This window comes from Nerophis lumbriciformis, linkage group LG25 (assembly GCF_033978685.3).
Source record: "Nerophis lumbriciformis linkage group LG25, RoL_Nlum_v2.1, whole genome shotgun sequence".
Taxonomy (NCBI): Eukaryota; Metazoa; Chordata; class Actinopteri; order Syngnathiformes; family Syngnathidae; genus Nerophis; species Nerophis lumbriciformis.
This window is the reverse complement of record NC_084572.2, coordinates 24,555,954-24,700,132: the sequence shown is the minus strand read 5'-3', so window position 1 is coordinate 24,700,132 and position 144,179 is coordinate 24,555,954. Positions and strand designations below refer to the sequence as shown.

At 39.2% G+C, this 144,179-nt stretch overlaps 2 protein-coding genes across 6 annotated transcripts in view; one reads left to right on the top strand and one right to left on the bottom strand.

Moving 5' to 3' along the window:
- smox (spermine oxidase) overlaps positions 1-2,824 on the bottom strand; it is a 61,740-nt gene extending 58,916 nt beyond the window's left edge. The window contains exon 1 of the mRNA XM_061984026.1: positions 2,666-2,824. The gene's annotated coding sequence lies outside the window, so the exon portion shown is untranslated. The remainder of the gene's footprint in view (positions 1-2,665) is intronic.
- Positions 2,825-77,485: 74,661 nt separating this feature from the next.
- On the top strand, positions 77,486-141,193 carry rnf24 (ring finger protein 24). 5 transcript variants are annotated; one of them, XM_061984020.1, is made up of 7 exons: positions 77,486-77,692; positions 78,784-78,935; positions 118,440-118,589; positions 124,007-124,049; positions 125,687-125,728; positions 129,972-130,051; positions 134,555-141,193. In XM_061984020.1, exons 2-7 carry the CDS (start codon positions 78,859-78,861, stop codon positions 134,694-134,696), a joined length of 534 nt encoding a protein of 177 aa, XP_061840004.1. In that variant the 5' UTR covers positions 77,486-77,692; positions 78,784-78,858; the 3' UTR covers positions 134,697-141,193. The 5 variants fall into 5 exon arrangements, with proteins under 5 accessions (XP_061840004.1, XP_061840008.1, XP_061840005.1 ...); XM_061984024.1 differs by lacking the exon at positions 78,784-78,935; XM_061984021.1 differs by lacking the exon at positions 77,486-77,692 and having other exon boundaries at positions 78,729-78,935.
- Positions 141,194-144,179: the final 2,986 nt, after the last annotated feature.

Genomic DNA, 144,179 nt, shown 5'->3' with positions numbered 1-144,179 from the left:
GCAGTCACAGTCAGAAAATGAGAAAACTCAGTGAGGGCAGAGGTGTCGAACTCGTTTTTTATTGCGGGTCGCGTCGGAATTATGACTGCGCTCAGAGGGTCGCTTCTAACAGTGAATATATATAGAAACGTATAATATTATCGTCATACAATTTGCATAGGCCACTATTTTATTATTACTATATGTTTTACAGATTGATGGATAACTTGCTTTGAATTTGTAAGTCAAGGCGACAAGAAGGTATATAAGTATTTTCATTTTAAATGACGTGGCGGGTCACATTAAATGATGTGGCGGGTCACTTTAAATGGCGTGGTATGCCAACTTAAATGATATGGTGGGCCACATTAATTGATGTGGCAGGCTACATCGAATGGCGGGGTAGGCCAATTTAAGTGATGTGGCATGCCACAATATATGATTTGGCGGGTCAATTTAATTTGCATCGCATGCCAAATTAAATGATGTGGAATGTCACTTTAAATGGCGTGGTATGCCAACTTAAATGATATGGTGGGCCATATCTGGCGGGGTGTGCCAATTAAATGAAGTGGCGGGCCACATTGAATGATGGGCTAGGCCACCTTAAGTGATGTGGCAGGCCACAATATATGATTTGGCGGCTCAATTTAATTGGCATTGCATGCCAAATTAAATGGTGTGGCCGGGCCAAATTAAATGGCGTGGTATGTCATTTAAATGATGTGGCGGGTCACTTCAAATGGTGTGGTGTGTCAACTTAAATGATATGGTGGGTCACCTTAAATGGCGGAGTGTGCCACATTAAGTGATGTGGCAGGCCACAATATATATGACATGGCGGAACACTGTAAGTGACGTTGTGGGTCACTTCAAATGATGTGGCAGGCTACATTAAATAGTGTGGTACGCCACTTTAATTGGTGTGGCGAGTCACTTTAAATGGCTTGGTGTGTCACATTAAATGTGGAGGCAGGCCATTACAAATGGTGTTGCATGCCACCTTAACTGACGTGGCGGGCCACAATAATTGATGGGGGCCACATTAACTGACGTATCTGGCCACCTTAACTGACGTGTCGGGCCACCTTAACTGACGTGTCGGGCCATTTTCACTGACGTGTCGGGCCACATTCACTGACATGAACTGTCGTGGCGGGCCACTTTCACTGACATGAACTGACGTGGCGGGCCACTTTCACTGACGCCGGGGGCCACTTTCACTGATGCGGCGGGCCACTTTCACTGATGCGGCGGGCCACTTTCACTGACATGGCGGGCCACTTTCACTGACATTAACTGACGTGGCGGGCCACTTTCACTGACATTAACTGACATGTCGGGCCACTTTCACTGACATGAACTGACGTGGCAGGCCACTTTCACTGACATGGTGGGCCACATTCACTGACATGAACTGACATGGCGGGCCACATGAACTGACGTGGCGGGCCATTTTCACTGACATGGTGGGCCACATTCACTAACATGAACTGACGTGGCGGGCCACATTCACTGACATGGCAGGCCACTTTCACTGACGTGGCGGGCCACTTTCACTGACATTAACTGACATGTCGAGCCACTTTCACTGACATGTCGGGCCACTTTCACTGACATGTCGGGCCACTTTCACTGACATGTCGGGCCACATTCACTGACATGAACTGACATGGCGGGCCACATGAACTGACGTGTCGGGCCACCTTAACTGACGTGGCGGGCCACATTCACTGACGTGTCGGGTCACTTTCACTGACATTAACTGACATGTCGGTCCACTTTCACTGACATGAACTGACATGGCGGGCCACATGAACTGACGTGGCGGGCCACATTCACTGACATGGCAGGCCACATTCACTGACATGGCGGGCCCCTTTTACTGACGTGGCGGGCCACTTTCACTGACATTAACTGACATGTCAAGCCACTTTCACTGACATGTCGGGCCACATTCACTGACATGAACTGACATGGCGGGCCACGTTCACTAACGTGTCGGGCCACTTTCACTGACGTGGCGAGCCACTTTCACTGACATTAACTGGCATGTCGGGCCAATTTCACTGAAGTGGCGGTCCACATTCACTGACGTGGCGGGCCGCTTCCACTGACATGGCGGGCCACATTTACTGACGTGGCGGGCCGCTTTCACTGACGTGGCGGGCCGCATTCACTGACTTGGCAGGCCACTTGAACTGACGTGTCGGGCCACTTGAACTGACATTCATAGATGTGGCAGGCCACTTTAAGTGACGTGGTGGGCCAGATTTGGCCCCCGGGCCTTGAGTTTGACACAGGTGAGTTGAGAGTGTGAGGATGGAACACACCATGAGTGGCAGGTAGCAGCTGCCATAGCACAGCAACACAAACACAACAAGTGCAGTGAGTTGTTCCTCTGACTGACACATGGGCAAACAAAGGTTATTATGGTTTGTTTTTTGTTGAACAAAACAACAAGAAGGAGAGAAACACTCTACTGTGCACCGCCAGTGCAAATCCGCTCAACAACAACCCCGTGTTCCACGGAATAAAGCTCATCTTTCTGCAGAAAAGTGTGCGCCATCAGTGGCAAAGTGTGACAGCACGCAGAATAAAGTGAGTGTTTGTTGACTTGCGGTCCACGCCAAGCGTCCAAAACAAGCGCAAAAGCTAAAAACTGGTTCGTGTCGGCCGGACTTGCCTGAGTGTGTCGTCGTCTTCACACCTCGAAAAGAAATCCCTCCGCGGTCGCTCGCCTTTTGTGTGTGCAACTGTGCAATGTCGCCCCACGCACCGTCGCACCGGCTCCGCTTTTGTATTTGTGCGTGGAAACCAGAAGCAGCCAGTTTGTGCCGAGCCGCTCGCCTCCTCATTGGTAATACATGAGGGCTGGTGACGTCACGGCCCCGCCCACCTGCGCGCACAACTCATGTGCTCGCACCGAATACATAAACAATCTGCATGCACTCAAGCAATATCGCGCAAAATACAAATCTCAACATTTGGGGGCAAAAAATATTGTGACATTACATATAAATGCACCATATAATTAACTGTATTTGGACAGTTTAATCAATCAAGCTTTATTTATATAGCAGGTTGCGTGCGCAGGCAAGTTACCACACAAAGTAATTTGCACCAAAAAACACATGCAGATTTATTGACAATAACAAGACATGATCTGATTACATATTAAATTAACACAATTTATTCATCCAAACCACGGCTCTTAACCTTCTCAACTTTTCCACGACAGAGGGACTCAGGGCCCACTCAAATCACTGAATTGGTCATTTTAAGGTTGATAAGGCACACTTAAACTCCTTTTCATTTTCTCAAAACTCGACAGTGCGCCTTATAGGGAATAATTTTGCTTGTGCTTACCGACCTCGAAGATATTTTATTTGGCACATGGTGTAATGATAAGTGTGACCAGTAGATGGCAGTCACGCATAAGAGATACGTGTGGACTGCAATATGACTCAAGTAAACAACACAAACTTGTTCCTGTGAAAATATAGAACATTAAACACGGCGCTCAAAAATCTATCAAAATGTTTTAGTACGACTTTGGTAAGCTATGAAGCCGCACCGCTTGATGAATTGTGCTGTGCTTCAACATAGGAGTATTATTATGGTGTGTGAATAAGGTAAGACATATTATCTGGCATTTTATTTAGCAATATTATGCAAAACCAACTTTTCTTACCTTCTGGTACCTGCTGATCTGTATTTGGGATCTGCATAAGTCCTGAAAAATTCTGCGTGTCTGCCTTTGTAGTCCGTGCCGACACCGTAGTCGATAAGCTTCTTCTTTTTCTCGATCTTCTTGTTATGGGACATTCATCCTCCGCTGTTGCCATTTCTAATATAAAGTAGTGTAAAGTTCTTACTTATATCTGTCAGTAAAGTCGCCATGAAAACGCTAAAACATACCGGTGTAGTGAGTTCACATTATTCACTCAAGGAACTTTAGTTATTAGAGAGTTCCGGTCGGTCGTTTTTTTCACGGGACACATTTCCGGCCTTTTTGTTGCACTAGTGAGCCACGGATGAGGAGATGCTGCTCCGTTATTGATTGAAGTAAAGTCTGAATGTTATTAAAACAGTTAGCTCCATCTTTTGACACTTCTTCCACTCCCGTCCTTGCACGCTACACTGCTACAACAAAGATGGCGGGGATAAGACGCTGCCGAAGGTGAGCCACGTAAATAAGACCGCCCACAAAACGGGGCATCCTGAAGCGACTGTCAGAAAGCGGCTTGAAGATGATCTTTAAAACATTATCTATGCAACATTTTGACCAAAGAACCAAAAAATAATAATAATATGACCTCTTTAATGTGCCTTATAATCCGGTGCGCCTTTTGTATGAAAATAGACCTGACTAGACCCGCTCACCGGCAGTGCGCCTTATAATCCGGTGCGCCCTATGGTCCGGAAAATAGGGTAACCAAATATTCTGCATAAGAAGTGACTTATAAATAAATATGCATATGCTGTGCTGAAATAAACTAAATCAATAACAAATATATTTCTTAACTAAACTGACAATACAATTAAATTGCACATGAAATTACAGCTTAACCACTTTAGTCATATGTTTTGCGCTTAAAAAGCTTCTCTATGACTTTAGCTCCGGACCTCCTCTGTTTGTTTGATATTGTCATTACTGCCACAAGTGGTGGAAAAGTGTATTACAACCGAGTACTGCGGCGGCCCATACGGACCACAGCTGAGAAACATATTTTTTGGCGGCCCACCAATAAAAAACACCTTGAAGCCTGTAAAACTATCTTTTTTTTTTACTAAAATTACACTTTACCATGAAATATAATAATTTGGTACACATTTACGTTAATTCTTATACCATTTACATGATTTTCTTTCAAATATATATTAAAAAAAAAAGTCTATTATCATAATTACTGATATTGTAGTGCTCTTCTTAAAAAAATCTGAATCGTGATTATTATATTCCAATTCTAAATCAATTTATCATTTTCAATAATGCATCCATCCATCCATTTTCAACCGCTTATCCCCTTTGGGGTGGCGGGGGCCGCTGGAGCCTAAAGAATCGATTTTAAAAAAAAAAACATTTAAAAAAATATTTTAAAGTTTTTTGTTTTTTATTTTAAAAAAAGATTCATTTTTAAAAATATTAAATTTTAGGCTATTTCTGCGTTCACTCGCTGCGTGTGTATGTTTTGCGTCAGCAGCCAAGAGGTATTTTTGTTAGCTGTTTTAAAAAGGGTTTATCATCTTTAATCTATTAATCCCTCACTGCTCACGCCATAACTGCACTAACCTGTCCACCTTCAACTCACCTTTTTAATGTAGATTTTAATCTTTGATGCGTTTACTTTAGTCAATGCCTCTCTGTTTTTAAGTGAATGACTGTTAATTCTGTATACATGATTTTTTGTATTTGTAACTATTATGATTATTTGTATTATTATTATATATATACATATAGGCTACATACGTACATAGCTACAAAAGCCAGCACTATATAAGGTTTTTCTTTATGACGACTCAGCAGCAATCTTTTTGACACAGCATACAGGTGTTCCACTGCCACGTCATGCTACAAACTTTGGAGGATTTTTTAAATATATTTTTGGCCTAAATTAAGGATTTTTAAGTTTAAAAAATGGCCTATTGAACTAAAAATATCAATACTACAGTATTTTTCCCCCTCTAGATAAATCAAAACTTTTTTACAACGCACTGTTCAGTATCGTGGACACTGATTGGCTCAGCTTCCGACAGCACATTGGATTATGCGAGTCGAAGGGTGTTATTTCATGTCTCAAGGGCTCTCATAATGTTAAAACCCTATTTAGAAGGTCGTAAACATGTTTGTTATGCTCTATGAACTGAATTTTTTTTATTTATAATCCATTGTTATACTTTGCAGAAATTAATTGACCATGGTCAGGCCCCAAAACAATGATAAACGAGGATATACTAGTAAAGCTCATAAAGTCATGAATAAAAGTATATTTTCTTTTCTTTTTTTTTTTTACGTTGGGAAAATGTTGGCATTTTATATTATTACATATATGCATTCGGTAGAGAGTAGTACATAATTTTATTGTTCACCTGCTAATCAATGACAGTAAAGACTATACTGTTCTAATATTGTGTCATTCACCACACCTGTGAGGGGTCGGAATATTTCTCTTTAAATGTCATTCTGAAAATGTTTGAAGCCTGTTTGTAGATTGTATTGGTTTATTGCGAGAGTTTAGAAAATATGTTATTATTCATTGTTTAAAATAGTTTTCTAGTTTTTTTTTTCTATTCAATTTTTATTTATATTGCTATTTTTTACATTATTTTGCAGTTGTAATCTGAATTTTGTTATTATATTTTTTTTTATTACTCAATATCGAGGTGTTTGTTTACCAAGGTCAGGCCCTGAAACAATTAACAGGGATAAACGAGGGAATACTGTAACAGTAAATAAAGGACCACTGGCTAAATTGGGGCCCTAAGCAGAATTGTATTTTGAGGGCCACCATATTACACATTGTTTTACACATCTTACTATTGATGTGAAACAGTTTTTCTATGTTTTTAATCAAACTTAAAATGTATTTGAATTAGAATTTTTGTATTGAAACAAATTGCCATTATATTCTTATCAGTGACGGTGCAGGAAGGGGCTAGGAATATATTTGCAGTAAAAATTAATATGAAGCGCCGTGTCATTCATTAATTGACTTGAATTTGACATTTCTGGCCTTTTTATTGCGAGTTGCAACCACTCGAGTTAGTAATGGTCAAGTTACAGTATATGTCTCGCGCAGCGCATTGAGCTGTGTGAGAAATTTCAAGACGATAAACTTTGGTGTTTATTAACAGCGCCGCCATGTGTTGTACAGTCGGGAAGGGATTCATATGGCCCCATTTCTGGGTAGATCTCAAGTGAGAGGAAGAGGGGGAGGTTAATCATTGAGCAAAGCAGTCTGCTGAAAATGATGGAAAGCACCACTCCACATAGCAACTGACACTGTGGTCACTGTTGGAATTTGATTGTTGTTGTTTATTGAGTATGTCATAATCCGTTCCATATACATACATATCTCCAGAGAACAGTTTTGTGCTCAATGGCAATATTTTATTTCATAAAAAAAAGAAAATTAAATCAATAAAATAAAATAAATTAAACATATCTCAAAAGGGTAATGGGAAGAAGTGTACATTTTTTGAATCCCTTTTTGAATGTGTTTTAATGGAATTATCATAAAACACATTTTAAGACATTCAACACTCTACTGCCATCTGGTGGCTAAAGTGGATAGTACACCCTCCAATTTGTCCCGTTTCATGTGTCAGGTAAACCATGCAACACAGTAGGGGTGCATGTTCTCACAAATCTCCACCTTTTTGCACGCAGTGATTCAGGAGTCGAAGAGTTAATTCCCCAAACAAATGCATCTATGTATCCACTACAGCGCAGCCTCAAAGGCTTTGAGGAAAGTGTTCATAACTAGATCAGTGACTTTTTACACGGTGTTAATTGTCATGTGATTTTTTTTCTTAACGTCCCCGAGGACCTTTGGAGTTTAGCTCAAATTTGCAGGAAAAATAACGTTCCAAAGTCTAATCACTGTTTTTTTGTATTGCGGGCCACTTTTTTTGGGTGGGCTGTGTTCAAATGTTGCCTAAAAGCACACAGGCACAGTTTGACACTTAAAGTGACATTACTTCCCAAACTATTTTTTTTTTTTTTAATAGCAACCAATTCTTGCAGGGTCTGATATTGTTTGACAAAAATACGCAGGGGTGTTCCTCGCCTTGCAGCCAAAAACCAAAACAAAACAATTATAATAACTCTCAGCGAGCAGGCTGGAATTTTTGTGCAATGCCAACTGGGTGTGACACCTGCGGGAGAAAAAAACAGAACGTGTTCAGTAATTGCCAAGTTGACAGCGTACGCTGGAAATAAAAAAAATAAAAAATAAAAAAAAATGCCCGCACAATACAGTGATCTAGTCAAACAAGAAAATTGTTACTCTCGCTTAGAGCAGTGAGTGTGCATCAGTTTGTTCATTCTGTGTCGTCCTCGGCTCACCTCCTGCATGGGGTTCCCCAGGGATCCGTTTTAGGGCTTCTCCTCTTTGCTCTCACTCTCCTCCATATTCCTTCCACTGTTTTACAGACGACAGTCAGCTATTTGTTCCTCTTAAAGGGGAACTGCACTTTTTGGCGGAATTTGCCTGTATCATTCCCAATCCCTTCATAAGACAACAACATGCTTGTTTTTTTTTTTGTATGCATTGTATGTATCGTAAAATATGGCAAATAGGGCTGCAACTAACGACTATTTTGACAGTCGACTAATCATCGACTAACTTGATTAGTCGGACAATAAAGCGCACACCTATTTAATGACTCTAATTTTTCCACAGCTTAAGTCATTTTAGGCAAGGGCTTACGAACAACAAAGATGACTAATTCATTCCTAAACATTTATTCATACTGTAACTGTGCTGCTCATTCACTTGTTACAAAATGTTGTCAATTTAAAAGAAAGGAAAGGCAAAGTGCTAAATAAAAACAATTAACCCGGTTTATATGTTTTGCGCTTAAAAAGCTTCTCTATGACTTTAGCTCCGGACTTCCTCTGTTTGTTTTGATATTGTCATTACTGCCACAAGTGGTGGAAAAGTGTATTACAACAGAGTACTGCTGCGGCCCATACGGACCACAGCGTAGAACCAGATATTTTTTGGTGGCCCACCAATAAGAAACACCTTGAAGGCTGGTACATATTTGCCTTAATTCTAATTCCATCCATCCATCTATCCATCCATCCATCTCCTTCCGCTTATCCGAGGTCGGGTCGCGGGGGCAGCAGCCTAAGCAGGGAAGCCCAGACTTCCCTCTCCCCAGCCACTTCTACGAGCTCTTCCCGGGGGATCCCGAGGCGTTCCCAGGCCAGCCGGGAGACATAGTCTTCCCAACATGTCCTGGGTCTTCCCCGTGGCCCCCTACCGGTCGGACGTGCCCTAAACACCTCCCTAGGGAGGCGTTCGGGTGGCATCCTGACCAGATGCCCGAACCATCTCATCTGGCTACTCTCGATGTGGAGGAGCAGTGGCTTTACTTTGAGTTCCCCCCGGATACAGAGTTTCTCACCCTATCTCTAAGGGAGAGCCCCGCCACCCGGCGGAGGAAACTCATTTTGGCCGCCTGTACCCGTGATCTTGTCCTTTCGGTCATAACCCAAAGCTCATGACCATAGGTGAGGATGGGAACGTAGATCGATCGGTAAATTGAGAGCTTTGCCTTCCGGCTCAGCTCCTTCTTCACTACAACGGATCGATACAGCGTCCGCATTACTGAAGACGCTGCACCGATCCGCCTGTCGATCTCACGATCTAATTCTAATTACATTTACATTATTTTCTTTCGAATATAAATGAAAAAAAGGGAACTTTTCCTCGAGGGGAACTTGTAGCGGTTGATTTAAGGACATAATTCACCACACCTGTTTACTTGACTTTGTCCTCATTATTCACTGCCTTTGTTGTTGTTCTTCTTGTTTACATTCATATATGCAGTTAAGAGTGAGTAATTTGGCGCGGCCCCTTTAAGTGGCCGTCAGGAGATTCACCCAAAGGTGGGGGTTCGTTGTGCCAGCCATTTTTGAGTGTGTGTGACGTAAGCGTTCATTCATTCTGGTTTTGGAGGAATAAACGACGCACACGTTTTTGTGTGTCAAACGATACTTCAAGTTGTCTTGCTTTCACGCTACAAGCGCAACACTGGTGAACGGATTCAGTGAATATTATCGACCATGAAGGCAAATGCGGTTTCTCTAAAGCTGCCCGAGTTCTGGGAATCTTCCGCGACTGTATTAAAGTTAAAGTTAAAGTACCAATGATTGTCACACACACACTAGGTGTGGCGAAATTATTCTCTGCATTTGACCCAGCACCCTTGATCACCCCCTGGGAGGTGAGGGGAGCAGTGAGCAGCAGCGGTGGCCGTGCCCGGGAATCATTTTTGGTGATTTAACCCCCAATTCCAACCCTTGATGCTGAGTGCCAAGCAGGGAGGTAATGGGTCCCATTTTTAGAGTCTTTGGTATGACTCGGCCGGGGTTTGAACACACAATCTACTGATCTCAGGGCGGACACTCTAACCACTGGGCCACTGAGTAGGTTTGCCCAGGCCGAGGCACAGTTCGCCCTGCGTGGTATCACCGAGGACGACACTAAGTTTTATTATGTCGTGTCCTCCCCTCCTTTCGTTGCAGGGGCTTGGCGATTTGCAAGCCCTCTGAACTAATGGACAAAATGCTAGGCCTCTTAGGTGAGCACAGACCAGGATTCCTCTTCGTGCAGCTTTTTCCTCAGACTCCTACCTTCTCAGGTGCGGGCTGCTTTAGCCAACACCGCCATTTTGGACTGCCGTGAACTAGCTGCTGAAGCTGGTAAGTTATTTTTAGTAGAGATGATATCGGCCTGCCGATATTATCGGCCGATAAATGCTTTAGAATGTAATATCGGAAAATATCGGTATCGGTTTTTTTTATTAACGGTATCGTTTTTTTTTGTGTTTTTTTTTCATTAAATCAACATAAAAAACACAAGATACACTTACAATTAGTGCACCAACCCAAAAAACCTCCCTCTCCCATTTACACTCATTCACACTCATTCACACAAAAGGGTTGTTTCTTTCTGTTATTAATATTCTGGTTCCTACATTATATATCAATATATATCAATACAGTCTGCAAGGGATACAGTCCGTAAGCACACATGATTGTGCGTGCTGCTGGTCCACTAATAGTACTAACCTTTAACAGTTAATTTTACTCATTTTCATTAAATTACTAGTTTCTATGTACCGTATTTTTCGGACTATAAGTCGCAGTTTTTTTCATAGTTTGGCCGGGGGTGCGACTTATACTCAGGAGCGACTTATGTGTGAAATTATTAACACATTACCGTAAAATATCAAATAATATTATTTAGCTCATTCACGTAAGAGACTAGATGTATAAGATTTCATGGGATTTAGCAATTAGGAGTGTTTGGTAAACGTATAGCATGTTCTATATGTTATAGTTATTTGAATGACTCTTACCATAATATGTTACGTTAACATACCAAGCACGTTCTCAGTTGGTTATTTATGCCTCATATAACGTACACTTATTCATCCTGTTGTTCACTATTCTTTATTTATTTTAAATTGCCTTTCAAATGTCTATTCTTGGTGTTGGGTTTTATCAAATACATTTCCCCCCAAAAATGCGACTTATACTCCAGTGCGACTTATATATGTTTTTTCCCTTCTTTATTATGCATTTTCGGCAGGTGCGACTTATACTCCGGTGCGACTTATACTCCGAAAAATACGGTAACTGTTTTTATATTGTTTTACTTTCTTTTGTATTCAAGAAAATGTTTTTAATTTATTTATCTTTTTTTTTTTTTTTAAAAAGGACTTCATCTTCACCATACCTGGTTGTCCAAATTAGGCACAATAATGTGTTAATTCCACGACTGTATATATCGGTACCGGTTGATATCGGTATCGGTAATTAAGGGTTCGGTCAATATCGGATATTGGCAAAAATCCATTATCGGACATCCCTAATTTTTAGCCTCCCAACCGACCTATGTGGCTGCTTTCCTTCCGGCTGAGACAGAAAGACCCGGCAACCGGATTCTGGACTGTTTTTTCCACGCAAAGTTCGGGACCAAAGCCAGGCGGTGCAGTCCCCCCCACCCCCCCATGGAAGCGGCCAATGGCAGCCCTATCCGCACGTATTAAAGTGACGGTGCCGCTTATCGGTGCAGATTTTCTCTGTGCTTTGGGCCTCCTTGTCGATGTAAAAATAAGGCGCTTGGTGGATACGATTACGTTCTGCTCGTACAAGTGCAGTCTCAGCGCGACGGACTCCATCAGGCTTTCCGGCATGCTACCCACCGCGGACGTTTTTCTTCGCCTCCTCGCTGAGTTCCCCAACCTGGCGCAGTCCACGTTCCTAGCAACTTCCAAGATTCTTGCATCTCGCCTGGAAACCATTGTGTCCTCTATTGTTTCCACAGACCAACCTGGGTTTATCAGGGAAAGACAGTCCTTTCACAATGTCAGGCACCTTCTAAATATTTTATATTCCACTTCGACATCTTGCATCCCTCAAGTTATCATACGTATTATCATTGGGGACGGTGTGGTGCAGTTGGGAGAGTGGCCGTGCCAGCAACCTGAGGGTTCCTGGTTCAATCCCCACCTTCTACCAACCTCGTCACGTCCGTTGTGTCCTTGAGCAAGACACTTCACCCTTGCTCCTGATGGGTCGTGGTTAGGGCCTTGCATGGCAGCTCCCGCCATCAGTGTGTGATGAATGTGGAAATAGTGTCAAAGCGCTTTGAGTACCTTGAAGGTAGAAAAGCGCTATACAAGTATAACCCATTTATTTATCATCTCAATGGATGCAGAGAAGGCGTTCGATTGAGTGGAATGGTATTACCTTTTTTTTTATTTATTGACATCCAGCATCAGACATTCCTATCCATTACATCATATTCACATAAATCATATATCTATTGTCTGCCCTAAATGTCAAAATATTTTTGTTTATACCCCACCCATCCCACCCAACCCCCCCAAAAAAGAAAAAAACAACAAAAAACAACAAAGTAATATCTACAAATACATCAACTAAATAAACAAAGAAAAAAAAGAGAAAAATAAATGATAATACATTAATAATAATAATAGCAATCAAAAATAAAATATAAACAGATACATACATATATATATATATATATACCTACACATACACATAAATATATATATATATATATATATATATATATATATATATATATATATATATATATATATATATATATATATATATATATATATATATACATATATACATACAATTACCTATTTTTTACATTAGAAAAATGTGGCTTTGGTCATACATTTGTATCATGGGTCAAGATTCTGTATGCATCCCCTCTCGCGAGAGTCCGAACAAACAAAGACTGTTCAGAATATTTCTTTCTCTCTCGTGGAACTCGCCAGGGCTGCCCCACTGTCTCCCCTATTATTTGCAATTGCCATTGAACCCCTTGGCAGTGGCCATTAGGTCCAGGCAAATGCCTGGTATTTTGAGAGGAGGACAGGTGCCAGTGACGTGCAGTCAGGGGAGGCAGGTGAGGCATCATGGAAAGAAAAAAAATGTAAAAAGAAAAAAAAATAATTAAATTGCTATATGTATCCAGTGATTATACTATAAATTTATTTTCCATTCAACTTCACCATTTTTAGATTATTTTTATTCAAAATCGCTGAATTTTCACATTTGCCGTTCAAATACTGAGAAGAGACTTGCGGTGAGTCACCAGCCAGTTGTGCTTCACCATGGATTGCGCAATGACTCGGCTAACTGCTGGCCTGCTGTGCAGTGAGACCGTATTGCTATATGAATTATATTATACATTTCCATAGTTTAGTTAGCTGAGGTATATAATCTACAGTGTATTTTGTCAACAACTGTATGTGTGTAAAGTATTTCTTGTGCTGAGCAATCATAAAACGGCTGCGAAGACGCACTGGCTGAGGCTCGCAGTAATCCCGCCTCCTGGTGGTAGAGGGCGCTAGTGATCCCAGGGAGCATTTCTGCGACTACTCGGCTGCAGAAGAAGTGACAACAAGCAGCAACCGTTAGCGATCTTTTATTTTTTCCTCTCGCCTGGACTATTAACATGGAGGATTACATATCTAAAATAAAACAGTTTTCTAAATTGGACTTTCAATCGAAGCAGGAGGTAATAATCAAAGGAAGATCTCCATCCAGACAGAGAGACTTTTAAAACTGAAGAAAGATAAGGAAGACTTCTATAAACAAGTTATCGATGCTTTTGTTCAAAAGGAGCTGCGCATGGACTTCATTTATAAGTAAAGGTAAGACCATAATAAGGTTTTTTTTTATTAAATGTGCTTTTTTGTGTGCTACAGTTTGTATGTGTAAAGTTAAAGTTAAGTTAAAGTACCAATGATTGTCACACACACACTAGGTGTAATGAAATTTGTCCTCGGCAGTTGACCCATCCCCTTGCTCACCCCCTGGGAGGTGAGGGGAGCAGTGGGCAGCAGCTGCGCCGCGCCTGGGAATCATTTTTGGTGATTTAACCCCCAATTCCAAGCCTTGATGCTGAGTGCCAAGCAGGGAAGAATGCTGGTATGAGCTTTTAAACATAACCCGTTAACTGCTGCCAATCAAATGGTGAATAAGATACTCTTTAGGGTTCATATGTTTGTAAATCTGACTGTGATGAAGTCAGTGCCTCACCAGCCATCAACCTCACCGCACGTCACTGACAGGTGCATAAGCTGTCACTCTATGCGGATGACCTCTTATTGTTCAAGTCCGACCCTGGTAGATCCATTCCTCCACTGGTGACATTACTGGACAAGTTCGGGAAGTTATCAGGTTATAAGTTAAATATCCAAAAAAGTGAAGTTATGCCTGTCAATTCTGCAGCTACAAAATATGCCCTTTCGGACCTTACCTTCAAAGTCTCAATGGATAAGTTGGTATACTTAGGCATCTGCGTTACTAGAAAGTGCTCAGATTTATTAGGCCACGACTTTTTTTTACCACTTTTAAGCAGGATGAATGAGGATATTTTTTGCGTTGGTCTTTTCTTCCTTTGTCTCTTGCTGGAAGAATTAATTGCATCAAAATGTCGTCCTAAATGTACATCTTTCAATGCTTACCTATCATACTTGCCAACCCTCCCGGATTTTCCGGGAGACTCCCGAAATTCAGCGCCTCACCCGAAAACCTCCTGGGACAAATTTTCTCCCGAAAATCTCCCGAAATTCAGGCGTAGCTGGAGGCCACGCCCCCTCCAGCTCCATACGGACCTGAGTGACGTGTTGACAGCCTGTTCTCACGTCTGCTTTCCCACAATATAAACAGCATGCCTGCCCAATCACGTTATAACTGTAGAATGATCGAGGGCGAGTTCTTGGTTTCTTATGTGGGTTTATTGTTAGGCAGTTTCATTAACGTCCTCCCAGCGCGGTAACAACACACAACAACAGCAGTCAAGTTTTCGTCTACCGTAAAGCAGTTCGTCTGCCGTAAACAGCAATGTTGTGACACTTTTAAACAGGACAATACTGCCATCTACTGTACATGCATATGTGACCCACCCATAATGTGTCACATTTTTGTGTTGATTTATTTATTTTATTTTGTGGTTTGAATTCGTTTTTGGAGCTGTCATTACACATTTATCAGTATTCACATTGGTCAGTAGGGGGCAGTAGGGCGTTTCTTCCCAATTGAATGCTATCACCTGCAGACCGGAAGTGTCTTGTCATTCTGATGAGCGCGACCAGTCTGTGAACAATTGAAACGTCCTGTGTGCTTTTTCCTCCTGTATAACAGGTTAGTTTTGGTGAATCAACTCACTGAATAATATCCATGTGATCTTTATAAGTTTAAGTACACATTCTGATGGTGGAGCCTAACTCTAAAGTGTTTGTGAGTTGTAGTTTGTATTTGTGAATGAATCCAGTGCACAGCTGCAGTAATCAATACAAAATGGCGACGTGAGTACGCAATGTTTATATAGGAACTTCTGATCCTAATTCAGACTCCCAAATTAGAGCTCCCCTTTTCTTATTGATTTTATAATGTATATTTGTATAATGTGTGTGTTCTGAAATAGTGACAGAGAGTAGAACAAGGATGGACAATTCAACCCTTAACTCAACAATGAGTAGATGAGTGTTATGTGTGTGTATATGTGTAAATAAATGAACACTGAAATTCAAGTATTTTATTTATTTATATATATATATATATATATATATATATATATATATATATATATATATATATCGGAGGTCTCAAGGTTGGCAAGTATGTTACCTATATTTATCCCAAAAGACTTTTACCGTGATCTTAATTGCGCGATCTTAAAGTAATTTTGGAACAATTCGGAAAAACACTTTGCAGTCTCCCAGGGACTTAGGTGAGTTGTCTCTGCCAATTTTTTTATTTCACTATTGGGCTGTTAACATCCGTAGCATTCTACACGTGTGTATGGGTGTCAGGTGTGCAAAGTAAAGACGTGCAATCCATTTTGCGTCTCGGTCTTCATTAATATGCAGAATATACGCTGATCATCAGAACGGACACAATACTGGGAATTAAAAAAATGCAAATATTTTATCCAGCAAACACGCAATGTGATCCATCAAAACTCATCAGCGTTTTGCGAGCGCTATTTTTGCGTTTTATTCAGCACATTTGAAAAGGACGCGGGACGTGAAAGAGTAGTGCTCGACACAAGTCTATGCGTAAGTTTCAACATATTTAGACAGATCGTCTATTCAGCAACATCCTTTTAGAATTTCATAGTTGCTGGATGACTTACGGGGCTGGTTAAAACCAATTAAATTGATGTGTTTTGGTGTCATTTACTATCATTATTCCTATATGAGCACATATGTGCAGCCTCCCTCCCATGCACCTTCAATGGTTAAAAAATAAAATAAAATTGAAAAAAAAGGTGGTGTCAATGCACAGTCGTGGTCAAAAGTGTCAGGCTTGGTAAAAAGGATAGGACTCAGATGCAGAGTAGGGAACTTAGACAGGCTTTTATTTTGACAGCTTCCTTTCACCTCCAAAGTCAAGGAATACAAAATATGTTTTAACCAAAAATCTAATCGGCAAAAAATGTTCCAAAAAATAGGAACAACCGAAAATCACTCCGAACGGAGGAAAACACAAAAGCAAAGACAAACTATAATTGGCGCCGTATATGCTATAAAATGTATTAACAAAAAACACTCCAACAGGAGGAAGAAACAACAGCTATGAAAAATTCTACACTATCTAATCTAATAAAGTTGAACAAAAATTGTCACTCAAAAATTTGAGGAAACAATGAAAAATAACTGAAACTCACCACTTCGGCTGAATAAACTAAATAACAAAAAATCACTCTGCTGAGGAGGAAGAAAGGAAAACTCAAAATAGCAACGAAGGGATTCAGGATCAAGGAACATAAGCACAAGGCAAGGCATGGACATGGACATGGACATGGACACGGACATGAATCTAGAGAGCACGAATAAACGAGACAATCTGGCACAGAACAAAGGGAGGAGTGGGCTTATAAGACACATGAGGGTAATAGGGAACAGGTGGAAACTATCAGGGAACCGGGATGACGTCAGACTGATGACACAAAAGGAAGGGCAAGTGACCTGAAACGAGAGGAGAGTTACTTTTCAAACTAAAACATGCAAATCACAAGACAGAAAAAACCAAGACAAGACATCCCTCACCGCGGTGTGACAAAAAGTTTACATACACTTGTAGAGAACATAATGTCATGGCTGTTTTGAGTTTCCAATCATTTCTACAACTCTTATTTTTTTGTGATAGAGTGATTGGAGCACATATTTGTTGGTCACAAAAAACATTCATGAAGTTTGGTTCTTTTACGAATTTATTATGGGTCTACTGAAAATGTGACCAAATCTGGTCCATGTCAGAAAACCAACACATTTAGAATTTTTTTTTTTTTTTTTTTTTGTCATAAAAAAATACAATCATGTGTGCTTACGGACTGTATCCCTTGCAGACTGTATTGATATATCATGTAGGAACCAGAAATATTAATAACAGAAAGAAACAACCCTTTTGTGCGAATGAGTGTGAATGGGGGAGGGAGGTTTTTTGGGTTGGTGCACTAATTGTAAGTGTGTCTTGTGTTTTTTGTATGTTGATTTAATAAAAAAAAAATTAAAATTAAAAAAAATTAAAAAATTATTTTATTTATTTATTTCTTCTTGTGCGGCCCGGTACCAATCGGTGGTTGGGGACCACTGCCGTATATTACACGTAATAATCCTCATTTAAAAGCACCACTTTTCAATTGCACATGCAGTCTTAGCAGATCACACTCCAGAGGACACCTTATTTTATAGATTTCCCACAATGTTTAGCGCGAGGTATTTGGAGCTGAGTACATCAGGCACTAGATTGTTTTATTATGTGTGTAGTTTGTATTTCTTAAACAGCACTTAACAATACTGCTGCATGACACTTATTGTCTGCTGTTGAAGGAAAAAGCGAACGTTGTGATGCGTGTGAAATTAATAAATGAGCAAATTACGTAAATATTACATGTTGGTATGAATGCGCCTGTTACTACATTACATACACTATATTGCCAAAAGTATTTGGCCACCTGCCTTGACTCACATATGAACTTGAAGTGCCATCCCATTCCTAACCCAATACGGTTCAATATGATGTGGGTCCACCTTTTGCAGCTATTACAGCTTCAACTCTTCTGGGAAGGCTGTCCACAAGGTTGCGGAGTGTGTTTATAGGAATTTTCCACCATTCTTCCAAAAGAGCATAGGTGAGGTCACACACTGATGTTGGTCGAGAAGGCCTGGCTCTCAGTCTCCGTTCTAATTCATCCCAAAGGTGTTTTATCGGGTTCAGGTCAGGACTCTGTGCAGGCCAGTCAAGTTCATCCACACCAGACTCTGTCATCCATGTCTTTATGGACCTTGCTTTGTGCACTGGTGCACAGTCATGTTGGATGAAGAAGGGGTCCGCTCCAAACTGTTCCCACATACCAAAATATTTTGGTATCCTGGAGCATTCAAAGTTCATTTCACTGGAACTAAGGGACCAAGCCCAACTCTTGAAAAACAACCCCACACCATAATTCCTCCGCTGACCCCTCTCTGTCAGTTTACGTGGCCTACCACTTTGTGGCTGAGTTGCTTCACTTTTCTTGTAATGAAGCCGACAGTTGACTTTGGAATATTTAGGAGCGAGGAAATTTCACCACTGGATTAGTTGCACGACAGTTCCACGCTGGAAATCACTGAGAGCGGCCTATTCTTTCACAAATGTTTGTAGAAACAGTCTCCATGCCGAAGTGCTTGATTTTATACACCTGTGGCCAAGTGATTAGGACACCTGATTCTCGTCATTTGTATGGGTGGCCAAATGCTTTTGGCAATATAGTGTATAAAAAGATAAAAAAAAGATAAAAAGACAATGGAGGTGTTTGGATGTTTTTTAGAGCGCTGTAATTAGCTTCATTGTTAGCTGACTTTTGCTAACTTTTATTTATGATTTAGAATGCATAAAAAGAGACAAGGATTGTGAATGATAGGCAACATTTTGAAAAAGTGTATTTCCCCTTCAATGACAAAGGCTTGGATGGCACTTACCTTTTCACATTTGATTCAAAAAGAGCCAAAGTGATGTTTTTTGGTGGTGCCACCGCCCGTCTGTCTGTACTAGCAAACCTACAAACACAAATTTGGGAGTAAAAATACAGTCCAATTTGAAGCTAGACAGTCAGATGACAATAATCCACACCTGGTGCAAAACACTGCTGTGCGTCTTTTAATAGGCACTCCTAAATATGAGCACTTATCCCCCGTTTTAGCGTCTCTCCGCTACCTGCCCGTACATTTGATAGTTCATTTGAAAATCCCTAAATGGCCTCTTTGAGCTTCTGTGTTGTATTTGGTTTTAGTTGCATTTTTATTTTTTTTTGTATTCCATTTTATTGTGTGGTTATTATGTTTTGTGATTTTTAACCGTATATTTTTGCCTTTGTTAGTTTCTAGGCCTTTTATTATGCTTTTTATTATTTTTTTCTGTACAGCACTTGGGTCCAGTGCTCAGATTTAAAGGGCTCTACCAATATAGGGTCTTTGGATTAGTCTATGTCAGGGGTAGGGAACCTATGGCTCTCGAGCCAGATGTGGCTCTTTTGATGACTGCATCCGGCTCCCAGATAAATCTTAGCTGACATTGCTTAACACGATAAGTAATTAATAATTCCGCTGGTAATCAGTGTTAAAAATAACATTCAAAATATAAAACATTCTCATGCATTTTAATCCGCCCATCCATTTTATTTATTATTGGTTAGCTTCAGAGTAACAATGTTAATAAAAAGAATAAGAGACTTATTATAGTCTTATTTAAAAATGCATGCATTTATTTGTCTTCACACTGCAAAAACTGAAATCTAAGTAAGATTAAATATCTCAAATAAGGGTGATATTTGCTTATTTTCTGTCTTATAAAATAATTCTTCTCACTAAACAGATTTTATGTTAGAGTGTTTTACTTGTTTTAAGGGTTTTGGTCCTAAATGATCTCAGTAAGATATTACAGTTTGTTGCTGAGATTTTATGATTTATATTGAGTAAAACATGCTTGAAACTAGAATATCAAGTGTTGCAAAGCTGTGTCATCAACACTCACAAGTATAAAACTACTTTTTTTAAAGTAATAATTTCTTACTTCTAGCATGAAAAAAAAAAAATCATGACTTTGACACAATTGTGTCTCATAATTAAAACGGATGACAGCCAAATGGACTTTGCTGTTTTATTTTCAATGAAACAATAGAAAATACATACTCATATAGTAGTACAGTTGGCACAGTGCAGTAAACTGACAGTTAATATTTAAACATTTAACATGTGACATTTCAAACTATTTTGAACAGAAATAGTTCATGCACATTCAGGTAAATTCTTCAAAATTACAATAAAAAAAATTATATATGTATATATGCGCACTAATTGACTGAAAGAGCATGCACTTGGTGCGATGATGTCATGTTATCGATGGAAAAATGCATTTTTAGACCATATGATTTGCCTGAGCAAATCAGGCAAATTTTTAGTATAAGTTTGCTGGTTTCAAGAAATGTAATGCCGAGCGCATATCATTATGTCAAGATAATGACACTAGCATTTACTTAATTTAAGAATATTTGTTAACATATTGAGCAAAAAGGTCTCTCTTTTTTTACCAAGAAAAGTGCACTTGTTGTTAGTGAGAATATACTTATTTTAAAGTATTTTTGGGTTCATTGAAGTTAGCTAATTTTAGTTGTTTTGGAAAGTCTTGACAAGCCAAATTTTCTTGTTCTATTGGTAGATAATTTTGCTTTGTTCAAATAAAATACCCCTAATTTTTGTAAAATTTTTTTCTTGTTTTTGAACACTGACTTTTTGCAGTGCAGTGTTAAAAAAATGTTATATGGCTCTCACGGAAATACATTTTAAAATATTTGTCTTTCATGGCTCTCTCAGCCATAAAGGTTCCCGACCCCTGCTCTATGTTGTGCATCAATAGACATAAACCTTAATACAAATCAAATTTGTCTTTCAAAACCACTGTTCCAAAAGTCTCAATTTGCACAAAAAAACAAAAATGCAGTTTACATTTGTCTAGGATCACCGTTTTTTTAAGTAATCTATTCCAACAGGTCCGACAAGGATGGAGTCCAACAAAATCAGAAACAATATTTCTCATAAGAACTCACGTCAATCCAATTAATTTGTTCCAGAAACCCCAGAAATATTACCAAAAAATACATTTTACAGAGAATAAGCATTGTTTTTTCAGACATAAAATAATGCAATATATATATAATTGATTATCGAAACCGATAAATCATCACTTGTACCTTTTATTGAAGACTCTTGTTGGCAAAGAGTGAAGAGGGGTCAGGGGAGTGGATAGCCACCTGGATTCCACATTTGCTATGAGTTCTTTCTTGGATTCACTAGAGTTTCTCACCTTGTTTAGGGTGTTCTGGCTGGCACTTGCAACTTTCTTTGGCCCAACTTTGTAGTCAAACTCAATAAAAAAACAAAAGCTGTTCACATCTGAAACGCGATTCTTATTAATGCCGGTTCTAAATCGATTCATAACTTTCACGGATTGAGTAAAAAATATTTATATTATTATTATTTTATTTGAAAGAATACAATTGTTGTAAACATTTGTTCATTGAATTTCTTTTTTTTTGACACACTGTTAACAGAAATACAATACAAAACAAATCAAATGTTTTGTATTGTAAAAAAAATAAAAAATAAAAAATAAAAATAAAAATAAAATAAGAAAAAAAAAATCAGTCAAAAAAGTACAAATATTGAAATAAAGCCAAAGTCAACTGCACTTTACGAATGGCCCCAACATGGTGCAGCAATACACAAACGCAAACAAAAGGCTAATCAATCAAACCACGTCTCAATCGGAGCCAAACTGGAGATAAATCTCTGTTACATATTTGAAGAAAGCACCCCATACTTCTTAAAATTTTACAGAACAACTATTCAATGTCTTGACCTTGATGGCGGGCACGTTTTGGGTGATGAGCGATCAAGTTGGGGGGTCGAGCCAGGAATTAAAGTCTCCTCCTAAATAGTACATTGACAAGATTTAGAGAAAGACCTTTAAAAAAGGTGTCATCATCGTAGTTGGGAGCATAAACATTTACGAGGGCTATTGGAAATCTGGCCAGTGACGATAACATACACTATATTGCCAAAAGTATTTGGCCACCTGCCTTGACTAACATATTAACTTTTAGTGTCATCCCATTCCTAACCCATAGGGTTCAATATGATGTCGGTCCACCTTTTGCAGCTATTACAGCTTCCACTCTTCTGGGAAGGCTGTCCACAAGGTTGCGGAGTGTGTTTATAGGAATTTTCGACCATTCTTCCAAAAGCGCATTGGTGAGGTCACACACTGATGTTGGTCGAGAAGGCCTGGCTCTCAGTCTCCGTTCTAATTCATCCCAAAGGTGTTCTATCGGATTCAAGTCAGGACTCTGTGCAGGCCAGTCAAGTTCATCCACACCAGACTCTGTCATCCATGTCTTTATGGACCTGGTGCACAGTCATGTTGGAAGAGGAAGGGGCCCGCTTCAAACTGTTCCCACAAGGTTGGGAGCATGGAATTGTCCAAAATATTTTGGTATCCTGGCATTCAAAGTTCCTTTCACTGGAACTAAGGGGCCAAGCTCAACTCTTAAAAAACAACCCCACACCATAATTCCTCTGCTGACCCCTCTCTGTCAGTTTACGTGGCCTATCACTTCGTGGCTGAGTAGCTGTTGTTCCCAAACTCTTCACTTTTCTTATATTCCTTCGGAATATTTCTGAGCGAGGAAATTTCACCACTGGATTAGTTGCACAGGTGGCATCCTATGACAGTTCCACGCTGGAAATCACTGAGAGCGGCCCATTCCTTCACAAATGTTTGTAGAAACAGTCTGCATGCCTAAGTGCTTGATTGTATACACCTGTGGCCGGGCCAAGTGATTAGGACACCTGATTCTCATCATTTCGATGGGTGGCCTCCTATTGGAATCCCAAATACTGTTCGAGTTTACAAAAGGAACAGATTCATGTAGCAAAATAGCAACTCCCCTCGATTTTCCTGAAATTGAATCTGTCCTTTTCCATCCTCTCCTCAGCCCCAATTGATCAGAAGGTTTAAGATGAGTCTTCTGCAAGAAGACTACCTGGGCACCCAGATGTATATGTTATGTAATACCTTACTTAATTGTATAGGACTATCAAGCCTTTTGCAATTAAAACTGATAAACCTACACTGCAAAAACTGAAATCTAAGTAAGATTAAATATCTCAAATAAGGGTGATATTTGCTTATTTTCTGTCTGATAAAATAATTCTTCTCACTAAGCAGATTTTATGTTAGAGTGTTTTACTTGTTTTAAAGGTTTTGGTCCTAAATGATCTCAGTAAGATATTACAGCTTGTTGATGAGATTGTATGACCTATATTGAGTAAAACATGCTTGAAACTAGAATATCAACTGTTGCAAAGCTGTTTCATCAACACTCACAAGTATAAAACTACTTTTTTAAAGTCATAATTTCTTATTTCCTGCGATGAGGTGGCGACTTGTCCAGGGTGTACCCCGCTTACCGCCCGTATGCAGCTGAGATAGGCTCCAGCGACCCCCCCGAGACCCCAAAAGGGACAAGTGGTAGAAAATGGATGGATGGATGGAATTTCTTATTTCAAGCATGAAAAAAAAAAACCATGACTTTGACACAATTGTGTCTCATAATTAAAACAGATGACAGCCAAATGGACTTTTGCTGTTTTATTTCCAATGAAACAATAGAAAATACGTTGGCACAGTACAGTAAACCTTACAGTTAATATTTAAACATTTAACATGTGACATTTCTAACAATTTTGAACAGAAATAGTTCATGCACATTCAGATGAATTCTTCAAAATTACAAAAAAAAATGTTCGACCGGGGGCCGGGCTGTATATATGCGCACTAATTGACTGAAAGAGCACACACTTGGCGCGATGATGTCATGTTATCGATGGAAAAATGCATTTTTAGACCATATGATTTGCCTGAGCGGCTAGGAGACCCCGAGAGTAACAAGCGCTTGCCTTGTTGCCTTTCCATTAAGAACAATAAATTAGTTTTTAATATTAGTTTGCTGGTTTCAAGAAATGTAATGCCGAGCGCATATCATTATGTCAAGATAATGGCACTAGCATTTATTTAATTTAAGAATATTTTTCAACATATTGAGCAAAAAGGTCTCTTTTTTTTTTCTACCAAGAAAAGTGCACTTGTTATTAGTGAGAAAATACTTATTTTAAAGGTATTTTTGGGTTCATTGAGGTTAGCTAATTTTACTTGTTTTGGAAAGTCTTGACAAGCCAATTTTATTGTTCTATTGCATACTTGCCAACCCTCCCGGATTTTCCGGGAGACTCCCGAAATTCAGTGCCTCTCCCGAAAACCTCCCGGGACAAATTTTCTCCCGAAAATCTCCCGAAATTCAGGCGGAGCTGGAAGCCACGCCCCCTCCAGCTCCATGCGGACCTGAGTGACGTCAAGTGCGCAACACCACATAAATCGTTGGCCAACCAAAAAGTAACCCCAGTACGCTATAGCCAACATTCACCAGGAGATGGCAACAGACAAACATAGATAATAACTCTATTACATGATTCCCCTTTTAGAAATGTATAGAAGTTACTCAAAATAAATAAACAACCCAACCAAAAAATACAGCAGCTCAATTAAAAAACTGTACTTAAGCCACATTCTTTTTTTTTTTTTTTTAAGTGCTGAACTCTTAACCCTCATTTGTAAAGAAATAACATGCTTATTATACAAACAGTATTTGTACACCTTTAACACAGATTTTTATACTGTCTTCAGAGATTCAGTTTTTTTGGTGGTACTCGAAACCTTTCTGGGTACCTGCGAAAGGGTGTTCAGCATGGTTAGAAAAATAGTGACAGAGAATAGAACAAGGATGGACAATTCAACCCTTAACTCAACAATGAGTAGATGAGTGTTATGTGTGTGTATATGTGTAAATAAATGAACACTGAAATTCAAGTATTTCTTTTATATATATATATATATATATATATATATATATATATATATATATATATATATATATATATATATATATATATATATATATATATATATATAAAATAAATATATATACAGCTAGAATTCACTGAAAGTCAAGTATTTCTTTAGATATATATATGAAATACTTGACTTGGTGAATTCTTGCTGTAAATATACTCCTCCCCTCTTAGCCCCGCCCCCAACCACGCCCCCGCCCCACCCTGACCACGCTTTAAGGCACCGAAAGGCCTGGTCAGTCTCTGAAGACCACACAAAAGGAACTTTAGGATCTATTTAAAGGTTGAGCTACTTTAAGAAAGTTTCGAATGAAACATCGGTAAAAGTTAGCAAACCCCAGAAACCTTTGCAGCAGCTTCCTGGAGGACGGTATTGGCTAGTCTACTACAGCTTGGACCTTAGCTGGGTCCGGCCTAAATCTGCCCCCTTTCCACAATCAATCCCAAAAACGACACTCTGGGAGAATAAAAAGTGCACTTTTGGGGCTTAACAAATAATCGGTTCTCCAAAAGTCTCTGCAAAACCACACGGACATGCTGATGGTGTAGTTTAAAGGCCTACTGAAATGCGATTTTCTTATTTAAACGGGTATAGCAGGTCCATTCTATGTGTCATACTTGATCATTTCGCGATATTGCCATATTTTTGCTGAAAGGATTTAGGAGAGAACATCGACGATAAAGTTCGCAACTTTTGATCGCTGATAAAAAAGCAGACGAGTAGCGTGACGTCACAGGTTGTGGAGCTCCTCACATCTGCACGTTGTTTACAATCATGGCCACCAGCAGCGAGAGCGATTCGGACCGAGAAAGCGACGATTTCCCCATTAATTTGAGCGAGGATGAAAGATTTGTGGATGAGGAAAGTGAGAGTGAAGGACGAGAGGGCAGTGGGAGCGATTCAGATAGGGAAGATGCTGTGAGAGGCGGGTGGGACCTGATATTCAGCTGGGAATGACTAAAACAGTAAATAAACACAAGACATATATATACTCTATTAGCCACAACACAACCAGGCTTGTATTTATTAATATGCCACAAATGAATCCCGCATAACAAACACATCCCCCCTCCCGTCCATATAACCCGCCAATACAACTCAAACACCTGCACAACACACTCAATCCCACAGCCCAAAGTACCGTTCACCTCCCCAAAGTTCATACAGCACATATATTTCCCCAAAGTCCCCAAAGTTACGTACGTGACATGCACATAGCGGCACGCACGTACGGGCAAGCGATCAAATGTTTGGAAGCCGCAGCTGCATGCGTACTCACGGTACCGTGTCTGCGTATCCAACTCAAAGTCCTCCTGGTAAGAGTCTCTGTTGTCCCAGTTCTCCACAGGCCAATGGTGAAGCTTGACTGTCATCTTTTGGGAATGTAAACAATGAAACACCGGCTGTGTTATCCGGCACACCAGTCAAGGAGTGCATTCTACGGCGGGGGTGCGTTATCCAGCACAACACCTGCCGCAATACACCGCTTCCCACCTACAGCTTTCTTCTTTGTTGTCTCCATTGTTCATTGAACAAATTGCAAAAGATTCACCAACACAGATGTCCAGAATACTGTGGAATTTTGCGATGAATGACGACTTAATAGCTGGCCACCATGCTGTCCCAAAATGTCTTCTATAATCCGTGACGTCACGCGCAGACGTCATCATACCGAGACGTTTTCAGCAGGATATTTCTCGTGAAATTTAAAATTGCACTTTAGTAAACTAACCCGGCCGTATTGGCATGTGTTGCAATGTTAAAGGGGAACATTATCACAATTTCAGAAAGGTTAAAACCATTAAAAATCAGTTCCCAGTGGCTTATTTTATTTTTCGAAGTTTTTTTCAAAATTTTACCCATCACGCAATATCCCTAAAAAAAGCTTCAAAGTGCCTGATTTTAACCATCGTTATATACACCCGTCCATTTTCCTGTGACGTCACACAGTGATGCCGATACAAACAAACATGGCGGATAGAACAGCAAGTTTATAGCAACATTAGCTCGGATTCAGACTCGGATTTCAGCGGCTTAAGCGATTCAACAGATTACGCATGTATTGAAACGGATGGTTGTAGTGTGGAGGCAGTTAGCGAAAACTAAATTGAAGAAGAAACTGAAGCTATTGAGCCATATCGGTTTGAACTGTATGCAAGCGAAACCGACGAAAACAACACGACAGCCAGCGACACGGGAGAAAGCGAGGACGAATTCGGCGATCGCCTTCTAACCAACGATTGGTATGTGTTTGTTTGGCATTAAAGGAAACTAACAACTATGAACTAGGTTTACAGCATATGAAATACATTTGGCAACAACATGCACTTTGAGAGTGCAGACAGCCCAATTTTCATCAATTAATATATTCTGTAGACATACCCTCATCCGCACTCTTTTCCTGGGGTCTGGCGGCAAATTTCTTTGACTTTGTCGTTGGAAATGCATCTGCTTTGAGTGTCGCAGGATATCCACACATTATTGTCATCTCTGTCGTAGCATAGCTTTCGTCGGTAAAGTGTGCGGAACAAACGTCCAATTTCTTGCCACTTTCGCATCTTTGGGCCACTGGTGCAACTTGAATCCGTCCCTGTTCGTGTTGTTACACCCTCCGACAACACACCGACGAGGCATGATGTCTCCAAGGTACGGAAAACAGTCGAAAAAACGGAAAATAACAGAGCTGATTTGACTCGGTGTTTGAGAAAATGTCGGATTGCTTCCCGATGTGACATCACATTGTGACGTCATCGCTCCGAGAGCGAATAATAGAAAGGCGTTTAATTCGCCAAAATTCACGGATTTAGAGTTCGGAAATCGGTTAAAAAAATATATGGTCTTTTTTCTGCAACATCAAGGTATATATTGACGCTTACATAGGTCTGGTGATAATGTTCCCCTTTAAGATTTCATCATTGATATATAAACTATCAGACTGCGTGGTCGGTAGTAGTGGGTTTCAGTAGGCCTTTAATGGAGCGTGAGAAGATAGGTACCGGTATGTCGTCCAAGTCAACTACCACATAACGGCCTATCATTTCACGGAGAACATCATTGATTTAACACTGAAAAACACCAGGAGCATTTATGAGGTCGAACGGCATGACGCAATACTCATTCATTGTGTTACGTGTTAGGTAGATCCAATTATGTAAATACTATCGCTCCATGCAGAGGAGCAAAGAAAGACTCCGGCAGTGGAAGAGGGTGATTGATATCTGTGGGACGGAGAGTCCACCTCTTTCTGTGTGTTTCGTTCTCGCAGGCAGTTGTCCAAGTGGATTGAGAGCGAAATGGGCTTCTCGAGGGCCTGGGTCTCATCAAGTGGTCGGCTACAGAGGAGGCCCCCTGGCGAGTAGCGAGGAGGTCTCTAGTTCCCTCAACGATTGATCAGAAACGCTACGCAGCTCAGCAGAAAACAGGGGTAGGCTGGAACGGAGTTCTGGTTTGTTCTCATACACCTCCGTAGCCCAGCGAGCTGCTCTTTCAGCAAGGAGACTGAGGACATATGCCACACGGGCGGAGTCTGTTGCGGCATACCTGTATGGGTATGGTATGCTGGGCTCTTGGGGAGGGCAAGTCAGGTTGACTTGACTCTGAGCCTGCAGTCAAGGGAGAGGCAAATATGAATGCGTGCATGTCTTGCACCCGAAGTTGTCAAGTTCAACAAAATGTGTTTGTGATGGCTTAATTGCAGGTGGTGAGCCCTGAGAGCCAGCCCAACAGGATTCTCGTCTGCGGGTTCCGTGGAGGCCTTGGCGATTCTTTTACAATGCTATGTAACACAGTTGAGAGCAACCCAAGGATGCAGACAGACGGTGAGCAATACAGTTATTTTACTTAGGTCATGTACTCAATAAAGCACTCCTCCCGACGGTGCAAAAAGGACAAAACAAACAAAAATAAACTACACTAACTACAAAAACAACACAGAGCTGGATGAAACTGCGAATGGCCAAGATAGAAAGTCGCATAAAACTAGAGGCATGGGGGGAGTCGGGCATGGAGAGCCGAGGACTGGAATCGCCGAGTTCCATCCAGCTGCCAACGTACTGCTTAATGTAATTTGGAAGCAGCTGTGCACATCTCACAACTCCACCCACAAGGAGAACACAGAAACTCTCGGGCAGGGGTCGGCAACCCAAAATGTTGAAAGAGCCATATAGGACCAAAAATACAAAAACAAATCTGTCTGGAGCCGCAAAAATTAAAAAAAATTAAAAGCCATATTACATACAGATAGTGTGTCATGAGATATAAATTTAATTAAGAGGACTTAAAGGAAACTAAATGACCTCAAATATAGCTACAAATGAGGCATTATGATACAAAAACAAATCTGTCTGGAGCCGCAAAAAATTAAAAGCCATATTACATACAGATAGTGTGTCATGAGATATAAATTGAATTAAGAGGACTTAAAGGAAACTAAATGACCTCAAATATAGCTACAAATGAGGCATAATGATGCAATATGTACATATAGCTAGCCGAAATAGCATGTTAGCATCGATTAGCTTGCAGTCATGCAGTGACCAAATATGTCTGATTAGCACTCCAACAAGTCAATAACATCAACAAAACTCACCTTTCACGCACAACCTTAAAAGTTCGGTGGACAAATTGAGACAGAAAAAGAAGTGGCATAAAACACGTCCTAGAAAGTTATACATGTAAACAAACTACGGTGAGTTCAAGGACCGCCAAAATTAGTAGGACAAAACGGCGCTCGCCAAATACTCGAATCAGTGAAGCATGTTTAATATAAACAGTGTGCTTTATAACAATTAGGGAGGTTTGTGTCATGTTTGTCCTCCTACAGAAACCATATTAAAACAAAAAATAGATTGTTTTCCCCTCATCTTTTTCCATTTTTCATACATTTCTGAAAAAGCGCCAGAGAGCCACTAGGGCGGCGCTAAAGAGCCACATGCGGCTCTAGAGCCGCGGGTTGCCGACCCCTGCTCTCGGGGGAAGGAGAAATGTAAGAATACAGGGTCAACTGCACTGAAAATACAAGCCACAAGGTGGCAGCAGGCGGTGACAATAAGAGTTGTGTGGATGTGGTTCCAAAAATATTGCGCGTGCGTGCACAAATATTGCACAGTTTGTGTTTGTGCCATAAAAAAATGTGTTTTTGTTGACAAAAAGGGCATAAAACATTTAAAAAAAATAATATCGACAAACAGCTCTGAAGTTGATCTAGAGCAGGGGTGTCCAAATTACAGCCCGCAGGCGTCTTCAATTTGGCCCGCGAGAAGGTAAGAGTCCAACAAGCAAGTTAAAAGCCAGTAAAAGTAACTCAAGTCAGTGGCCATTAAATGAACATCATTGTGGAGATGTGCACCGGCATTTCAATAATATGACCCAATCCAAACCACCTTCCCTAGTCATGGTGCAGAAAAAAAAATTCAACCAGCACAACATTTTTACATCCTGCTCATTGAACTTTGTGGATATTATAAAAACATCCAATCACCTTAAAAAATTAAACTACACCTATTTAAATCCATGATTTGAAGGTATAATCGTAAAAATGCAAAACACTCTCCACACTTATCCATGTTTGGCGCATTTTAGCTGTTTGACATTGAGGATTTATTAAAAAAAACTTTAAGGAGCTTATCACTGAAGTAAACAGGATAGGGGTTGAATTTTCACATACTATTAATAACCAAATATAATAATTATTAATTATATATCCTTTATATTATTACAAACCCCGTTTCCATATGAGTTGGGAAATTGTGTTAGATGTAAATATAAATGGAATACAATGATTTGCAAATCCTTTTCAACCCATATTCAATTGAATGCACTACAAAGACAACATATTTGATGTTCAAACTCATAAACTTTTTTTTTTTTTTTTGCAAATAATAATTAACTTAGAATTTCATGGCTGCAACACGTGCCAAAGTAGTTGGGAAAGGGCATGTTCACCACTGTGTTACATGGCCTTTCCTTTTAACTACACTCAGTAAACGTGTCACGACTTGAACTTTGGCGTGGTTTGTTCTCCTGTGGTGCAAATGATTTGGACCAGACATGGCGTGAAGGTGAATACATTTTAATTCTAACTCAAAAAAATACAAAAAGGTATAAACAAATGGGGCTCACAGCGGAGGTAAAACAACTTGGCTATGAAAACAAATACTTGCACGTGGGCAAAAAACTAAGGACATGAACAAAAGTCGCTAACTGTGGCATGAATCGAAAAAACTTACTTGGACATGGCATAAAGTGCGCAGAGGTAAACAGAGTGTGCAGAGCATAAATGCGGATGTCGCCAGGCTGACCAACAGAAAAAGAAAAGCTTAAATAACAGACATGATTAACGAAAACTGGTGCGTGACTCAAAACGTGAAAGAGGTGCGTGACGTGACAGGTGAAAACTAATGGGTTGCTATGTAAACAAAACAAGGGAGTGAACAACCAGAAACTAAAGAGTCCAATAACTAAACTAAACAAAACATGACTAAAACAAAACATGATTACACAGACATGACAAAACGTTTGGGAACTGAGGAGACACATTTTTTGATGCTTTTCAGGTGAAATTCTTTCCCATTCTTGCTTGATGTACAGCTTAAGTTGTTTAACAGTCCGGGGGTCTCCGTTGTGGTATTTTAGGCTTCATAATGCGCCACACATTTTTAATGGGAGGCAGGTCTGGACTACAGGCAGGCCAGTCTAGTACCCGCACTCTTTTACTATGAAGCCACATTGATGTAACACGTGGCTTGGCATTGTCTTGCTGAAATAAGCAGGGGCGTCCATGGTAACGTTGCTTGGATGGCAACATATGTTGCTCCAAAACCTGTATGTACCTTTCAGCATTAATGGCGCCTTGACAGATGTGTAAGTTACCCATGTCTTGGGCACTAATACACCCCCATACCATCACAGATGCTGGCTTTTCAACTTTGCGCCTATAACAATCCGGATGGTTCTTTTCCTCTTTGGTCCGGAGGACACGACGTCCACAGTTTCCAAAAACAATTTGAAATGTGGACTCGTCAGACCACAGAACACTTTTCCACTTTGTATCAGTCCATCTTAGATGAGCTCAGGCCCAGCGAAGCCGACGGCGTTTCTGGGTGTTGTTGATAAACGGTTTTTGCCTTGCATAGGAGAGTTTTAACTTGCACTTACAGATGTAGCGACCAACTGTAGTTACTGACAGTGGGTTTCTGAAGTGTTCCTGCGCCCATGTGATGATATCCTTTACACACTGATGTCGCTTGTTGATGCAGTACAGCCTTAGGGATCGAAGGTCATGGGCTTAGCTGCTTACGTGCAGTGATTTCCCCAGATTCTCTGAACCCTTTGATGATATTACGGACTGTAGATGGTGAAATCCCTAAATTCCTTGCAATAGCTGGTTGAGAAAGGTTTTTCTTAAACTGTTCAACAATTTGCTCACGCATTTGTTGACAAAGTGGTGACCCTCGCCCCATCCTTGTTTGTGAATGACTGAGCATTTCATGGAATCTACTTTTATACCCAATCATAGCACCCACCTGTTCCCAATTTGCCTGTTCACCTGTGGAATGTTCCAAATAAGTGTTTGATGAGCATTCCTAAACTTTATCAGTATTTATTGCCACCTTCCCAACTTCTTTGTCACGTGTTGCTGGCATCAAATTCTAAAGTTAATGATTATTTGCAAAAAAAAAAAATGTTTATCAGTTTGAACATCAAATATGTTGTCTTTGTAGCATATTCAACTGAATATGGGTTGAAAAGGATTTGCAAATCATTGTATTCTGTTTATATTTACATCTAACACTATTTCCCAACTCATATGGAAACGGGGTGTGTAATACTTTTATGGCTGAAACCCTCTGACATTCACCACATCATTAACATTAATTTGACCCTTCTTTGTGATTAATTGCGTTATTTTGACAGCACTGCTGATGTTACAGTGGTGATCAAACTGAACAAAACCACATGCATAAAAAGCAATTTGTATGTTGAATTTGTGAATGTTTTTTAATCATATTCTCACAGACAAATTACATACTGCGGGTTTCGCTGGAGCCTACTCCGACGTCAGTGTCTGTCGTTTCACAGAGGTGACTCTCAGAGGATGAGCAAGAACTATTAGAACTTCTCCTAAAGATCAGCCATGGTTGTGTTTTGTCCATGCAAGCTCACGCCTATCCATCAACAGTGAGTCATCCTTATTACAGGTTTGCACTTCTCAAACATCATAGGGGGCGTGGCCTGATAAAAGTTAATCTCCCCAAGTTGCCTCCCGTCCTGCCCTGTCCTGTGCATTGTCTCTGCTCTGTTGAAAGGAAGGGCTGTCACGCAGTCTGGGCTTGCAACTTTGCCAAGGTTCAAAAGAGAGGTTGTCGAGGTTTGGACAATGTACGTGGTCCCTAGTTTATAAAATAATATTTCAAAATTAAACATTGTATTCATATATTATTGCCAAATGTACAGTAGTAATAAACAGTGTTTGTTTCAAAAAGAAAATGTTCAACATGTACATGAATCCTCCTTCTGGACGTTCTCCATCAGACTAGTGTTTAACTCGACTTATTTTTACACTTGGTGTCATCAAGAATGGCTATTTTTTTAAATAAATTTAAGATATATTTAATTTCATTCCAAAGTGGTTAACTTCTTTTTACGCTTACTTAACAGTTAAAAAAACCCATCAAGTTGGCCACCTTTTGCAAGCCTGCCTTTCCTCACTTCCTTAAGCCTCATCTTAAGGATGAGTAGTTTTGATTTATTATAGCTTTATTTTACAGTGGTTAACTTATTTTTACACTTGCAACACTGTAAAAAAAAGCATAAATGTGACCACATTTAGTAAGCATCCCTCTCCCCTCTTTCTTAAGTGTCATCAAAGGGTACTTATATTTTAATATATTCTAGTGTTGCATAATTTTATTCCAAAGTGGTAAGCTTATTTTTACATTTTCATGACAGCTAATATTTCTAAAAATAAAACATTTTGTTATTTAGTTAATTTTTAGTTCATATTATTATATATTATATAATTTCTATATTAATATTAATATATAGTTAATATTTAATATATAGTTAATATTTAATTAATACATATTTGTAACTTTAACTTACATATTTTACCTTTAGGAAATATCTTTCCTCCCACTTCTCTTAAATGTCATCAAATGTTGACTATTTTTAATTTATTTTAGTTTTATTAAATGTTATTTTAAAGTTGTTAACTTATTTTTACACTTGCATGACGGTTAAAAATGCTAAAAAGCATAAAGTTGACCACCTTCTATAAGCCTGCCTGTCCCAATTCAACTCCAGTCTCATCTAAAGGGTGAATAATTTTGATTCATTGTAGTTTTATTTAAAAGTGGTTAACTTATTTTTACACTTGCAAGACTGTAAAAAAGCATAAATGTGACTACCTTTTAGAAAGTTTTTTTTTTTAATATTCTAGTGTTTTATAATTTTATTCCAAAGTGGTAAACTTATTTTTACATTTTCATTACAGTTAATATTTCAAACTTTTGTTATTTAGTTATTATTATTATATATGTTATATAATTATTGTATTAATATATGATATATAATAATATTTATATATAGTTAATATTTACAGAATACATATTTTTAACTTTAACTTACATATTTTAACTTTAGGAAATATCTTTCCTCTCACTTCTCTTAAATGTCATCAAATGTTGACTATTTTTAATTTATTTTAGTTTTATTAAATGTTATTTTAAAGTTGTTAACTTATTTTTACACTTGCATGACGGTTACAAATGCTAAAAAGCATAAAGTTGACCACCTTCTATAAGCCTGCCTGTCCCAATTTAACTCCAGTCTCATCTAAAGGGTGAATAATTTTAATTCATTGCAGTTTTATTTAAAAGTGGTTAACTTATTTTTACCCATCCATTTTCTACCGCTTATTCCCTCTGGGGTCGCAGGGGGCGCTGGAGCCTATCTCAGCTACAATCGGGCGGAAGGCGGGGTACACCCTGAAAAAAAGCATAAATGTGACTACCTTTAGAAAGGATTTTTTAAATATTATAAATTATATAAATATATTGTAAAATTTTATACCAAAGTGGTAAACTTATTTTTACATTTCCATTACAGTTAATATTTCTAAAAATAATACATATGACCAACTTTAGGAAATATGTTTCTTCCCACTTCTCTTAAGTGTCATCAAATCTGGACTCTTTTCAATTTATTTTAGTTTTATTACATTTTATTCTAAATTTGTTAACTTATTTTTACACTTGCATGACGGTAACAAATGCTAAAAAGTATAAAGTTGACCACCTTCTATAACCCTGCCTGTCCCCATTTAACTTAAGTCTCATCTAAATGGTGAATCATTCATTGTAGTTTTATTTAAAAGTGGTTAACTTATTTTTACACTTATGTGACAGTCAAAAAAATGCGGAAAAACATAAAGTCTATCACCTTCTATAAGCCTGCCTGTCCCCATTTAACTTAAGTCTCATCTAAAGGGTGAATAATTTTAATTCATTGTAGTTTTATTTAAAAGTGGTTAACTTATTTTTACACTTGCGTGACAGTCAAAAAAAATGCGAAAAAGCATAAAGTGGACCACTTTCTTTAAGACTGCCTGTCCCCATTTAACTTAAGTCTCATCTAAAGGGTGAATAATTTTAAATCATTGTAGTTTTATTTAAAAGTGGTTAACCTATTTTTACACTTGCATGACAGTTAAAAATGTTAAAAAGCATAAAGTTGACCACCTTCTTTAAGCCTGCTTGTCCCCATTTAACTTAAGTCTCATCTAAAAGATGAACAATTTTAATTCGTTATAGTTTTATTTAAAAGTGGTTAACCTATTTTTACACTTGCATGACAGTTAAAAATAATAAAAGCATAAAGTTCACCACCTTCTTTAAGACTGCCTGTCCCCATTTAACTTTAAGTCTCATCTATCCATCCATCCATCCATTTTCTACCGCTTGTCCTTTTCGAGATAACGGGGGGTGCTGGAGCCTATCTCAGCTGCAAAGGGTGAATCATTTTAATTCATTTTAGTTTTATTTAAAAGAGGTTAACTTATTTTTACACTTGCATGAAAGTAAAAAATGTTAAAAAGCATAAAGTCTACCATCTGTAGCAAGTATTCCTCCGCCCACTTTTTAAGTGTCAACAAAGTGTGATTATTTTTTATGTATTCTAGTTTTGTATAACTAGATTCCAAAGTGGTTAACTTATTTTTACATTTCCATCACAATTAATAATGTTAAAAGGAATGAATTTGACCTCCTTTAGGAGATATCTTTCTCACTTCCAAAAGTTTCATCAAAAAAGAGACGGCAGATCAACTGGTATAAAAGGGGGGGGTCTATTTAAAGGCTAGCGTATACAAATGAGTTTGAAGATGGGACTTAAATGCTTAGTGTTATGCCCATTTGATTGTAGACTACGCTTCATTAGTTTGGGCACTTCCGGGTTGACGATGTCAGTTCAGTTCATGAGCCAATTGAGAAGTAGACAGGTTGTGTTAGCTCTTACAAGCCTTGGAAAAGATAAGTCTGTAAGTAAACTGTTTAACATGTTTATGTAACTCAATATTAAGGTGGAAAGTGGTTAAATTTGATAGTAAGATGTTCATTGAAAAACAATTTTTGTGCACTGTTTTAATGGATGTTTTGAGGACTTAAAATGGCTGCCGGTCGTATATTTCCACCATCGAAATAGTTTCAACACCCAGCAGTATTTGTTTGATATTTACCTATTGTGTATTACATTTCAGTATGTTATTTGAATCCATCCATCCATCCATTTTCTACCGCTTATTCCCTTTGGGGTCGCGGGGGGCGCTGGAGCCTATCTCAGCTACAATCGGGCGGAAGGCGGGGTACACCCTGGACAAGTCGCCACCTCATCGCAGGGCCAACACAGATAGACAGACAACATTCACACTCACATCCACACACTAGGGCCAATTTAGTGTTGCCAATCAACTTATCCCCAGGTGCATGTCTTTGGAAGTGGGAGGAAGCCGGAGTACCCGGAGGGAACCCACGCAGTCACGGGGAGAACATGCAAACTCCACACAGAAAGATCCCGAGCCCGGGATTGAACCCAAGACTACTCAGGACCTTCGTATTGTGAGGCAGATGCACTAACCCCTCTGCCACCGTGAAGCCCTTATTTGAATCACATAGCTTATACATTTGTCATTGTGTGTATTTCAGTTCGACAAAATAAAAGTCCAGTGCAAGACAAAAGTAAAGATACAAAAAAGACAAAGCAAGATCAACAACAACAAAGAGCCTAAATGGATTAATCTGCTTTGGAACTTTATTGGAACGTGTTGGATTGTTTGTTAGCTGTCTGCCAAGCTGTATAAGATCAACACGTATAGTGAGGGCAGAACACTTAGTTAGAAGTAGTTACATTTATTGTAGTTTTATTTCACAGCGGTTAACCTATTTTTACACTCGTGTGACAGTTTAAAAATTTGATGCTAAAAAATGTTTACAAAGCAGGGTCCGCCTCTCCCCACTTCCTGAAGCGTTACCAACCGGTAAGTACTTTTCATTTATCCTGGCTTCATCTGTCTACCCGATCCAAATATGCTTACGAGAGATGTCCGATAATGGCTTTTTTGCCGATATCCGATATTCCGATATTGTCCAACTCTTAATTACCGATTCCGATATCAACCGATACCGATATATTCAGTCGTGGAATTAACACATTATTATGCCTAATTTTGTTGCGATGCCCCGCTGGATGCATTAAACAATGTAACAAGGTTTTCCAAAATAAATCAACTCAAGTTATGGAAAAAAAATGCCAACATGGCACTGCCATATTTATTATTGAAGTCACAAAGTGCATTATTTTTTTTAACATGCCTCAAAACAGCAGCTTGGAATTTGGGACCTGCTCTCCCTGAGAGAGCATGAAGAGGTTGAGGTGGGCGGGGTTGAGTTGGGGTGTATTGTAGCGTCTCGGAAGGGATAGTGCTGCAAGGGGTTCTGGGTATTTGTTCTGTTGTGTTTACGTTGTGTTACGGTGCGGATGTTCTCCCGAAATGTGTTTGTCATTCTTGTTTGGTGTGGGTTCACAGTGTGGCGCATATTTGTAACAGTGTTAAAGTTGTTTATACGGCCACCCTCAGTGTGACCTGTATGGCTGTTGAACAAGTATGTGTTGTATTCACTTGTGTGTGTGAAAAGCTGTAGATTCTCTCTATGTCCGTGTATTACTCCATACAGCGGCGTTTTAAAAAGTCATAAGTTGCACTTTTTGATACCGATACCGATAATTTCCGATATTACATTTTAAAGCATTTATCGGCCAATAATATCGGCAGTCCGATATTATCGGACATCTCTAATGGTTACCCTTTTAGACGACAAATACAGTCCGCAGTATCCTAGTTATTAAGCACATATTCTAATTAAATGCAGGTCGGGTCCGTGCATGATCCAAACTTGCAAAGCTTCATCCCCCCCCAAAAAAAATCCCATGTTATGCAAACAGAGATAATTCAGTCCTCCATAGACAGAATGACGTAACACCCAACACTATTGTCCCTGTTTTTATATGCGCCATCACACGCTCCTCTGCCTTCTCCATTACTTCACAGCCGAGGTAACGCGGTCGGCACGTGAATTTGCACGTGTTCTGCGCATAATTAGAGCGCGGAGAAAATGCTGACGACACTTGGGATCACAAGAAAGGCCTCTCTGTTGCTTGGCGGGGGAGACGTCACAAGCGGGCGTTGGTATTGTCCAGGGTTGCCCACCTCCCCGGCGCTCCTCCTGGCTTGGAGCGGGGAGGAAGAAAATGGCTTCTCATTGATGCTCCAGTGTGCACAGGAACTGGGAGAAAAGGAGCCCCCGGTGTCTTTCATGACCCCCCCGAGTCATTCCTCGGCAACCAGCAACTTTGCTCCAAAGTTCCACAGCGGCTCGTTTCTTGTACCAACGCTACCGCCAGTCAGCAGTGGGCGAGGGTGCCAGAGAGGTTCTCGTAGAAGGGAAGCTACTTTTGTTAGATACTCTTGGAGTGTCAAAATATTTTTTTAAAAAGTCTCCTTTAAAGGGGAACATTATCACAATTTCAGAATGGTTAAAACCATTAAAAATCAGTTCCCAGTGGCTTATTTTATTTTTCGAAGTTTTTTTTCAAAATTTTACCCATCACGTATAATCCCTAAAAAAAGCTTCAAAGTGCCTGATTTTAACCATCGTTATATACACCCGTCCATTTTCCTGTGACGTCACACAGTGATGCCAACACAAACAAACAGCAAGGTATAGCAACATTAGCTCGGATTCAGACTCGGATTTCAGCGGCTTAACACTGTCTGATAAGATAATTACTAACAACTATGAACTAGGTTTACAGCATATGAAATACATTTGGCAACAACATGCACTTTGAGAGTGCAGACAGCCCATTTCAGGCGCGCTAAGAACATATATTTTTCCACGATTTCAGCACTCAGGTTAACCATACCTAAATAGACACAAAACACTGCATTACACAAGACTACTCGAATGATTGAAAAAAATTAATGTTTTTAAGCTAAATTATTGGTAAACACAGTTTGTGTATAATAATTTACGTAAAACCACGAGTAATGAATAAAGTTTTCATCAATTAATATATTCTGTAGACATACCCTCATCCACTCTCTTTTCCTGAAAGCTGATCTGTCCAGTTTTGGAGTTGATGTCAGCAGGCCAGGGAAGCTAGGGTCGATATTCTTCTCTTGATCATTTTCGGTGGCATAAGGGACGGTGTGAGCCAAGACTTCCAGGGGGTTTAGCTCGCTCGTCTGCGGGAACAAACTGCCGCCATTGCTTGCCGTGCTACCGAGGTCCTTTGTCCCTGAATTGGTCACACACTCCGGCAGATTCAATGGGGGTCTGGCGGCAGATTTCTTTGACTTTATCGTTGGAAATGCATCTGCTTTGAGTGTCGCAGGATATCCACACATTCTTGCCATCTCTGTCGTAGCATAGCTTTCGTCGGTAACGTGTGCGGAACAAACGACTGACCATTTCTTCGGCTTTCCCCACACCCTCGTATTTTGAACAAATGTCGTCCAATTTCTTGCCACTTTCGCATCTTTGGGCCACTGGTGCAACTTGAATCCGTCCCTGTTCGTGTTGTTACACCCTCCGACAACACACCGACGAAAGTGAGAAAATGGCGGATTGCTTCCCGATGTGACGTCAGAGCGAATAATAGAAAGGCGTTTAATTCGCCAAAATTCACCCATTTAGAGTTCGGGAATCGGTTAAAAAAATATATGCTCTTTTTTCTGCAACATCAAGGTATATATTGACGCTTACATAGGTCTGGTGATAATGTTCCCCTTTAATCCCCTTATGGCTTTTTTTCAGGTTGCTCTTTTATATACAGTGTAGTGTTGTCTCGATACCAATATTTTAGTACCGGTACCAAAATTATTTTGACACTTTTCTTTACTTTTCGGTACTTTTCTTTTTTTTCTTTTCCTTTTTTTTGTCCTGTCCAGCTTCTCAGGCAAATGATATATTTGATGTAGATGCCCATATCGGCTGTTCAGATTTACTTTACAAAAGAGAAGTGTAGGATACTTCTCTTGTTGCCTTATTTGTATTTGACTTTATTAAATGTATTTATATTATCATTTAGTGCAGCCGGGCCGGAGCAGGAGGGGATAGAAAGAGAAAAAAAAGAAGACAGAGGGGGAAATTGTGGGGACAAGAGGGGGATTAGACAGAGAGACAAAAACAACAACAGCAAACACAATAACAACAACAACAACAACAATAGAGCAACATCAGCACATAGGATATGTACAAATATGATGGTAAAAGTGATAGCAAAGAAGCAGTTAGCGAAATAAATAATACAACAGAAATGACAATGAGCATTATTATACTAAAAATGGAGCAGTACAAATACCAATAGAAATAGCGCTATTGATAATGAACAATACCAATAATTTACCTCTATTATCAACAATACAGTTTCGGTACTTTTCTAAATAAAAAGGACCACAAACATTTTTATTATTGGCTTTATTTTAACAAAAAATCTTAGGGTACATTAAACATATGTTTCTTATTGCAAGTTTGTCCTTAAATAAAATAGTGAACATACAAGACATCTTGTCTTTTATTAGTAAGTAAGCAAACAAAGGCTCCTAATTTAGCTGCTGACATATGCAGGAACATATTGTGTCATTTATCATTCTATTATTTTGTCAACATTATTGAGGACAAGTGGTAGAAAATGAATTATTAATCTACTTGTTCATTTACTGTTTATATCTGCTTACTTTTGTCATGTCTGTGTTGATCATGTTTTTGTTTGGCCATGTGCTGTTTTTGGTCACTTTCTTAGTTCCTAGTTGTTCACTCCCTTGTTTTGTTGCCATAGCAACCCATTAGTTTTCACCTGTCATGTCACGCACCTGTTGTTAATCATGTCTGTGTTATTTAAGCTTTTCATTTTCTGTTGGTCAGGCTGGCGACATCACATTTATGCTCTGCACATTTTATGATCACTCTTCTTCATGTCATGTTCACAGTTCCATGCCAAGTAAGTTTTTGTTTCTTGTTCATAGTTTTCCGCCTTTGAGCGCGCCTTTTGTTTTCATAGCCAAGTTGTTTTACCTCCGCTGTGAGCGCCTTTTGTTTATACCTTTTTGAGCCTTTTGAGTTTAAATATTAAACATGTATTCACACTCGCGTCTTGCCCGCGCCAATTTTCCGTTGCCTTCCGGAAAAACAAACCCCAAGGACCAAGTTTTGACAACTTTCTCTTTTAACATGTTCTATCTACACGTCTGTTCAAATGTAATCACTTATTCTTCTGTTGTTTGATACTTTACATTAGTTTTGGATGATACCACAAATTTGGGTATTAATCCGATACCAAGTAGTAACAGGATCATACATTGGTCATATTCAAAGTCGTCATGTGTCCAGGGACATATTTCCTGACTTTATAAACATAATATACATTTTTAAATAACGAAAGAAGATGTTGTGATGCCAGAAAATATCGACGTAATCATAGTAGTATCGACTAGATACGCTACTGTACTTGGTATCATTACAGTGGATGTCAGGTGTAGTTTGTTTACATTTTGACGCCGGTGAACAGTTTAAGAAAAACCTTTTTCAACCAGCTGTTGCAAGGAATTTAGGGATTTCACCATCTGGAGAAATCACTGCACGTAAGCGATGATCTTACGGAACTTCGATCCTTCAGGTGATACTGCATCAATAAGCGACAGCAGAGTGTAAAGGATATCACCACATGAGCTCAGGAACACTTCATAAAACCACTGTCAGTAACTACAGTTTGTCGCTAAATCTGTGAGTGCAAGTTAAAACTATACTATGCAAGGCGAAAGCCATTTATCAACAACACCCAGAAACGCTGCCAACTTCCCTGGGCCCCGAGCTCATCTAAGATGGACTGATGCAAAGTGGAAAAGTGTTCTGTGGTCTATCGAGTCGAAGTTTTGCAACTGTGGACGTCGTGTCCTCTGGACCAAAGAGGAAAAGAACCATCCAGATTGTTATAGGCGCAAAGTTCAAAAGCCAGCATCTGTGAAGGCGCCATTAATGCTGAAAAGTACATACAGGATTTGGAGCAACATATGTTGTCATCTAAGCAACGTTATCATGGACGCCCCTGCTTATTTCAGCAAGACAATGCCAAGCCACGTGTTACATCAACGTGGCTTCATAGTAAAAGAGTGCGGGTACTAGACTGGCCTGCCTGTAGTCCAGACCTGTCTCCCATTAAAAATGTGTGGCACATTATGAAGCCTAAAATACCACAACGGAGACCCCCGGACTGTTGGACAACTTAAGCTGTACATCAAGCAAGAATGGGAAAGAATTCCACCTGAAAAGCTTCAAAAATTGGTCTCCTCAGCTCCCAAACGTTTACTGAGTGTTGTTAAAAGGAAAGGCTATGTAACACAGTGGTAAAAATGCCCCTGTGCCAACTTGTTTGCAATGTGTTGCTGCCATTAAATTCTAACTTAATGATTATTTGCAAAAAAAAAACAAGTTTCTCAGTCCGAACATTAAATATCTTGTCTTTGCAGTCTATTCCATTGAATATAAGTTGTCTTCTGCAAATAAAACTAACTTTAAGTCCTTTGTGACTTTACAAATGTCCTTTATATAAAGATTAAACAATCTTGGTCCCAGTATTGATTAAAAATTATAGTTAAAAGGTGCATTAAAAAAAAGCTTTATAAATAAAATGTACTAACTTACCGTATTTTTCGGACTATAAGTCGCAGTTTTTTTCATAGTTTGGCCGGGGGTGCGACTTATACTCAGGAGCGACTTATGTGCGAAATTATTAACACATTACCGTAAAATATCAAATAATATTATTTAGCTCATTCACGTAAGAGACTAGACGTATAAGATTTCATGGGATTTAGCGATCAGGAGTGACAGATTGTTTGGTAAACGTATAGCATGTTCTATATGTTATAGTTATTTGAATGACTCTTACCATAATATGTTACGTTAACATACCAGGCACGTTCTCAGTTGGTTATTTATGCCTCATATAACGTACACTTATTCAGCCTGTTGTTCACTATTCTTTATTTAATTAAAATTGCCTTTCAAATGTCTATTCTTGGTGTTGGGTTTTATCAAATAAATTTCCCCCAAAAATGCGACTTATACTCCAGTGCGACTTATATGGTTTTTTTCCCCCTTCTTTATCATGCATTTTCTGCCGGAGCGACTTATACTCCAAAAAATACGATACTTACTTACTTACGCACCAGTTGTTGGATTGTAATGTGGATCTTAGTTGTAGTTTTCATTGTGAATTAGTGAATTATATTTATATAGCGCTTTTCTCTAGTGACTCAAAGCACTTTACATAGTGAAACCCAATATCTAAGTTACATTTAAGCCAGTGTGTGTGGCACTGGGAGCAGGTGGGTAAAGTGTCTTGCCCAAGGACACAACGGCAGTGACTAGGATGGCAGAAGCGGGGATCGAACCTGGAACCCTCAAGTTGCTGGCACGGCCACTCTACCAACCGAGCTATACCGCCCCATTAACACATCAATCAATGTTTATTTATACAGCCCTAAATCACAAGTGTCTCAAAGGGCTGCACAAGCCACAACGACATCCTCGGTACATAGCCCACATAAGGGCAAGGAAAAACTCACCCCAGTGGGACGTCGATGTGAATGACTATGAGAAACCTTGGAGAGGACCGCATATGTGGGTAACCCCCCCCCAGGGGAGACCGAATGAAATGGATGTCGAGTGGGTCTGACATAATATTGTGAGAGTCCAGTCCATAGTGGATCCAAGGTGTTGAAATTACATTGTAAAATCGCTAATCCTAATCAGTAGAGATGTCCGATAATATCTGCCTGCCGATATTATCGTCCGATAAATGCGTTAAAATGTAATATCGGAAATTATCGGTATCGTTTTTTTTTGTTTGTTTTTTATTAAATCAAAAACCACAAGATACACTTACAATTAGTGCACCAACCCAAAAAAACTCCCTCCCCCATTTACACTCATTCACACTCATTCACACAAAAGGGTTGTTTCTTTCTGTTATTAATATTCTGGTTCCTACATTATATATCAATATATATCAATACAGTCTGCAAGGGATACAGTCCGTAAGCACACATGATTGTGCGTGCTGCTGGTCCACTAATAGTACTAACCTTTAACAGTTAATTTTACTCATTTTCATTAATTACTAGTTTCTATGTAACTGTTTTTATATTGTTTTACTTTTTCTTTTTTTTAGAAAAGGTTTTTAATTTATTTATCTTATTTTATTTTATTTTTTTTAAAGTACCTTATCTTCACCAGTGACGTGCAGTCACTAGAGGCAGGTGAGGCGGGGCCTCACCTGCCATCATGGAAAGAAAAAAAATGTAAAAAGAAAAAAAATTAATTAAATTGTTAAATGTATTCAGTGATTATACTATAAAGTTATTTTCTATTTAACTTCTATTATTCAAACTATTCTTTTATTCAAAATCGCTGAATTTTCACATATGCCGTTCAAATACTGAGAAGAGACGGTGCGGTGATCAGCAGCCAGTTGAGGCACGTCACTCAGTGCCTCACCATGGATTGCGGACTCAGCTAACTGCTGGCCTGCTGTGCAGTAAGACCGTATTGCTATATGAATTATATTATACATTTCCATAGTTTAGTTAGCTGAGGTATATAATGTACAGTGTAAACAACTGTATGTGTGTAACGTATTTCTTGTGCTGAGCAATCATAAAACTGCTGCGAAGATGCACTGTGTGAGGCTCGCAGTAATCCCGCCTCCTGGTGGTAGAGAATGCACCCCCGCCGTAGAATGCACCCCCTGACGGGGAGTGTTGTATCAACTAAAGCCCACACTTAAACTTTCCACGTGCAAGATTGAATCTATTTAAAAAAGTTATTTAATAGGAAGCCAAAAAGTGCAAAAACAATAATGTTCGTGTTGGAGGAGTTGTGAATGACTGCAGGGCCACAACATTAGGTACACCTGCAGACTGCAGCACGGATTTCATATTTCTTTCATTCACAACTCCTCCAACACGAACATTATTGTTTTTGCACTTTTTGGCTTCTTATTGAGCTGCTGCATTTTTTGGTTGGGTTGTTTATTTCTATTGAGTAACTTCTACATTTCTAAAAGGGGAGGAATGTAATAGAGTGATCTATGTTTGTCTGTTGCCATCTCCTGGTTAATGTTGGCTATAGCGTACTGTGGTTACTTTTTGGTTGGCCAACGATTTACGTGGTGTTGCGCACCTGACGTCGAGTGTGTTGAGTCTGTTCTGAAGTCTACAGTAAAGAGACGTACTTCATCACCTCGCCTGGTTATTGCCTCCAACCCAATATATTACATAAAGGTAAGACCATAGTAACATTTTTTTTATTAAATGTGCTTTTTTGTGTGCTACAGTTTGTATGTGTAAAGTTAAAGTTAAGTTAAAGTACCAATGATTGTCACACACACACTAGGTGTGGTGAAATTTGTCCTCTGCATTTGACCCATCCCTTGATCACCCCCTGGGATGTGAGGGGAGCAGTGGGCAGCAGCGGCGCCGTGCCCGGGAATAATTTTTGGTGATTTAACCCCCAATTCCAACCCTTGATGCTGAGTGCCAAGCAGGGAAGAATGCTGGTATGAGCTTTTAAACATAACCCGTTAACTGCTGCCAATCAAATGGTGAATAAGATACTCTTTAGGGTTGATATGTTTGTAAATCTGACTGTGATGAAGTCAGTGCCTCACCAGCCATCAACCTCACCGCACATCACTGATCTTCACCATACCTGGTTGTCCAAATTAGGCATAATAATGTTGATATATGCAGTGTGTTAATTCCACGACTGCATATATCGGTTGATATCGGTATCGGTAATTAAAGAGTTGGACAATATCGGAATATCGGCAAAAAGCCATTATCGGACATCCCTACTAATCAGTAACATGCGGGGTTGCCAACTCCTTGGGAAGAAAAAAAAAAAAAGGGACATCTTGCAGGGATGGTCGACTGCCCTCAGTGACGAAACAAACACATATACCGAAAAGTATCGAAGTACATTTTGGTACTAAAATATTGGTATCGGGACAACACTAGTCTCTATGCAGTTTTTGAAAATACTGCGATGTCCCATGCTGTCTTATCGCAGTATTCATGTGGTTTTGTGCAAGATTCACTGTCGATTGTTACTTGGCTTCCTGAGAAAATCAACTGCAGCACTATCATGCCAGAGAGCTTGCGCATGTCCTCAGAGAATGGCAGAAAAAAAATGGAACCACCTGATTCGCCACTTTCTCTTGTGTACACCGATTGTGCAACAAAGTAAGATACTGTGTTGCTTTATGGAAGGAAACAAAAAGGCTGTGAGTTTTGGCCAAAGCATATCATGCATCAATCAGATGGAACTTTTAACTAGCGTTTTCTTCTGGTACGTAGAGAACGTCTGTCTTTTCTGTGAATCAAGAACCTGTAAAAAGAACAGGCTGATTGTGTGCAAGTAGGGGAGAAGGAAAAAGGAAGCGACACAGCAGATGCGCAGCGCTCGGTCGGTCCGGAGGCAGGCCGAGATAGACATGAAACAAGAGGATGTAATAATAAATATAGTTTCCTGATTTAAGTTTGGCCTGACTTGGGGGACACGAATGACCTTTTCACCCCACCGCATTGTCTCGCCCTGTGATATGAAAAAAAAAAAAAAAAAGGGTGCGTACATGAAGGTTATTTTAGAAGCTCAGGAAAGGGATGAGTGGCCAACACCCTGATGTTGTGTAGACAATAAATACAAGCATGCAAGTCATGACAGATGTATTCTTAGAGCTCCTACACATAATAGACAAAGAGGCTTGAAAATAAAGTCAAACAGAAATACTGACAATAAAAGGAGATTTTCACAACAATATATATAAACCTTGTATTGTACAGTGGAAGTGAAATGAATCCATTTCAGGCTATCACAAAACATGCATTCATTCTAAATAGAATAGAATGGAATTTATTGTCATTATATTTGCATATAACGAGATTAAGGACTCCAACTTAAGGTGCGGTAGTGGGAACAAATATGGGGTAAAAATGAATTACACAAGAGGTAATAAAGAAAAAACTAACAATTAGGGATGTTCGATAATGGCTTTTTGCCGATATTCCGATATTGTCCAACTCTTTAATTACCGATACCGATATCAACCGATATATACAGTCGTGGAATTAACACATTATTATGCCTAATTTGGACAACCAGGTATGGTGAAGATAAGGTACTTTAAAAAAAATAAATATTAAAATTAAATAAGATAAATAAATTAAAAACATTTTCTTGCATAAAAAAGAAAGTAAAACAATATAAAACAGTTACATAGAAACTAGTAATTAATGAAAATGAGTAAAATTGTTACTGATTAGTAGGGATATCCGATAATGGCTTTTTGCCGATATCCGATATTCCGATATTGTCCAACTCTTTAATTACCGATACCGATATCAACCGATATATGCAGTCGTGGAATTAACACATTATTATGCCTAATTTGGACAATTAGGTATGGTGAAGATAAGGTAATTTTAAAAAAAATTAATAAAATAAATAAATTAAAAACATTTTCTTGAATAAAAAAAAAAAAGTAAAACAATATAAAAACAGTTACATAGAAACTAGTAATTCATGAAAATGAGCCAAATTAACTGTTAAAGGTTAGTACTATTAGTGGACCAGCAGCACGCACAATCATGTGTGCTTACGGACTGTATCCCTTGCAGACTGTATTGATATATATTGATATATAATGTAGGAACCAGAATATTAATAACAGAAAGAAACAACCCTTTTGTGTGAATGAGTGTAAATGAGAGAGGGAGGTTTTTTGGGTTGGTGCACTAATTGTAAGTGTATCTTGTGTTTTTTATGTTGATTTAATAATAAAAATAAAAAAAATTATATTAAAAAAAAACATACCGATAATAAAAAAAACGATACCGATAATTTCCAATATTACATTTTAAAGCATTTATCGGACATCTCCACTAACAATTGAAATAAACAGACTACTATCCAATAAAAATAATAAGCCATCCTGTACAATATACAGAACACTATAGAAATACAAAATAATGTACAATATACAGAACAAGACAAGAGTACCGGAGTAATAAATAACATACCGATAATAAAAAAAACGATACCGATAATTTCCAATATTACATTTTAAAGCATTTATCGGACATCTCCACTAACAATTGAAATAAACAGACTACTATCCAATAAAAATAATAAGCCATCCTGTACAATATACAGAACACTATAGAAATACAAAATAATGTACAATATACAGAACAAGACAAGAGTACCGGAGTAATAAATAACAATCAGTGTCGGATGTATTGCACTGGAAGGGTAATATTGCACAGTAGGGTATTAAGGTAGGATATTGTATAGGGGTGAATTATTATTATAAAGACAATATTCCAAGTAACATTTCAATATTCTTAACCATGAGAATATTAAAAAGACGTTAACCATAAAGCGGAAACTACGGTCATCACAACTATTCCAACTTTGACAACTCGTGAGTGGAGGAAACGGCATAAGCGTTGTGCAAGTGTAAAAATAAGTTAGCCGCTATTTAGTAAAGCCACAAAAAAATAAAAAAGTATTCAGGCAGTAAGTCGGACATGTTTCCAGTGAGGGTTGGACTCCGCCAAAGCTGCCCTTTGTCACCGATTCTGTTCATAACCTTTATAGACAGAATTTCTAGGCATAGCCAGGGAGTTGAGGGGATCCGGTTTGGTGGCTGCAGGATTAGGGCTCTGCTTTTTGCAGATGATGTGGTCCTGATGGCTTCATCTGGCCAGGATCTTCAGCTCTCACTGGATCGGTTCGCAGCCGAGTGTGAAGCGACTGGGATGAGAATCAGCACCTCCGAGTCCGAGTCCATGCTTCTCGCCCGGAAAAGGGTGGAGTGCCATCTCAGGGTTACGGAGGAGACCCTGCCCAAAGAGGAGGAGTTCAAGTACCTCGGAGTCTTGTTCACGAGTGAGGGAAGAGTGGATCGTGAGATCGACAGGCGGATCGGTGCGGCGTCTTCAGTAATGCGGACGCTGTATCGATCCGTTGTGGTGAAGAAGGAGCTGAGCCGGAAGGCAAAGCTCTCGATTTACCGGTCGATCTACGTTCCCATCCTCACCTATGGTCATGAGCTTTGGGTTATGACCGAAAGGACAAGATCACGGGTACAAGCGGCCAAAATGAGGGTGTCAGGGCTCTCCCTTAGAGATAGGGTGAGAAGCTCTGTCATCCGGGGGGAGCTCAAAGTAAAGCCACTGCTCCTCCACATTGAGAGGAGCCAGATGAGATGGTTTGGGCATCTGTCAGGATGCCACCCGAACGCCTCCCTAAGGAGGTGTTTAGGGCACGTCCGACCGGTAGGAGGCCACGGGGAAGACCCAGGACACGTTGGGAAGACTATGTCTCCCGGCTGGCCTGGGAACGCCTCGGGATCCCCCGGGAAGAGCTGGACGCAGTGGCTGGGGAGAGGGAAGTCTGGGCTTCCCTGCTTAGGCTGCTGCCCCCGCGACCCGACCTCGGTTAAGCGGAAGAAGATGGATGGATGGAATCACCATTTGGTAACTCCTGAGTGGAAAGAGTGGCGCTGACTTGGTTTGTTGCGCTTTTGACAAGTAAACATAACTTAACTGTTAAATAATAAAGCAAAGGTATTCGCCATTGAATCAAACCTATTCCGTCTTTAGTGACTTTTGAGTGGAGGAAGTGGCGCCTACTTGGGGCATTGAGTTTTTTAACATTTTTAACTGTCGTTCAAGTGTAAAAATAAGTTAACCGCTGTATATTAAAGCTAAAAGAAATCAAAAGTTGTCACCATTTGATGACTTGTGAGAGGAATAAGTGGAGTCAACTTGCGCTTTTTAATATTCTTAACTATTCTTCAAGTATAAAAAGAAGTTTGTCAGGTTCAAATACTGATGACATCTGTTAAACAAGAGGCAAAGAATTAAACAGAGACAGAATTCAATTTGGACTCAATTGAGGAGACACGCCTGGACACACTGTACACTTGTACAGTCTCCAGCATGCTCTGCCAAAAGATTGCATGCCTCCTTCTTTTATTTTGGACCCTCCCCGACCACATGGCCACCGCTGTTTCCAAAGGACAAAGGTCGCAAAAAGTTCACAGAAAAGGTCGTATACAGTTCACAGGAAAGGTCACTTCAAAAAGAGTTCGTAAAATAGTTCAAAAAGAGTTCGTAAAATACTTCAAAAAGAGTTCGTCTGGAAATTGGGCAGATCCTGTCATCTCTCCGCTCTGAAGTCCTTGGGCCAGAGCAACATCCTTCTGTTGATTCCCATACATGAAAGAACACAGGAACAGCGTAGTCAGTGCCCAGGCCCACGATCCTGTCTACGGCCGCTGTGGCCCACCGGAGTGCTTGTCCAGTCAGTAGCGCAAAAATGAAGGCGATCTTTGCCCCATAGAATGAGTAGCGCAAGGGTCGGTGCTTGAAGATGAGGTCCCACTGCACCAAAAACCCTCTACACAGTTCAAAATCGGCCTCAAAAGGCTTCAGGCTAGCAATCCTGGGTTCTCGGGTCTGAGTGGTGCTCCCAAGTCCAGAAGCAGGGGTAGCAATATGGCTAGCCATGGGTTCTAAAGCCTTCCTCGGGCTAAGGCTGTCCAGCCTGGCATGCAACTTGGTGAAGGCTTTCTCCAGATTGTCCTCCAGGGTAGAGAAACCAACCTGGTGTTCATTTCGGACCGCTCCCATGATCGCAAGATCAGGTGTCCTGAGGGATCGGGACAGGGGGGGCAGACTGGGGTCTGCCGGTGTCACCTGGTTCCGACATATTTGGTTACGTACGGCGGGGGAAGGAGACGACACAACGGCTGGAATCAATTCAATAGGTTTATTGACACTGATGAATTGGTGGGATGTGTATGCTACTCCAAGTGAAAGGTGCAAGACGATGTGTAGAAGTAACCATGTAAATGTTACCAGAGTTTGTTGTATGTAAGTGTTGGATGAATCCTTCGTCAGACCAAAGGGGAAAGACGAGAAGGCAGTCCGTGGGCAGGCAAGCGGTCGGGGGCTGGAGAGAAGCAACAAGGTCCGTGTCCAAGCAGGGGTCGAGGATCGAGGGAGGCAGTCCGGAATCCAGAGGGAAATCGAGGCACACAGCTCGATCATGGGAAACAGGGGAAGCACTACTGGAAACACAAAGGACATAAGATACGGGAACAGGGAAGGCACAGAGAGAGAGCAAGTACGCGGGATGGAAGCCAGAGACAGGATGGGTGAACTACGTTCCGGTACTGGATCTTCGGGTCCGCTGGCCTTTAAGGTGCCTGCCCTCATCAGACCCAGGTGTGCTGATTGACGATTGCCTGCAGCCTAGCAGGCGTGTGGCCGCGATGTGTGCAGAGCAAGCAGCGGCGTGTCTCGGCGCGCATCTAGCGGAGGTGCCGGCAGATGACATGCGGGATTGTGTACGCGCCGTGACAATTCAGGTATAAAAAGAAGTTACCACTGTATATTAAAGCTAAAAAAATTTTTTTAAGTAGTCACCATTTGATGACTGGTGAGTGGAAGAAGTGGCACCGTAAAAATAAGTTAATCACTGTGTAATAAAACAAAAAAATATTTAGTTTGATGACCTGAGTGGAGGAAGTGACGCTGATTGGGTTTGTTGCGCTTTTTAACATACTTAACTATTATGTAAGTGTAAAAAGAAGTTAACCGCTGTATATTAAACTATTTTGAGGTTGAGTGGAGGAAGTGGCGCAGACTTGGTGCATTGCATTTTTTTTTAACATTTACAAAATATAGCTACAATAAAGCAAAAATATTCACAATTTGGTGACTTGTGAGGTGAAAGAAGTGATGTTTCACGCTTTTTAACATTATTGACTGTCATTCGAGTGCAAAAAGAAGTTAACCCCGACCTAATAAAGCTAAAATAAATGAAAACTATGATTACTTCCATGACGTGATTGGAGAATGTTGCGCCAACTTGGTGTTTCTGTGTGTTTAACATTCCTAACCAACATTCAAGTGAAAAAAGAAGTAAACTGCTGCATATTAAAGCTAAAATAAATCAAAAGTACTTTGCCTTTTAAGTGGGGGAAAAAGAGCGCAATGCGTTTTTTAACACTCTTAACTGTCGCGCAAGTGTAAAAACAGGTTCAAATTAAGCCAGAGGGTGTGGTAGCGTTCCCAACCGTCATTTAAGTGTAAAAAGAAGTTATTCTTTAGGCTCACATGTAACCTTGGCACTTTGCTAGCGACCTCTTCTGAGGTCGGCAAACTGCTCTTCTCTCCACCGCGGCCCGTGTTTGTCATCGGAGAGGTCGCCGTGCTCCATGGGGCAGCGGGCTGAGGTATGCGCACGTGCGTGGTCTCCTGTTACAAAACACAAGATGCAGCTGCACCAACTTGCTGATTTGGGAAATGTCACACCGGCTGCAGGGGGTGCAAGTTAATGTCGGATATTCCAATTTTTCAATTCGTCACCTGCTGAGTAACTACATTTGACCTGCAAATACAATTCTAATAGTTTGTTGTTGTTGTTGTTGTTATTTTGAAAGGAATACACCAGCTGTGCAGAGAGGAATATGAAACTGTGGTCTCTGAGCCGGAAGGGAAAGAGGAAAAGAAGAAAGTGTATCTTATTTGGCGGAGTAAGGACAAAATGATCCTGCCTTCTTTCCTTATTCTGGACTTCTCCAGTCAAACGGACTTGCACAAACTGGCAAGGACCAAGGGAGACGGGTGCAGTTTGCAGCGATCATTTGACTAATTCGCACTTCTAAAACAAAAATGTGATGAATATGAAAGAAAGAAAGCCAAACGCCATCTCGAAAATCAGGATCACCCTCGAGGGGAGACGGATCTGTAGAAAAACCGAGAAAGAAAAGCAGAACCGGTGCTCAAAAACAAGGAAAAAAAGAAGGTAAGCCTTTAGTGATCTACAAACCCCGTTTCCATATGAGTTGGGAAATTGTGTTAGATGTAAATAAATATAAACGGAATACAATGATTTGCAAATCCTTTTCAACCCATATTCAATTGAATGCACTACAAAGACAAGATATTTGATGTTCAAACTCATAAACATTTTTTTTTTTTTTCAAATAAGAATTAACTTAAAATTTCATGGCTGCAACACGTGCCAAAGTAGTTGGGAAAGGGCATGTTCACCACTGTGTTACATCACCTTTTCTTTTAAAAACACTCAATAAACGATTGGGAACTGAGGAAACTGTCATGTCTGTGTGACCATGTTTTGTATTAGTCATGTTTTGTTTAGTTTAGTTATTGGACTCTTTAGTTTCTGGCTTTTCACGCCCTTGTCTTGTTTCCATAGTTACCCAATAGTTTCACCTGTTTCACGTTTGGACTCATTGTGCACTCTTGTTTGTCACCATAGCAACCAATTAGTTTTCACCTGTCACGTCACGCACCTGTTTCACGTTTTGAGTCACGCACCTGTTTTTGTTAATCATGTCTGTAGTATTTAAGTTAATTGTTTTCAGTTTGTCTTTCTGGCGACATCCCGCATTTATGCTCTTCGTACCCCTGTCACACTCTGTTAACCTCTGCGCACTTCATGCCATGTCCAAGTAAGTTTTCTTTATTCATGCCATAGTTTGCAAGTTTTGTTTCTTTGTTCATAGTTTCTGCTGTTGTGCAAGTTTTGTATTTATAGTCAAGTTTTGTACTTCCGCCCTTGTGCGCGCCTTTTGTTTGCTTCCTTTTTTTTTGTAGTTACAGTGTTTAAATAAATCATGTACTCCCCTTCACGCCACATCTGGTTCAAATCTTTTGCACCTCGGTAGAACAAACCCCGCCACAGTCCCAGCCGTGACAGAAACTAATTGTTGAAGCTTTGAAAGTAGAATTCTTTCCCATTCTTGTTTTATGTAGAGCTTCAGTCGTTCAACAGTCCGGGGTCTCCGCTGTCGTATTTTACGCTTCATAATGCGCCACACATTTTCATGGGAGACAGGTCTGGACTGCAGGCGGGCCAGGAAAGTACCCGCACTCTTTTTTTACGAAGCCACGCTGTTGTAACACGTGCTGAATGTGGCTTGGCATTGTCTTGCTGAAATAAGCAGGGGCGTCCATGAAAAAGACGGCGCTTAGATGGCAACATATGTTGTTCCAAAACCTGTATGTACCTTTCAGCATTAATGGTGCCTTCATAGATGTGTAAGTTACCCATGCCTTGGGCATTAATGCACCCCCATACTATCACAGATGCTGGCTTTTGAACTTTGCGTCAATAACAGTCTGGATGGTTCGCTTCCCCTTTGGTCCGGATGACACGATGTCGAATATTTCCAAAAACAATTTGAAATGTGGACTCGTCAGACCACAGAACACTTTTCCACTTTGCATGAGTCCATCTTGGATGATGTCAGGCCTAGAGAAGCCGGCGGCGTTTCTGGGTGTTGTTGATGAATGGCTTTCGCTTTGCATAATAGAGCTTTAACTTGCACTTACAGATGTAGCGACAAACTGTATTTAGTGACAGTGGTTTTCTGAAGTGTCCCTGAGCCCATGTGGTGATATCCTTTAAAGATTGATGTTGGTTTTTGATACAGTGCCGTCTGAGGGATCGAAGGTCACGGTCATTCAATGTTGGTTTCTGGCCATGCCGCTTACGTGGAGTGATTTCTCCAGATTCTCTGAACCTTTTGATGATGTTATGGACCGTAGATGTTGAAATCCCTAAATTTCTTGCAATTGCACTTTGAGAAACGTTGTTCTTAAACTGTTTGACTATTTGCTCACGCAGTTGTGGACAAAGGGGTGTACCTCGCCCCATCCTTTCTTGTGAAAGACTGAGCATTTTTTGGGAAGCTGTTTTCGCACCGACCTGTTCCCAATTAGCCTGCACACCTGTGGGATGTTCCAAATAAGTGTTTGATGAGCATTCCTCAACTTTATCAGTATTTATTGCCACCTTTCCCAACTTCTTTGTCACGTGTTGCTGGCATCAAATTCTAAAGTTAATAATGATTATTTTCAAAAAAAAAAAAGTTTATCAGTTTGAACATCAAATATGTTGTCTTTGTAGCATATTCAACTGAATATGGGTTGAAAATGATTTGCAAATCATTGTATTCCATTTATATTTACATCTAACACAATTTCCCAACTCATATGGAAACGTGGTTTGTATTTTGCATCCTCTTCTACTGATGTTTTCGTCAGGATGCTTGAGGAAATGCTGGAAGAGCATGAGGAATCACAGGGGTGTCCAAAAAAAACCTACTTTTTAATGAATCGCGATTCTTATTTTCATCCATCCATCCATTTTCTACTGCTTGTCCCTTTCGGGGTCGCGGGGGGTGCTGGAGCCTATCTCAGCTACAATCGGGCGGAACGCGGGGTACACCCTGGACAAGTCGCCACCTCATCGCAGGGCCAACACAGATAGACAGACAACATTCACACTCACGTTCACACTTCAGGGCCAATTTAGAAACATACTTAATTTATTTTCAAAAAAATCCAAAACCGATTTTATTTTATTTTTATGTATTTATTTTTTTATATGTCTTCTCCAGCCACTCAGGCAAATCATATTGTTGATGTAGATGCCCATATCCGCTGTACAGATTGACTTTACAAAAGAGGAGTGTGGGATATTTAATTAACAAAACCAGTTTTCCTTTAAGTAATACAAAAATGTAGCATAGATGTTTATCTATTTTATGGAGGAATGTGGTTAATCATAGAACTGGCATCCAGTGCTATTAAAAAGTATTGATTTTGAATCGAATATCGTTTTGAATCGAGAATCGATTGTGAATCGAATCATTACCCCAAAGAATCGAGTCAAATCCTATGGTGCCCCAAGATTCACAGCCCTAATATATATCATCGTATTTATATTTATTTTTTGCTCATAATGTTAACCATAACAGTTTTGAAGTCCAGGGTGACAAAAGCATGCAATTAAGTGATCAAAATAATATTTTTACATGCCTTGACTTTTTTTTACCTTGGGGCCCAGCTACAAATATTAAGACTGAATTAGTAATCTTACTCCTAAATTTAAGGGTATTTTATAATTATATCTAACCTACTTACAGTTTACAACCTTATACAATGATATAAAACCATGTGTTCGTCACAAGTATTATTATTTATTTTGCACATAAACCTTAGACTAAGGTCAGGCTGATTAGAAAAATAAATACTAACAAAACATATAACAAAACACATTTACATACAATTATGTTGTGCTAAAATAAATGAACTTAATTAATATTTATTTAGTTTCTTTGGGTTGCAATCACCTGACACATTAGGCTCCATTGGGCTACTGTTTATTTACCTGAATCAGTGCAGATGTAGGCATATTTTTAAACGTTTAGAGACAAGCGATCATGAAAAAATATTTAAAATAGGATGGAATGGATTTTGACACTCTTAAGAAAAAAAATGTTTTCAATGATTTAAACCAGTGGTCCCCAACCACCGGCCCGCGGTTACTGGTCCGTGGATCGATTGTTACCGGGCAGCACAAGAAATAAAAAAAAATAAAAAAAATTAAAATTAAAAATTAAAAATTAAAATTAAAAATTAAAAATTAAAAAAAATAAAATAAATAAAAAATTAAAAAAGTATATATATATATATATATATATATATATATATATATATACATATATATATATATATATATATATATATATGTATATATATATATATATATATATATATATATATATATATATATATATATATATGTATGTGTGGGAAAAAAAATCACAAGACTATTTCATCTCTACAGGCCTGTTTCATGAGGGGGGGTACCCTCAATCATCAGGAGATTTTAATGGGAGCATTCGCATATGGCGGCATGCTGTTACAATTTCGCTGCGCTTGTTGAGGGATGCGCAGCGAAATTGTAACAGCATGCCGCCATAGACGGAAACACCTCCTAGGTAACACATGAGCCAATCACCACGCCCCTACGCCAGCCTGTACCCACCCACTCTGTGCCCTATATAAACCATGGTATGCGAATGCTCCCATTAAAATCTCCTGATGATTGAGGGTACCCCCCCCTCATGAAACAGGCCTGTAGAGATGAAATAGTCTTGTGATTTTTTTTCCCACACATACATATATTGCGCTCTACTACGGTATCGAGCACTATTTTTTGGATAACCTTATTAAGACATATATATATATATATATATATTTTTTTTTTTTTTAGCAAAAAAAAATAAAAATATATATATATATATATATATATATATGTTTTTTTGTTTTGTTTTGTTTTTTTGTATTAAATCAACATAAAAAACACAAGATACACTTACAATTAGTGCACCAACCCAAAAAACCTCCCTCCCCCATTTACACTCATTCGCACAAAAGGGTTGTTTCTTTCTGTTATTAATATTTCTGGTTCCTACATTATATATCAATATAGATCAATACAGTCTGCAGGGATACAGTCCGTAAGCACACATGATTGTATTTATTTTTGTCCGTGGGACAAATTTTCAAGCGTTGACCGGTCCGCAGTTACAAAAAGGTTGGGGACCACTGATTTAAACCATTTATCATCACCAATAGGTTACTGCTCCGTAGCATACTCATTTCCTATTTTTTTATGTTTATTTAATGTATTAGCCATTCAAGGTAGGCAATTAGGAACACATTTTAATTTGTAATGCTGATTTAGCACAGGTTGCATTTACATGTTAGAGATGTTGAAGTGTGATGATAATCTCTCATCGTCTCATTTAGCAACAAAAGTTATCACTGTAGATGGCTTTAAACAGTTCATAAATGTTCTTAACGAGCTGGGATAAATGTGTGGGAACACAAATTAATGTTTAAGATTAAAAAAAAACTATTTTGAAGCGTAAAAACAAACACGGAGAATGTCTGCAACATGTGCACGACAAATAAGGAAGTCTTTGTTGGTATCTTTTTTCCGTAATTATATTTGATTATTATCATTATTGGTTATAATGAATTAAAACAGGAGAGTAATTTGACAATGAGCCCTAAATATGTACCTTTACTGCCATTTAGTGCCTATTTCTAAGTCTGCGCTTTATAAAATGAGTAAAACATCAATACAGCATTTGTTTTCCATTTTTTTGTTGAAATCCTGAACTTTTTTTGGATTAAGGTTATAAGGACACCTAAAACTTGGACCGCAAATTCATGAAATTACAAGCTGATAGATCGCTCTCAACAGTTCATAAATACCCTTGATGTGCGGGGTTAAATGTGTTAGAACACACATTAAAAAATTTAAGATGGACAAACACTTTTAGAGCGTAAAAAATACACGAAAAATGTCCGCATCTTGTGGATGATCGAGCAGACTCCGCACGATAAGGAAGATTTATGAATAATTATTATTAAAACAGTACAGTAATTGGACAATTAACTCTGAGTATGTGTCTTTGCTGCTATCTAGCGTCTGTGTGATAAAAAAAAAAAAAAAACCCGAGTAAAACATCAATACAGTATTTGTTTTCCAATTTTTGTTGAAATCCTGTACTTTTTTTGGATTAAAGTTATTAAGGGACACTTAAAACTTCCACCGCAAATTCATGAAATTACAAGCTGATAGACCGCTCTCAACAGTTCATAAATACCCTTGATGTGCAGGGTTAAATGTTAAGTTAAAGTACCAATGATTGTCACACACACACACTAGGTGTAGTGAAATTTGTCCTCTGCATTTGACCCATCCCCTTGTTCACCCCCTGGGAGGTGAGGGGAGCAGTGGGCAGCAGCGGTGGCCGCACCCGGGAATCATTTTTGGTGATTTAACCCCCAATTCCAACCCTTGATGCTGAGTGCCAAGCAGGGAGGTAATGGGTCCCATTTTTATAGTCTTATGTATGACTCGGCCGGGGTTTGAACTCACAACCTGTGTTGTAACACACATTAAAATTTAAGACAGACAAACACTTTTAAAGCGTACAAAATACACGAAAAATGTTCGCAACTTGTGGATGATCGAGCAAAACATGATAAGGAAGTACTTGCTTGTGTTTATTTCTATATTTATAGATAATTAATGCTATTATTAAAACAGAACAGTTGTTTGACAATGAGCTCTTGAGTATGGGCTTTTGCTGCCATCTAGCGTCTATGTGGTATAAAACGAGTGAAATATCAATATACCGTATTTTTCGGACCATAGGGCGCACTGGATTATAAGGCGCACTGCCGATGAGCGGGTCTATTCAGGTCTTTTTTCATACAAAAGGCGCACCGGATAAGGTGCATTAAAGGGGAACATTATCACAATTTCAGAAGGGTTAATACCATTAAAAATCAGTTCCCAGTGACTTATTTTATTTTTCAAAGTTTTTTTCAAAATTTTACCCATCACGCAATATCCCTAAAAAAAGCTTCAAAGTGCCTGATTTTAACCATCGTTATATACACCCGTCTATTTTCCTGTGACGTCACATAGTGATGCCAATACAAACAAACATGGCGCATAGAACAGCAAGGTATAGCGACATTAGCTCGGATTCAGACTCGGATTTCAGCGGCTTAAGCGAAATTGAAGAAGAAACTGAAGCTATTGAGCCATATCGGTTTGAACCGTATGCAAGCGAAACCGACGAAAACGACACTACAGCCAGCGACACGGGAGAAAGCGAGGACGAATTCGGCGATCGCCTTCTAACCAACGATTGGTATGTGTTTGTTTTTAAGTGTTGTAATGTTTTTAAGCTAAAATATTGGTAAACACAGTTTATGTATAATAATTTACGTAAAACCGCGAGTAATGAATAAAGTTTTCATCAACTAATATATTCTGTAGACATACCCTCATCCGCTCTCTTTTCCTGAAAGCTGATCTGTCCAGTTTTGGAGTTGATGTTAGCAGGCCAGGGAAGCTAGGGTCGATATTCTTCTCTTGATCATCTTCGGTGGCATAAGGGACGGTAGAAGCGGTGTGAGCCAAGACATCCAGGGGGTTTAGCTCGCTCGTCTGCGGGAACAAACTGCCGCCATTGCTTGCCGTGCTACCGAGGTCCTTTGTCCCTGAATAGCTCACACACTCCGGCAGATTCAATGGGGGTCTGGCGGCAGATTTCTTTGACTTTATCGTTGGAAATGCATCTGCTTTGAGTGTCGCAGGATATCCACACATTCTTGCCATCTCTGTCGTAGCATAGCTTTCGTCGGTAAAGTGTGCGGAACAAATGACTGACCATTTTCGTCGGCTTTCCCCACACCCTCGTATTTTGAACAAATTTCGTCCAATTTCTTGCCACCTTCGCATCTTTGGGCCACTGGTGCAACTTGAATCCGTCCCTGTTCGTGTTGTTACACCCTCCGACAACACACCGACGAGGCATGATGTCTCCAAGGTACGGAAAACAGTCAAAAAACCGGAAAATAACAGAGCTGATTTGATTAGGTGTTTGTAATGTGTTTGAGAAAATGGCGGATTGCTTCCCGATGTGACGTCACAACGTCACAACGTCACATCGTGACGTCATCGCTCCGAGAGCGAATAATAGAAAGGCGTTTAATTCGCCAAAATTCACCCATTTAGAGTTCGGAAATCGGTTAAAAAAAATATATGGTCTTTTTTCTGCAACATCAAGGTATATATTGACGCTTACATAGGTCTGGTGATAATTTTCCCCTTTAAAGGGGTCATATTATGATTTTTTTCTAAATTTAAAACACTATCTTGTGCTCTACATAACATGTAATGGTGGTTCTTTGGTCAAAATATTGCATATATTATGTTTTACAGACCATTTTCAAGTAGTTTTCTGAGCGTCTCTTCAGGACGCGCCGTTTTGTGGGCGGTCTTATTTACGTGGCTCACCTTCGACAGCGTCTTCTCCTTTGTTGTAGCGATGTAGCGTGCAAGGATGGGAGTGGAAGAAGTGTCAAAAGATGGAGCTAACTGTTTTAATGACATTCACACTTTACTTAAATCAATAACGGAGCAGCATCTCCTCATTCATGGCTCACTAGTGCAACATCAACACCGTCCGACCGGAACCCTCTAATAACTCAAGTTCCGTGGGTGAATTATGTAAACTCACTACAGTTTTTAGCGGTTTAATAGCTAGTCTACTGACAGATATAAGCAAGAACTTGACACTACTTTATACGGAAGATTAATGCCACATAAGAAGATAGAGAAAAAACAAGAAGCTTATGACTATGGCGTCGGCATGGACTACAATTGTGCACATTTTCAGGACTTATGCAGATCCCAAATACAGATCAGCAGGTACCACAAAGTACGAAAAGTTGGTTTTGCATAATATTGCCAAACAAAACGGCAGATAATATGTCTAATAGGAGCCATTTTGCGGTACTTATACACACACCATAATAATACTCGTATGTTTAATGCGCCGACAATCCATCAAGCGGCGCGGCTTCGTAGCTTACCAAAGTCATACTAAAAACATTTTGACAGATTTTTGAGCGCCGTGTGTAATGTTCTATATTCTCAATGGAACATTTAAAGTTTTGGTTTGGTTTACTGCCATCATATTGCAGTCTACACGTATCGCTTATGTATTACTGCCTAAATAAAATTGCTTCGAGGTAAGTAAGCACAACCAGAAAAACGCCGTACATTAGGCACACCGGGTAATAAAGCGCACTGTCAATTTTTGAGAAAATGAAAGGATTTTAAGTGCGCCTTATAGTCTGAAAAATACGGTATAATTTTTCCCCCTATTCTGTTGAAATCCTGTACTTTTTTAGGTTAGGGTTACAAGGAAAACTTTTAAAACTTTGATAACAAGTTCATAAAATCACAAGTTTGGTAGAAGATTATTTCGATGTACCGTTTCAATATGATACATCACATATTTTACATGTTTTCATATTTTGTTGCTGTTGTCCAATCAAAGTTATTGAAAATAACTTGCCTCGAAACATTGCAACTTTTATCGCAACTTTTCGAAAAACCTGCCGCGAATTCAGGCATTTTCGTCCACAATAATCAGAAAAGAAGCTCCGGGAGCACAATTTCTCAGGTCATAGAACAATGTGGCTCGACGGTTTCACATGAATGCGCTTTGTCCATCTCACGTAATACTTTCTTCTTCTAATATGAATTGATACAAAGCACAATTATCATTATTTTTTTGTGAGAACTGAAACTGAACTGAACAGAACTGAACATCTAAACATGCACCTTCTGCAAGTCAGGGAATAAATGATCCATCCATCCATCCATTTTCTACCGCTTATTCCCTTTGGGGTCGCGGGGGGCGCTGGAGCCTATCTCAGCTACAATCGGGCGGAAGGCGGGGTACACCCTGGACAAGTCGCCACCTCATCGCAGGGGAATAAATGATAGAATGTAAATAATCCATAAGACGCGGTGTGCGAGCGGTTATCACGTCTGCTTCACAGCCAGGTTGTGGTTTGAATCTCTGCATGATAAACTGTGCGTAAGTGTGAACGGTTGTCTGTATGTGTGTAAAATCAGCTGGGATAGACTCCAGCTCACCTGAAACCCCACTGAGAACAAACTGTACAAGAAAATAGAAGGACCCACTACACCAGGGGTCGGCAACCCGCGGCTCTAGAGCCGCATGCGGCTCTTTAGCGCCGCCCTAGTGGCTCTCTGGAGCGTTTTCAAAAATTTATGAAAAATGGAAAAAGTTGAGGGGAAAAATTTTTTTTTTTTGTTTTAATATGGTTTCTGTAGGAGGACAAACATGACACAAACCTCCCTAATTGTTATAAAGCACACTGTTTATATTAAACATGCTTCACTGATTCGAGTATTTGGCGAGCGCCGTTTTGTCCTACTAATTTTTGAACTCACCTTAGTTTGTTTACATGTATATCTTTCTGCGACTTTCTAGGACGTGTTTTATGCCACTTCTTTTTCTGTCTCATGTTGTGTACCAAACTTTTAACGTTGTGCATGAATCCACAAAGGTGAGTTTTGTTGATGTTATTGACTTGTGTGGAGTGCTAATCAGACATATTTGGTCACTGCATGACTGCGAGCTAATCGATGCTAACATGCTATTTAGGCTAGCTATATGTACATATTGCATAATTATGCCTCGTTTGTAGCTATATTTGAGCTCATTTAGTTTCCTTTAAGTCATATTAATTCAATTTATATCTCATGACACACTATCTGTATGTAATATGGCTTTTAATTTTTTGCGGCTCCAGACAGATTTGTTTTTGTATTTTTGGTCCAATAAGGCTCTTTCAACATTTTGGGTTGCCGACCCCTGTATTACACAGTAGTCAAGCAAAGCAACACTGCCCTCTATGGGCCAGCTCCATATTACAGTTAATGCCCATAGTATATTGCTGACGTTGCACATTTCACATACACCTAGTCCTTTATGATTAAATAGAGTACAGTAGAACATCTGACCGTGTGTTGACATTCCCAACTGTCATACAGGCATAAAGAATAATTCTATAGATACTAGGGTTCTCCAGGTACCACTATTTTGTTAAAGTTAAAAAGTTAACGTACCAATGATTGCCACACACACACTAGGTGTGGTGAAATTATCCTCTGCATTTGACCCATCACCCTTGATCACCCCCTGGGAGGTGAGGGGAGCAGTGAGAAGCAGCGGTGGCCGCGCCCGGGAATACTTTTTTGGTGATTTAACCCCCAATTCCAACCCTTGATGCTGAGTGCCAAGCAGGGAGTTAGTGGGTCCCATTTTTATAGTCTTTGGTATGACTCAGACCATCTACTGATCTCAGGGTGGTGCTGGTTTCGGTACCAAAATGTATGTCGATACTATTTTGATACTTTTCCATACTTTTCAATATTTCATTATGAGCTTTATTTCACAGAAAATCTTGTAATACATTAAACATATGTTGATTATTGCAATTAAAGAACAATTTTGGTATTAAAGAAGATTAAACATACTAGACAAGTTTTCTTTTAGTAGTAACATATTGTGTCATTTCCCATTCTATTATTTTGTCAAAATTATGATGGATTATCAATCTAATTGTTCTGCTTTCTTTCTGTTTTAACATGTTCTATCTACACTTATGTTAAAATGTAATAATCACTTATTCTTCTGTTAGTTGATAATTTACATACGTTTTCGGTGATACTACAAATTTTGCTATTAATCTAATACTGTCATGTCTGTGTGATCATGTTTTGTTTTAGTCATGTTTGGTTTGGTTTTTGGACTTTTTGTGCACTTTTGTTTTGTTTTGTCACCATAGCAACCATTAGTTTTCACCTGTCACGTCACGCACCTGTTTCACGTTTTGAGTCACGCACACCTGCTTTCACTAATCATGTCTATAGTATTTAAGTTCATTGTTTTCAGTTTGTCGTTCTGACGACATCCCGCATTTATGCTTCTGCACACTCTCCACACACCCTTAAGACCCTTGCTGCTCTTTTTTCATGCCGGTTCCATGCCAAGTAAGTTTTTGTTTATTAAGCCACAGTTAGTGTTTTTTGTTGTTCATAGTTTCTGCCTTTGTGCAAGTATTTGTTTTCATAGCCAAGTCGTTTCTCCGCCACTGTACGTGCTTTTCGTTTGTACTTTTTTTTGTAGTTATAGTGTTTAAATAAATCATGTATTCACCTTCACGCCACATCTGGTCCAAATCACTTGCACCTCGGGAGAACAAACCAAGCCATGGTCCTAGTCTTGACAAATACCAAGTAGTTACAGGATCATACATTGGTCATAAATAAAGTTCTCCTGTGTCCAGGGACGTATTTCATGGGTTTATAAATTATTAAAAAAAGACAAAAGATTTTTAATTTATAAAAAATATCAACCTAATCATTGCAGTATCAACTATATACAACTCTTGTGCTTGGTATCATTACAGTCGACGGCATTTGTTTACATTGACGAGCACTAGTTTTTCAACCACTGTGCCACGGCACACAATACAGTCTGGTGTGCCGTGGGAGATTATGTAATTTCACCTAAATTGGTTAAAAATGTTTTTTGCAAACCAGTAATTATAATCCGCAAATAATGTGCCGTTGTTGAGTGTATGTAATGTCTAGAGTAACCGTGTAATACTCTTCCATATCAGTAGGTGGCAGCAGGTAGCTAATTGTTTTCTAGATGTCGGTAACGACGACGATGGCCTGTCGTGATCACAATATGCAGATGACAGCGGGAGGCATCGTGCAGGTAAAAAGGTATCTAATGCTTAAACCAAAAATAAACAAAAGGCGAGCGCCGCTAAGAAAAGGCTTAGGGATGACGATGCAAAATGAAACTAAAACTGAACTGGCTGCAAAGTAAACAAAAACAGAATGCTGGACGACAGCAAAGACTTACAGCATGTGGAGCAGAGACGGCGTCCGAACATGACATCACAATCAACAATGTCCCCACAAAGAAGGTTAAAAACAACTGAAATATTCTTGATTGCTAAAACAAAGCAGGTGCGGGGAATATCGCTCAAAGGAAGACATGAAACTGCTACAGGAAAATACCAACAAAACAGGAAAAGCCACTAAAATTGGAGCGCAAGACAAGAACTAAAACACTACACACAGGAAAACACCAAAAAACTTAAATTAAGTCACGGCTTGGTGTGACAGGTCGTGACAGTACACCTACTTTGAGACAAGAGCTATAGTGATGCATGCTTGGTTATGGTTTAAATTCATATCCAACAATTGCGAAAACAACTTTTTAATGTCAATATCGGCTTCATTTTTTATGTTTTCTGCTGGTGGTGTGCCTCCGGATTTTTCCAATGAAAAAAATGTGCCTTGGCTCAAAAAAGGTTGAAAAACACTGAGCGATTGTGTGTAGTGAAGCATGCTTAGCTATTTTGTCATCCTGCAGGGATGATGCTTGTAAGAAACGTAGTTTATTTGTTGCCATGGTGGCGAGGGTTAGCGATTAAGAAGTAGCTTCAACTTCATTGTTTGTTTTTAAGCCAAAATGCATCCATCCCACCTTCTCTGTCTCCACACTGTTTCTGCTTGTCAGTGCTCCGTGCATGTGCGTTGTCTAATATGCGCGTCTGCTCGTTTTACCCGCAATGTCAAATATAGTACTGTTTTTAATTCATTAGTACCGGTATACTGTACGACCCTAATAGATGCCCAGATAACGATCGGACAATTTGCAGCCAGTATACTGAGACTACCACTTTTCTACTGTACATTGCTCAAGTTGCTCCACTTCCTGTTCTATGGTTATCGTCACATTTTTCCTTTTTAAAGTCATGACTGGTACACGCTTGCAATATAGACAAAACAAACATGTATAAATGTGACACACACGTTGACATGGCGTCAATACTTACAATGTTGACTGAGCTGAAGTCTCACAATAAAGATTTATAGGATTAAAAAAAAACTAATATTGGTGAAATTCCCCATTAAAAAAACAAGTATCCCTATACTGCATTGTCCCACATTAATTTATATTGACTGTATGGTCTAAAAGTCAGCACAGAAAAATTAATTAGGTCAAAATGTGGTTATTTGAGGATGCAGCTAAAATAATGTCCATTCAGGTCGACAATCATTTCTTCTTAGTTTAACGCTATATGAACATACGCTCTCTTTTCTGACGTGAACAATTAACAATGTGTGATTCTCAATGAATTTAGAAGTAAAACATCTACAGAAAATTGGTTTAAAAAAGTTTTCATAAAAATTCCTTTACTCGTCATAGTAAAGGAATAGTATGAAGTTCAGAAAATATGCATTTCTGATATTCTGTATATGACCTAAAATTATATGTATAAAGTGCACCATTTATTATTATATTACTTGTTTAAAATGTGCTTTTAAACGTTTGTATTTTGTCACCCTGTCTAAAACGTCAACATGAGTGTGTATATTTTTTGCCAATAGGTGGCAGTAAAAGAATATAAGTCCTATGTAGGCATCAAGTGATGTAAAATTGGGTTCATTGACTCTACTTTTTAAAAAAATATATAATATTACATTACATAGCTTGATTGGCATCTTGAAAAAAACAAATGCAACTTAACCTGATAAATGAAAATAAAACATAATCACGTAATTTTGTGTGCGTAAGACCATGAATGCTCAAGATCATTCATCCATGTCATAGATTAGCTAAAAATATTTAAATAAACACCAAAAAAAATACATACATTAAAAGCCAAACGTTTTGACACACCTTTTCATTCAATGGGGTTTTCTTTACTTTCATGACTATTTACATTGTAGATTGTCACTGAAGGCATCAAAACGATGAATGAACACATGTGGACTTATGTACTTAACAAAAACAGGTGAAATAACTGAAAACATGTTTTGTATTCTAGTTTCTTGAAAATACCGTATTTTTCGGAGTATAAGTCGCACCGGAGTATAAGTCGCATCTGCCAAAATTGCATAATAAAAAAGGAAAAAAAACATATATAAGCCAAACTATGAAAAAAAACTGCGACTTATAGTCCGAAAAATACGGTAGCCACCCTTTGCTCCGATTACTGCTTTGCACACTCTTGGCATTCTCTCGATGAGCTTCAAGAGGTTTTCACTTCACAGGTGTCATAGTTTCGATGCCTTCAGTGACAATCTACAATGTAAATAATCATGAAAATAAAGAAAACACGTTGAAATGGGAATGTGTGTCCAAACTTTTGGCCTTTACTGGGCATCAATGTTATCTGATTATATTTACAGGTAATGTATATTTTAAGAATATTGACACTATAATTAGGATGGTACAAATGGGGAAATCTGGCAAAAGTCTCAGGTTTTTTTTCCCGAACAAAGGGTTTGTATCAGGGATTTTAGTCCTTCATGTTTGAAAATGAAAATAAAAGCTGTAAAAGAGTTTTTTTTGTTTTTTTTTACCACTTCAAGCAGGTGTAAACGTAATATCAGATCATATTAAAGTAAGCATTATAAGTAGGTGTGTTTTTACAACAGTCCAAGAAAATAGCTTCAATACAGAACAAGCAATGATATTAACAGTCACTACTAATAAAGTTGATTTAGTACTGGTTGAACCTGCTCTTTATTGACTAATGACTAATTAAAATTATAATAAGTGAATTGCAAAAATATTTTGGGTGCACCTTACTTCAGTGCTGAATAGACATGTACGTATTAGACTATGGACAAGCCAGTCAGTACATTTAGTGCCATCAGGAGAATAAAGGAAGGGTGGTGGCAATAGAGCTCCTCTCTCCAATTCTTTGCAAAGAATCCCTCCGTTGAATCAGTACCAAGCAGCAGCCTCCCCCCACGGAGGGGAAGGAAGAGCAGAGACAGTCTTGTACCTCGTCTGCACTTCAATGGACCTTTGTGGTCGCTGCCATCCTTCCCCCCCTGGACAGCCCCTGGCAACCCATTCACAAGTGTCACATGGCACTCCCACTCTGCACACATCTCACAATGGCGCCCCTGTCACTGGCACCTCATTGACATGCGTTCACGGTGACGCTCATTTGGGGGAAACGAGCGTGCTCCTCCACTCGATTCAAAGGGAAAGAAGTGGCAGGCTGGGTGGCCAAAGTCTGGCTTCCTGGATACCGGATTCATATTTTTGGAGGAGGAAGTGGCAGGGTGTGTGGGAGCTGGCAACCGCCAACACCTTCAACGGTTAGATCGCCTGAGCAACACTCCGGTTTGTCGGTGAAGGAAAAATAATGTTTCTGTAAAAAATATGACTATATTCTTCTATATCCTCAAAAAACATGACATTGTTGTCTTTATACACTATATTGCCAAAAGTATTTGGCCACCTGCCTTTACTCACATGTGAACTTGAAGTGCCATCCCATGGAATTGTCCAAAATGTTTTGGTATCCTGGAGCATTCAAAGTTCCTTTCACTGGAACTAAGGGGCCAAGCCCAACTCCTGATAAACCAACCCCACACCATAATTCCTCCTCCACCAAATTTCACACTCGACACAATGCAGTCCAAAATGTAGCGTTCTCCTGGCAACCTCCAAACCCAGACTGGTCCATCAGATTGCCAGATGGAAAAGCGTGATTCATCAGTCCAGAGAAGGCGTCCCCACCATACTTGCCAACCTTGAGACCTCCGAATTCGGGGGGTGCAGTTGTGCACTGAGCTCCAAAAGCTGTAGATGTTATTGTAGTGTCCCGGAAGAGTTAGTGCTGCAAGGGATTATGGGTATTTGTTCTGTTGTGTTTATGTTGTGTTACGGTGCGGATGTTCTCCCGAAATGTGTTTGTCATTCTTGTTTGGTGTGGGTTGACAGTGTGGCGCATATTAGTAACAGTCTTAAAGTTGTTTACACGGCCACCCTCAGTGTGACATGTATGGCTGTTGACCAAGTATGCTTTGCGTTGTCATTAAATCGGTTAAAAGATCATACAACGTGTCAATGTAGTGTTGAGCGGGTTTAACCCGTTCAACTCTACATTAATATGTGACGCTGTTTATATGGAGGAAAAGTGGACGCCTGGACGGCATGCGGCTGTCAAGGGGTGAAGGTTTCAGGTGAGAGAGGACGCTAAAGGCAGTGTCTTTAAGGCACGCCCCCAATATTGTTGTCCAAGTGGAAATCGGGAGAAATTCGGGAGAATGGTTGCCCCGGGAGATTTTCGGGAGGGGCACTGAAATTTGGGAGTCTCCCGGGAAAATCGGGAGGGTTGGCAAGTATGATCCCCACTGCTCTAGAGTCCAGTGGCAACATGCTTTACACCACTGCATCCCACACTTTGCATTGGACTTGATGATGTATGGCTTAGATGCAGCTGCTCGGCCATGGAAACCCATTCCACGAAGCTCTCTGCGTACTGTACGTGGGCTAATTGGAAGGTCACATGAAGTTTGGAGCTCTGTAGCATCTGACTGTGCAGAAAGTCTTTGCACTATGCGCTTCAGCATCTGCTGACCCCTCCCTCTCTGTCAGTTTACGTGGCCTACCACTTGGTGGCTGACTTGCTGTTGTTCCCAAACTCTTCACTTTTCTTATAATAAAGTTGACTTTGGAATATTTAGGAGCGAGGAAATTTCACGACTGGATTTGTTGCACAGGTGGCATCCTATGACAGTTGCACACTGGAAATCACTGAGAGAGGCCCATTCTTTCACAAATGTTTGTAGAAACAGTCTCCATGCCTAAGTGCTTGATTTTATACACCGGGCCAAGTGATTAGGACACCTGATTCTCATTATTTGGATGGGTGGCCAAATACTTTTGGCAATATAGTGTATCTCATTTATGCTACGTTCACACTGCAAGCCAAAGTGGCCCAAACTGGATTTTTTTTCAAGCTAATTTTTTTTCCAACTTACTGTTTAAACTGCAAGTAAAATGTGATCTTTATCAGACTCCAGTATAAACGCACACAGGCCCCAATGTGGCCCCAATAAGTCCTCAATGTCACTTGCATGCGCAGTTCGGGAAAGTGAAAACAAAGGAAGTTGACCGGATTCTGTAAATGAACAAGGAAGTCTCTACTACTACTACAAAATAAAATAGATATGGTGGCAACGCATAAAAATTAGTGTTTTTTTTTTTACTTGAAAATTACCGTAGTTTAAGTAATATAATGTATGAATGGATGTATATGGAGTAATCTTTTTATCGCTGTTCAGTCGAGGAGGCACGGACATCAGCGTGGATTTACGTTAGCTTTATTTTTAAACTCAGATGTAAGCAACAGTGTTGGGTTAGTTACTGAAAACCAGTAACTAGTTACAGTTACTAGTTACTTTATTTCAAAAGTAACTCAGTTACTAACTCAGTTACTTAAACCAAAAAGTAATGCGTTACTGTGAAAAGTAACTATTTAGTTACTTCTTCTACTTTTTGTTTTTAAAGCTCCCATTAATGCCCTTTTAGCCTTCATTTCAGTACTGTTATTGCACTGGAGAATAATACAATCTGTTGATCAACTTGACATGCATTTGCATCACTGAACTCTGCTAAGCAATGTGCTCTACATACAACACACAAAGACAAAGATATGTTTCAAAGGGCCAATTTATTTCAGGCCAGAACAAATTGACAAAACTATTTTAAATAGCTGCAACATAACACACATAAGTAACAAACAGCATAATAACACTAACACTAACACTAACACTAACCACGTTAAACCCAGACTCCAAACTAACAAAGGTCTTAACTCATTCTCTTTCTATGCCACTTCAATATGGAATCCACTCCCAACAGGTGTAAAATAAAGGGCATCTCTGTCCTCCTTCAAAACCGCACTAAAAGAACACCTCCAGGCAACTACAACCCTAAACTAACACCCTCCCTTCCACATAATACCTCTTCTGATTGTAAATAATTAAATGTAGACACTTTTTCTTATACTTTCTGATCTCTCTCTCTGTGTCCACTACTTGCTGTACATATCCTACCAAGTCAGTCCTACACTGTTTCAATGTCCATTTCTCTGATGATGCAATTGTTGATGCTGATTGTTGATGACAGAAGTGTTGATACCCCCCTCCCCCCCACCCACCCCTCGTCCTCCATATTCCACACCCCGGATTGTAAATAATTCAATGTATATACCCTGATGATTATCTTGTGTGATGACTGTATTATGATGTTAGTATATATTTGATAGTATATATCTGTATCATGACCCCGACTTAAACAAGTTGAAAAACTTATTGGGGTGTTACCATTTAGTGGTCAATTGTACGGAATATGTACTGTACTGTGCAATCTACTAATAAAAGTTTCAATCAATCAATCAATCAATCAACAACATAGCTGTAAAGCTGGCTTCACCTAAGGAAGGCACACGTGACATACACAGAGCCTAACCAGGCAGATTTGAATTGTTGTTTTGGGCAGTAGACGGGATCTTTGATCCAAGACACAACTTACATTTAACTAAAATGTTATTTTCTTTGTGCTCGACAAAAGAAAAGAAGTGAGAATATCTCATACTTGCCAATTCTCCCAAATTTCTCCCGATTTTCAGCCGGACTTAAGGCACGCCCCCTCCAGGTCCGTGCGGACCTGAGTGAGGACAGCCCGTCGTCACGTCCGCTTGGCCAACCAAAAAGTAACCACAGAACACTATACCGTATAGGCGTATAGTGTTCTGTGGTTACTTTTTTGTTGGCCAACGATTTACGTTATATTGCGCACCCCCCCTCCCCTCCCCTTCCCTCCCCTCCCCGCACCCAGACACACACACACACACACACAGAGAGCGCAGAGGAAGAATCAGATGCATGTCATTGCTTCGCTGCCATAAAACACGATCAGATCCTCAGTTTCTAGCCAATACTACATAAAAAATAACGTAAAATAACGCAGTAACGCATCATGTAGTAACGGTAACTGAGTTACTGAATATAAAAAATAACGCGTTAGATTACTAGTTACCGCTGAAACTAACGGCGTTACAGTAACGCGTTACTTAGTAACGCGTTAGTCCCAACACTGGTAAGCAAATACGCTAAAGCGTCAATTCCGGTCCTTCAATAATTGCTATTTCATTAGAATCAAAATAAATATTCATATATTACATATAGCCTACTACTGACCTCTCTCTGACCTGCTCCATGTCGCCACGCCCTCACGTTCCCTAAGATCTTCTTCATCCATCCATCTCACTGTCCCTTTATTTAAACTGTCCACCATGGGTGCCCGAGCTTTCAGCCGCTCTGCCCCACATCTTTGGAACTCTTTACCACCAGACCTTTGTAACTTAGACTCAATATCCCTTTTCAAATCAAGACTCAAAACACACCTATTCCTGACTGCTTAGTCATTGTAATCATCTTATCTTCTCTATCTTTGTTGTTGTTGTTGTTTTTATCCAATTTGATTTTGTACGGTGTCCTTGAGTGCCCAGAAAGGCGCCTTATAAGTAACATGTATTATTATTATTATTATTATTAGTGATCCACCGAAAATGTGTCTGTTGACAACAGACTTTGCCCACCGAAACCGGATGTTGTGATGAAATATCCACTTCCGCTTGCGGGCTGCGTCTTTCCCCACGCACACGAATGACGTAACTCGCCCAAAGCTGACGAAGAAGTCACATTCAGGTTGCATTGCATTTAGGCCATGTCTACACTAACTCCTTACACAAATACTTATTTAGCCTAAGCACCGTGTCAGCCACACTAAACCATCGTTTAAGGTCCCCCTCCTTGGATAATTTTTTACACGGGTAAGTGCGTCGTGTATTTCTTGAACCTCCGGCTCTTAGCTTTGTATGGACTCATCAATCGTTTACAAAGTGAGTTCGGTGAGGAAGTGACGCCAGAAAGACCGCGCCCCACACAGGAAGTGACGTCAGAAAGAACGCTCCACAGCCAGCTTCATAATAAAGCGGTTTCGTAACTCGGAGCTAAACTCTGGAAATATGAAGGCGAGTCATCCAGACATGCCCGTGTTTCTCCTTCCGCCTGTACAGACCCTTGTGGAAATCACACATGAATACCTTAGGAGAAAGCGATTGCAGCTATTTGGGATACAACACTTCTCAGATGGCAAGAGAACTTTCGAATGATTCAACTTACCGATTAACGTTGTCCATTTGTCGAAGGAGAGACAACGAGAATGCGTGCTCCCATGGATGTGATTAAAAAAAGGTAGCACATGCTTTGTATTACCTGGCCGTTGAGGGAAGACTACGGAAAACAGCGATTGCTTTTAAACTAGCAAAACAGACTGGATCAGTTATTGTCCGCCATGTATGTTGCGGACTCAACGTCTAGGTCCAGAGTATATAAAGTCACCAAAAATGAATGGACAATGAAGGTGAAGGCAAAAGAGTGAGGAGTGTCATTGATTGATGTAAAATGTTCTTTATCACATTGTTTACTTCCACGTGTCCATTAAAGATTTGATTAATTTATGATGGCTCAGGTGTGATTCACTACAATAGGGCCCCACAGCACACTGGATTCCAGTTAATTGAAATACCACAACACTGGATATTGTTCAGATAAGTTCAATCTAATTTAAGAACTTGCACACAAAGCAACACTGGAGGTGACTATGACGTGTGCATTTTCCGCGCATGTGTAGTAAGTCGCGTTGCGCCGGCGGACGGAGGGGGTGAGCAGGTCTTAAATGACCATTGTGTGTGTGTGTATAAGGTTAGGTGGGATTTACCCAGGATAACCTTAGCCGTAGTGTAGAAGGGGCCTTAGGTCACCGTTTAAGACCCCCTACGTTCGCCGGCGCAACGCAACCTAATACGCATACGCACGTCATAGTCACATCCAGTGTTGATTTGTGTGCAAGTTCTTAAATGCAACTTATCTGAACAATATCCAGTGTTGTGGTATTTCAATTAATTGGAATTCAATGTGCTCTGGGACCCTATTGTAGTGAATCACACCTGAGCCATCATAAATTAATCAAATATTTATTAGACACGTAAACAATGTGATAAAGAACATTTTACATCAATCAAACTAGGGATCTAGATATCTGGTCAGGACACTCCTCACTCTTTTGCCTTCACCTTCATTGTCCATTTGTTTTTAGTGACTTTATATACTCTGGACCTAGACCTTGAGTCCATTACATACATGGCAGACAATAACTGATAGTCTGCTTTGCCAGTCCATTCGCTGTTTTCCGTAGTTAGTCTTCGCTTGACAGCCAGGTAATACAAAGCCCACGCTACCTTTTTTATCACATCCACGGGAGCTCGCATTCTCGTTGTCTCTCCTTCGACAAATGGACAAAGTTTTTCGGTAAGTAGAATCACAGCTGACCCGGATATTGGAAAGTTCTCTTGCCGTCTGAGAAGTGTTGTATCCCAAATAGCTGCAATCGCTTTCTCTTAAGGTATTCATGTGTGATTTCCACAAGCGTCTGAAGGAGAAACACGGGCATGTCTGGATGACTCGCCTTCATATTTCCAGTGGTGACCTCCGAGTTACGAAACCGCTTTATTATGAAGCTGGCTGTGGTGTGTTCTTTCTGACGTCACTTCCTGTGTGGGGCGCTGTCTTTCTGGCGTCACTTCCTCTCTGAACTCTGTTTGTAAACGATCAATGAGTCCATGCAAAGCTAAGCGCCAGAGATTCAAGAATTACACGGCGCACTTACCCGTGTAAAAATTTGTCCGAGAAGGGGGGTTTAGAGTGGCTGAAACGGGGCTTAGACTAAATAATTATTCGTTTAAGGGATTAAACGACTTAGTGTAGACATGGCCTGAGATTGAAGTCGCGTTTGAAAAGATCAAATTCGGACTACCTCCTGTTCAATGTTCCTTCTAATTTTTCATGTGTGTGAGCAAACACAAAAACTCCCTGAGCATTCAGTAGAGAACATGTGAGCAACATCACATGTGGCAATACCAGCAGCACACCTGTCTCAAACCAATCTTTTATTATAACACTCAAATGACAGGAGTCATTTTCATGAGCTTATTTTGTAATATTAGTGATTTGGCCCACTTGTAATGAAAATAAAAGAAATCTTGTTTTTCATAAGCTATGGATTAGTATTGTACAATATGTTTGGGTGGGGGTACTGCTTTGGAAATCATTTGTACCCCTTTCAGAGATCACATTTAGTTCCCCTTAAACATCCTCATGTTGCACAATGTGCATGCACAGTGTGCATTCCTGTAACTTTCTCTAGTAACAGCATTCCATGAATAATATCAATAAATTAACATTAAAAATAAATGACAGTAGAATAAGTACACATATGACTGAGGAGTCATAGTGTAACTTTGTGTGGTGTTTGAGTTGTCCGACTTTTTGTGTGGCCTTAAACGCACCAGTGGCTTAGCGCTATGCGTGTTGGTGACAGATGACAAGTTGGTTTTGGCCTGTTTTGTACGGCGGAAAATTAAAAATGTTTCGAGATAGAAGTTTTTTACTCATGTTTTTGGTGTGGTTATGGCCGAATATAAACAGTTTTGCTCAATAAAGTGATCGATATAATTCCTGTCCTCGAAGCATCTGGATAGACGTTACAATAATTGAACGGTGTTCAATTGAACGGTGTTGACGAACACCGTTAGAGCCGCTTGTTGTCACTGTCACTCAGAGTTGCATTGCAAAATTATACAGAATAAATGTGTTTATTTTGTTTAGAATTCAGATGGGATTTGATTTGGTGCGTGGCATATATTTGCTGTGCGCAGAGGACGCTTGAGCAGTGTGCAATTGCGCAGGCGCGCACCATAGAGGGAACGTTGCTCGTGATGTGGCCTGAATCTGATGAAGATCCGATTTCAGAATTAGAATCAGAAATACTTTATTGAAGCACTTTTAAGCGTTTCGACTGGCAAAAAAAATCTGATCTGTGTCACTTGAGGGCAAAAAAGTCAGATTTGGTGTGCAGTGTAATTGGGGCCATATAATAGCTGCTGGCCTAAAATGGCCCCGGAGCCGCACTTTGGACACCCTTATTTTAAAATGTACAAAAAAATAAATGAAAATAATAAGTTTTGTTTCTTTAAAGAATACAAGTGAAAGGAGAACTTTCTGGAAATGTTGTTGAATATCCCTATTCTAAAGAAACGGTACTGTTATGATCCGCTGCCCGGATCATGTGCTGTTTGGTTTTTGGACTCCCTCAGTTCTTGTTTTTGTGCACCCTTGAGTTTGTTTTCAGTTACTATGGGTGCTTATTGTTTCCACCTGTCTCTGATTGGTGTTCGGGACGCTCACCTGTTTCCCGAGCACTAATCAGAAGCACTATTTATTCCTGCCTTTGCCGGTCAGTCGGTCTGGCTTCCTAATTTGCGTTATGCAACAGTTGACGACAATATTTGATTCCTGTTTCCGTATATGAGCTTCCACGCTAAGCCCCCTTAGTTTTACCTCCAGTGCTATGAGCACGCCTTTATTTTTCCCTGTATGATTTATCCCAATAAATAATTTCCTACCTGCACGCTGTGTCCGGAGTCCGTCTGCATCTTGGGAGAACGACCCCCGCATCACCATGTCACAGGTACTCATTTTTTGATTGATTGAAACTTTTATTAGTAGATTGCACAGTGAAGTACATATTCTGTACAACTGACCACTAAATGGTAACACCCGAATAAGTTTTTCAACTTGTTTAAGTCGGGGTCCACTTAAATTGATTCATGATACAGATATATACTATTTACAGGTATGATACAGTATGTTGAATGATGCCACCGCACAAACAGCGGCGGCAATGAGAAAAAGGGAGGAGATAATTAGACTACGTCCACTTTTTGTGTGCGCTTCTCCTCCTCCAAAATCCAGTTTGGGCCATTTTAGCTTGCAGTGTAAATGTAGCATAAATGAGATATATTGCTTGGATTTTCATGACGTCACATCCGGCTCACATCCAGTTTATTAAATGGGAACTGCACTTTTACAATCATTATGAAAGACATGACAACAGATGTATTTTTTTATGCATTCTAACTTCTTAAAATGGGAGGTCCTTTATTCTGCCCCTAATACCTTATAAAAAAAATATCCAAAAAGCACCAACAATACTTAATTTACATTTTATGACCTGAATATTAACCAAGTATTAGTGATATTGTTATTATAAGCGCTAACGCAGACAAACTATTTATAGCGGCACTGTGATGACAAGCTTGTGTGCCAATGTTAACATAACGGACTGATCAGCTGCTTCCTCGTTTCCTTGCTCGTCAAACTTTGTTGTAGATCATAAATCATGCCTCTCACCTGGATAGTAGAAGGACTAGGACGTATTCCGACAAGTTGGTACACTTTGACTGTCAAATTAAACTCGGGAATGGCGAGAATGACACGAAAAAACGCTTGGTTTCACCCCCCGTTTTCTTCGCAAGGTTTATGAGACATTCTTCATCCAAATGGGAATATAACAAGATTCTATTAGTCGGCATCCTAATGACAGCAGACCTTGTACAGTAAGTGATATTTTATTATGTGTGTTGGCTCTCATAAAGTCTGCAGTGAGTAATAATTAGAGCAACGTTGCAATGCGTTTTTGAAATTAATGCGCCGCCTATGCTTGAAACTATCAAAATATGTAAATATTAAATGTTATTATAACATGGTACACTTTGACAGCCAATTTAGACCCAGGAATGGCGAGGACGACACGAAAAGAAGCTTGGTTTCACCCCCCGTTTCTTCGCGAGGATTATGAGACATTCTTCATCCAAATGGGAATATAACAAGATTCTATCACTTGGCATCCTAATGACAGCAGACCTTGTACAGTAAGTGATGTTTTATTATGTTTCTTGGCTCTAATGAAGTCTGCCGTGAGTAATAATCAGTGATTGAGTTGAACATTTTTTTTTAAACGTGATCCGTTTTTTAAATGTATTTGTCGTGTGCGCTTAAAATGAGAAAAAAATATAAATATTAAATGTTATTATAAATGTGCCTGTTACTACATGACATATATACTTACATCATGTATATAAAACATTAATGGAGGTGTTTGGATGTTTTTCAAGGGCAGCTCCCCTTTGCTCCATTGTAAGCGGACTTTTGATAAAGAATAAAAGTGAAAGGAGAACTTTCTGGAAATTTAGTTGAATATACCTATTCTAAAGGAACGGTACTCTTACTCGAGTACATACAGTCGTGGTTTACATACACTTGTAAAGAACATAATGTCATGGCTGTCTTGAGTTTCCAATCATTTCTACAACTCTTATTTTTTTTTGTGATAGAGTGATTTTAGAGCACATACTTGTTGGTCACAAAAACATTCATGAAGTTTGATTCTTTTATGAATTTATTATGGGTCTACTGAAAATGTGACCAAATCAGTCACTCACAGCAATGTTAATATTTGATTACATGTCCCTTGGCAAGTTTCACTGCAATAAGGCACTTTTGGTAGCCATCCACAAGCTTCTGCTTGAATTTTTGACCACTCCTCTTGACAAAATTGGTGCAGTTCAGCTAAATTTGTTGGTTTTCTGACATGGACTTGTTTCTTCAGCATTGTCCACACGTTTAAGTCAGGACTTTGGGAAAGCATTATAAAACCCTAATTCTAGCCTGATTTAGCCATTCCTTTACCACTTTTGACATGTGTTTGGGGGTAATAGTCCTGTTGGAACACCCAACTGCGCCCAAAACCCAACCTCCGGGCTGATGATTTTAGGTTGTCCTGAAGAATTTGGAGGTAATCCTCCTTTTTCATTGTCCCATTTAGTCTCTGTAAAGCACCAGTTCTATTGGCAGCAAAACAGGCCCAGAGCATAATACTACCACCACCATGCTTGACGGTAGGTCTGGTGTTCCTGGGAATAAAGGCCTCACCTTTTCTCCTCCAAATACATAGCTGGGTATTGTGGCCAAACACCTCCATTTTTGTTTTATCTGACCACAGAACTTTCCTCCAGAAGATCTTATCTTCGTCCATGTGATGTCAGATGAAACAAAAATGGCTACCAAAAGCGCCTTATTGCAGTGAAACTTGCCAAGGGACATGTAAGCAAATATTAACATTGCTGTATGTATACTTTTGACCCAGCAGATTTGGTCACATTTTCAGTAGACCCATAATAAATTCATAAAAGAACCAAACTTCATGAATGTTTTTTTGTGACCAACAAGTATGTGCACCAATCACTATCACAAAAAAAAATAAGAGTTGTAGAAATTATTGGAAACTCAAGACAGCCATGACATTATGTTCTTTTGACCAGTGGTCCCCAACCACCGGTCCAGGGACCGATACCGGTCTGTGACACATTTTCTACCGGGCCGCACAGAAACATTAATTAATTAGCAAGGGTTCTTAATCTGTTTGACCTCAGGACCCAACTTTTCCACTACAGAGGGACCACTCCAATATTAACACTGAATTGGGGATCTTGCACTTGATTTTGATAATATTCAATAAAATAAATGATATAAAAGCATGTGTTAATCACAAAGATTATTATTAATTTAACAAACAAACCTTAGGCTTAGGTCAGGCTGATTAGGAAAATAAGTACTAACCACATAAACAATACATTTACATACAATGCATATTATGTTGTGCTAAAACAAATAAACTGAATTAATATAAAATATTTTTCTTAACTAAACTGTCAATAAAATTAAAGCGCAAATGGAAATACAGCTTCACAACTTTAGTCATAATTTTTGCGCTTAAGAAATTAGCACCAGACTTCTTCAGTGAGTTTCATATTGTCATTACTGCCACAAGTGGTAAAAAATTGTAAAAGCGGAAAAATGGAGCTATCCATCCATCCATTTTTCTACCGCTTGTCCCTTTCTGGGTCACGGGGGGTGCTGGAGCCTATCTCAGCTGCATTCGGGCGGAAGGCGGGGTACACCCTGGACAAGTCGCCACCTCATCACAGGGCGGAAAAATGGACCACAGCTGAAAAAAAACAGATATATTACATTGTAGGGGGCGCTATAGTTAAGAAGGTTAAGAAACACTGGTATATAGTAGGGCTGCGAATCTTTGGGTGTCCCAGGATTCGATTCAATATCGATTCTTGGGGTTACGATTCGATTCTAAATCGATTTTTTTCAATTAAACGCGATTCTCGATTAAAAAACGTTATTTTCCCGATTCAAAACGATTCTCTATTCATTCAATACATAGGATTTCAGCAGGATCTACCCCAGTCTGCTGACATGCAAGCAGAGTAGTAGATTTTTGTAAAAAGCTTTTATAATTGTAAAGGACAATGTTTTATCAACTGATTGCAATAATGTAAATTTGTTTTAACTATTAAATGAACAAAAATATGACTTATTTTATCTTTGTGAAAATATTGGACACAGTGTGTTGTCAAGCTTATGAGATGTGATGCAAGTGTAAGCCACTGTGACACTATTGTTCTTTCTTTTTTTTTTTTTTTTAAATGTCTAATGATAATGTCAATGAGGGATTTTTAATCACTGCTATGTTGAAACTGTAACTAATATTGATACTGTTGTTGATAATTAGGGACCGCAATGTCCCTTTGGGACAGAGGACCCTATTGTATTTCGTGTGTTTTATTATTATTATTCCGCCGCCTCTTTGAGCTGTAATTTGACCCCTTTAACATGCTTCAAAACTCACCATATTTGACACACACATCAGGACTGGCAAAAATTGTGATCTAATAAAAAACCAAACCCCAAAACTCAAAATTGCGCTCTAGCGCCCCCTAGGAAAAAACACAGACAAAACTGCTTGTAACTTCCGGTATGAATGTCATAGAGACATGAAACAAAAACCTCTATGTAGGTCTGACTTAGACCTAGATTTCATACATTGACATCCTTCAGCAAAAACCAACAGGAAGTTGGGAATTCCCCCTTCAAAACAAAATGTTAGTAAAAGTGCCTCTTTGAGCTGTAATTTGACCCCCTTGACATGCTTCAAAACTCACCAAACTGGACACACACATCAGGACTGGCAAAAATTGCGATCTAATAAAAAACCCAACCCCAAAACTCAAAATTGCGCTCTAGCGCCCCCTAGGAAGAAAACAGACACAACTGCTCCTAGGAAGAAAACTAAGACAAAACTGCCTGTAACTTCCAGTAGGAATGTCTTAGAGACATGAAACAAAAACCTCTATGTAGGTCTCACTAAGACCTATATTTCATAAATTGACAACCCCCAGCAAAAACGAACAGGAAGTTTGCAATTCCCCCTTCAAAACAAAAGTTTTGTAAAAACCAGTCACCATTTTTCAAACTATCTCCTCTGAGCGCAATTGTCGTGTCGGTTTCAAACTAGCACAGGAGAGATTGAACCCTTCTGATTAAAAGTTGACCAAAGAGTTTTAATTACTGCTCCGGTTTGGATTATATGTGCCGTCAAAGTCGGTCCCGTCCATCGCTGCTTGCAGCTTTAATATTCATTTTGTTTCACTACTTTTGGTTTGTTCTGTGTCGTGTCTCCTCTCAATTGCTCTGTTTATGGACCCCGACTTAAACAAGTTGAAAAACTTATTCGGGTGTTACCATTTAGTGATCAATTGTACGGAATATGTACTTCACTGTGCAACCTACTAATAAAAGTCTCAATCAATCAATATTGCAGTTCTGAGTGTTGCTGGGTCGGGTTTGGTTTTGCAATTGCATTGTTATGGTATTGCTGTGTATTATTTTGTTGGATTGAATAATTAAAATTAAAAATTATAAAAAAAGGGAAAAAAATCAATAAATACAAAAAATTCAAATCGATTTTTCTAAAATGAGAATCGATTCTGAGTCGCACAACGTGAGAATCGCGATTCGAATTCGAATCCATTTTTTCCCCACACCCCTAGTATATAGTGTATGCCAGTGGTTCTCAAATGGGGGAACGCGTACCCCTGGGGGTACTTGAAGGTATGCCAAGGGGTAAGTGAGATTTTTTCAAAATATTCTAAAAATAGCAACAATTCAAAAATACTTTATAAATATATTTATTGAATAATACTTCAACAAAATATGAATGTAAGTTCATAAACTCAGTGAAGCACAAGCTCAGGTTTCTCACTAAAATGTCTGTCAAAAAGAACTGTGAAAAGAAATGCAACAATGCAATATTCAGTGTTGACAGCTAGATTTTTTTGTGGACATGTTCCATAAATATTGATGTTAAAGATTTCTTTTTTTGTGGAGAAATGTTTAGAATTAAGTTCATGAATCCAGATGGATCTCTATTACAATCCCCAAAGAGGGCACTTTAAGTTGATGATTACTTCTATGTGTAGAAATCTTTATTTATAATTGAATCACCTGTTTATTTTTTCAGTTTTTAGTTATTTTTATATCTTTTTTTTCTCCAAATAGTTCAAGAAAGACCACTACAAATGAGCAATATTTTTGCACTGTTATACAGTTTAATAAATCAGAAACTGATGACATAGTGCTGTATTTTACTTTTTTTTCAACCAAAAATGCTTTGCTCTGATTAGGGGGTACTTGAATTAAAAAAAATGTTCACAGGGGGTACATCACTGAAAAAAGGTTGAGAACCACTGGTGTATGCCATCAACGTGCCGGGGATCCTCTCTTCGCAAAGAAACACGCCCAGGGCTCCCACTACTTTAGCGTTATGGTGAGTGGATTGTTCATGCTCATTTTTTTTTCTGTTTTTATCTGCCACACGTGGAAAGCCGGTTTGTGAAAATAATGCATACATTAAACCGGTCCCCGTTGAAAAAAAAAAAAGGTTATGTACCCCTGCTTTTGACCACGACTGTATATTGGCTACTCTCTACCCACGATATGACACAGTATGTTGAATGATGCCACCGCACAAAAAGCGGCGGCAACGAGAAAAAGGGAGGGGATAATCAGACTACGTCCACTTTTTGTGTGCGCTTCTCCTCCTCCCTCATTCCGTGGAGCTGCCATCACTGCCCACGCACACGACCCTGCAGCTTCGGTCACTGTTGTGTGTCTTCTGGCCTTGGTGGGAGGACGACGTGTGGATCGAGTAGGTGTGGGGAAACCAGTGTACGTGCGGAACGTGCCTATAGTCAAGACCGCTTTCCATCATTCGTGGATTTAAGGACGCGTCCACGCGTTTTTTTTTGTGTGCGTGTGTGTGTGTCTTTTTTTTTTTTTTTAAAGGACCGTGAAGTAAACAGAAGAGCAGCTAGCTTGGTGAGTGGACGCGCCTTCTCTCCCATCCACTTAACATTGGATTCACTACTAGCTAGCTAACGTCACTTGGCAACGAGCAGTGATGCTACAGTAGCCACATTTTGGGGGAAATAAACACCCGACATGTGCTCAACGCATTCGTTTAAATGGCGTCAGTGAATATTTTCCTCGTGGTAATGTGTGGACGTAAACGTATAGGTGGGCTTTTTTTTTTTTTTTTTTTTAACCACGCCGGGGATTTTTAAGCTAGCTCGCCAGCTATACGCTCGCGTCCTTTTTGGAGAGCTTACATCAGGACTACGTGACACTTTGCTCCTAATTAAAGATGCCAAGCTTACCTTGACGTACGCCACAATGTTGGCAATGTTCCTGTCTGTTGTGGTCAAATGACACGTTGAAAAAACACAACAGTGTATTTGTGTGCTAAACAAAAAAAAAGTGTGTATTGCCATTCTGCTAAAGTGACCACACTGTTATTTTCTCGACTACCTCGCATTTTCATACTTGCCAACCCTCCCGAATTTTCCGGGAGACTCCCGAAATTCAGCGCCTCACCCGAAAACCTCCCGGAACAAATATTCTCTCGAAAATTTCGGAGCTGGAGGCCACGCCCCCTCCAGCTCCATGCGGACCTGAGTGAGGACAGCCTTTTTTCAAGACGGGAGAACAGGGTGACAAGAACTAAATCATCCAGACTAGGGATAAATGGTATTATGTTTATCTTACCTAAAAATAAATATATTTATTAATTTAAAAAATAAATAAATGTTTACTATATTTTGCTAAATACATCAAAATGAATTGTATTTTTATTTGTAATTTTTTCTGACTCCTTATTACATACAGCCATAGAATTATACACTAAAATAAACATATTTGAAATAATTAATTTTAAATTATGATAATAATTCATTTAAAATGACCACATTTAATTATTAATATAATTGCTTGTTTATCAACAACTTTAGCATTTTATTCATTACATTTTGAAGCTCTCAGAAGCCAAGTTATGTTGTATTCCTTAAGATTTATTTATGCAAGTTTGAAGTATCAATTATCTAAACACAGTTTTGTTTGCATATTTTCAGGATATATATGTATGTGTGTGTGTGTGATACTTGACTTGGTGAATTCTACCTGTCAATATACTCCTCCCCTCTTAACCACGCTCCGCCACGCCCCCCACCTCTCGAAATCGGAGGTCTAAAGGTTGGCAAGTATGATTTATATAGACCAGTGATTTTCAACCACTGTGCCGAGGCACACTACTGTGTGCTGTGAGATATTGTCTGGTGTGTCGTGGAAAACTATGCAATTTCACCTAATTGGTCCAAAAAATATTTTTTGCAAATCAATAATCATAATGTGCCCTTGTCTCGTGCCTGTGCTGTGTAGAGCTTTGCAGGGTAATCTTGTAATACTCCATATCAGCATACTTGCCAACCTTGAGACCTCCGAATTCGGGAGATGGGGGGGGGGGGGGGGGGGGGGGGGGGGTGGTATATTATAGCGTCCCGGAAGAGTTAGTGCTGCAAGTAGTGATGGGTTGATGAGGCGTCATGAAGCGTTTCGACACGTTGCAAAGCTGTATTGATACTGTGTCACTAAATACTGACATCTGCTGGACATTAAAAATCCCTACAGGCAACCTATGGACCGACTCAACTGACACTGATTTTATGACCTAGTATATACAATAATATAAACCAAGTCATTGTATTTCATTTAGGATTATTTCATATCTTCATTTAAATAAAAAATATATGTTTATCTTTTTTAGATACAGTCAATAAATAATGTGAACATGTATCACAACATGGAAATCTAAGAGAACATGTTGTGAATGAGGATGCTTGTGGACTGGGATTTTTTATTTATTTATTTTTACACATTTTTATTTAAAAAAAAAAACAGTTTTTCCAACATATTACATTTTAGACGATTTATCTTCTTAATTATTATTTCTCCGGCTGTAGAAAAGACCCGCTCACAGGGCACAGAGGAGGCGTCAGTGCGACAAAGTTTGCGTATCGGTCACGTGACCGAAACAGCTCATGATAGGTCACGTGACTTTCTAAAAGCGGTACGTGCACCGACACAGGGTTTTGCTCTATGAGCTCAACGCATGGGCCGATGCATCGGTGTTGCTGGACCCATCATTAGCTGCAAGGGGTTCTGGGTATTTGTTCTGTTGTGTTTATGTTGTGTTACGGTGCGGATGTTCTCCCGAAATGTGTTTGTCATTCTTGTTTGGTGTGGGTTCACAGTGTGGCGCATATTTGTAACAGTGTTAAAGTTGTTTATACGGCCACCCTCAGTGTGACCTGTATGGCTGTTGATCAAGTATGAATTGCATTCACTTCTGTGTGTTTAAAAGCCGCATACCGTATTTCCTTGAATTGCCGCCGGGTATATAGTATGTGCATGCCTCGATTTACCGCAGGGTCAAACTCGTTTCGCAAAATAAATGGATGGATGGATGGAAAATAATTAACGCGTGCGTAGAATTACCGCCGGGTAAGTCACGTACCTACTACGTTTTTAGCGTTACCCGGCAGTTCGTGGTATTGCAAATATCCGTTCAGCGTATTTTTTGCACTGGTATACAGTACTAAACGAGTGACACGTTACCTCGTATGGACTTTTATTCCTGTAATAGATAAACGTATTTGTACTAAATGAACAAAGTTTAGGGGGCAACGACTAAGACTTTCAGTGACATATTTCATAAAGGCTGTGACATATAGTTATTGTGTGTATACTGGCATTTATACACCGGCACATTAGCGCAGACGACCTGCTGCCAAAACCAATCGCATGTAAACTTATCTTTAGAAATGCTAATGTACGCACGCTACTTACAAAACAATAAAATTGTTTTAATGTTGGTGACATAGTTTAACATAAATATATGCATAGATCTACATCACATATGTCCCGAGTCCTGTGTGCAACCTCCAGCATAATATATCACAATTGATTATACCGGTATTCATTGTACCGCTGTGTTATAACGCAGGCATTTGGGAGCCATTCAACAATTACGTATGCAAAGGGGGTGGGGTTGGGGGTCAAAATCCTGGGGGGGAAATGCGCCCAATTAAGTACCATCATTTGTATAGTAAATTTTGCGTACGGGGGTTGGGGTCAAAATCCTGGAGAAAAATGCGTACGTAATTGTTGAATGACCCCTTGTAAAAATAGTGTCACTTTATAATTGCCTTTTCAGACCCAAACAAAAAGAACTCCTGGGATGATTCATTCATTTCAGAATGTGCTTGTTCTATTTTTCAACAAAGAAAACAATCTGAAATTGTCTTTATTTTTAAGTTAATGTGCCATGATTTTGCCAGACCGGCGCACTTGGGAGTAGATTTTTAAATTTTATCGCGGCATTAAGCGATGTCATGATTATCCTTACATCACACTCAAATTTATAAGCGCATGCCTAAATTTACCGCATGCCTTTGGTAAGCGCCGGAGTGAGAAGAGGTTTTAAATTAATTACCGCCGGTGCGCTAATTCAAGGAAATACGGTATGTTTTGTGACTGGGCCGGCACGCTGTTTGTATGGAGGAAAAGCGGACGTGACGACAGGTTGTAGAGGACGCTAAAGGCAGTGCCTTTAAGGCACGCCCCCAATATTGTTGTCCGGGTGGAAATTGGGAGAAATTCAGGAGAATGGTTACCCCGGGAGGTTTTCGGGAGGGGCACTGAAATTCGGGAGTCCCCCGGTAAAATCGGGAGTGTTGGCAAGTATGCATATCAGTAGGTGGCAGCAGGTAGTTCATTGCTTTGTAGAAGTCGGAACGCGTCGAGGATGGTTTGTCGTGATCCCAATATGCAGATAAAAAGGTATGTAACGCTTCAACCAAAAAATTAACAAAATGCACTAAAGCATAGGGATGGCTATGTAAAACAAAAGTAAAACTGAACTGGCTACAAAGTCAACAAAAACAGAATGCTGGACGACAGCAAAAACTTACAGCGTGTGGAGCAAAGACGGCGTCCACAAAGCACATCCGTACATGACATGACAATCAACAATGTCCCCGCAAAGAAGGATAGTGTACGCACAACTTAAATAGTCTTGATTGCGAAAGCAAAGGAGGTCCGGGCAATAGGACTCAAAGGAAGGCGTGAAGCTGCTACAGGAGAACACCAACAAAACAGGAAGGGTCACCAAAATAACAGCGCAAGACAGGAACTAAAAGCACTACACACAGGAAACGACAACCTCAAAATAAAGCACAGCAACCTGGTGGAGTTTCATTTTTTAACCTTTTCTGCTAGTGGTGTGCCTCCGTATTTTTTTATGAAAAAAATGTGCCTTGGCTCAAAAAAGGTTGAAAACACTGATATAGAGCAGGGGTGTCAAACGTACGGCCCGAAGGCCGGATCAGGCCTGCGAAGAGGTTTTATCCGGCCCGCGGGATGAGTTTGCTAAGTATTAAAATTAACCTGGAATTTTTGAATGACAGAAACTGCTGTTCTAAATGTGTCCACTGGATGTCACAAAAGCAATTATTTGTATCTTTGTAGATTATGTTAAAGGGGAACATTATCACCAGAACTATGTAAGCGTCAATATATACATTGATGTTGCAGAAAAAAGGCCATATATTTTTTTCAACCGATTTCCGAACTCTAAATGGGTGAATTTTGGCGAATTAAACGCCTTTCTATTATTCGCTCTCGGAGCGATCGGGAAACAATCCACCATTTTCTCAAACACATTACAAACACAGAGTCAAATCAGCTCTGTTATTTTCCGTTTTTTCGACTGTTTTCCGTACTTTGGAGACATCATGCCTTGTCGGTGTGTTGTCGGAGGGTGTAACAACACAACAGGGACGGATTCAAGTTGCACCAGTGGCCCAAAGATGCGAAAGTGGCAAGAAATTGGACGTTTGTTCTGCACACTTTACCGACGAAAGCTATGCTACGACAGAGATGGCAAGAATGTGTGGATATCCTGCGACACTCAAAGCAGATGCATTTCCAACGATAAAGTCAAAGAAATCTGCCGCCAGACCCCCATTGAATCTGCCGGAGTGTGTGAGCAATTCAGGGACAAAGGACCTCGGTAGCACGGCAAGCAATGGCGGCAGTTTCTTCCCGCAGACGAGCGAGCTAAACCCCCTGGATGTCTTGGCTCACACCGTCCCTTATGCCACCGAAGATGATCAAGAGAAGAATATCGACCCTAGCTTCCCTGGCCTGCTGACATCAACTCCAAAACTGGACAGATCAGCTTTCAGGAAAAGAGAGCGGATGAGGGTATGTCTACAGAATATATTAATTGATGAAAATTGGGCTGTCTGCACTCTCAAAGTGCATGTGGTTGCCAAATGTATTTTATATGCTGTAAACCTAGTTCATAGTTGTTAGTTTCCTTTAATGCCAAACAAACACATACCAATCGTTGGTTAGAAGGCGATCGCCAAATTCGTCCTCGCTTTCTCCCGTGTCGCTGGCTGTTGTGTCGTTTTCGTCGGTTTCGCTTGCATACGGTTCAAACTGATATGGCTCAATAGCTTCAGTTTCTTCTTCAATTTCGTTTTCGCTACCTGCCTCCACACTACAACCATCCGTTTCAATACATTCGTAATCTGTTGAATCGCTTAAGCTGCTGAAATCCGAGTCTGAATCCGAGCTAATGTCGCTATAGCTTGCTGTTCTATGCGCCATGTTTGTTTGTGTTGGCATCACTATGTGACGTCACAGGAAAATGGACGGGTGTATATAACGATGGTTAAAATCAGGCACTTTGAAGCTTTTTTTAGGGATATTGCGTGATGGGTAAAATTTTGAAAATTTTTTCTAAAAATATAATAAGCCACTGGGAACTGATTTTTAATGGTTTTAACCTTTCTGAAATTGTGATAATGTTCCCCTTTAAGTTATTGTGCCATGATTTTGCCAAACCGGCCCACTAGAGAGTAGATTTTTCTCCATGTGGCCCCGATCTAAAATGAGTTTGACAACCCTGATATAGAGTTTCTTCCTATTGTTGTTGTAGTTTGCCCTAATAAGAGCTGTTTCTAATATTTTAGATAACTACAACATCAGTCAGTGTGGTCCAGTGCAGTTGCACTGCATACAACTACACAATGATGTATTCTGGGGGTATTCACACGAGGCCAATTGAACCCGTGCTTGGGACCACTTCACAGCCAAAGTATGGCATGTTTGGCGAGTGTGAGCAAGCGTGACACATTTCCCCTCCTGGGCCAGTGGCCATGCATGCATGCCATGAAGCCGAGCCAAGGGAATGTTTTTTGACCAAACACTGAAAATAATCCAACCCATGCGATATCTACGTTTGTGGGCTCAGCGAAGACGAGAGGTGGGTAGAGTAGCCAACAATTGTTCTCAAATAGGAGCAGCGTTACTTGAGAACAGTTCTTCTCAATTAATGTGGAAGGTTTTATTATAATTTTTATACTAAATAATATATTGCAAAAATCGCTCTGAATTGAGAATCGAGTCTGAATCAAATCGTCACCTTGAGAATCAGAATCAAATCGTGAATTTTTTTAAGGTTCACATCCATTCAACTTACCGTAACACGTTTTCTCCAGTTGGAAGTGTAATTCTTGTAGGCTTTAATGTAGAGATGATATTATCGGTCGATAAATGCTTTAAAATGTAATATCGGAAATTAGCGGTATCGTTTTTTGTTTTTTTTATCGGTATCGTTTAAAAAAAAAAAAAAAAATGTTTTATTTTCTTTTTTAATTAAACCAACATAAAAAACACAAGATACACTTACAATTAGTGCACCAACCCAAAAAACCTCCCTCCCCCATTTACACTCATTCACACTCATTCACACAAAAGGGTTGTTTCTTTCTGTTATTAATATTCTGGTTCCTACATTATATATCAATACAGTCTGCAAGGGATACAGTCCGTAAGCACACATGATTGTGCGTGCTGCTGGTCCACTCATAGTACTAACCTTTAAAAGTTAATTTTACTAATTTTCATTAATTACTAGTTTCTATGTAACTGTTTTTATATTGTTTTACTTTTTTTTTTTTATCCAAGAAAATGTTTTTAGTTTATTTCTTATTTTATTATTATTATTTTTTTAAAGGACCTTATCTTCACCATACCTGGTTGTCCAAATTAGGCATAATAATGTGTTCATTCCACAACTGTATATATCGGTATCGGTAATTAAGAGTTGGACAATATCGGATATCGGCAAAAAGCCATTATCGGACATCCCTACTGAAATGTGAACATTTCTTCGGACACAGATGACAACACATCAGACAAATGTTATTTTTCGTAGTTTTTATGTACCGTAAGCGTTGATTGTCGGGCTGCTTGTCGCACGCCCTTATGTCACTTTTTACAGTGTGGGTCCGCCGAGTGCAGTCATGTGACTACCAGGTTCTGTTGGATTGGTTGTGACAGTGCACGCTGGAAGAAGTCTATCTGACGAGCCAAAACAACGTATTTACAAGCAGTAATCAATGGAATATAAATAAATATAACGATGGTATACATAAATGTAAAAATCTTTTTTTTTTTTATGTAACCGTAAAAGTGTTTTCTTCACGAAAATACTCCAGTAAATGTAAAAAGTATGTTGCATTAAAACTACTTTAACAAGTACAATTCATCCAAGAAGTCTCTTAAGTAAATATAATGTTGCTACCTGTCTTTAAAATAGACGTGTCATTTAATTAATGTAATTGCTCTTCTTGCAAGTTATCAATCACAGCCTCTGCCGTGCACAGAGTAAATAATGACAACAACTCAAAATAAGACAAGGAAATAGGATAAGGAAATAATCCACAAAGTCAGAGAAATTGCAGGACTACAAGGTAGAAGTTATGGGAGGAACAGGTGGAAGCGTGGATGTTCAGTGTGAGCGCAAGCCTGCGGGGCCAGAAGAGGGAGGGGGAAAGCTCAGCCAAGTACAAATGGCCTAGTGTGCGTACACAAAAGACTGCGATCTATTTGTGGCTGAGGGTTGTTTAAGGGTCATGGGCGGAATTGAAGTCATCATCTAATTTGCACTATTGGCCATGCATGTAATACTCGCTGAAGTGCCTGCCAAATAGGCATCACTGAAACCCCCCCCCCCCTGCTAAGTCTTCTTATTCTCTGGCAGACCATTGGCATATGAGATGTGTTTGAAGCAGTTACTAGTCTATACTGCTAAAACAATATTGTCACTTCCTTTAGTTTAAAACACATCTCTGTGGAACAGCAGCTACTGCTATAGCTTGTAAACCTTGTGAGGCATGTGGACGGAGGTAGACCAGACACAATATTACGTAACCGTACACAGGCCTCGTGAGCATTTTACAGCTGCCGTTTTGCGTAACATCACATCACATCAAGACATGAATCCAACAATATCAACTTACTATTACATAATTGGGTGTGTTGCACTCTATGTTCCTAAATTTAGGAACTTAAAGTTCCTGGAACCTTTAGTTTCCTGTAGACTTGTGTGGTTTGTGTTACCACCGCAATTCATACAAGTTTATGCAAATCGGTATGATGACGTAGGGAGGAGAGGTGTAGTTTACTTGTAAATATACATATATTTGTAAATAAACAAACTATAAGGTCATATTTCCTTTACTAAAGTGTAAGTAAATAAAATACAAACAATAAGATACAGAACACTACAATTGTAAAAACTAAAATAAAAAAGTGTACTAAATTTTACATAAAAAGTCAGGCTTTTGTCCAGAATCCAGTGTCAGAATGTCGCTCTCTCAGTAAATGATTAATTCATGAGAGTCCATTTCAGCTGTAAATAACAATGCACAAATAATAAATCCATCCATCCATCCATGTTCTACCGCTTGTCCCTTCCGGGGTCACGGGGGGTGCTGGAGCCTATCTCAAATAATAAATGTCAGTGTTTATAGACTTAGAGACTCAGACTTAGACTTCCTTTATTGTCATTCAAATTGGAACTTTATAGTGCAGATAAGAACAAAATGTTGTTGCATTAGCTCGTGGTAGTGCAGGATAAAAGAGCAATAAGGTGCAGGGTGTTTGCAATTACAAAAGAAGGAACAGATATAAATAGATTACTGTGCACATAAATATATTGCACTTTTGCATATGCATCCACGTTTATGGATGTATGTTATATTGTCTTTATAGTCCAGCTGTCATGTCTGTGTGATCATGTTTTGTTTTAGTCATGTTCGGTTTTGTTTTTGGACTTTTTGTGCACTTTTGTTTTGTTTTGTCACCATAGCAACCAATTAGTTTTCACCTGACACGTCACGCACCTGTTTTCGTTAATCATGTAGGTAGTATTTAAGTTCATTGTTTTCAGTTCGTCATCCTGGTGACATCCCGGATTCATACCCCTGTCACACTTTTACCTCTGCACACTTCATAGTCCATGCCAAGTAAGTTTTTTGTTTATTAATGCCACAGTTAGTGTTTTTGTTTAATTGTTCACAGTTTTTTGCCCACGTGCAAGTCTTTTTGTTTCGTTAGTCAAGTTTGTACATCCGCCTTGAGCGCGCTTTTTGTTCCTTTGAGTGTTATAAATAAATATGTATTCACCTTCACGCCATGACCAGTCCAGCTTTACTTGCATCTCGGGAAAACAAACACACCATAGTCCTCGTCTTGACACCAGCGAGTTAATCCGTTTTTGGGGGGGAATTGAGGGGATTATTATGATGCGTTCAAGAGTCTTATGGCGTGAGGGAAGAAGCTGTTACAGAGCCTGGAGGTTCTGCTACGAAAGCTGCGGAACCTCTTTCTAGAGTCCAGCAGTGAAAACAGTCTTTGGTGGGGGTGGGAGGAGTCTCTACGGATTTTCTGAGCCCTGGTCAGGCAGCGGCTTTTTGCGATCTCCCGCACAGGAGGAAGAGGAGTCCTGATATTTTCCGCCGTCCTCACCACTCTCTGCAGAGACTTCCAGTCTGAGACACTGCAGGCTCCAGTCCAGACAGAGATGCAGTTGGTCAGTAGACTCTCTATAGTGCCTCTGTAGAATGTGGTGAGAATGGGGAGAGGGAGCTGTGCTCTTTTCATCCGACGCAAATCTCATTTTATCTCACGGCGACAAGACAAACACATTTAGAGTTCGCCTGTTAGCATTAGCATTCGGTCACTCTGGTTGAGACCAATAACTATCTACCCAAATGGCGTGTCGCTGACTATTTTTACTGGATGTAAGAAAGTAAATAGTGACTATTTGATGTAATTTACCTGAGTTACACTCGTTTACTGCCTCGTCTATTTCACATTCATCTGGGAAAACGAGATGTCAGAGTCCTAGTGAGCAGCCCCCCTTTTGCCGATTGGAAGTCTGGCTGAATACTTTATATTCCTCTGTAAATACATTGAAAAGAGTCTGCCCACTTCTCGTAACTTTGCGTATCGAAATGAAGCTTATAAAAATTAATAAACGGCAAATTAGTTCAAACGCTACGGTTGAGGGCAGCACGGTAGAAGAGGGGTTAGTGCGTCTGCCTCACAATACAAAGGTCCTGAGTAGTCGTGAGTTCAATCCCGGCCTCGGGATCTTTCTGTGTGGAGTTTGCATGTTCTCTCCGTGACTACGTGGGTTCTCTCCGGGTACTCCAGCTTCCTCCCACCTCCAAAAGACATGCACCTGGGGATAGGTTGATTGGCAACACTAAATTGGCCCTAGTGTGTGAATGTGAGTGTGAATGTTGTCTATCTGTGTTGGCCCTGTCATGAGGTGGCGACTTGTCCAGGGTGTACCCCGCCTTCCGCCCGATTGTAGCTGAGATAGGCTCCAGCGCCCCCCGCGACCCCGAAGGGAATAAGCGGTAGAAAATGGATGGGATGGATGGGCTACGGTTGAGTAAAAACTTAAAAGCACTATGAGGTAGTTCCACTAATCCGCGTTCTTCAGCACACAGATGTTCATGCAACTGAAAGGTTTTCTGTCGTTTTATATTCGTCTTTGTTGTCAAGTATGAGGTAATAAACAAGAAATAAAGAAGTTATCCCGCATACACGTATGGCGCTGAAACGTTTTAGGAACGCCCTAACTATGTTTACCAATCAGCGTTTGACAGCACAGTCCGCCCATCTAAAGTTCCTGCAGGAACTTTTCAAAGTACCACTAAATAAGTTCCTGTGGAACTTTATTTCCGTGGGTAGTTTTTGGTGGAAAGGCAGGGGAGTATTTCATTTATCAGGGCAAATGCTAAAGTTCCTCCGGTGAAAAGGTCCTACGCTCTTTCAATAAGAATAATGAAACAGTGATGTGTACACCATCCCTTACCTTGTCTTGAATATCACAATATCATTAATTAATCTATTTCTATCTTTTCTGCACCATTTTCAATGCTTTCTCTTACGCCAAACAAGGTAGTTTTTGCAAGGGATCATGTAGGTGCAACATAGTGTCTCAGTAAGGTGCTGCTGTTCCTTGGACCACGCTTTGTTTCTAACAGACCACTGCAAATGTTTGCCCCGGTATGTAGAAGGCTCCTGTAAAGTGCCAGCAACTCACCAATGTTAGGAGTCACTGTTAAATTTTATAAGACACTTTGACACCACTGGGTGAAATCTTGGAAGCATATTTGTCCATCATTGCTTGGCAATTACAGTAACTAGATTTAGAGGCTGCTTGAGAGTTCATCAAAACAATAATTGCAGACCACAGGGCTCTTGGAGCATTGGTGCTTGTACGCTTTGCAATGTATACTTTCACCACACCCCTATTGTGTCCACTGGAGTCCCCTTATGAACATAAGTCAGACAGAAATGACGGGTTTTTAAGTCTAGCTGGAAATGCAGTCTGTTTTTTGTTGTTTTGATTAGGGATGTATCGCTATAAATATGTTATATCACGGTTATAATGACCAATATTATCACGGTTATCATTTTCGCGGGATTGTTGAATATGCTCAAAAAGTACTTATCCTCACACTGAAATCTTTTAACCCAGTTATTTTTTTTTAACCTAAAATAAATAGACACACAATATACTTTCTTGGCAGAGGAAACATTAAATAGTGTGCTGATATCATAAGAGCCATATTATTTTTGTGTGTTTGTATATGTTTATCTTCTTTCATTTTAATTTGCAGATGTTTTAGAATGTTTTTTTTTTTTGCGTGATCACTTCGTTTCACTTCCGAGCTATGTGACGTCACGCAAGTTTACGTTCTGTTGAAGACACCTGTGTCTGTTTCAACTTGACTGTCGACTATAGCTCCATCACTTTTTGCTCAGACCGCACAGCCTTTTTGTTCAATCTGAAAAATGTATCTTAGGTGTTATAGACTGTATTGTGTACTGTATATACAAGTTTAGATTAAAGGGGAACATTATCACAATTTCAGAAGGGTTAAAACGATTAAAAATCAGTTCCCAGTGGCTTATTTTATTTTTCAAAGTTTTTTTCAAAATTTTACCCATCACGCAATATCCTTAAAAAAAGCTTCAAAGTGCCTGATTTTAACCATCGTTATATACACCCGTCCATTTTCCTGTGACGTCACATAGTGATGCCAACACAAACAAACATGGCAAACATCAGCGGCTTAAGCGATTCAACAGATTACGCATGTATTGAAACGGGTGGTTGTAGTGTGGAGGCAGGTAGCGAAAACGAAATTGAAGAAGAAACTGAAGCTATTGAGCCATATCGGTTTGAACCGTATGCAAGCGAAACCGACGAAAACGACACGACAGCCAGCGACACGGGAGAAAGCGAGGACGAATTTGGCGATCGCCTTCTAACCAACGATTGGTATGTGTTTGTTTGGCATTAAAGGAAACTAACAACTATGAACTAGGTTTACAGCATATGAAATACATTTGGCAACAACATGCACTTTGAGAGTGCAGACAGCCCAATTTTCATCAATTAATATATTCTGTAGACATACCCTCATCCGCGTTCTTTTCCTGAAAGCTGATCTGTCCAGTTTTGGAGTTGATGTCAACAGGCCAGGGAAGCTAGGGTCGATATTCTTCTCTTGATCATCTTCGGTGGCATAAGGGACGGTGTGGGCCAAGACATCCAGGGGGTTTAGCTCGCTTGTCTGCGGGAACAAACTGCCGCCATTGCTTGCCGTGCTAGCGAGGTCCTCTGTCCCTGAATTGCTCACACGCTCCGGCAGATTCAATGGGGGTCTGGCGGCAGATTTCTTTGACTTTATCGTTGGAAATGCATCTGCTTTGAGTGTCGCAGGATATCCACACATTCTTGCCATCTCTGTCGTAGCATAGCTTTCGTCGGTAAAGTGTGCGGAACAAACGTCCAATTTCTTGCCACTTTCGCATCTTTGGGCCACTGGTGCAACTTGAATCCGTCCCTGTTCGTGTTGTTACACCCTCCGACAACACACCGACGAGGCATGATGTCTCCAAGGTACGGAAAACAGTCGAAAAAACGGAAAATAACAGAGCTGATTTGACTCAGTGTTTGAGAAAATGGCGGATTGCTTCCCGATGTGACGTCACAATCGGTTAAAAAAATATATGGTCTTTTTTCTGCAACATCAAGGTATATATTGACGCTTACATAGGTCTGGTGATAATGTTCTCCTTTAAGGTATGATGTTTTTTAATAAGGAGAGATGTTAATGTCTCTTGTTTTCATGTGAGCGTTCATATTTTTATCAAAGCGTGGTTATCAATCACAGTTTTTCGATAATTTGATACGATAATACTAACCGTCGGGACTTTTACCGCTGTTATTTGTATTACCGTTTATTGTTACTTCCTTATTAGGGATGTAACAATGTGAACATTTCATATCACGGTTAATGTGACTGAAATGATCACGGTGTTGTTGAATTTGTTCAAAAAGTACGAATACACACAGTGAAATATTTAAACCAAGTTTCGAAAAATAAAAAAACACACAAACCTCAGCTTTAGTTTAAAACCCGAGATTTTAAATCAAAACCTAGCAATACACCCTGTTTTGCCATAAAATCAACATATGCTGTACATAAACTACCGTATTTTTCGGAGTATAAGTCGCATCGGAGTATAAGTCGCACCTGGCGAAAATGCATAATAAAGAAGGAAAAAAACATATATAAATCGCACTGGAGCCCGGCCAAACTATGAAAAAAAACTGTGACTTATAGTCCGAAAAATACGGTAATGATAAGGAACACAGAAGACGTATGTCTACTACAATTGTGTACCTGCTTGATGATCAATATTAATATTTTAATTAGACTATCAAAATGTTAGTTCAGAACTAACTGTGATTACAATCCGCACACTGTTATCACTAATACTTTGAACAAGCCACGTTGAATACTTGTGTGAAATGGTGACTTCTACAAAAATGTAGGAAAAAAAAACCTTGCTCTGGCTGGGAGTTCTCCGAGACAGCTGTGTGTGTCAGTTCCTCTTGTTTGTGTCAGCTTGTATTACCATCAGAGACCACGCAGAAAGGGTGGGCTACACTTATGAGGGGCCGGCGGGTTGAGCAAAAGACCAAATTAAGAAAATGTTATACATTTTATTAGATCTTGTTGGTTCATTTAAAATCTTGGCAGGCTTCTCTTACACCTATAAGCTACTTTTTTTCCAATACACTTTGTGTTTTCATACATATGACATAAGAGTTGCAATCATCTCTATTTAAAGCTTCAAGCCATTCTATTTTAAGGAGCAGTTAACTCTTGCAACATTAGTGGGTAATATAGGCTCTTTTATTGCAAAATCTGGGCTTATGAATGGATTTGTTTGGCTACAACAAAAGTGAACCCAACAACGATACAGAACATTCGTTGTTCTCAGGAATAACTTAAAAAATAAACCTGTATAGTTATGAAGGAACGTTGATTGGGATTTGTCTTCGTCATGTACTCGTGGTCACACTCTGCTACTTATTTACAACTTGTTGATATACTTGTTAGAGACATAACCACCAATATCAAACAAAATCTGTTGTTCCTTGAATCTGATTTACTTCTATGTCAAGTTCGAAAGCAGTTTTCACCACAATTTAATTATTAATTAATTCCAGACTCAATCTGTTGCTTTTAACTTTTTGAATCGTCAAACAAATTGTACAATAAAACAAAACTAAGACTACTCATAAGATGTTTGCAAAGTAATATTGTTACTGAAGATAAGAGCGTTGCTCGAATTATTAAGTACATTTATGTTGTTTGCATCTACTTGGTACTGTATGTTAAATTTGTGTATGCGATTGATATGTGTTGGATACTCAGTCATCTGAAGTTGTGTGACATAAGCATGATAGTGGCTTTTGCTTGACTTTTGAAGCGTATTTTTCAGAAAAAAACCTTAAACTCCCAGTTATACAACATTGTCCTTTATAATTGTATTGTTATTGTATTGGATAATGCACCACCTTACAGCACCGATGTCTACATGTGACCATATCACATTAACAGTCAAACGTACTGAAAATGTCCTTGCTTTGCCTGTAAGGCCCTGGTCTTTAGGCCAGTCCTTGCACATATTAGGTTTCAGATGTCAAATCTCATGGTGTTTGGGGCTGCCAGTGGAAATTTCCACTTCTCCATGGAGCTAAAACATTTGAATGTGATGGTACAGGGCTTGGTGGAAATATCAGTTGTCTTTGGAGGGGTAGTTGATACAACCAAAATACTCTTATCTATAATTAGTGTTTCTGAAAATGACTCATTCAGATCACATGAACAAAAGTTTGTAATGCAGATATTCATAGTCCATAGTTATTAGTCATTGTTGTTCATGATTGTTGTCTTAAGGAAGGTTCTTGACAGGAGAGCGATGTATTCATTGTATTATTCACAGTTACACGGTGAGTCAGGAAAGGGTAGGTCTTCTTGGGTTATACCTTTGGCACCATTATCAGGTTTGTCGCTGCAGTAACTCAAACCTCTGTTTCTATATTTAGACATTTTGTGGAATAGACTGAGTAGTTTGTAACAATGTAACCCTGGCAGAGGTCCAGACTTTCTTGGTGCCTTCTTGTAGTCGACACTGTCATGTCACAGTCGGGGGGCTGGGATGCATAATGACTGTGGGAGGTAGATGTGATAATTCCCCTCCTTTTCCAGTGAATGTGATGTGCAAGCAAAGTGTTTCTCGTTATGTAATAAACTTTACCCGTGTAAAGATCTTGGATTGAGAGAAACACATAATAATAGAAATGATGGTAAGGAAAAACATTTAAAACCATCAAATCGAACTCAAGATAGATGTTTCGTATCAGTTTGAGAAGAGATTAATCACTATGCTATTTGGTTTCACTTTTATTTCTTGACAATTGGATGGCTTCTCTGAATTCCTGTGGTATGAAATGATTGTCTGTCATCTCTATCAGCCCTGCACTTTTATCTCATTTTTTTCCAAGGATTTAGCAGGGATAGGCCCCAGATTCCCTTGACCCTGAGCAGGATAAACACTGTAGATGATGATGGATGGAAACATTTCCCCGAAATATACACATGGTGGGTTGATAAGCCTCATGTCACAGTAGTATCAGTTTTTTTTTTTTATCAGTCAACATCTTTGCAAGAAACCTGTTAGGAAATTAGCATTTATCAGTGGCTAGCATGAGCCCTATAAAGACTAACAATTAAACAAAATATATTGCAAAATAGGAACATCGTATCTGTATAATAGGGGTGGAACTAGTCACAAATCCACGGCCTGGATCTTACTACGGTTTTGTGACACGGTTTTCGGTTTGTTGTACATTAGTTTTCTTTTTAACACCTGAGAATACTATCCTAATAAGCCACGATTGCAATTTATGCTTCTCGTCACGATGACAGCATTTCAGTCACATTACTTCAATTTCTACGTTTTTCCACGATTAATAGTTGATTATGTTTTTGTTGTCTAAGTCCGCCTGCCATTCTGTTAAGGCGGAAATCATGGAGCCCTACGCTCCAAACTGATTCGTAACACAAGGAAAAACCTAATCCGAACAACATATGTGGTCAGAACCGTGTCAGGTCAACTGAGCGGTTCAGATTTTTTCCGTATTCATTACATCAATCAATCAATGTTTATTTATATAGCCCTAAATCACAAGTGTCTCAAAGGGCTGCACAAGCCACAACGACATCCTCGGTATAGCCCACATAAGGGCAAGGAAAAACTCACCCCAGTGGGACGGAGTGGATGTGAATGACTATGAGAAACCTTGGAGAGGATCGCATATGTGGGTAACCCCCCCCTCTAGGGAGACCGAATGCAATGGATGTCGAGTGGGTCTAACATAATATTGTGAGAGTCCAGTCCATAGTGGATCCAGCATAACAGTAAGAGTCCAGTCCACAGTGGGGTCAGCAGGAAACCATCCCGAGCGGAGACGGGTCAGCAGCGCAGAGATGTTCCCAACCGATATACAGGCGAGCGGTCCACCCCGGGTCCCGACCCCGGACAGCCAGCACCCCATCCATGGCCACCGGATCTGTGTGTCTCCCCTTCCACAAGGAATAGGGGGGAGCAGAGGAGAAAAGAAAAGAAACGGCAGATCAACTGGTCTAAAAAAGGGGGGCTATTCAAAGGCTAGAGTATACAAATGAGTTTTGAGATGGGACTTAAATGTTTCTACTGAGGTAGCATCTCTAACTGTTACCGGGAGGGCATTCCATAGTGCTGGAGCCCGAATAGAAAACGCTCTACAGCCCGCAGACTTTTTTTGGGCTCTGGGAATCACTAATAAGCCGGAGTTCTTTGAACGCAGATTTCTTGTCCCTAATATATATGTCAACTAGGGCTGCAACAACTAATCGATTAAAATCGATTATAAAAATAGTTGGAGATTAATTTAGTCATCGATTCGTTGGATCTATGCTATGCGCATGCGCTGAGGATACGTTTTGTTTTTTTGGTTTTTTTTGGAAACCTTTATTTATAAACTGCAACATTTACACACAGCTGAGAAACAATAATCAAAATAATAGGGGTGTAATGGTACGTGTATTTCTTTCGAACCGTTTCGGTACGGGGGTTTCGTTTCGGTGCGGAGGTGTACCGAATGAGTTTCCACACGGACATATTAAGTAGCGTACTGCACGTTGTGTAAACAATACTCAAAACGCCGGACATTTGAGGCATTTAAGGAACTCCGCCCTGACAGCTCCGCAAAAGAGGACATGTCCGGTGAAAAGAAGACGTATGGTCAGTCTATCGTAGCCCGTTAGCTGCTAGCATGTCCTATTTTGCGGGGCTGTCGAGCGGTGTTTCTTAAATGCCTCAAATGTCCGGCATTTTGAGTTAGGGTTGCGTGTATTTTCAATGTGCGTTCAGGGTTAAGAAGGTTAAAAACACAACAAATTGTGTGTGCAGCAGCATTCGTGAGAGAGGGGCAGAGACAGAGAGAGTTGTGATAAATGAGCATGCGCCGTCAAGCTCTGCTTTTTATCCATAGATTTATCACATTTCATTTTTTATTATCTGTAGCAGGGGTGTCAAAAGTGTGCATTTTTGTGACATGTTCCTTGTTTTATTTGGCAAGCTGAAAGAACATGGCGCCAGTATGCTGTTTTTTTCAATAAAATACTGGAAAGGATAGAAATGTAGTTTGTCTCTTTTATCCGATTATTAATCGATTAATCGTAGTAATAATCGACAGATTAATCGATTATGAAATTAATCGTTAGTTGCAGCCCTAATGTCAACGTGTTTATATTTCAGCTTAGCTGTCAATATTTGTGAATGTTGAGGGTAAGTAAGTTGTTTCATTCATCAGCTCTCAGAATTTTTGCTTGCTGTAGAATTGTGTCAACAATATGACCCTTAAAGCAGGCTTGTGGGTGGTTTACTGCTTGGAGGTTTGATTTTTAGATGACTTGATATATGCAGTTTTCTACCTCCGAGTTGCACCCTCATAATACAAAGTCTAACCTGACCTGACACTAACTACCACCTCTTGAAAACGATCATAGTGACCCATACTCCTTGCAGTATCTCTTGCTGCTTGTGTCAATTTATCATGAATGTAGAATGCTGAAAAAAAATTCCATATCTCATCAAGGCGTTAGCCCCCTTTTCCCAGCTGAGTCACACCAGGAATGTTATGTCTGTTTTTCCTGTTGTGTAACTGCAGAGAAACTGGTGATTAGCAGCACCATGGAATCAGTTGCAGAGTGCTTGACTGATGTTTGTTTGATTGGACAACCGGAACTACGTAGCTTGGCGGCATGGCATTTCTAAATATTCCATTGGGATTTCTTTGGCTGATCTACAGGTTGAATATCTGTGGCGTGTCTTAGAGGTTGAATACTTAAATCTCAAAAGTTCATAGGTTTACCTTTTGTTTGTTCCATCCATCCATCCATCCATTTTTTTTCTACCGCTTGTCTCTTTTGGGGTCGTGGGGGGTGCTGGAGCCTATCTCCGCTGCATTCGGGCGGTAGGCGGGGTACACCCTGGACAAGTCGCCACCTCATCGCAGGACCAACACAGATAGACAGACAACATTCACACTCACATTCACACGCTATGGCCAATTTAGTGTTGCCAATCAACCCATCCCCTTGTTCAGTTAAGCAAATTGAGGTCGTAGTGGCTCTCTTACAAAGGGTGAAACCGGTTTAGAGGTTTTTTTGCCTCAAAGCTTTTCTAAAAGACGTGAAGGTAGGGCAAACAAGTTAAGAAAACTCTGACAAGGCTCATAAAAAGTGTTGATGCTGTTGCTCTCTAGGATTGTCCAAATACTCTACATAAAGCCAACTGGGTTTTACAATGCGTGTCTCTCCACCTGAATAAAAAGCAATGTTTTATGAATGATGTCACTCATTGCATGGTTACACCGATTCACTAAGGGTGTTTTGTTTTTAAAAGAGCTCATTGAGTCAAATCTCTATCAAAATACTTACATTCAGCCGTTGTGCACTGTTTTCCTAAACTGACCGAGTTTTCCAGACATGGCTTAAAAATTATATATGGCAAGTAATCTGATCACAGTGACACTTCCCTAGAACATTACTGGCATTCTTGTGTGTTTACACTCCCATTCCACTGGCAGCACACTGGCATTAAGTCTTGAGTTCTGCAACATGCATTGGTTTGACAGATATGCTTGAAGGTTAAATGTAAATGTGAAATAGATTTTATTCTCTTACAAGTTGACTAAAGTTGTCATAGCTATCCATTGACATTTAGTCAACTCTGGTATTTTTTGTTCTTTGGAACAAAACCATGACAAAAGTACAAATCACAAAATTGAGGTGCTCTGTAGTTTATGGTCATTGTATCTGTAAACTAGGATCGATAGGCTCCAGCTCCCCCGCAACCTCGAGAGGGACAAGCGGTACAAAATGGATGGATGGATGTATTTTAAAAAGTATTACAATACCAGGTTGTGTGTTTGACATATGTGTTCTAAAAACAGACGGAAGCTTTGAAACATGGGTTACCGGGACTATTAATTAGTGGTGCAATGATTCGTTGACATTGTCGACAAATACCGACAATAAGATTTGTCACCGACAACAGTCTTGATGTCATCACTCGTGTGTTTCCGTTGGAACGCGAGTCAGCGCAGCCACTCGAACAACATCGCGGGTGAAAATATTTTTGTTAAAACATGAACAGCTTGCTCGTTTTGCAAAGCAGATCTTGTTTTTATGACACTACATTTGTAATGCGGGAGCATTTCAAGCGGGGGAATGTAGGACATCTGGCGGATGCGTTCTCTACTTGGTAAGATAGTAAGCTTGTACCTTGCTAGCTCGCTAACAAGTGTGATAAGAAGTTGTCTGACTAAAAAGACAGTTAAATCTAGTTTTCAAAGTCCTCCAGCGACTCTGTCGAAATCAATTTAAGTACTTTTAAATCATCATTAATTTGCAATGCAATGGAGAAAGTCACAACAAAAAAAAACATCAATCACACACTCAGAGGCTAAAAATTAGACACCAATGCATTGGCTTCGTAAGATTAAACATACAATCTATTCGGTAGCTAAAATGTTAACAATTAATCAATGATACAATTGTAAACATTGAGGCTATTAGATTGCTAAAAATCCAGGAGTAATTTAATAATCATTAATATGCTTGTGTGCAGCACATATCATCACAAAATGCTTGTTTTTGAATGAGTTAAATAGTTGTTATACATATGTACTGTATATATACAGTATGTATATGTATATATATATATATATATATATATATATATATATATATATATATATATATATATATATATATATATATGTGTATAGATAGCAGCACGGTGGGAGAGGGGTTAGTGCGTCTGCCTCACAATACGAAGGTGCTGAGTAGTCTGGGGTTCAATCCCAGGCTCGGGATCTTTCTGTGTGGAGTTTGCATGTTCTCCCCGTGACTGCGTGGGTTCCCTCCGGGTACTCCGGCTTCCTCCCACCTCCAAAGACATGCACCTGAGGATAGGTTGATTGGCAACACTAAATTGGCCCTAGTGTGTGAATGTGAGTGTGAATGATGTCTGTCTATCTGTGTTGGCCCTGCGATGAGGTGGCGACTTGTCCAGGGTGTACACCGCCTTCCGCCCGATTGTAGCTGAGATAGGCTCCAGCGACCCCGAAGGGAATAAGCGGTAGAAAATGGATGGATGGATGGATGTGTATAGATATACATACAGTATATGTGTATATACACATAAATGAGTGTGTGTGTGTATGTGTATATATGTATATATATATATATATATATATATATGTATGTACGTACGTACGTGTGAGTGTGTATATATGTATATATATACTTATGTATATATGTATGTATATGTGTGAGATAGGCTCCAGCGACCCCGAAGGGAATAAACGGTAGAAAATGGATGGATGTGTGTGTGTGTGTGTGTGTGTGTGTGTGTGTGTGTGTATGTATGTATGGATGTGTGTATATATATATATATATATATATATATATATACCGGTATATATAATTAGACGTAGACAATATATATATGTGTGTATATGTATGTGTGTATACATATGTATGTATGTGTAAAGATGTGTATATATATATGTGTATATATATGTGTATGTATGTATATATACATACATATATATATGTATGTGTGTATATATATGTGTGTGTGTGTATATATATATATATATATATATATATATATATATATATATATATATATGTGTGTGTGTGTTTATGTATGTGTGTGTGTGTAAATACTTTCTTTTGCCTGCCCTTGCTTTTAGATGGACAACTTTTTAATGGTTATTTTTGTTTTATAACAGCCGAACGAGCAGCAAAGTTACAGTATAAATAAATATTTATGAATTAGTCATCTTTGTTGTTCTTAAGCACATGCTTAAAATATCTAAAACTCAATTTAAAAGCTGATGCTCAAACTACAATGTGTACACTTTCTAATCTGATTAGTCGACTATCATTATGATAGTCTGTTAATAGTCGACTGTCAAAATAGTCAATAGTTGCAGCCTTAATATTATTGCAGTTTTATCTTTTTCCTCCCTTCTATTAATTTGTAACTCAGGCAATCTGCAATGAAGAAAGTCACAGTTGAGGTTTTAGCACCACAAAACCTCCCTTCTATCATGATGTTTGCTAAAGGGGATTGGTTCTAGTTTCCAAAATTAGTCCTCAGTAGGCGTGGACATGTCCAGTCATGTCCCTTTGGTTGATTGTGCAAGACCCTCTTAACCCAAAACTATCTCTGCTGTCCTGTCCAACATCTTTGAATAATGTGGTGGCATTTTTTTTTAGCCGTGTGTATGATATATGATAATTTAAGCACCAGTAACAGTCTTAATCAAATAACCTTACCTGTTTTGTCATTTAAATAAAGTATTTTGCTGAATGCTTTGTTGTTTGTGACCCACAGCACGGCTATGCAGTGTCATGTTGCTCATTGTGGGTTTTTTTCCTCCAACACCTTACTCTTTTTTTCACACAGGAAATATACAACATTTGAGTGACAAAATGAAAGCAAACTGAATATTCTAAGTGTCAACTAGTGCTGGGTATTGGCAAGGACTTGATATCATTTGAAATGAAATGGCATGGATTCCCAAGTCCTGGTACCAATTTTCGATACTTTTGTGTGTGGTGATATGTAATAAATGTTAATTGTTCAATAATAAAATGTTGTTTTCTCAACATTTAACATTGATCTGATAAGAACTGTGCTTTCGAGTTGTTGTTTCTTGTTTTCTTACACTTGTGAGTCTCATTTGGAGGTGTCATATCGACTTTGCGAACAGCACGGGGCTGCAAGGGGTTAGTGCATGTGCCTCACAATACGAAGGTTCTGGGTTCGATCCCCGGGTTCGGGTCTTTCTGTGTGGAGTTTGAAAGAGCTCTGATGTCTGACCTATTTGTGTACCTGCAACATAATTTGGTTTATCTAGGTCAGGGGTGCTCACACTTTTTCTGCAGGCGAGCTACTTTTCAATTGATCAAGTCGTGGGGATCTACCTCATTCATATATATAATTTATATTTACTTATTTATGAAACATATGTTTTTGTTAACAAGTTAAAGGTGTTTAATGATAATACAAGCATGTTTGACACATATAGTTAATATTGTTAATAAATTAAAGGTGTTTAATGATAATACAAGAATGTTTAACACATAGTTAATATTGTTAACAAGTTAAAGGTGTTTAAAGATAATACAAGCATGTTTAACACTTATAGTTAATATTGGTAATAAGTTAAAGGTGTTTAAAGATAATACAATTATGTTTAACACATATAGTTAATATTGTTAATAAGTTAAAGGTGTTTAAAGATAATACAAGCATGTTTAACACATATAGTTAATATTGTTAATAAGTTAAAGGTGCTTAAAGATAATACAAGCATGTTTAACACATATAGTTAATATTGTTAATAAGTTAAAAGTGTTTAGAGATAATACAAGCATGTTTAACACATATAGATTCCTTTCTTTCATGAAGACAATAATATGAGTTGGTGTATTACCTGATTGTGATGACTTGCATTGATTGGAATCAGACAGTGGTTCTGATAACGTCCGCATTTTCGAATGGAGGAGAAAAAAAGTCCTCCTTTCTGCCCAATACCACATGAAAGTGGTTGGTTTTTGGCATTTTATTTATCCAGCTTCCGTACTCCTTTGTATACACTTTACAAGAAATACATTGTCGGCAAACTCCGTAGCTTGCTAGCTTGTGCACGCCAGCTTTCTGAGACTCTTATTTTGGTAGCGCAGGCAGGATGAAGAAGCACTTTTATTGTGCAACTGTGCAGTCGGTCTTTGGAGTTTTGACGACAGGTACGGCGCCAGAGTCTGTTGAAATAAAGTGTTTCTCGCCTTCCAGTCGGTAATTTTAATGAGCTGGCAGCAGCCAGCGTCATCTCAGAAGACCCTCGGGTGCCGTGAATGTTAATCAAGTGACGAAAGTGACGTCATAGTGAAGATTTATGATCGCTCGTTTTTAGGACTATTTTTTTAATGCCTGGCTGGTGATCGACTGACACACCCACCGAGATCGACCGGTAGCTCGCGATCGACGTAATGAGCACCTCTGGACTAGGGTGTGTTACCATTGCCAGATAGTAGTCTTTGCCATTAAGCTGAATGTGCCAGTCTTGTCCTTTTTTGAGCCCTACAAAGCATTTATACTACAAGGGCCTGATTGACTAAGATCTAAATACCTCGCGGAGGCTCGTGCTAGACAGCGTGTGCAATCTCTATAAAATCCGGAGCTTGTTGCGTGCGATCTACTAAGTCTGTGTGTGCAATTGAAAAGTGGTGCAGACCACCTTATTTAAATAATGAGGATTTTGCGTGTACTATACAGCCGTGTTTTTCAACCTTTTTTGAGCTGAGGCACATTTTATTCATTGAAAAAATCCGGAGGCACACCACCAGCAGAAATCATTAAAAAATTAAACTCAGCAACCGATATTGACAGTAAAAAGTAATTGTCGCAATTGTTGGGTATGACTTTAAACCATAACCAACCATGCATCACTATAGCTCTTGACTCAAAGTAGGTGTACTGTCACGACCTGTCAATCCCGCCGTGACTTATTTGGGTTTTTTGCTGTTTTCCTGTGTGTAGTGTTTTAGTTCTTGTCTTGCGCTCCTATTTTGGTGACTTACCCTGCTTTGTTGGTATTTTCCGGTAGCAGTTTCATGTCTTCCTTGAGCGCTATTCCCGGCACCTGCTTTGTTTTAGCAAACAAGAATATTTCAGTTGTTGCTATCCTTCTTTGTGGGGACATTGTTGATTGTAATGTCATGTTCGGATGTACTTTGCTCAACACGCTTTAAGTCTTTGCTGTCGTCCAGCATTCTGTTTTTGTTTACTTTGTAGCCAGTTCTGATTTAGATTCGTTCCCTAGGCTTCAATGCCTTTTCTTAGGGGCACTCACCTTTTGTTTATTTTTGGTTTTAGCATTAGATACCTTGTTACAAACCATGTTCCATCTACAAAGCAATTAGCTACCTACTGATATGGAAGAGTATAACATTGTTACGCTGCCGAGCTCTAGACAGCACAGACACTCAACAACGGCACATTATTTGCAGACTATAATTACTTGTTTGCAAAAAATATTTTTACCCCAAATAGGTGAAATTACATAATCTCCCACGGCACACCAGACTGTATCTCACGACCGCGGCACAGTGGTTGAAAAACACTGCTATACAGGACATCACAACGGAGATACTCAATTTACTGCGCATTCATGTTATCATCCTCCTACCTGCGATGTTCTGTCGAGTTTTCAAACATGCAGGAGACATGTACCACTGTTTATGGCATTTTAAAAGCAGTCGTGCAGTGCTTCTGTATTAACAACGCTGAAGGTGCATGTGAGGGAGGGTGCACTACGGTGCTCAAAACACAAAAAAAGCATACTTTAAGAAGTTTTATAGGATATGTGTTTGTAAAATATATTCTATGTGAAAAAATGCACGTCATTAAAAATATTATTAAATGACACCAAAACGCATTAATTAAATGTGTTTTAATCAGCTCCTTAAGTCATCTATCAGCTCCAACATTATAAAAGGATATTGCTGAATCGACGATGTCTCTAATATTTTTTTTTGATTTCTAACCGTCTAAATATGTTGACAAAATTGACACACACACACACACACGCAAGGAAGAGGACTCTCTGTCCATCGTCTGTCTTTGCAGCACGAACACAACTCTCTCTTGGGTACGACGTGGCTCAGGTGGTGGAGCAGCCGTGCCAGCAACTTGAGGGTTCCAGGTTCGATCCCAGGTCCATTGTGTCGTTGGGGAAAAACACCTCACTCTTGCATCTGATGGGTGGTGGTGAGGGCCTTGCGCGGCAGCTCCAGCCATCAGTGTGTGAATGTGGAAATAGTGTCAAAGCGCTAAGGTAGAAAAGTGTTATACAAGTATAATCCATTTACCACGGTTTGCACATACTTTTTAGACGTGGTAAATCAAAGGCAAAATAGTGCTTGCAAAACGGGGATGAGTGTTGATTAATCACATTGCAGGTGCTGTATAATATATTTGGAATCAGGCCCTTAGTATTGTATGTATTACACACCAGGTGTTTGATTGTAACGTGCTTCTTAGTTTTGGTTTAGATTACAACATTTGGTGGTGTTGAAATCGCCAAGTAGAATTACTATTGCTGTTTTACATCTATGGTCTATACAATGTAACTGAGCATCAAGCTAGCATTTTTTTTTTTTTAAACTGAAGCCTTACTGTACTTTGGATCACTTTTAATCAGGTTTACTTGCTTTGTTGGCATGGAGAAATGCAACATTACTAAGAGGCATTCCGGGGGAGTCCCCTTTGAGTGTTTGTTTACCTGCCAAGTGCTTAAGCCAAGACTGCAACCAGACGTGACGTCACTTGCAACAAAGGTATCGAAATATGGTACCGTTTGATTTTATGTGAATCAGTACTTGGTAGGACCGACAGAATTTGGTCGGTATTTAGGGCTGCAGCTGTTGAATATTTTCGGTCCAAAGCTCCTAAAAAAGACATCAACCCAATATTGTGTATCATTATGTCTTTAGAGATGTGTTATAAATATGTTATATCTAGGGACAAACCCCTAGGTATAAAATATTTTTGATGGTAGAATTAAGAATAGACAAGGAAAAAATTATACATTTAATAATGAATGACCTAGATCAGAGGTGCTCATTACGTCGATCGCGAGCTACCGGTCGATCTCGGAGGGTGTGTCAGTCGATCACCAGCCAGCATCACAGGCATTAAAAAAATAGTCCTAAAAATGAGCGATCATAAATCTTCACTATGACGTCACTTTCGTCACTTGATTGACATTCACGGCACCCGAGGGTCTTCTGAGATGACGCTGGCTGCTGCCAGCTCATTAAAATTACCGACTGGAAGGCGAGAAACACTTTATTTCAACAGACTCTGGCGCCGTACCTGTCGTCAAAACTCCAAAGACCGACTGCACAGTTGCACAGTTGCGCTAACAAAATAAGAGTCTCAGAAAGCTGGCGTGCACAAGCTAGCAAGCTACGGAGTTTGCCGACAATGTATTTCTTGTAAAGTGTATACAAAGGAGTACGGAAGCTGGATAAATAAGATGCCAAAAACCAACCACTTTCATGTGGTATTGGACAGAAAGGAGGACTTTTTTTCTCCTCCATTCGAAAATGCGGACTTTATCAGCACCACTGTCTGATTCCAATCAATACAAAAGTCATCAGAATCAGGTAATACACCAACTTATATTCTTGTCTTCATGAAAGAAAGGAATCTATATGTGTTAAACATGCTTGTATTATCTTTAAACACCTTTAACTTGTTAACAATATTAACTATATGTGTTAAACATGCTTGCATTATCTTTAAACACCTTTAACTTATTAACAATATTAACTATATGTGTTAAACATACTTGTATTATCATTAAAAACCTTTAATTTATTAACAATATTAACTATATGTATTGAACATTCTTGTATTATCATTAAACACCTTTAATTTATTAACAATATTAACTATATGTGTTAAACATGCTTGCATTATCATTAAACACCTTTAACTTGTTAACAAAAACATATATTTCATAAATAAGTAAATATAAATTATATATATGAATGAGGTAGATCCCCACGACTTGATCAATTGAAAAGTAGCTCGCCTGCAGAAAAAGTGTGAGCACCCCTGACCTAGATAAACCAAATTATGTTGCAGGTACACAAATAGGTCAGACATCAGAGCTCTTTCAAGTGCAACACAGTTATTTTGTATTGTGCATTTAAGCACTGGGGGGTTTCTGTCAACAACAAAAAGCACAAGACAGGTCAGGATGACTGTTGCATCACGTCTCATTGTTTCCTTAACTATTATCTTCATTACACCTACTTTTATTGTGAAATCACGGTTTGAACTTTAAACCGGAAGCAGCATACTAGTTTTAGCTATTTGGCTGTTCTAGTTTTTATTTTTTTAAATTTTTTATTATCTTTTTATTTAATTTTTTAATTTTTAATTTTATTTTTTTAATACACTGTAGCACTTTGAGGTTGTTTACTCAATGCAAAGTGCTTTTTACAAATAAAATCTATTATTATTATTATTATCATACTACTTTTACTGTGTAATGACATCTTGATCTAACTCAAACCGGAAGTAGCATTTGTTGCTTGCCACTTAAATGTAAAACATTCCTTATACAGAGGAACCTCGATTTACAAACTTAATTGGTTCTCGAACAAGGTTCGTAAATCTAAAAGTTGGTGTATTAAAGCTAATTTCTCCATAAGAAACAATGTAAATATGAACAATTGGTTCCAGCCTCAACAAAAGTTGCTGTTTTAGTTAAGGTTTGTACACTTTGAACACAATATCAAGTGCTATACAGTACTGTAAATCAAAATCAAACAAACATAACAAGGAGGTGATGAATTAACTGTCTCTTTATTAACAAGCTAAAACAACAATAACAAGCTGAACTGTTCTGTATGCGCTGCTATGCGCTGCTCTGACACACAAGTCTTTTTGGTGCCCTCACAAACGATCAGAAATTACATAAATCCTGAACTTTAACAACCATATTGCTACAATAAATCCTCTAAAGGCCTTAGTGGCCACATGCGTGGACAGCACCTTTTAGCTCTTATTTCCAAAATTGTGTACACTACTGAATTGGGGTCTTATGCCACTTATGTGGACACTTATACTGCTATCTGATGGTGTCAGAAGAGTACAACATACAATGGAATTTTGAGAAAAAAAAAGTGTAAAAATAAAATAATAATAATGAAAATTAGCATGTCACTACACATGAAGTACACGTTTGTGTACTTATGGACTAAGTACATCATATCAAAATATTATTTTTAGTTTTTATTCTAATTAGGGTCCAATAAGCCCAAATAGCAAAGAGAAATAAAAAAAAAAAAGCATGTAAACAAACAGCTTGGGCTTTAAGAGGATAATAAACATTCTAAAAAGTAAAATCCACTTACCGTATATTATCGGCAACGGTCCGCCTGTGGACTGACACTCACGAGAGGAGTGAAACGAGCAGACTGATGGAGAGTGGGTAGAGTGCCGGTGGAAGTAGCCGAGTATGCGTGCCTTGGAAGAAGCGCCGCTGAACAAGATGTAGTCTTCTCCGCTATGAAACAAGTCGGCTTTGGCATATTTTTCCAGAAAAGTCAGTTCTCATCACAATTAAAAACTGGCTGTGGTACAAAGCTGCCTCAGTTATTAATCTGTCTAAAAAATGTCCGCCAGCAGGACACAATAAATGACTGCAGTGTTTGTACACAGAGACCTTGTTTGCACGCAGAGGCACATTTGGCGCGATCTAAAGGTTCGTAAATCGAAAAGTTCACAAATGGAGGCGTTCGTAAATCTAGGTTCCACTGTTGACTTCTTCCTCACCACTCGTCCCTGAGGTTCAATCAGCCCAAAACACAACTTAAATTTTTCCCCCCCAAAAAATTCAATTAATCGATATTGTATCGTTAAAAAATGTATTGCGATATAATGCCATATCGATATTTCTTCTCACTCCTAGTGTCAACATGGAAACAATAAATACGGTGTAAATAAACTATCAGTAAAAGACGACGAGAAGAGACAAAATTAAATAAATTTTTGTAGCTGAGATAGGCTCCAGCGCCCCCCGCGACCCCGAAGGGAATAAGCGGTAGAAAATGGATGGATGGATAGTAGCTTAATTCAGGTAAATTGCTATCATTAGATAACCACACACAAATCGTGTGTTTGTGTGTGTGTGTGTGTGTGTGTGTGTGTGTGTGTGTGTGTGTGTGTGTGTGTGTGTGTGTGTGTGTGTGTGTGTGTGTGTGTGTGTGTGTGTGTGTGTGTGTGTGTGTGTGTGTGTGTGTGTGTGTGTGTGTGTGTTACAAGCGAACAACGTAATTGTACGTCAATCTGTGCTAAAAACCGGAAGAGAATGGAGTATAATGCTTACAACACTTGCGTAAAAATCGCAAACAGCCTCTTTCAGCATTTCTGAAACAATTAAACCAGGGGTTCTTAACTTCTTTGACCCCATTGCCCAACTTTTTTAACTACAGAGGGGCCTGGGGGCCCACTCAAATATTAACACTGAATTAGTAATATTACTCTTGATAATCAATTGTATTCAATAATCATTTCTAACCTACCTACTGTTTACGACGTTGGTAAATGATATGAAACCATGTGTTAATCAGTGTTGGGTTAGTTACTGAAAAGCAGTAACTAGTTACAGTTACTAGTTACTTCATTTCAAAAGTAACTCAGTTACTAACTCAGTTACTTACACCAAAAAGTAATGCGTTACTGTGAAAAGTAACTATAGTTACTTCTTTTTTCTTTTTTTTTTAAAGCTCCAATTAATGCCCTTTTAGCCTTCATTTCAGTACTGTTATTGTAGTGGAGAATAATACAATCTGTTGATCAACTTGACATGCATTTGCATCACTCAACTCTGCTAAGCCATGTGGTCTACATACAACACACAAAGACAAAGATATGTTACAAAGGCCAATTTGTTTCTGGCCAGAACAAATTGACAAAACTATTTTAAATAGCTGCAACATAACATACATAAGTAACAAACAGCATAATAACAGCATAGATGTAAACCAAGAAAGGCACACACTACATACACAAAGTCTAACCAGGCATTTTCTTCCTCAAGTAATTCTTATACAAAATCATGTCTGAAACCCAGAACACTACACATTTCCCCAGTTTTAGTTTAGAGATAAGGAAAGATTGGCCTGGCCCACTAGGATCCCTCTTTATGTTTGTGAACTTTATAGTCTATACATTTAGAGTGATGTGATAATCAAACACTCTAGAAGTCTAGAATGAAAGAGTATATAAGAGAATTGACAGCAACGTTCCCTCTCAGGAGCGCGCATGTGCAATTGCGCACTGCTCAAGCGTCCTCTGCGCACAGCAAATCTATGCCATGCACAAAATCATATAAAAAAATAAGCGCATAACAATTTTCGACACGACACGGACACGACAGAGAAAACCGTTTTCGTCATCATTGTTCAAATATTGTAACGTCTGTCGAGACGCTTTGAGGACATGAATTCCATCCATCACTTTACTGAGCAAAACTCTTTACTGTCGGCCATAAACACATCACCAAAACATTAGTAAAAAAAATTATATCTAGCAAAACTGGTCATTTTCTGCAGTACAAACCAGACCAAAAGCAACTTTGTTATATCAACAGCAGCCGCTCGATCTCTCACGTGCGCCAACACCTGCACATATGGCACTTAGCCAGTGATGCGTTTACAGCCACACAAAAAGTCGGACAACTCCAACACCACACATAAAGTGTCATTCCAGGTCGTTACACTATGATTTACCAATCAAATGTGTGCTTATTCTAGTGTCATTTATTAGGAATCTTAATTTATAAATATTAATCATTAAATGCTGTTAGTATATTAAATAAATACTAATAAAAATATATTTTTTACAAACAGGAAGTTGCAGGAATGTACACATGATCCCCTGCTTACATCTCATTGTGCAACATGTGAATGTTTTAATGGGAACTAAATGCAATGTCTGAAAGGGGTACAAATTATTTCCAAAGCAGGACCTCCACCCAGACAAACAATACAAGTACACAGTTCATGAAAAACAATATTTTTTGTTATTGTCATTATAAGTGGGCCTAAACACTTATATTAGAAATGGAAATGACTGCTGTCATTTGATTATAATAATAAGAGAATGTTGTCTGTCTATCTGTGTTGGCCCTGTGATGAGGTGGGGACTTGTCCAGGGTGTACCCTGCCTTCCGCCCGAATGCAGCTGAGATAGGCTCCAGCGACCCCGAAAGGGACAAGCGGTAGGAAATGGATGGATGGATGGATGGAGATGTAAGTTGTTATTTAGTGAGGTTTGGGACAGGTGTGCTGCTGGTGTAGCCACAGTGTGCACGTCTAAAGTTGCTCACATGGACTCCACTCAATGCTCAGGGAGTTTTTGCGTTTGCTCACACATGAACAATTAGAGGGAACATTGATTGACAGAGTGTGTACCTTCAGCGGTGAATGGTGGTGGTGGTGGAGGTGAAGTGGCATCAGAGTCTCTGTCTCTCTTTACTAGCTTCGTCGAAGCATGTTGCTATGTAGCTTGTTTCAGCAGATTTGAATTGCTGTTTTGGGCAGTAGATGGCATCTTTGATCCAAAGCACAATTTACATTTAACTAAAATGTTATTTTCTTTGTGCTCGACAAAAGAAAAGTAGTGAAAATATCTCCATGTTAGCAAACTCGACTTCTGGCTCCGCCATGATCAGACACGCCCCCCCCTCGCTCCCCACACTCACACTCAGACACACCCACACAGAGCGCATGTCTCTCTCTCTTCTCCGGCTTGTGACACAAGAAGAATCAGAACGCAGCGCTCCGATAAAACACACTTTATACTACATAAAAAGTAACGTAAAATAACGCAGTAACGCATCATGTAGTAACGGTAACTGAGTTACTGAATATAAAAAAATAACGCGTTAGATTACTAGTTACCGCCGAAACTAACGGCGTTACAGTTACTTTGTAACGCGTTAGTCCCAACACTGGTGTTAATCACAAAGATTATTATTTATTTAACACATAAACCTTAGACTTAGGTCAGGCTAACCAAATATACTGCATAAAAAGGGACTTATAAATAATTGACAACAAATGATTTACATACAATTATATAGTGCTGAAATAAATGAACTAAATCAATAGTGAGTATGTTTCTTTGCTATAATGTCAATAAAATGTAAGTGCAAATTAAAATATAGCTTCATCACTTTAGTCATATTTTTTGCGCTTAAGAAACTTCTGTATGACTTAAGCTCCAGACTGTGTATTACAGAGGTAGGGAACCTGTGGCTCTTTTGATGACTGCATCTGGCTCTCAGATAAATCTTAGCACGATAAGTAATGAATAATTCCACTGGTAATCACAGTGTTAAATTTAACGTTCAAAATATAAAACATTCTCATGCATTTTAATCCTTCCATCCGTTTTTCTACCGCACCTGTTCAAGAAGTCGCATTAATGGTAAGACGTATTGTATTTATTATTGGTTAGCTTCAGAATAACAATGTTATTAAAAATAATAAGAGACTTATTATAATCTAAAACATGTCGGTCCTACTTAAAAATGCACTCATTTAGTTGTATTCAGTGTTAAAAAAAATATTATACGGCTCTCACGGAAATACATTTAAAAATATTTGGCTTTCATGGCTCTCTCAGCCAAAAAGGTTCCCGACCCCTGGTGTATTACAATGGCGTACCACTTGAGCCCACACAAACCACAGCTGAGAAATATATATTTTTGGCGGCCCTCTAGGCGGCACTCGCGGCCCAACAATGGGCACTTGCTCTATGGTTAAGAAACACCGAACTAAACCATGCCATATTGATTTCACCCTATTTGGGGGAAAAAAGCTAATATTACTAATTTGACTTTTTTTCTCAGTGCATGGCCAATCTAATCTCCTTGGCTGTTAATAGATCAAAGATCATTTCAGTTTCACAATACAGTATTGTAAAAGTGATACTTACATAATGCACTCAGTTTCCGTGTTACAGTATTTTCAAAACCAAAAGTAAACCCACAAGCTGAAAATAAACTAACCTGTCACTTCTGCTTTTTACTTTGGCTTGTTTATGTACTTCTGGGCCAGTCTGTGTATCGTCCTGTGCCTCATTCATGTCATTTCTCTCTCCTTCTGTCGTTGCAGACTATCCATGAGCCCTGATTTTCCTCACTACAGTTTCAGGATGCCAAATATAGGGTTTCAGAACCTGCCCCTTAATATCTACATTGTTGTGTTTGGGACGGCTATCTTTGTCTTCATCCTAAGCCTCCTCTTCTGCTGTTACTTAATAAGGTAAGCACCATGACGCCATTTAGCTACATAATGATTTGTCTCAGCAATATGCCTCATTCTTTGGCTACTAAAACTCTCATATTGGGCTTTCTTCCATCATAATTGAGCTTTTCCCCCCCAAATGATATCTATAAATATATGTCTTATGTGATAGTTTTAGCCTGTACCAGCACACTCTGGGGTCTAGTTACACCAGGCACAATGGTTTGTAGAAATACTCACTAAAGGTCTTTGTACAGTAGGTGAGCAAATATTGCAAAGCAGATAACATTAGCGACCGCAAGGTCAGCCACCTGCACAAATATTGCAACATTAATTTTTCTTGGAGCGATTCATTGTGATCTAGGTTTTGTTGGCCTTAACAGTTGAATAGAAATCATACTGACTTACCTATACAAACTCATTATTTGACTGTTATTATTGTCTCGTTTTGAAAAGCATGCAGTCCACCTGCTCGTAATGAAAACCTTCATTTCAGAAAGCTATTGCAAAAGACGAGACATGCGTTCATTGTTCAAAATGTTTGTATTTATTCTGCTTGAAGTCCAATCACAAGGGTGCAAATTATTTCAACAGCACAGTTTGGAGAAGTGTGTTTGAATGATGATAAGATAACCAGAATTTAAAGTAAAATCATGTTAATATACAAAATGATTGCTTCCATTATGATAATCTACTCATGCCCATTATGGGCTCTGTACCGAGGATGTCGTTGTGGCTTGTGCAGCTCTTTGAGACACTTGTGATTTAGGGCTATATAAATAAACATTGATTGATTGATATCCACTGCAATTTACTAAACTAATACAGTATTTTTCCCCCCACTGCTGTTCCCTTTATGGTCGAACAGACTTGCCAATGTCACTAGTAATGACAACAATAAACACACCATGTGGCATTATGCTCCACAGTCTCCATGTTGCTGCGGTGGTCGGTTTCCTTGCCGCCCTCAATCTCCCCTCAAATAAATTTATATTTACCGTGGCGTAATGTTTTGACCACCCTGATTGGAGGCAAGTAGATCTCAGACGTTTTGCGCCAGTACAGTGTAGTGGAACGAGGGCATAAGCAGCTAGTGTTGCCAACTTGGCAACTTTCTTGCCAACTCTGGCGACATTCCAACTCCTTTTTAGCGACTTTATTTGCTGAAAAGCAACGAGCAACAAATCAGGTTGACCGTAGCCGAGCACAGCAGTCCCAGCTGCAGAGAGGAGACGCACACTCCCACGCGTATGTGCAAAGTAGGGCTGCAAGTGAAGACTATTTTGATAGTTGACTAGTCATCATTTGTCAGATTATGAAGCATAAACCTATTTACTGGCTCTAATTTATCAATCTTCTTTAAATATTTAGATATTTGTAGGCATGTGCTAACAAAGATGACTAATTCATTCAGAAATATGTGTTTATACTAGAGATGTCTGATAATATCGGCCGATAAATGCTTTAAAATGTAATATCGGAAATTATCAGCATCGTTTTTTTGTTATCGGTATCAGTTTTTTTTTTTTTTTTTTTTTTTTTTTTTTTTTTTTAATTAAATCAACATAAAAACACAAGATACACTTACAATTAGTGCACCATCGGTGCACTAATTGTAAGATGCACTAATTAACCCAAAAAACTTCCCTCCCCCATTTACACTCATTAACACAAAAGGGTTGTTTCTTTCTGTTATTAATATTCTGGTTCCTACATTATATATCAATATATATCAATACAGTCTGCAAGGGATACAGTCCGTAAGCACACATGATTGTGCGTGCTGCTGGTCCACTTATAGATTTGATTGATAATAGTACTAACCTTTTAACAGTTAATTTTACTCATTTTCATTAATTACTAGTTTCTATGTAACTGTTTTTATAATGTTTTACTTTCTTTTTTATTCAAGAAAATGTTTTTAATTTATTTATCTTATTTTATTGTATTAATTTTTTTGAAAAGGACCTTATCTTCACCATACCTGGTTGTCCAAATTAGGCATAATAATGTGTTAATTCCACGACTGAATAAATCGGTATCGGTTGATATCGGTATCGGTAATTAAGAGTTGGATATCGGAATATCTGATATCGGCAAAAAAGCCATTATCGGACATCCCTAGTTTATACTATAACTGTGCTGCTGCTTAGGCTGTTACAAAAACAAAAATCACTGTTAAACCAGGGGTCCCAATTCTATGGATCCGGCCCGCCAGCGTCCACAATTTGACACATGGAATTTTTTTTAATCTGTCCTGTCTAGTTGCTCAGACTAATCCTGTTGTCCACAGCATTCATTGAAATTAATTATGCAAGTGAGGCGATGACATCGTCTAGCAACTTTTAGGGTTGATTATAGCTACTTTCTTTACTGAGGATGTGGTTACTCACAGTGGCAGCACTGTAAGCAACCACTTGACATATGCTTACATTTAATTTGTGTGTTTACATGACTTAAGTTCATCCAGTCAAAGCATCTTTTACACACCAAGGCAGGATTTTACTAATCCTGAAACAATCACAGAAAGCACGACAGTATCTTGCAGCACAGATGGTAAGTAGGTTTAGTCATCCTGTTCTAATTTTGCCAAAAACACGACTTTGATGCAGTACCATGATTTAATACAAAATATCTTAAATCTAAGTTACTACAAGTAAATAGCAGAGCACGTTTGCTCCGTTTAAAGGCTTCTAAAGATGCAGTCTCCCAAAGTTACTGGCCCTGTACAGATGCACTAAAGAATGGTTCTATACAGTTAGGGATGGGTACCGAATCAGGTAATTTTTGGCCCCCGCCCGAATACAGCCGGTCCTCACGTAAATTTCAACGGTGCAAAATTACGGTCCATATGACTCAGCATTGCGGCACTTGGTGATCACTCCAGTAGCACTGAGAGCAGACTCGGCAAAACTACGTTTAGGTAATTGTGCAATTTTCAATGGCAGTAAAGAAATTTACTAAAAAAAACGCTCCAAAGTTAGTAAAATAAGGCTCTACTTTTCTGAAAATGTGGTAGCTTGATGCTAATAGACATTGGTTTTGCTATTGACATGTTACTAATTAGCATTAGCGACTTAACATGGCAAATTTAACACATCCAAATGTGTTAATGGGAACTACAGCTTAAATACTTGTCACAATCAAACAGTTTGTGTGTAATAAGTACAATACTTACAGTATTAACACTTTTTAGGGCACAACCAAAACAAAACCCACCATAAGTTGTACACTACTCCCATCTAATGTCTTACAACTGTATTTGCAACTTAATGTCATACTTGCACCCTGCGATGAGGTGGCGACTTGTCCAGGGTGTACCCCGCCTTCCGCCCGATTGTAGCTGAGATAGGCTCCAGCACCCCCCCCCCCCCCCCCCCCCCCTACCCCGAAAGGGATAAGCGGTAGAAAATGGATGGATGGATGTCATACTTGCAAATGATAATATCCATCCATCCATCCATTTTCTACCGCTTGTCCCTTTTGGGGTCGCGGGGGGGTGCTGGAGCCTATCTCAGCTGCATTCGGGCGGAAGGCGGGGTACACCCTGGACAAGTCGCCACCTCATGTTGATAGTAAAACAAGATATAAGAACTGGACAGCTGTTATCATAATCAGCTCATTGTTAAATATTACAATAAAAACATAAGATTTTATTTTCAAAAACAATTTTTATTACTCCACACAAAACTACCGGAAATTAGGACTGTTGAGTACCGGTACAGATACTTAGGTACCAGGAGTTACCTCTGTATTGGTTAAAATGTGAACGGTGCCCATCCCTATACAGTATTACCTATATTAATTTTTGTATACTGACAGAATGGTTTATGATATTTATTGTGGCCACATTTTTTTTTTTAATTCAATACATGGGATTGCCCTTTTTGGAAAGATATGTATTGGACAATTGTTACAAAATAACAAATATATTGGTCTTCTTCCCCCAGAATTGTCACACAAGTGAAAACGTGTTTGCCAATGAACACGACACTGCCCCCGGTGGCAGTATAAAGTCAGTGCATTTACAACGGCTCCCGCAAATTATTTCCGTTCTACTTCAGCACCGATGTGCTTTGTTCTACAACACACGCACTTCGCTAAGTCTACACCTCACATTAACATAAAAGGGTTGATAACAAGTTGAAATATGGAACTAGTAATTTACCAAGCAGTAAGTTTAGCTCACATTTTCGACTCGGGCATAGTGTGTATGCGGGTTAGCGACAGCTGTGTAAACTACCTGAATAGTGGGAAATCATAGCAGTACAATACTGTTGAACTAGTATGACTAAGATAAGAAAGAATGACACACATTGTTGACAGGCAACGATTTGTATTCATGTCACATTTATTGTGGATATGCCGTCAACTACTCAACAGCCGTGCTCTTTTGGTGCCTCTTTATGACTCTTTATGCAACCAAACTGAACTTTACTGCTTGGTGTATGAATACAGACACCCTAGATTTTTTTAGTATCAGTCCCTCAAACTATCAAATTATTTGTCAGTATTGAAACTTTGGTAAAATGTGCATCTGGAGAAAGGCAACTCTCTCACCCTTGCACACTTGACCATGACCCTTACCATTGGGAGTGTCTGCATCTTTACCTGCTGACCTTTTTTTTTTTTTTTTTTTTTTTTTTTTTAAATGTCAGTTTCTCTCCTAGACTGTGCTGCTTGTTTTACAGATCCCTCTCACTCTGCTGCGAGAGGTTAAGGTTACTTGTAATGGAGGTAAATCTTACAAACCTATGAATTTCTCCTATCTCTTCCGCCCGTTCTTCCCCTTGTCCTCCATGTTTGTTGTCACTCTCATAGCCTAGATGACCTGTTCTCTCCTCAATCAGCTGATTCCATTTGACTATGTTTACGAAGCACCACATCACGAGTCCCGAGCAAAACTGTGGGTTCATTGTGGATTCAGCTATTGTTTTTTTCTTAAATTTGACTAAAGGAACTTTAGTAACTGAGTTGTTGTTGTTTTTTCTACTAAAAAGATCAATTCTGTTTGTTGTTAAAGAATGCTACTTGTACTTGTACCGTTACAAACAGTTATAGTTTTACTTAATCTGTAATTCTTTAATCGAGTTATACTAATTCACGGCTGAGTCTCATGATCACAAATGTAGTCATGCAGTACAAAGCCAACACAAACAACCTAAAGTGCCTGCACTGCTTACCCTCTCACGATTGTGAGAGCTTGGACAAAATGTAGCACCAATGTGATGTTACTGATTGCCTTTTTATTTCATCATCTTCCGGTGTCACAACAACACATTGAGTGCCACGAGGCAAGTATTTGACAGCGAAAGGGCATTCAAGTCTGCTTTTCTGTCCTTTTCCCCAGGATGTCTAAATGCTTTTGTAATGATGTGCAGAATGTGGCGGTCACTTACTAATAGAGAAGATGCTTTGTCTTTACGTCTCCCCAGGTTACGACACCAGGCACACAAAGAGCTCTATGCATACAAACAAGTAAGCACTCTAGTCCTTTGTAAACAGTACACACAGCAGATGTATTCGCCATACAAAACTAGACTAGCGTTCAGTAGAGCACAGAACTGCACCAAATGTTAACTCAAGGGTTCAAGGAGTCTTTGGGATTCTTGTCCCGGTACCCACGCAAATAACAAGTATTAAGAAACATACAAATTGCACTTACATTAAACAACTTGAGGTAACATAAAACATGTTGAGTATAAAAATACTGCGTTGACGAGCGATGTGCAACAGACAATTAGGTTCCGTTCCCTGAAATTATTACAAGTGTCACATTCATAAAGGCATATTTGAGTTAAATTTGCAGTTTCTGCGTTTTTAACAAAAAAATTAAAACTGTGGAACAATTTTAAGATTTGTTTTCTTTTTTTTAAGCAACTTTAAGATTAAACAGATGAGACTCTGAGTTAAATTTGCAGTTTCTGCGTTTTTTCAACAAAAAATAGAAACGGTGGAACATTTCTATTTGTATTCTGGGACAGTGGTGGCAAAATGTATGACTCGAATGGCAAAGAAAAAAATTACAGTAGCAACTCAACTTGCGATCTTACATGGTTCTATGACGTGAGCTCGTAACTTAAAACACATAAATGATAAATGGGTTATACTTGTATGGCGCTTTTCTACCTTCAAGGTACTCAAAGCGCTTTGACAGTATTTCCACATTCACCCATTCACACACACATTCACACACTGATGGCGGTAGCTGCCATGCAAGGCACTAACCAGCAGCCATCAGGAGCAAGGGGTGAAGTGTCTTGCCCAAGGACACAACGGACATGACTAGGATGGTAGAAGGTGGGGATTGAACCCCAGTAACCAGCAACCCTCCGATTGCTGGCACGGCCATTCTACTAACGTTGCCCATTAGAATGAAGTGAAATCTATTTAATCTCCACAATTTTAACATGTAATATGCCTTTTAAAAAGAAAAACACACCTTTAGGCAAGTGATATTGTAATAAAAAACAATACAATCGAGTGTACTACAAACAACTACAGTAGTTTTGTAAAGTAATAATAATGTACAGCATTTGCCAGCAGCTTCTCCATATTTTCATAGATAAATGTCCACCGGTTAGATATTATTTTAACATATTTGCTTAAGTATGGTGCGGACTGGCGGTGCTACCTTTGAACTACGTCACCAAGTCAACTACACGTTCAGTCATGTTTTAAATGATTTTTAAAAATGTCATTAAATGAATATCTTCAGCTCCTTCTTCTCAGCACTGTGTTTCACTCCCACTTTCTCCTTACCAATGGTTAAAAAACAAAGATATTTTGATCTCTAGCTAGAAGCTAATGATAGCGAGTAAGACCGGATGTTTTGAGGTAGACCTTACAACAATTGTGACGCCAACTAGCAGTCGGGAGGCTCATAACTCAAATTTTTTTAAACTCAGTGAAATAACTTAATTAGCCAAAAGAGCGCTTGTATCTTAAAACATTCACAAACAAACCGTGCTGAGATTAATTACTGGTTTCATGACATAATTTATATTGCCCATAAACTGCATATTTGTGCCTCACTGTTGAGCGTTTATGAAGTTTCTTTACAGACAACACAGTGTCGCCATAAATAATGTTTATTCATCTGGTTTGCCTTTCAGGTCATTCAGAAGGAAAAGGTCAAAGAGTTAAATTTGCATGAGGTAAGCACTTACCTTTCTTCTTCTGCTCCCTTCACTTGACACTTTCATATTATCAAAGATGTTCTCTGCAACAATGGGTACTATCAAGCAGCTACCCAGGGGGCAGGGCGTCCTGTAATGTAACCTGACTAGTTCACCGTGCTCTGATCACTAAGATTTAAATGAGCTACAGTATAAGCTGTGTGTATTGTTTTTTTTGTTTTTTTGTTTCTCTTACAAATGTCCTGGTTAGTAGGAGAGTCTAGTAGAAAATGGGATGCACCTTCATATGTATGTATTTTAAGACATAACTTATAAAAAAAAAAAAAACTTTCCCCTGAGGATGTAGCATTTGTGTAGCGCATCACTGCAGTGTTATTTGCACTAGTTCATATAGAAATCCAAAATAAAAACCTAATGTTGACCAGACACACACCAAAATGAGCACAAATTACAACTTCGTGATGTTAGCTTAAGTGATTTTTATTGAATTATTACTTAAAGTACCAGTATAATGGGAAAAACAATTTGCGTCTACATTGAAGCTATTATCATATATATCTGATTTATGACACCAAAAGATTTCCAAAGTTTGCGAGTAAATAGATATGATCAAAATAGTATTTATCTCACGGAGATTCCTAAGCCGTTTAGAGAAGATAGTGAGCAAGCCAGTCACGTGATCGCATGACATAGCGGGAGGAACTACAGATCCCTTTCCCATCAACAACAATGCTAATCAAGCAGACTTCGTGAGAGCCAACAACGATTACTTTAGGGAAAAATATGATCCACAACTTTAAATTTATGAGCCCGAAAACAAAGAGGGTGAGCAATAAGTTTTTGAAGCCGAGTACTAAACGGATGCAGCTTTATTGACACACTATAGCATCAGCAGCATTGCTCGGTGCTAAACATACAAATTAACCATATTAAACCGTAATAAAACTAACACTTACTTTAATATTTCAACTCTCGCTGGGATGCCGACCGACGGGACGCTCACATAATCCCGTTGAGATGAAGAATCAATCACAATCCCCACAAAGGGTTAAAAAAGTTGCCGCAACTAGCATCTTTTTGTGTCTTTTTTGCCATGTCAAAGTCGACCAGCCTGTCGGTCCATGGCCACATTTGTCTACTACCAGGTGAGAGATGCACGATTTATATTCTACAATTTACTTTTAGCAAGTTTAAGACGAAGCAGAAGCATCTGCCGGTATAGTGTGTCAACATTAGCTGCGTAAGCTAGCCTGGCCGGTGACGTTTTTTTCCAGTTGATTTTCGATAAGCACGCTTTTTATGTTTGCATAGCTTGGCTCCCAGTTCCACATTTACTGCGTCAAGTCACGCCGACCTTACTCTCTCGGCTTCCATCTGCTCCAATGTTTTAGCCTCTCCGTGCTCGCTTCTAGAAGCAGCAGTTCGTCCTCTGTATATTCAGGTTCAAAAAGATAAGGTTGTGAATCCTCGTTTGTCCAAAAATATTAGCTTTGTCGTCTGCCATGATTAGAACACACACCTATTTGTTTCTGAAAGTAGGAACAAATTTGTTGCCGGAAGTCGAAAGTGTGTTGCTATGGGAACGGAAATAAATGCGCTGAGTAAAAGTTCCGGTAATTACCAAAATACAGTAAATATTATACATATTGTTATTACCTGTCTGTTACTACTTTACACACACATATATATATATATATATATATATATATATATATATATATATATATATATATATATATATATACTTGCAGCGTGTATATAAAACATTGGTGGAGGGTTTTGAAGTTGTTTTAGAGGACTTTGAAGGCTACAATGATGACTCCCATTAGCCGCATTTTGCAAGTGTTTTTTTTATCTTTAGAATCCTAACAAAAAAAAGACATGTGTTTTTGTTTCTCAAATTCCAAAAAAGTGCAGTTCCCCTTGAACTTGACTGTCAATAAAATTAAAGTGCAAATGAAAATTGAGCTTCACCACTTTAGTCACATTTTTTGCGCTTTTGTTTGTGAATATGAGTGCGAATGCTAGTCTTTCTATGTGTGTGGGCCCTGCGGTGAAGTGGCCACTTGTCCAGGGTGTACCCTGCCTTCCACCCGAGTGCAGCTGGGATAGACGTCAGCCACCCCGAGAGTGACAAGCGGTAGAAAATGGATGGATGGATTGAAGAAACTTCTCCATGACTTTAGTGCCAGACTTCTTTTGTTTGTCTGATAATGTCATGGTGGAAAAGTGTATTACAACTGAGTACCGCTGCAGCCCCTGAGAAACCAGCATGAAGCAAGATCTGCAGTTCACTGAGGTTGTTTCAGAATTTTAGCTCTTTCATCTAAACATACCATTGCCAGAAGGTTTTCTGTGTCTTCCAGTGTCGAGAGTGCGGAGGAGATAGCAGGACAGATTAAGCAGGTAGTAGGGGGATTCCTTTGTATGAGAGGAGGAAGGCCTCTTTTATTATTGACAATGGTGGATTCAAAACAACCAAAGCTCTTGGCCCTTTAAGGATATGTTGTTCATCCGCATTTGGCTGTTGTATATATTTGTTATCAGCTTTGTATGCAACTGTCACAACATGCTTCAGGCTTTTCTTATTTGTTATCACTTGTATTTTGTTATCATGTGAGTCACCTCAGCAACAGATACTACAACTTTTATTTTACTTGCACAAAAACACAAGCAACCTAGTGGTGGAAGACCTAGTTTTGTAAACCATGCTGGGAGAGAACCCTGAAGACACAAGAGTAGACATATACAGTTTGACTGGACATTTGTACAATGTTGAAGTCATTGTAGATTAGATTAAATGCCTCCTATATACCAACCATTATATTGACAACAAACATTTGAGACACACCTTTCAGTTTAATTAATCAACAGTCTGTAAGAGACCCTTTTCTGTGCCATCATGATGGTGCCCATAAAGACATGATGACTTTGGTGTGTATGAACCATCAATCTCCTTTGTAAAAGGGCTGGGCGATAAAATGATATTAATATGTATCGTGATAGACATTTAATTGGTATCAATAAAAAAAAAAAAAAATTGTCGGAAGAAACGGGATGTTAATCACAGTAATCACTGATCAGTGGGAATGACACTCTAACAGCCAATCAGGTAAGAGTATCAGCTATCAAGTTTTGGTTGTGCCATCTCGTTGTCCGGCAGTTGAATTCTGTTAAGCATTTCTTATGTATTCCTTATTTTTGCACCTTAATTTTAAAATATTTTTGATAAGTGTTCAATGTGAAGTCTTTTCCATGGTTGTGTTGACACTTCCTTTCCCTTCTGCCTTAATAGCTGAGGGGATTATAATCAAATGGAAGGTTACGTTTAAAAAATATAGATACATATAGATCAAAAATATCAATATTAATCGATATAAAACACTTATATCGCGATACAGTTTTCAGCCATATCGCCCAGCCCTACTTTGTAATGACCTTCAACCAAGATTGTGACTTCTGACCAATCTACCACAACTCTCAGAGAAAGTATTTTAGTTAACCTACAAAACACAATATTTTCTTTACTTTTGCAATAGCTAATGTCTCAACACTTGTGTCCATATATGTTTTAATACTCTTGTAAGGGAATAGTGGCCACTCATTTCTCCACTATAAATTTTTATTTAGCCTATCTCATAAAGCGGGTGTTGCTATCCAGTCCATCATATCCGTCAAACAAGATCTATGGTACCAGGACCTAAATGCATTCATTCTAGCCTGCAGGCTTGTGTTCCACTCATATTTTCTTGTGGAAGAATTTACAAAACCAATCTTACTCACATGTGGAGAATCGGTGACAAATCTCTGAGCATCAGTAATCTATTGTTGGATTCTAGATGGCTTCTCCGCCATTAAATGTGTGTGGGTGTCACATTACACTTCCTTTTGTCCAAAGTCACTTAGAGGTAATAAACAGAGTTGGTCAACAGTAATGAATGCTGTTTTTGTTTAAGTGTAAGTACGAAGTGACAGACTGTACAGGTGCAATTTAGAGTAGTGGAAGAAACAAAAGTAGTTGTGACCGACAAGGGGTGGCAACCTGCAAGACTGTTTTTTTTGTTGTTGTCTGAAGGTATTTCAGTCCCTCCAATTCGGAAACCACAGTAACTTCACCCAAGTAACAGAACTTGCGCGCAGTTTTAGCGTCCGTTCTTCAGGTGGTTTCTTTCCAGCTATATTATTTTATCCAGTCACGCAAAAGCAGTTTGATGTCTTTGGGAAAAGAAAGTGTCTTAAGTCTCCTCCTGCTCTCTTGCAGATATGTGCGGTGTGCTTGGAGGAGTTCAAACAGAAAGACGAGTTGGGGATTTGTCCGTGCAAACACGCGTTTCATAGAAAGTAAGTACAAGGCTTTGTTGATTCTTCATGAAGACACACACACACACACATACACACTACACACACAGGGAAGAACACGTGGATCCATACAGTTCTGGAATTAAGTAAAACAACACTTTCAAAACAGCCCAGAGGGTGCATACCTGTGAGGTACATACAGGTAAATTATTGTCTCAAAAAAACTATAAGTACCAAAAACACAGGTGTAACGGATCACTGCCTAGGACAGGATTACCTGCCTGTTGCCAGCATGACTCCCACACGTGCACTTTGACAAACATACTCACACACACTGGACTCTGGACACTTTTTTTTACAAAGTTGTTTACCGGTATATCTGCATGACACCTCCCTTGGCCTAGTTTTCTCCCCACTTGCTGCTGGATTTGTCACACTGTAAAAACTCTCGTATGTGTGCAAGGCTAGGCAGAGAACCCAAAGTTGTGTTGCACTACAAATTTGAAAATTATATACACTAGAACAGGGGTCGGCAACCTTTACCACCTAAAGAGCCATTTTGACCAGTTTCACAAATTAAAGAAGACAATGGGAGCCACAAAACTCTGTTGAAATGTAAAATGAAATAACACTACATACAAAGTTTTTTTTGTTGCTTTGTGCTATGTATAAACCAGGGGTCTCAGACACGCGGCCCGCACCTTAATATGAAAATTTAACGTTACTGCGGCCCGCGAGTTTTATATGAACAGCGCTTGATAGCGTCATACTTGCCAACCCTCCCGATTTTTCTGGGAGACTACGAATAATTTCAGGGCATCTATTCTCGCGAGCGTGTCGTGATGGCACGGCACTTAACGCCCTCTACAACATGTACAAACAGGTGTGCCGGCCCAGCCACAGGATGTATGAGGCTTCTGCCTCCTCACACAAGTGACAGCAAGGCATACTTGGTTAACAGCCACACAGGTCACACTGACGGTGGCCATATAAAACAACTTTAACACTCTTACTAATAATGCGCCACACTGTAAACCCACACCAAACAAGAATGACAAACACATTTCGGGAGACCATCCGCACCTTAACACAACATAAACACAACAGGACAAATACCCAGAATCCTTTGCAGCCCTAACTGTCCCGGGCTACTACGGGGGGGGGTGATGGTTGGGGGGGAGCAAGGTTGGGGTGGGCGGGGTTTGGTGGTAGCAGGGGTGTATAATGTAGCCCGGAAGTGTTAGGGCTGCATGGGATTCTGGGTATTTGTTCTGTTGTGTTTATGTTGTGTTAAGGTGCGGATGTTCTCCTGAAATGTGTTTGTCATTCTTGTTTGGTTTTGGTTCACAGTGTGGCGCATATTAGTAAGAGTGTTAAAGTTGTTTTATACGGCCACCGTCAGTGTAACCTGTGTGGCTATTGACCAAGTATGCTTTGCTGTCACCTACGTGTGCAAGCAGCAGTTGCATACAACATGTGACTGGGCTGGCACGCTCTTAGTACAGATTGTAGAGGGCGTTAAATGCTGTACCATCACGACACTCCCTTATTATAATCGTTAGGGTGAAAATCTGAGAATATTTGCCCCGGGAGTTTTCTGGGAGGGGCACTGAAATCCGGAAGTCTCCCAGGAAAATACGGAGGGGCGGTAAGTATGCAGCTGAGCCGCATCAGAGTGATCAAAGAGCCGCATGCGGCTCCGGAGCCGCGGGTTGCCGACCCCTGCACTAGAACGTCTCGATTAGGGGTGTCCAAACTTTTTGACTTAAGGGCTGCATTAGGCTTAAGAAAATTTGATCGAGGGCCGAAAGCAGACTGCATATATATATATTTATATATATATATATATATATATATATATATGTACCCAAAACCAGTAAAGTTGGCACGTAAATCGTAAATAAAAACAGAATACAATGATTTGCAAATCCTTTTCAACTTATATTCAATTGAATAGATTGCAAAGACAAGATATTTATTGTTCGAACTGAGAAATGTATTTTTTTTTTGCAAATAATCTTTAACTTATAATAATAATAGTAATGGATTAGATTTATATAGCGCTTTTCTAAAAGGTGGTGTTTTATTTTTTGGATAAAACAACTTAGCGTTAGCATCCAAACTGTAGATGCTAGCTTGTCCTCATGTGTCACTCTGAACAAATAATTTGTTATGCAAGTCAAAAATATTTAAATAGCGTGAGCTGCCAAAGCAGACTTGTACCTTGTTTCTGTGTGTTTGCTCTGAAAATGTGCAGGGTGCTTTCGGGTCATGTGCTGCATCGTCGATGTAGTGTTATTGTGACATGCCAAACGTTTTTACCGTGTTTTTTTTTCTTTTACAGTTTGAAATGATTGCGGAACTTTTGACCGCTGCTCTCCTTTTTGTGTGGGTTCTTTCCTCTCTTTACCCTTTCTTTGTTTTTCTTAAAGACGTCTCTTACTGTTTATGCCTGTTTGCCGCTACACGTGCGCTGTAGTGTTGCGCGATATATCTACTATATATAAATGATATATATAAAATAAAAAAATTAAATACTTTAGTTTAGGCGGTGGCTCTTTGTTGTTAAGGTGGCCGCCTTAACAACAAAGCGCTGCGGGAAACCCTGGTAACAATATCAAGTATGGTATCTTTATATAGTCAATACTACAATGATTAGATCCATATTTGTTATTAACACCAAATAGTTTTGTTGTTTTTGTAATTGTTAACAAACTTGGTCAACAAGGATCTGGTTACAGGAGGACTTTAAGAGTTAATTAGAAAATTATTTTAATACGGTTTTTTTTGTTTGTTTGTTTGTTTGTTACCGGGCTATAGAGCGCACCGGTATTTTAGCCGCATCCACCACATTTTAGAAGAAATAAATAGTTTTACATATGCACAGGGCCATATACCATTACAAAAGATTTTTTAAATGTTTATTTCCATATCTTGATTGCTCCAAACGGTGCCTGTCACAGAGCAGTAAAACGGCTGATCAAACAAAACAGAAGTCATCGTCACAGACCCACTAGCTAAACAGACTCAGTAAGTCCACGGTGACGTTTTGGTCAATGTACGGAACTGAAACAATACAAAAAGAATGCCATTGTAATTCAATAATACTAACACAGAAACTTGTAAACATGTTAGCGTATTTGCTAATGCTAATGACGCTAGCTTGATTACTTTATGATAGCATGTACAAATATTCATGAAAGCACTCCTACATACATCACACATGGGACGGTTTAGTAAGTTTGAATAGTTTAGTTATATTGTAAAACTTACAAATGTTGCTTGGAGTGATGAATGAAGAATTCTTTCCAGCAGAATCGCTATAGATGAAAGGTAGACAAAACGGGATGTACTTGCAGTTCAAGGCGCGAAACAGGAAGTATATAATAACACACCTTTTTAGTGTCTCTGCCGGTGTATATGAAAACTTTTTGTTGAATATAAAAACATGGCCGTTAGCGAAGAAAAAATCCATAACTTAACTGCACCATTTTATAAGCCGAAGTGTTCAAAGCGTAGGAAAAAAGTATTCGATTATTATCAAAATATTGTATGTAATAAAAGGCAATGAGGAAATAATTTTAATATGTACCGTATTTTTCGGACTATAAGTCGCTCCGAAGTATAAGTCGCACCGGCCGAAAATGCATAATAAAGAAGGAAAAAAACATATATAAGTCGCATTTTTGGGGGAAATGTATTTGATAAAACCCAACACCAAAAATAGACATTTGAAAGGCAATTTAAAATAAATAAAGAATAGTGAACAACAGGCTGAATAAGTGTACGATATATGACGCATAAATAACCAACTGAGAACGTGCCTGGTATGTTAACGTAACATATTATGGTAAGAGTCATTCAAATAACTATAACATATAGAACATGCTATACGTTTACCAAACAATCTGTCACTCCTAATCGCTAAATCCCATGAAATCTTATACGTCTAGTCTCTTATGTGAATGAGCTAAATAATATTATTTGATATTTTACGGTAATGTGTTAATAATTTCACACATGAGTCGCTCATGAGTGAGTATAAGTCGCACCCCCGGCCAAACTATGAAAAAAACTGCGACTTATAGTCCGAAAAAAACCGGTATTTGATATTGTTACACTGCCATCCTGTGTTTTTGCCGGATTATAATTGTGATCAAAAATGTATTCAGTAAATGATTTTAAAATGATCAGTATCAGCATTGGTATGACCAATACTGCCTCTGAACCAATCATCAAAGAAATAAAATACAAATCAAAGATTTTTTCTGATCGAATTAATCGATGAAGCAGCTCTAAATTCAAGTATTATTTCAAATGTTTGTGATATTTGAACAATAAAATTAAATATCTGTCAATTTTAAGATACTTTAAATTATGCAAGCAACTACTGCGATAATTGTCATTCAAAAGTTTGATTAATTGAATTTTACAAACGTATCATTTTGCAGCATTAGTTCAAATATTACCTAAAAAAAAAAAAGGGCTATATGATGCAAAGTTTGACCCTGGAACGAATTGATTACCTGTCTCCCCTTGTGACAGGTGCCTCATTAAGTGGCTGGAGGTGAGGAAGGTGTGCCCGCTGTGCAACATGCCCGTTTTACAACTGGCCCAGCAGGCCGGCACCACAGAAGCGCCTGTGCCAATCCAGCAGCCTCTGCCCGGCATCGAAAACCTGGTCTAGTAGACTGAAAGCCAACATGATGGTGACATGATACACACACGTACATGAACACTGACAGCTGTACAGGTCCACTTTGTTGGGACAACAAATACTCTGAGCCAACTTCTCTTAATCTTCACACCGGCTCATAGGAGGATTTTTCTCATACCCGCTCCGACTGGACTTACTTTTCTTGCTCTTCATGGACATGGAAGGAAAGTTGATGTTTTTTTTTCCCGCCCAACATCACACATGGTCTTCTCACAACCAAATAACTTTTTTGAGGGACACCAGCTGAAGAGCAGAAAAGAAGAAAAGCAAAACAGCCATGAGCTACAATACATATTCAAATCATTTTGTATTTTATTTTATTGTATATTATTTTATTTTAACAAGCACTTTATGAGAAATCAAGACTTAATTGCTTGTAGTAGCAAGGTATTTTTTTAAATATCTTATTAGCTATTACTTCCGTCTTCAACATTTAGCCACCTGTAAACTGACTGCTATGATAACAAATCTTACAAGGGACAAACTAACACTTGCTTTGAAGGAAACTCATCTCGGGAACTTAAAGGGGACCTATGATAGTTCTAATCTACATTAAAAACACTTACCTGTCTAACATAGGAATCTTTGGACACTTTACGATTCAATTCAGAATCGATTCTCTATTCAACACGATTCTTGATTCAAAACCGATTCTCGCAATGTATTATTTGGTACAGTAATTATAATAAAAGCTTTTCAAAACAGGTTACAGATTACAAAACCTCCTTTTGGTTGCTGACTAATTACTTATACGCTTAGCAAGTAAACATGAAGATGGCCTAAAAGTTATATTTTTAATAATTGGTTTTTAAAAAATTATTAATTTAAAAAAATATATATATTTTTTTTAAATTCTAAATCAATTCCTTCATAAAATAGATAAACCGCTGTGATAAATGTAAATATTGCTTAAAAGAAAATTGGTTTTGTTTAATAAAATTCTACCCAAACATTTAATAAATTCATATACAAATAAAGCAACAAGCGAAGTATCTCAGACTTCTCTTTTCTAAAGTAAATTTGTACATCTACAGCAACAATGTGATTTGCCTGAGTTGCTGGACAGGACAGATTTATTTTTAAAGGGGAACATGATCACCAGACCTATGTAAGCGTCAATATATACCTTGATGTTGCAGAAAAAAGACCATATATTTTTTTAACCGATTTCCGAACTCTAAATGGGTGAATTTTGGCGAATTAAACGTCTTTCTATTATTCGCTCTCGGAACATCGGGAAGCAATCCGCCATTTTCGTCGGTGTGTTGTCGGAGGGTGTAACAACACGAACAGGGACGGATTCAAGTTGCACCAGTGGCCCAAAGATGGGAAAGTGGCAAGAAATTGGACGAAATTTGTTCAAAATACGAGGCTGTGGGGAAAGCCGACGAAATGGTCAGTCGTTTGTTCCGCACACTTTACCGACGAAAGCTATGCTACGACAGAGATGGCAAGAATGTGTGGATATCCTGCGACACTCAAAGCAGATGCTGACATCAACTCTAAAACTGGACAGATCAGCTTTCAGGAAAAGAGAGCGGATGAGGGTATGTCTACAGAATATATTAATTGATGAAAACTTTATTCATTACTCGCGGTTTTACGTAAATTATTATACATAAACTGTGTTTACCAATAATTTAGCTTAAAAACATTTTTTTTTTTTCAATCATTCGAGTACATTCGGTAGTCTTGTGTAATGCAGTATTTTGTGTCTATTTAGGTATGGTTAACCTGAGTGCTGAGATCGTGGAAAAATGTATGTTCTTAGTGCGCCTGAAATGGGCTGTCTGCACTCTCAAAGTGCATGTTGTTACCAAATGTATTTCATTTGCTGTAAACCTAGTTCATAGTTGTTAGTTTCCTTTAATGCCAAACAAACACATACCAATCGTTGGTTAGAAGGCGATCGACGAATTCGTCCTCGCTTTCTCCGTGCCGCTGGCTGTCGTGTCGTTTTCGTCGGTTTCGCTTGCATACGGTTCAAACCGATATGGCTCAATAGCTTCAGTTTCTTCTTCAATTTCGTTTTCGCTACCTGCCTCCACACTACAACCATCCGTTTCAATACATGCATAATCTGTTGAATCGCTTAAGCCGCTGAAATCCGAGTCTGAATCCGAGCTAATGTCGCTATACCTTGCTGTTCTATGCGCCATGTTTGTTTGTATTGGCATCACTGTGTGACGTCACAGGAAAATGGACGGGTGTATATAACGATGGTTAAAATCAGGCACTTTGAAGCTTTTTTTAGGGATATTGCGTGATGGGTAACATTTTGAAAAAAACTTCGGGAAAAAAATAAGCCACTGGAAACTGATTTTTAATGGTTTTAACCCTTCTGAAATTGTGATTATGTTCCCCTTTAAAAAAAACAAAAAAACAAAAAAAAACTGTTTTGTTGTTGTTTTTTTCAAATGATTAAGAATCATTACAAAAAAGATTTGCAATTCATTCGAAAATCTATTTATTTTTTTACACCTGTCGTTCGCACACAGGCGTATTTGGCTCGAATTAAAAGTTTGTGGATCAAAAAGTTTGCTAATAAAGTGGTCTTTTTAGTAACCGTTTAGCGGCCAATCCAAATTTGTTCTGGCCATTGTGTGACGTCACAAATGGCCCAGTTTAAAAACAGTGTTTAAAAGCATCCAAAACCGCACAAATACATGAAAGTTATGATTTTGGCCTCGTTTAACACAGATATGCAACATTGTAACATTAAGAAAATCATCATAGGTCCCCTTTAAACTCATTCATCTGTTTATTTTTATTTTTTTTTATTTTTTTTAACTATTGTACTTTGTCATACAGTGGCTGAGTTGCTTTTATTTTCTCAACAGCAGGGCGAACCACGGGTAAAGAGACTTTTTTGGGTTTTTCTTTTCTTCAAATCATTCATTCCGAGAAGCTGCATTCTCTCTACGCAGCAGCACATTTTCAAACCCCACTGTGAACTCCAGCTTTACAGATGCCACGTCTGCTCTGTTTTGTCTGTTTGAGGTGCTTTGTTTGTTTAGTCAGGTGGACGACGCGCTGGGCGATTATTCGGGGCGTGGCGTCTGTTAAAGCGGTGGCCACGCTTTGAGGACACACAGTATGTGTTTTGATTGAAGGACTTAATTACGTTGTCTGACTGCTTTAAAAAATAGATTCAGCACAGTCAGAAGCACAATTTTGACTTACAAGTTGATATAATGTGAATATTTAAACCAGTATTAAAGATGACCTCGGGTTTAGGAAACGGTAAAAAAAAATTGGGATGTGCTTTAAGCCATAAATGAGACCATACCAACTAAAAATGTATTCATAGTGTAATTTAGTTGTTAATGTATAGTCAATTACTTTGGTACATGTTATGCACCCAATGAGTGAATTAAAACTAGCATATTAGCTAAGACGACCTCTGCTTGAGTCAGCGCCCACTGGTTATAATGAAGCGGCATTTCCATTCACACACACGCACACGCACACACACACACACACACACACACACACACACAGACTCGTTCCTCTTTTAAAGGGTGCAGCATTCTGGAGTGTTCGCCTCTCGCTCTCTTTCTCTATGGTACTTTTTGTTTGGGCCTCTATGCGCTGCTTTTTGTTTTGTTTGGTTAGTTGCTCTCACGAAAAGTGCTGACTTGTTATGCGAGCAGCCGCATTTCAGCAACAACAACAAACAAACAGTATAAATAGCCTGTATTAAAAATGTTGCTCCACACTGACAAATGCCAGACAAACTTAGGTTGTATAGCCACCGACATCATTTTTCAAGGCAGAATCTGTAAAGTACACAAAGATGAAGACAAACACACACACAGAACAACTTGTGGTTATCACTAGGGATGTCCGATAATATCGGACTGCCGATATTATCGGCCGATAAATGCTTTAAAATGTAATATCGGTAATTATCGGTATCGGTTTCAAAAAGTTAAATTTATGACTTTTTAAAACGCCGCTGGGTACACAGACGTAGGGAAAAGTACAGAGCGCCAATAAACCTTAAAGGCACTGCCTTTGCGTGCCGGCCCAATCACATAATATCTACGGTTTTCACACACACAAGTGAATGCAAGGCATACTTGGTCAACAGCCATACAGGTCACACTGAGGGTGGCCGTATAAACAACTTTAACACTGTTACAAATATGCGCCACACTGTGAACCCACACCAAACAAGAATGACAAACACATTTCGGGAGAACAGCCGCACCGTAACACAACATAAACACAACAGAACAAATACCCAGAACCCCTTGCAGCACTAACTCTTCCGGGACGCTACAATATACACCCCCTGCTACCCCCTACCCCTCCACCTCAACCCCGCCCACTTTAACCATCCTCATGCTCTTTCAGGGAGCGCATGTCCCAAATTCCAAGCTGCTGTTTTGTGGCATGTTAAAAAAAAAATAATGCACTTTGTGACTTCAATAATAAATATGGCAGTGCCATGTTGGCATTTTTTTTCCATAACTTGAGTTGATTTATTTTGGAAAACCTTGTTACTTTGTTTAATGCATCACAACAAAATTAGGCATAATAATGTGTTAATTCCACGGTATCGGTTGATATCGGAATCGGTAATTAAGAGTCGGACAATATCGGAATATCGAATATCGGCAAAAAAGCCATTATCGGACATCTCTCGTTATCACTGATAGTTTTTCTGTGTTTGAACATAAAAATGTTGTATTAGCACTTCTTTTTTTTAATTACCATGTGGTTTATTGCATTTCTGAGTATTCACGTGCAAATGGTAACACCTTGTTTCTGGTACGGTAAACCTTGGTTTATCGCTGTTAATTGGTAACCGTGGTAGATTCATTTCCGCAAAGTAGAAAATCATCGACTATTTTCATAGCCAGAGCATTAAAAAAAACGGTTTCGGCCCTTTTAATTATTTTAAAGAGCCCTCTCGACATGTAATAACACCCACATCATCATCATTACACTCTTTTTAATCCAATATAGTAATGCTTCCTGAGGCTGAGCCAATCATTAGCCACGATACTGAACAGCCCACTCTGATTGGTTTGGTTTCATCTAGTGGCCAATACTACTGTAGTATTGCCATTCTTTAGTTCTTTTAGCCATTTTATACTTGAAAATGGTTAATTTAGGTCAAAAATGCGTAGAATAAGCTTCAAAAAAAAACTCAAACGTTGAAGTGACTATAGATTAAAATTTCAATTACATTTGTATCAAATACCTAAAAACGCCATAAATCGCCCATGTTTGATTGGTGTATAATTTAGGATAATACAAAATTTACCAGAATCTTTTCTGTGTCACTGGTTGACCTCCGACTTGTTCTAATTTCAAAAACTTTAAATTATTCTAATTTGTTATATAGTTGGCATTATCATATTATAGTTGTATAGCCTCTGAATAACTTAATGGACTGACTAAAAAAAGTAATATATTACTACAATATACCTCCTGTATGAAAAAACATTTTCAAATATGTATTTTCTTTCCAGACACACCATCACAACATCGCAGCTGCCTCCTAGAGCACACCTTCAATGTACTAAAAATAGATTGTTGTCAATATCAGGGGTTATTAACCCTTTTGACCTCGGGGCCCAACTTTTCCACCACATAACGCTGATTTACGTTTTAGCATATTAGCTCATGTTAATGACACTGGCTTGATAACATTATGACAACACGTACAAATATGCGTGAAAACACTCCTACACACATCACACGTGGGACGGTTTAGTAAGTAAGAATCGTTGTTGTTATATTGTAAAACTTACAAACGTTGCTTGAAGTGATCCATACGAGTAGAAACGTTATGGACGAATAGAAGATGGTACGGCAATTATACTTCGGCTTGAACGCTCTGAAAGAAGGAAATACTGTAGACGTTCACCCCGCATTACCTGCAGTGAGTGAACTCGTCCGAAAGATAGCGCCACAGAACAAACCATAACAAATTAGCGAATAAGAAATTAGCTGCACTGTTTTATAAACCGCAGGGATCAAAGCAAAGGAAGAAAGTAGTCGCTTATAGTCAGAAATACATAGACATGACAGCCCAACATGCCCACTGACTGTATGTACACACCGTTTTATAGTTTGCACGAGCGTTAGACTCGGCCCTCAATGTCATTTACAAACATTTGATAATGTGGTACCCCCTAGTGGTTGTGGCTCTAAACAACCACGTCGTGTTTATTGCAGGCCTTGGGAACAGGAAGGTATTTGCCACCTAGTGGCGTTTTATAAATACTGCTGGAATGAATGACACAACACCATCGGAACATTCTACTTTGGAGGTCTTTTTGTAATTAGCTGAAAACTAAACCCAAAACTCTTGCCTGTGAATATTGCGAACCAATTAGAGATTGTTTCAACTTACTTAGAACAAGTCGCTGTCGACCGTTGCCTTTTTTTTTTTCTTTCTTTTTTTTTTGGAACAATATCTGCTGCTGTGACAGTGCCAGGAACCACACGTTCATCATTCATTTGTATTTTTTTTGTCGTTAGAAACAAAATCGGCAACATTAGAGGTCGTCTCCGACGCTTCGTTTCCTCTCACCTCATGAGCCACCGACCAAATGTGACCAATGAGTGTTTCTGCGCTCCCAGTATTTGTAGCGCGCAAGTCCTCAACCTCGTCACCGTAGAATGTAAACGCACGCTATTGTCACGTTCACATTAGTCGTGCATTCAAAACGCTGAAATGTTAACTTGCGTCCCACTTCAGACTTAAGTGCCGATGGAAAAGTGAACTAAAGTCCTCACTAGCAAAGAAATATCCCCATGAATAAAAATATAAATACCTGCAGCGTCCAAAAGGGGGACATTTACACGTAACCTTTTACGTAAAAGTCGTTTCAAAAAAACAATAGGACACTCTCACTGCCGCCCCTCGCGTCTTATTTAAATATTTCTCTGTAGCTTTGTTGTGCCCCTCCCACTTGAATACACAAAACACACATATACACAGTACAGGCCTAAAGTTTGGACACACCTTCTCCTCATTCAAGCTCATCGAGAGAATGCCAAGAGTGTGCGAAAAAGTAATCAGAGCAAAGGGTGGCTATTTTGAAGAAACTAGAATATAAAACATGTTTTCAGTTATTTCACCTTTTCTTGTTAAGTACACAACTCCAGATGTGTTCAATTAATAGTTTTGATGCCTTCAGTGACAATCTACTATGTAAATAGTCATGAAAATAAAGAAAACACATTGAATTAGAAGGTGTGTCCAAACATTTGGCCTGTACTATATATATATATATATATATATATATATATATATAATCAGTATAAGCACCTTTATGGAAGTATTTGTTAACACTGTTTGTGGACTTTCACAGACATTGTTTGTAAAACTAATAATTCTGCAGCAGAATATTTTTGGAGATAACAATAATAGCTGTACAGTATTGTAAGCTCTATTTTTGTATACTGCTATTTTGAGGAGATAATATTAATGATGTTGGTTTTCTTCACTTGTTTATTTTGCTAATTTCATGGTTATTTGTTTTGAGAAAAAAATCGCATGTGACTTGACCTGTAATAAAAGTTTCCAAGTTTTGAAAAGATTTGAGTCCTTTCTTCTTCAACCCCCCCCCCCCCCCCCCCCCCCCGAAATGGTGCACTTTGTTTTTTTATTTAACTATTTGGGCTAGTCAGTACTTTCCCTAACACGAATTGCCATACTTGCCAACATTGAGACCTCCGAATTCGGGAGATGGGGGGGTTGAGGTGCAAGCAGCATACCCCTTCGAGCTGTCCTGGATGAAATGAAATTATTTTTTTCCAATCATTTTAGAATTTGCAAGCGTATTTCTTCTTCTTACTCTTCTTCGTTCTTCTGCTTCGTTTCCTTCTTGTTGTGTGTGCAGTTGTACACTGAGTTCCAAAAGCCGTAGATGTTATTGTAGCGTCCCGGAAGAGTTAGTGCTGCAAGGGTTTCTGGGTATTTGTTCTGTTGTGTTGCGCTGCGGATGTTCTCCCGAAATGTGTTTGTCATTCTTGTTTGGTGTGGGTTCACAGTGTGGCGCATATTTGTAACAGTGTTAAAGTTGTTTATACGGCCACCCTTGGTGTGACCTGTATGGCTGTTGAACAAGTATGCGTTGCATTCACTTATGCGTGTGTGCTTGAATTTAACATTATCATTAAGCCAGTTAAAAGATCATTCAACGTGTCAGCATTTCTTGACATCTTCGAGTAAAGACCATTGTTAAACCCGTCCAACGCTACATTATAATGTGACTGGGCCGGCACGCTGTTTATATGGAGGAAAAGCGGACGCCTGGACAGCATGCGGCTGTTAAGGGGTGAAGGTTTCAGGTGAGAGAGGGGCATTGAAATTCGGGAGTCTCCCGGGAAAATCGAGAGGGTTGGCAAGTATGCGAATTGCTTCTTTTAAATGAGTGATTGTGTGATAAGAACAAAAACTTTGCAAAAATGGAGATGGAAAAAACTGTTGGGAGTGCAGCTGTTTGTACTATGGCGCCATCGTGAGGCCTTATGGCGTCTTTGCAACTTTAGACAATACAGGTATATACATTGGGGGAAATAAGTTTTTGACCCCCATACAGATTAAAATATGCACAGCCTACATTTATATGGTAGGTTTATTGTATCAATGTAACAAACAATATCCAGAAAAAACATGAAGTAATTGAAACATATAGTTTTACCTTTGTAGCTGTATGTACAAATGGAGCCACTGAACTGGCAGCTCGTTGACATATTTTATGTCCTTTGTTTTCCTCTTGTTTTCATGTGATTTTACCTTATTCATGTGGACTTTTTGTATCTGCACTGCAACCACATCCTTTCCCCAGTGTGGGTTAAATAAAGTCTATCCTGCCCTAAATGTTTTTGTGTACTAGATGAGAGGAAATAGGCACCTCATCCCAAAGCTACTTGACGGTAATTACAGCGGTCAGATTGGGACCATTTTCGAGGCTGTCGCCATTCAACAAAACCCCCAATACAGTGAAGTAAGTAATCGATACGTTTGTTGTGGTCCTGAGCCGACTTGTAATTTTGCACGTGTGTGTGTGAAAAGAGCCCCATTGATGGCAAAAGAGGACAAATGTGATGATAACCATAGAACCAAAGATGAAGAAGTGGCGCACACGTCTCTGTCCTGGATGCCAGGTACAATCTGGGTGAGTACAGAATTGTTTAGACCACGGGTGTTAAACTCATTTTAGATCGGGGGCCACACGGAGAAAAATCGACTCTAAAGTGGTAAAATCACGGCACGATAACTTAAAAATAAAGATTTTCTTTGTTTAAAAATAGAACAAGCAAATTCTGAAAATGTACAAATCATAATGTTTTTTTTTGTTTTTGTTTTTACACTGACATGTTGCGGTTATTAGTATTATATCTTTATTTGTCGTTATTTTTACTTTCTAAATAAATAATGTGATAATGTTCATCAGTCAACTAATTGGTGTTAATTTTCAATCT

Excerpts from the sequence above, each read along its gene's own strand:
- rnf24 (XM_061984020.1), top strand. The coding sequence starts at position 78,859 with ATGAGACATTCTTCATCCAAATGGGAATATAACAAGATTCTATCACTT. Across the intron at positions 78,936-118,439 it reads ATGACAGCAGACCTTGTACA|ACTATCCATGAGCCCTGATT; the intron begins GTAAGTGATGTT and ends CTGTCGTTGCAG. Across the intron at positions 130,052-134,554 it reads AAACACGCGTTTCATAGAAA|GTGCCTCATTAAGTGGCTGG; the intron begins GTAAGTACAAGG and ends CCCTTGTGACAG.